This window comes from Podarcis bocagei (genome assembly GCF_964188305.1).
Source record: "Podarcis bocagei genome assembly, chromosome: 14".
NCBI lineage: Eukaryota > Metazoa > Chordata > Lepidosauria > Squamata > Lacertidae > Podarcis > Podarcis bocagei.
The window spans coordinates 1095198-1237179 of NC_138139.1; the positions used below are offsets into that span (position 1 = coordinate 1095198).

Genomic DNA, 141982 nt, shown 5'->3' on the forward strand with positions numbered 1-141982 from the left:
AAAGTTAAAAATTGGTCTAAAATGTATAATTTACTGTTGGAGTGGCATACAAAGGATAAACAAGTTAAATCTGTGATGATAGATTGGGCAAGAGATGTGGGACATAATATAATGTTTGAAGATTGGGAAAGGTTGTGGAGGAAAGGAGTCAAGTTCACTGCATGTATGGTGTTAAAGGAAAATATTGTGAAAATGATGTATAGATGGTACTTAACCCCTGTAAAACTAGCAAAGATATATCATAATAGTAATAATCTATGCTGGAAATGTAAAGAAAAAGAGGGTACCTTTTATCATATGTGGTAGACCTGCACCAAGGTGAAAGACTTCTGGGAGAAGATTTATAATGAATTGAAAAAAAATGTTGAAATATACATTTACTAAGAAACCAGAGGCCTTTCTTATTGGAATAACAGGTATGGAATTGCCCAAAAAAGATGTTAGATTGTTTTTGTATGCCACAACTGCAGCTAGAATTTTGTTAGCCAAGAATTGGAAATCACAAGAAGTCCCAACAGTAGAGGAATGGCAGATGAAGATGATGGACTTTTTGGAGCTAGCTGACCTGACTGGAAGAATCTGCGACCAGAAGGAGGAGGAGTACCAGGAGGAATGGATGAAATTCAAAGACTATTTACTTAAATATGCTAAGATAATTTAATTGGAAAAACTTGCAAATATCAGATAGGCTTAGGATTTAAATATGTGATGTTAGAGAATAATATGTTTAAAGTTAAAATGAAAAGAAAAGAAAGATGTTAAGTGATTAAGTTAATTTTATGAGAAAAATTGGTTTTGTAAAACTGTTACAATGATATACACTGAAATTCAGCCAGGGGGATTTGAGGAAGTCACTTAACAATGTTACTAAGATTGGATCAAGTACAGTTAAGATCTATGTTTGTTTGTCTGTTTAAAATTTTGGAAAATCAATAAAAAAATTTGGGGAAAAAATAGATCAGGGGTCAGCAACATGCAGCCCATGGGCTGGATGCCGCCCACGAAGACCATTTTTCCGGCCCATGAGCCGTCCCTGAACCGAGCCGCCTGCTTGGCGAGTCTCCCGCGCGCTTCGCTAAACCAGTACAGTGCGGCACAGGGACTCACCAAGCAGCGCCAGAAATCGTGCCTGTGCATGCACAGATACCGGAAATCGCACCTGTGCATGTCCAGACACCAAAAATCGCTTCCGCACAGGCACAATTTTTGGTGTCTGGGCATCCGCAGAATTGATTTCTGCTGCCGCGGACATGTGCAAATGCAATTTTTGCATTCGTGCTGCGCCAGTCTGGCCCACGGATGATCTCCGTGAGAGTGATTCGGCCCATGGCCAGTAAACCTTGCCGACCCCTGCATTAGATAGAGAGTTTACAGTCTTTTCACATGTCTACGAAAGTAGTGCAAGAAGTCATGCAATGTGACTCTCTAAAGAATTGGAATTAAGAGAAAATAAAATAAAATAAAATAAATAATGCCAAGAACACAATCCATTAATTTTAGAATTGCAAAATGAAAAACATTCCACTCTGAGGTGGAGATTGAATGAAGATTTGTTAGACAATCAGAATGTGTTAGAGAAAACAGAGAAAATATTAGGGGATTATTCTGAGCTAAATTTTAAAAAAAGGAACAGACCTTCAGATTGTTAGGGATGCCAGTAAGGCTGTGATGAGAGGTTTTTTATTCCACAAAATGCATACCAAAAGAAGGTGAGGGAACAGAAGAAAAGGGAAATTTTAGAGGCTCTGATAAAAATGGAAAGAGTTAATAAACAAACCAAATAAAGAGAGTACAAAGCAAGCTATTAAATTATTACAAACACAATATTCAATGATCATTAGTAAAGAATTAGACTGGAAAATTAAAAAAAGAAACAAAAATATTTTGAGAATGCTAACAAAGTTGTTGGCATGGCAATTAAATAAAAATGTGATGAAAAATATTATAAGTAAAATTAAAGTTAAGGGAAAACTTATAGATAACTCAAAGGAGATTAGGAAATAATTTTTCAAAAATTTCACAGATCTATATAGGACAGGACTAGAAAAGAAGATTGAAACAGAGGAATATATGAGAGCAAGCAAATTACCAAAAATCACAGACGAGAAATTAGTAATTCTAAATGCCCCAATAACAACTTCAGAGGTATTGGAAGTAATTAATCAGGCAAAAACAGGGAAATCGCCAGGACTGGATGGAATATCAGCCAAATATTATTAAAAAAAAATAAACAATTATTAGCACCATTATAAGCTACAATGAATGAAATTTTCATTCATTTTGAACGAAAGAGAGAGGAGTATATAATCCTAATCCCAAAACAAGAGACAGACTTGACCTCAATAAAAAATTATAGACCGATTTCGCTATTAAATAACGATTATAAACTGTTTGCCAATATATTGGCTAATAGGATGAAAACAATTTTGAAGGAATTTATACATCACGATCAGGCAGGTTTTCTTCCGGGGAGACAAATGAAGGATAATATAAGAAATATCATAGATGTGATAGAATACCTGGAAGTAAGAAATGAAAAACAGGCAGCGTTGATGTTTATAGATGCTGAAAAAGTGTTTGATAATGTTTCATGGGAATTTATGAAAAAAAGTCCCTGAAGAAGTGAATTTTGGAGAAAACTTTAGGAAAGGGATTCAAGCAATTTACTCTGATCAAAAAGCCAAACTAATTGTAAATCAGGTGGTAACAGATAATTGTAAGATACAGAAAGGAACAAGACCGGAATGTCCATTATCACCTTTATAATTTATTTTGATTCTAGAAGTCCTGACAAGAAACATCAGGGCAGATGAAACCATTAGAGGAATTACGGTGGGGGAAAAGACATAGAGGCATATGCAGATGACCTTGGAATTACAGTTGAGGACCCTAATAATTCTCTTCCAAAAGTTTTAGAAAAAATACAGAAATTTGGGCAAGTAACAGGTTTTAAGTTGAATAAAAATAAGACAAAGCTGTTGGTGAAAAATCTATCAGAAAAGGATAAAAAAGAACTACAGCAGAATATAGAAATAGAGATCCATAAAAAAGCAAAATATTTAGGAATTTGGTTGACAACCAAAAACATTAACATTATTAAAGACAATTATGAAAAAAATTGGGATGAAATAAAAAGGAATTTAGAAATATGGGGGAGAATGAATTTATCATTGTTAGGAAGAATTGCAGTGATCAAGATGAACGTATTGCCAAAAATGTTATTTTTATTTCAGTCAGTACCGGTTATAAGTAATGCAGCATGCTTCAAGAAATGGCAAAGAGATATTACAAAATTTATCTGGAAAGGGAAGAAACCAAGTATAAAATATAAATTACTTACGGATATAAAAAATAGAGGAGGTTTCTCTCTTTCAGATTTTAACTTATATTACGAAGCTGCTTGAATTGCTTGGATCAGGGACTGGATTAAATTAGAAAATACAGATCTGTTAGACTTCGAAAGACATAACAGATTTGGGTGGCATGCGTATTTGTGGTATGATAAAGGGAAAGTGTATAAAGAATTTTACAATCATATAATTAGGAGATCACTTCTAAAAGTCTGGGAAAGATATAAAGATTTATTAGAACAAAAGACCCCGTGGTGGTTGTCACCAAGAGAAGCAACATCAATTAAAAAAATAAATAGGAAAGAAAAATGGCTTACCAGAAATAGAAGGGAAATTAAAATTGAAAGATTGTGAAGAGATTTGAGAACATGTCAATGACTGGTTGCAGTACAGTGGTACCTTGGGTTAAGTACTTAATTTGTTCCAGAGGTCTGTTCTTAACCTGAAACTGTTCTTAACCTGAAGCACCACTTTAGCTAATGGGGCCTCGTGCTGCCGCTGCGCTGCCGGGGCCCAATTTCTGTTCTTATCCTGAAGCAAAGTTCTTAACCTGAAGCACTATTTCTAGGTTAGCGGAGTGTGTAACCTGAAGCATATGTAACCTGAAGCGTATGTAACCAAAGGTACCACTGTATTTCCAAGTAAATGAGGTATTTAAAGAAGATAAAAAGAAAGGATTCAGTTATACTTTATCTAGATTTCAAAGAGAAATTATAGATGACAATACCAAATTACTGAAGATGTATAATTTATTGCTAGAATGGGAAACCAAAGATGAAGAGGTTAAATGTGTAATGATTAAATGGGCACAACATTTAGGACATAACATACAAATGGAAGATTGGGAAAAATTATGGCAATTGGATTTAAAATTTACTGACTGTATAACTTTGAAAGAGAACTATATGAAAACGATGTATTGATGGTATATGACTCCTGTTAAACTTGTAAGAAGGTATAGAACAAGCTCCAATAAGTGCTGGAAGTGTAAAGAGAAAGAAGGTATGTTTTATCACATGTGGTGCACTGGTGGAGGGACGGGGGAGCGGAGGAAGTGAACCGCCCCCGGCACCACTATTCCGGTAGGGTGCCATCACGGCGCCCCCCTGGACACACGCTGTGTACCCTGTGTGCACCGGGCACCACGCCCCCACAGACGGCACGCCACACCCCCAGAACACATGCCACGCCCTTGCGGGAGGCGTACCACGCCCTCAGGATACGCGTCCCGCCCTCTGGGGGCGCCAGTCACGCTCCCACCTGCTCTCCACCCCCGGTAGCGGAGCATGCAGCTTCGCCACAGATGTGGTGGAATTGGACAGGAATTGCCAAAAGAGCGGAAGAAGTTGTTTATGTATTCTGCAGTGGCAGCTAGGATTCTACTAGCTCAAAAATGGAAAGAGGACAAGATACCGACGAAAGAAGAATGGCAAGTCAAACTTATGGAATACGCTGGAAAAACAAAACTCACGGGAAGACAATGATAATGAAGACTTAAAAAAAAGATTGGGAACCATTCATGTTGTATCTACAGAAATATTGTAAAGAAATGGACTCACTAGCAGGATTTGAGGAAACACAACTAAGAAAACAAGTGTAAAGGTTAAGAAACAACAACATGGAAATTAATTAAGTGTAAGATGTAATTTGAAAGAAATTTGGTATAAAAATGATAAGAACATAAGAGCATTTAGCTAAAAGATCATAAAAATAAGATAAAAATTAAGCAGAAGTAGCAAATATTTAAAGAATCAGAAGGGGAAATTGAGGGAAGTCACAGGGTGGAGGGGTTTCATTTTCTTTTTTTCTCTTTTATATGATAAATGTGTTGAATACTAAATTGTAAAATTTCATATACAAAAATTTGAAAAGAAAGAAAAAAAAAGAAAAGAAAGAAAAACCTGCTCCTCTTTTGCTGAACCTTTGATTTGCACAAGATGTGTCTGCATCCGCCTCTCCATGGGCTGCCTCACATGGGTCTTTTTGCTGCATTGGCCAATGAGAGACTGGCTGCCTCAAATCTTGGGGCTTTTCGTTGTGGCACCCTCACCATGCAACTGTCTCCTCGCAGGGGTTATACCGGCTTGCTTAGCATTTGGTATAGTTAGAGAGCTGGCAATCATGTGGTAAACTTTAAAAACAAACAAACACATTCTCTGATATTATATTGAAATTATCTTAGGAATTGTTACTGTTACAGTGAAATTTTGTGCATTTTTTTAATGTTAAAAAGTGATATTTTCCCCCTTCATTGCACACACTTTATTTAGTCATTTTAGGTTATTTATTTAATTTGCATACTGCTTAAATGAAAATAAAACCTCTAAGTGGTTATGAACTCTACAATTCTATGATATGAAATCATTGGACAGCAGAACAGTAGAGGGAAATGGGGGGGGGGGGGACGACGACGACACCAAGCATGGTTTCCAATACGAGAAAACTTTTCTGATTCACACACAAAACACACACACACACACACACACACACACAGCTTGCAACAAAACATTGCAATGTGAAGTTCCCCTGTTCAGTATTCCTGCCAACCAGCCTGCCATGCCCTTTCCCACAATACTCCATTCCGCCCCCCCCCCCCGGTCTTTTGTTTCCCTCACTTGTCTGCTGCACACTTAGCCAGATCAGCCCTTCTGTTTTGCACCCCTCCTTAAGTTTTTCTCCTCCTCCAAATCTTGGAGTTCTCCCAAGCCTGCTGATCCGTCCAAAGGCTCCAGACTTGGAGAATGAGTTTGTGACGAGTATATTGTGAGCGGTAAGCTGCCTCATGGGCTCTTAGAAGCTATGTTAGTCACCCCTAATCTGAACAAACATATAGGTTGCTGTTGTTTAAGAGCTGGAGGACTTCATTTCACGAATTTTGCACAATAGCTGCAGACTCTCCCAGGCTGAGATTAAGCAGTATGAATCTGGGTTCTGAATGATGTGTGCCCCACATGCCATCTTTCTGTCGGTCTGTTGCAGAAATGCCTTAAGAATTTCCCCCAAGTCAGTGACTGAGTTCCAGTTCTGTCCTATAGAAAGAGAACCACTATCCTACAAAATATAATATTCAAATAAGAGAACTGGAATAATTTGAACCAAAGATTAGAAGGGGGGGAGTGAGAGAGAGAGAGAGAATTTGCATCTTAAAAAGCAGCAGTCTCATTGACATTCTTCTCATGGATATTAAAGAAAGGCAAAGGAAAGTTGTAACTGTTGAACACCATCCAAGCATTGATACATTTTTTAGCATGGTCAGTGAGAAATGGCTCCTAGGAACTCTGAGTCTCCTCCTATTGCATTACGTCTTTGACTAAGAAAGTGACCATTTGCTCTTGGTTCCCTAAGTCGTATCAGCTTATTTCTGCCTGGCCATACAAAACTCTTAGCATATTTGAAGCCAGCATTCGTCTGCCAAAGAAGTGGCACCTCTCCCCCAACTCCCATCAAGGATAAAACAATAAGCGGAGAGAGAATGACCGAAAGCAATGGAATCAGGTAAAGTAATTTTTGTAAATTCGATATTTCTTTCCTAAGAAATGGTGGCTGCAGTCCAATGCAAACTTACCAGCTAGAGTCCTACTGAACACAGTGGGGCTTGCATTGGAGTGAACATGAGGAAGGTTGATTTTTTGTGCATTCTGAGAGCTTGGACCTGATTCTGCTCTTGTAAGAAATTAAATGAGTGTTCTCTCTCATTCCATGACAACAAGTAGTAAATGTTGTAGATTTCAGCGAACGCTCCCTGTAAATCAGCAGGCTATGGGTTGCTCATTTAAAACTGGTAACAAGGATAACCAAACAAGGAATTCTTTGTCAATGGAAGGACGTGGAAGTTTGCGCACCGCTTCTCATTTGCTGACATTGACTTGGGAAAGAGAACTTTTGCCCTTCAAAAAATAGCTACTTTGCACCTTGTTTTTTTTTTAACAACAACAACAATCAAGCAATAATTTTAAGTTGCTGAACCTTCTAATATTAGCATACTATGTATGTTAGTACATAGATGTGATACTATTCCCCCCCAACCAACCCCCCCCACCTGAAACCAGTAAATGGAGAAAATAGAACAGGAGAGAATGAAGTGGGGAAAGTAGCAATTTGCATTCCGACATGGAAACAAGTGCTGCTCAGTTGGGAGTGAAGCCAAGTCATAAGAATGCATGCAGAAAGGGGCAGGCAGGGAACGGGAAAGGTTTGTAAAATCGCAAGGTATTCTGCAAACCACATACATGTACACAAAGCAGCAAAAATTGCTGTTATGGGAGTAAAAAACCAAACAACAAATAAATAATAATAATAATAATAGGAACAACAACAACAACAACAACAACATAATTTGCACTGATTTTCTATACTAGACACCATTATGTTGTTGTTGTTGTTGTTGTTGTTGTTGTTGTTGTTATTGTTGTTACTATTATTATTTATTTGTTGTTTGGTTTTTTTAACCAAGGTAATTCAAAGCAACTTACAACATATAAACAAACACAGATGTTGAAACTGTCATAAAAGAAAGAAATCTAAAAGACAGTTCTGTTTTTAAAAGGCAGGATTAGAACATCCCACCCACTCAAGGATAATTAAGAGCCAAAGACCTGGAGAAAAATAATGGAGTCTGGTGTGTGACATTGGGAGTGCGGCAAGGCAAGGCACAGCTGGATTGGCTGTGGGGTTGGCTGTGGGGCCCAGTTCCCCATGGGGAACTCAATCATGCAGCTAATCCCCACTCAGAAAGCAGCTCTGCCAACCAAATGCAGGGTGCTTTGCTGGGCATAGAGCTTGCAACACCCCTTGCAGTTCCCAACTTCTCCCAAACCAGGTCACTGTCAGATAAATTGTCCTGCCCACCTCTCAAAGTTGGCTCAGGGGGTGGGGGTTAATGAGCAGGGCCAGCCACCCTGGGCTTACCTGAACAATGAATAAGACTGAAATTATTATGCAGCTCAGGACCACCATACCTCAAGGACTGCCTCTCTCCCTATGAACCTCTGAGTCCCTTCTTTGTGTGCTGCCTCCGTGAGAAATCTGGAGGGTGGCAACATGAGAAAGGGCCTTTTTTGTGGTGTCTCCTCAGTTCTGGAATGCTCTCCCCAGGGAGGCTCACCTGGCACCTTCACTACATGTTGTTGGGCACCAGGTGAAAACATTCCTTTTTAACCACATTTTATGCAAATCTATCTCCTTTTTTCTTTTGGTGATGTGCTTCTTCTGAGTCCATGCAAAACTCTGCCTACAGACTTTCTTCCCCCTTCTTCAGGAATTTGTCAGAAGCACAGAACAACTGGAAAAATTCTGGAACAGGGCAAGAAGATTCCTCAGGTAAGCATATGTCAGGAAAGGGGATACCCACAATGTAGCCCATAATTGCCTAATTGGGCCTTCTGTGAAAGGGGGTGGGGGGTGGAGGAGGATGCACAAGAGGCCAATTAACCTGCTCCAGGTGTAGCACCCATCTTTGCTGCAGGTAAGCGTGGGGGGAGAGCAACTCCTAAAGCGCAGCAAACGCAACTTATTCCTGCTCCTGCAGCGCAACCCAAACCGCCTCCTGAGTGCACCGGCACTTTCTCCCACATAAGTTGGATGGGAGCCTTCTGGATTTGTCCATGGTAACTTTTTATACTGTTAACCTGAGTTTCATACCTGTCCCTGCTGTGCGCACAGAGTTTCAAATGCGGCTCCTTTCCCCTCTTGTGGTCTGCGACCTCTCTTGCTCAAAGCATAATCAGGAAAAAGCCAAAAATGAACTAGTTGTCGGTGTCTGCAGAATAAAGGAGCTTTTGTGGGGACCTAGAATGGCTTTTCTGTTCCTCAACAACTTTGTGCAGGGTTTCGATGGCACTCTGCCATTTCTTGCTATGGGAGCATTTTGCCATTGTTGAACAGAGCCAGCTTTAAAAAGGGGCTTCCTTGCTTCTGGGACTCAGAAGGGCTTCCCCATTGTGTCTGTTCCTCCTTTGTGTGCCGCAACTTCCTCAGTGGTGAGAAGAGCCCTCTTGGATCAGACCAAAATCCTGTCTGATCCAGCATTGGGTTCCCTAAGGGGGGGGGCAGTTTGAATCAGTCTGCATTGAAAGGCAAAATAATAATAATAATAATAATAATAATAATAATAATAATAATAATAATAATAATAATAATTTATTATTTATACTCCGCCCATCTGGCTGAGCTTCCCCAGCCACTCTGGGCGGCTCCCAATCAGTGTTAAAAACAGTACAGCGTTACATATTAAAAACTTCCCTGAACAGGGCTGTCTTAAGATGTCTTCTGAATGTCAGGTAATTATCTCTTTGACATCTGATGGGAGGGCGTTCCACAGGGAGGGCGCCACTACTGAGAAGGCCCTCTGTCTGGTTCCCTGTAGCCTCACTTCTCGCAATGAGGGAACTGCCAGAAGGCCCTCGGCGCTGGATCTCAGTGTCCGGGCTGAACGATGGGGGTGGAGACGCTCCTTCAGGTATACAGGACCGAGGCCGTTTAGGGCTTTAAAGGTCAGCACCAACACTTTGAATTGTGCTCGGAAACGTACTGGGAGCCAATGCAGATCTCTCAGAACCGGTGTTATGTGGTCCCGGCGGCCACTCCCAGTCACCAGTCTAGCTGCCGCATTCTGGATTAATTGCAGTTTCCGGGTCACCTTCAAAGGTAGCCCCACGTAGAGCGCGTTGCAGTAGTCCAAGCGTGAGATAACTAGAGCATGCACCACTCTGGCGAGACAGTTCGCGGGCAGGTAGGGTCTTAGCCTGTGTACCAGGTGGAGCTGGTAGACAGCTGCCCTGGACACAGAGTTAACCTGCGCCTCCATGGACAGCTGTGAGTCCAAAATGACTCCCAGGCTGCGCACCTGGTCCTTCAGGGGCACAGTTACCCCATTCAAGACCAGGGAATCCCCCACACCAACCCGCTCCCTGTCCCCCCAAAACAGTACTTCTGTCTTGTCAGGATTCAACCTCAATCTGTTAGCCGCCATCCATCCTCCAACCGCCTCCAGGCACTCACACAGGACCTTCACCGCCTTCACTGGTTCTGATTTAAAGGAGAGGTAGACTATTTCTACTTCCCCAAACAGTATTCTCACAGAAACCCAGCCATCCTTTGAAATTTGCACTTTGTTTAATTTTGCAATGCAGTTTTCCCACCAAATAATGCACACAAAAAGGTATATACTGAGGATAAAGTGTGCCACTGGGCTGCATGTTCCTCACCGCTGTCCCACATGAATGACTTTGTGCACGTAGAAACGTGGCACAGCAATGAGAGGACAAGGCCAGATCCTTTGTCCTGGCTTCAGGAAGTTCTTATATGGAAGAGCATTCAAATATTGTATCTCCCACCTGGTGGGAAAACAAACAAATGGGTTTTGCACCTTCAACAATTCCTCCGCTCGCCCTCCCCCCCTCCCCCCCTCCGCCGGCGGTCCCGCGATTCTTGGCTTTTTGGCGGTTGGCGCAGAAGGAAGGCAAGGGGGGGGAATTGAAACTTACACTTTCGTGCGTCCCTCCTGGCGTGACGCTGCGCGCTGACGTCACGGGGCTGTGGTGTGCCTCGAGATTTTTTTCATGAAACAAGTGTGCCTTTGCCCAAAAAAGGTTGGGAAACACTGATCTAGATGCTATACTCCTATTGATGCAGCCCATAATTGCATTGGCTTTTTTAGCTGCTGCGTCACACTGCTGGCTCATGTCAAGTTTGTGGTCAACCAAGACTCCTAGATCCTTTTCACATGTACTGCTCTCAAGCCAGGTGTCCTCCGTCTTGTATTTGTGCCTCTCATTTTTTTTGCCCAAGTGCAATACTTTACATTTCTCCCTGTTAAAGTTCATCTTGTTTATTAGCTATGATAAGAATGGAACCTCCATGTACAAATACAGTATACCTCTGAATATCAGGCAGCAGGGGTAAACATTAACAAGGAGTGAGGACTATTGCCTTCAAGCCTGGGCTTCCTGCTGGCAACTGGTTGGCTACTGGGGGGGGCAGGACATTGGACCCTAATGGATATTTAGACTTACTCAGCAGAGCTCTTACCTTCTTAGCGCTCCAAGCTTTTGTAGTTTTTATTCCTTTAAAAATCTTGACAGTGAGGAATTGCATCTAAATGCCAAATCCCACTTTCTCTATAGCAGAATAAGCTGCCTGTAGAATGGGTGGCAAGCACTGAGACATCATTAATGAGAAAATTGTTATGTGCCGCCTCAATCGCTAAGCATGGAGAAACTTCAGGGATTCCAGGGCTCCGTTTCCTTGGAGATGGTGGTGTCTTGAGGATGTGTGGTTTCAGTTGCACACATATAGAACCTGAGCCTAAGATGGAGGGGCTCACAGCATTAACGCCCCAACAGATGTTGCTTCTCCATTAGTCTCAGCTTGAGAAGTAGCACAGAACAAGCAGGGTTCTGGGTCTCCGGATTCAGTGGCAGACCTTGGCAACTCAGATTTCAGTGGCCCCCTGTGTGATGCCAACCTCTGGTGCCCCCCACCTCTCGCCTTCCATTGGACACCATAGTTGTGGCACCTGCTGCAGTGCCTGCAAGGCTCCCTGCCCTGTGCAACTGAACTGGCCTAGATCTGCCTCTGCCTGCTTCCAGCTCAGCTCTCTCTCCCCACTCTACCCACAGTTCTCCTCCCAAGCAGCTAGTGGGGGTGGGAGTAAAGGCCACCCAATAACCTGGAGGGCAGTTGGCTCTTACAACTGAGCTCGGGTTTTTTAATATGCTGATGAAGACCCTTAGGTGGCCCCCTAAGGTCACTTAGCCTTACAAAGAAACCTGTCTGACCAGTCCAGAAACCTCCTCCATGAGATTCCAGTCCTCCCTGGGCCCAAGAGCCCAAGATCTGGATGGGACCCAGGGCATCATACAGACTGGCCCCGCTCCTGCAAAACACAAGAGAATATTTCATTGTCTGCATGGAGATGCATGGGTGCTGCAGCAGTCTTCTATTTCTCTGCCTGTTCCCCAGTGCCTCTCTGGACCACGTCTGCTGATGGGCTGGTTAAGCTGAGGATGGACCCCACATGTCTGCAAGCTCCCATAACTGTTCATCAGATGTTTCAAGAATCCTTAGAGAAATATGGGTCTCTCAATGCAATGGTCAGCAAGAAGGATGGGGAATGGGAAAAGATCACCTTTGCTGAGTATTACAACTATTCTCGCAAAGCAGCTAAAAGCTTCCTGAAGGTAAACTTGGGGGGCCTGAAGCGGGAGATCCAAAATGCTGTCCTTTGGGGTGTGGCTCTTGTGTGGTTGCTTTTCAGAGTAATTTTTAAAGCTTAAGGAGAGGTGTGAACAATAAGGCCACCCAATAAGAACTGACGAGCATCCCAGGAGGGTGGGCAGGTCCCTGGCAGGAGGACCAACAGCCCCAATGTCAAGAGCAAGCCTGAGAGATGTCTGGTCCAGAAGCTGTCTGTGTCTCGGGGGGGGGGTACTGCTGTGCCAGTGGGCCAAGCTCATAGTGTTTCTATTAGTGTTTCAAGCCCTAGCAACTTGGGACCAGCTGACCTACAAGATGGCCTTACAAGACTGCTTCAATCTGCAGAACTGGCACTATTGTAGGTGCCACATAATCCCAGTTCCACATGTGCTGGAAACTGATCTTTTAGTGCAGCAGCACCTGCACACTGGAACTTCCCACCTATTGACCTCAGGCAGCATTCAGACTCCTATTTCTTTTGCAAAAAATTGTGCTTTATCTTCTCTCTCTCTTTCTCTCTCCAGCTTGGCCTTGAGCGATTCCACAGTGTAGCGATACTTGGGTTCAATTCCACAGAATGGTTCATTTCAGCCGTGGGAGCTGTTTTTGCTGGGTAAGCTTTGGAGGAGGCATACAGGACTTATTTCAGGCACTGTTCAGCCAACCTTGCTTTGCAAGATCAGAAACAAAAGGAACCACCATTTATTCCATTATGTCACCACCTCACCAGTATTTCATATATTTTTTTTTTTACTCTTTTCTTATGTTGATAGCTCACCTTTCTTCCAGCTTGGAACCCTGAGCACATGTGCTTACCTTTTGCAAGACTATATCCTGGGGAACATATTCTATACTGTAAAGCCAGTGATGTGGAGCCTGTGGCCTTCCAGATGTTGTTGGACCCAACACTCATCAGCCTAGCCAATGGCAGGGGTCAGTGTCCGGCAACACCTGAGTGGTCCAGAGGTCAGGGTAAGGGACCCCTGACCATTAGGTCCAGTCGTGGCCGACTCTGGGATTGCGGCGCTCATCTCATTTTATTGGCCGAGGGAGCCGGCGTACAGCTTCTGGGTCATGTGGCCAGCATGACTAAGCCGCTTCTGGCGAACCAGAGCAGCACACGGAAATGCCGTTTACCTTCCTGCCAGAGCAGTACCTATTTATCTACTTGCACCTTGAGGTGCTTTCGAACTGCTAGGTTGGCAGGAGCAGGGACTGAGCAACGGGAGCTCACCCCGTTGCGGGGATTCGAACCGCCAACCTTCCGATCGGCAAGCCCTAGGCTCTGTGGTTTAACCCACAGCGCCACCCGCATCCCAAGAGGTCAGGGTAGAAGACTCCAATTTCCAGTGTTACTTGCACTGTTTTCATTACACTGCTGCTTAGTTTCCAACAAAAATTACATCATTGGGCTTGCTGTCCACTGTGGTGGAATTTTGTGCAATTCGCTGCATTGTCATTATGATGTGATATTCCATTCCGTTAGTTTCAGTGTGAAATAAACACAATGACAATGGGTGTATATCATCCATTATGTGTTGATTTGTGGACTGAAAGCAACAATAACAGTAAATACAGTCCATATGCATCAGACTGATTTCCATTCTGGACACAGGACGAATGAGTAAACATTGTCAATTTCCACACCAGTTTCCGTCGGCATCCTCCGACCTCCTGAGCCACAGATCCCCCAGCCTTATGAGTAATTCTGGCAGGGTGAGGAAGGAGCCTTGGAGTACCTGGTGTGACCAAAGCCCTTGCAAGGATGGTCACATTTCCTATCTGGACTTGGAATAACCAGCCAGATTACCAGTGTGGCTAGAAGCTGATGCTGGAAGCTAGAGAGACAGAGGCATCTCTGCTCAGCACTGGACCCCCGGCTGGGGGGGGGGGGCTTCCCTGGCAACCTAATGGGGAAGTGACAACTGCTGGAGGGTTAATGCTGTGACTGCCTCCATCCCATGCTCAGTTTGTGTATGGGTGTAAATAAAACCATAGGTTCTAAAGACACCACCGTCTCTGCTGACCTTTGTTGCAAGGAAAGTGCAGGAACCCCTAGAGCCTCTCGGAGACTGAGGTGCGCACAACATTGCCAGGAAGCAAAGCTTTCATTTTTTAAAAGTGTCTTTCCCTCCCCTTCCAGCGGCATTGTGACAGGGATCTACACAACCAGTTCTCCTGAGGTCTGCCACTACATTGCTCAGGACTGCCGAGCTAATATCATTGTGGTCGAAAACCAGAAACAACTGGACAAAATCACGCAAGTAAGAGACTCCAGCTTCTTCTTCTTTTTACTGACCTGCACAAGAAAGCTAACCCATTCCCAGAGGAATCGACTGGGGGCTGAAAGGCAAGGCTGGTTGCAGCTGGAGATGGACCATGCTCTGGAGAAGGCACCTGCTCTGCATGCAGAAGGTCTCCGGTTCAATCCCTGCCACCCCCAGTTAACAGGATCAGATAGCAGGTGCTAAGAAATAACCTTCTGCCAAAGAGCTGCTGCCAGCCAGGGAAGACAATACTGGGCCAGGTGGAGCAGCGCTCTGATCTATCTGCAGGAGGGCCTTGTTTTCTGGGAAGGCCTGAAGAGCAGAGTCAGGCCTCACTGAGCTGGGTTGTATTCCATCAGCCTGAGCAGCTGCATATGAGGAGGACACTCCCCAGATCAGCAGACCTTGCACTGGTGCTGGCGAAGGGGAGGCTGTGTGGGTGGTAGTGCCCCCTGGGTGTGGGATCACTTGGCAGGGTGCTGGGAGGCAAGGGGCGGCATTGAAAAGCTGGGCTCACTGGATCAAGTTCATCCATTTTGTTGAATTAATTAAACCAAATACAAGCACCCCCTACTTACTCACATTTTACTTGCATGCAACTGTGTATACGCACAGCACCAGGAAATACCGGTAAATAAATAGAGTCCAGCCAGGTAATGGTGGGAGAGAGCTGGAGAGTCCTCATGACTCCCAAGGAGACCCTCCCTGGAGCCTGAAGGGGACAGCAGTGAGGGCAAAGGATGCCCCAGAGAGACCAGTGGCGCAGTGGGGATCATCGGCTGAGGGGAGGACTGCAGGGCCTGCGCCCTTCCAGGGCCTTTTCCAGCTGGCCCAGGCCCTCATTTGGAACAAACTTTTGGGGAAGTGTGGGAAGTTGTTCTGCTATTGCTTCCCTGTTCCAAGTGGTTAATGTGTTTTAAAATGTCCTTAAGCAGCCGGTGGCATTTTAAATTTTTCTTTCTTTTTCTCCTTTTTTGCTTTGTTGGGGGTGGGTGGGTGGGATGGATATCTGGTTGGGGATTAATTTTAGTATAATTGTTCTGTTTTTGTAGTTTTATTGGTTGTTGTATAGTTTGCGTTTTGTTTTTAAGGGCTGCCGGGGAGTGGGGCCCCAGCCAACACGATGGCTGGGACAAGGTCCACAGGGGGGGAAGCACTGGGACATCCGATCTCGGTGATCATGGGCAGGAGGAGGAGCTACGCTAAGACCAGACCATGTCATTACAGAGGAGGCAGGTTTAGTCGTTGTTTGAAGACTATCCCTGCCTCCGGGTCTGGTCTTGACCGGATGGATACTGGAATCAACAAGGGAAACCCACATGACCTGAAGGTGTTGCTGTGTAATGCCAGGTCAATGATGAACAAAACCACTGCCATCCATGACTTGATTGTGGATGGAGGACTTGACCTGTCATGTGTAACAGAGACTTGGTTGGATGAAGCAGATGGGCCTGTCTTAGCTTCTGCTTGTCCACCAGGTTTCTCTTACGCACAACAACCCAGGTCATGTGGGTGGGGAGGGGGGGTTGCAGTGATTTTTAGGAAGTCATTAGTTTGCACCAGGCGTCCTATTGGGAAGACCCAGTTTTCTGAGTGCATGTTCTGGAAGTTGGGCAATAGGGGCAGTACAGGATTCCTTTTGGTGTACCGACCTCCCCACTGCGCCAAGGATTCCCTGCCTGAGCTGCTTCAGGTAGTGGCCCATGTTCTCCTGGAGACACCTAGTTTGGTTGTCCTAGGGGGTTTTAACATCCATGCCAACACGACCTTACAAGGGGCCGCTCGGGACTTCGTGGAAAGCATGGCCTCCATGGGGCTGTCCCTGAATAAGTTTGGTCCAACTCATTGCCACGGACATGCCTTAGACCTGGTGCTCACCTCTAGTGAAGTGGGTGATCTGACACTAAGTAAAAGTGAAACAAAAGAAGTGCCATGGTCAGATCACTTCCTGGTGCAACTGGACTTCTCTGCGACCCTTCCCCTCTGCAGGGAGGTGGGACCAATTCGGATGGTCCGCCCCCGCCACGTAATGGATCCAAATGGTTTCCAGAGAGTGGCAGGGGATGCTTTATCCCATGTTGATGGCCTTTCAGCTGATTCCCTGGTGGCCCGCTGGAATGCGGAGTTAACCAAATAGCCAGCACGTGTAGACACAAAGTCAGAAAAGCTAAAGCACAGAATGAACTCAGGCTTGCTAGAGAGGTTAAAAGCAACAAAAAAGGCTTCTATGGGTATGTTCGTAGCAAAAGGAAGAGCAAAGAAACAGTGGGGTCACTCAGAGGAGAAGATGGTGAAATGCAAACAGGGGACACAGAAAGGGCTGAACTCCTCAATGCCTTCTTTGCCTCAGTCTTCTCCGATAAGGAAAACAATGCCCGACCTGAAGAATTTGGAGCAAATGATTCAGCAAAGGAAACACAGCCCAGAATAACTAAGGAGATAGTACAAGAATACTTGGCCAGTTTAGATGTATTCAAGTCTCCAGGGCCAGATGAACTGCATCCAAGAGTATTAAAAGAACTGGCAGATGTGATCTCAGAACCACTGGCAGTCATCTTTGAGAATTCCTGGAGAACAGGCGAAGTCCCGGCAGACTGGAGGAGGGCAAATGTTGTCCCTATTTTCAAAAAGGGGAAAAGAGAGGACCCAAATAATTACCGCCCAGTCAGTCTGACATCAATACCAGGGAAGATTCTGGAGCAGATCATTAAGCAAACAGTCTGTGCGCACCTAGAAAGGAATGCTGTGATCACCAATAGTCAGCATGGATTTCTGAAAAATAAGTCATGTCAGACTAACCTGATCTCGTTTCTTGACAGAATTACAAGCCTGGTAGATGAAGGGAACGCAGTGGATGTAGCCTACCTTGATTTCAGCAAGGCATTTGACAAGGTGCCCCATGATATTCTTGTAAAGAAACTGGTAAAATGTGGTCATGACTATGCTACCACTCAGTGGATTTGTAACTGGATGACTGACCGAACCCAAAGAGTGCTCATCAATGGTTCCTCTTCATCCTGGAGAAGAGTGACTAGTGGAGTGCCACAGGGTTCTGTCTTGGGCCCGGTCTTATTCAACATCTTTATCAACGACTTGGATGATGGACTCAAGGGCATCCTGATCAAATTTGCAGATGACACCAAACTGGGAGGGGTGGCTAACACCCCAGAGGACAGGATCACACTTCAAAACGACCTTGACAGATTAGAGAACTGGGCAAAAACAAACAAGATGAATTTTAACAGGGAGAAATGTAAAGTATTGCACTTGGGCAAAAAAAATGAGAGGCACAAATACAAGATGGGGGACACCTGGCTTGAGAGCAGTACATGTGAAAAGGATCTAGGAGTCTTGGTTGACCACAAACTTGACATGAGCCAGCAGTGTGACGCAGCAGCTAAAAAAGCCAATGCAATTCTGGGCTGCATCAATAGGAGTATAGCATCTAGATCAAGGGAAGTAATAGTGCCACTGTATTCTGCTCTGGTCAGACCTCACCTGGAGTACTGTGTCCAGTTCTGGGCACCACAGTTCAAGAAGGACACTGACAAACTGGAACGTGTCCAGAGGAGGGCAACCAAAATGGTCAAAGGCCTGGAAACGATGCCTTATGAGGAACGGCTAAGGGAGCTGGGCATGTTTAGCCTGGAGAAGAGGAGGTTAAGGGGTGATATGATAGCCATGTTCAAATATATAAAAGGATGTCACATAGAGGAGGGAGAAAGGTTGTTTTCTGCTGCTCCAGAGAAGCGGACACGGAGCAATGGATCCAAACTACAAGAAAGAAGATTCCACCTAAACATTAGGAAGAACTTCCTGACAGTAAGAGCTGTTCGACAGTGGAATTTGCTGCCAAGGAGTGTGGTGGAGTCTCCTACTTTGGAGGTCTTTAAGCAGAGGCTTGACAACCATATGTCAGGAGTGCTCTGATGGTGTTTCCTGCTTGGCAGGGGGTTGGACTCGATGGCCCTTGTGGTCTCTTCCAACTCTAGGATTCTATGATTCTATGATTCTAACCAGGGCTATTGACTGTACCTGGCTCTGAAGCGCCCTCTCCAATTGCATGGAGCCCGGACAGCCCCATGGTTTTCTTCGGAGCTGAGGGTGATGAAACAATCGTTGAGATGGCTAGAGCGTCAGTGGCAGAAAACTCATTCCGAATCTGACCAGACACAGGTTAGACCTCAAAGTCGAGCCTACCAAGTGGCGATAGCAACGGCAAAGAAGACTTTCTTCACCGCCTCTATTGCATCTGCAGAAGATAGTAGCAGGAGACTCTTTCAGCTGGTCCGCAATTTAACGGAACCACCTTTACCACTGGGGCCTTGTAAAGACCCCAAGATCTCCTGCAACGATTTTGCAAAGTTTTTTGCAGATAAAATCACTCATATTCGGAAGGAGCTAGACACCACCGTGGGAGCAGGGCTGGGGCGGGAGAGTGCTAGAGCTCTGTCTGGTCAAGTTGTATGGAATCAATTTCAATCTGTTACCCCTGAGGATGTGGACAGGCTGCTCGGACGCGTGAAACCAACCACCTGTCTCCTTGATCCTTGCCCATCCTGGCTAATAAAAGCAAGCCGGGAAGGGCTGGGCAATGGGCTCTGCGGGATGGTGAATGCTTCCCTCTGTGAGGGAACATTCCCAGATCCGCTGAAAGAGGCGGTCATTAAACCGCTTCTTAAAAAAACATCTTTAGACCCGGCCAGTATGGCCAACTATCGCCCAGTCTCAAATCTTCCATTCTTGGGCAAGGTGATTGAGCGGGTGGTTGCTGAACAACTCCAGGCACGCCTGGAGGATGCGGACCATTTGGATCCCTTCCAATCGGGATTCAGGCCTCATCATGGGACCGAAACTGCCTTGGTCACGCTGGTTGATGATCTCCGGCGGACTAGGGATAAAGAGCTGTTTCCTAGTTCTGCTGGATATCTCACATCCTTCTGGACCGTCTAGAGGGGCTGGGAGCTGGGGGCACTGTTATACAATGGTTCCGCTCCTTCCTCCTGGGCCGTGTTCAGAAAGTGCTGGTGGGGGATGACCGTTCAGACCCCTGGGCCCTCACTTGTGGGGTGGCTCAGGGTTCCATCCTCTCCCCCATGTTTTTTAACATCTGAAGCCACTGGGAGAGATCATCAGGGGGTTTGGACTGGGTGTCCATCAATATGCAGATGATACCCAGCTCTACCTCTCTTTCAAATCAGAACCAGTGAAGGCAGTGAAGGTCCTGCCTGGAGGCGATTGGAGGATGGATGGTGGCTAATGGATTGAGGTTGAATCCTGACAAGACAGAAGTACTGTTTTGGGGGGACAGGGGGCGGGTGGGTGTGGAGGACTGCCTGGTCCTGAATGGGGTAACTGTGCCCCTGAAGGACCAGGTGCGCAGCCTGGGAGTCATTTTGGACTCACAGCTATCCATGGAGGCGCAGGTCAATTCTGTGTCCAGGGCAGCTGTTTACCAGCTCCATCTGGTATGCAGGCTGAGACCCTACCTGCCCGTGGACTGCCTCGCCAGAGTGGTGCATGCTCTAGTTATCCCCTGCTTGGACTACTGCAATGTGCTCTATGTGGGGCTACCTTTGAAGGTGACCCAGAAACTACAACTAATTCAGAATGCAGCAACTAGACTGGTAACTGGGAGCGGCCGCTGGGACCACATAACACTGGTCTTGAAAGACCTACATTGGCTCCCAGTACGTTTCCGAGCACAATTCAAAGTGTTGGTGTTGACCTTTAAAGCCCTAAATGACCTTTAAAGCCCTAATGTTCTTCCCTAAACATTAGGAAGAACTTCCTGACAGTAAGAGCTGTTCGAAAGTGGAATTTGCTGCCAAGGAGTGTGGTGGAGTCTCCTACTTTGGAGGTCTTTAAGCAGAGGCTTGACAACCATATGTCAGGAGTGCTCTGATGGTGTTTCCTGCTTGGCAGGGGGTTGGACTCGATGGCCCTTGTGGTCTCTTCTAACTCTATGATTCTATGATTCTATGATTCTATGAAATGGCCTCGGCCCAGTATACCTGAAGGAGCGGTCCACCCCCATTGTTCTGCCCGGATGCTGACGTCCAGTGCCGAGAGCCTTCTGGCAGTTCCCTCATTGCGAGAAGCAAAGCTACAGGGAACCAGGCAGAGGGCCTTCTCGGTAGTGGCGCCCGCCCTGTGGAACGCCCTCCTATCAGATGTCAAAGAGATAAACAACTACCTGACATTCAGAAGACATCTTAAGGCAGCCCTATTTAGGGAATTTTTTGATGTGTGACATCTTAGTGTATTTTTGGTCTTTGGAAGCCGCCCAGAGTGGCTGGGGAAACCCAGCCAGATGGGCGGGGTACAAATAAATAGTAGTAGTAGTAGTAGTAATAATAATAATAATAATAATTTACATGGCTCAGCCTCCCCGCCTAACAGCTGGTGTGCTGGTAGCACAGCAGCAGCAGCCACAGCGGCCCTTTTCCTGCACATCCTCCAGCCGACTCCAGGGCTTCAACTCCAGTTGTGTGGAGAGAGAGAGCAGGGGAGAGAGCTGGAGAGCAGGGGTAAAATGGGTGTTTGGAGGCTTTTTAGAGGGTGCTCCCCACTTTATGTGGTTTCCTTTATGTGCATGGGGGCCCAGAATGCACCCCCCACATAAGTGGTGGGGGGGGGGGACACCTGTACTTTAAAATGGATTTTGAATAAATGTGCAATTGCTGATGGGTCATGAATTCAGAACAATGCTTATTATAGGGTAAAGGGGAGGGACACTGGGGATGAGTTATGGAACCAAAGGCGGGGGTGGCCCCTCAAAGTTTGGGAACCCCTGATAAAAGCCAAGCCTGCTGGGCGGGAGTTGGGTACATAAGCAGTGGCTCTTGTCAATAGATTGCTGGGGACAGGAGGAATGCAGGGTCCCAACCCGCAGAGAGTGTCCTTGGCCCAGGAAATCCTATGTACATGGCTGCTTGGAAGGAGCAGGGTCTCTTCCCTCCTTCTGCCTGCGTCATCCCTAGAAAGCACCGGCCGAGCAGATTTTCCCTTGCCCTGATCCTTTCCAAGGGAAAACCTGCTCTTCAGTGACAGATTGGAACAAAGGGCAATCCAGGGAAGTTGCTGTTTGCTCTGACTGAGCGCCAAAGAGTGGTTTTCCCTGAGGGAGGCCATGGGTGGTAGCTGGGGAGCAGTGGAACAAGAGGGGGTTTGGAGAAGCCCCAGGGCTGCGCTCCTGAGTCAGCCTGGTCACTAGCAGCTCAGGTGGCCCCATGGCTGAGAGTCTTTTCCCAGCTCTTCCGGGTTCACTAGCTATGGGGCTTTTTTGGAACAAGGATTTAAAATGCAATAAATTCACATATGTTTCATCTCCCCCCCCCCTTTAAATGTTGCACAGATCCAGAATTGTTTACCACACTTGAAGGCCATTGTGATGTACAGGGGGCCCTTGGCTGAGAAGCATCCCAATTTGTACACGGTATGATGGGCAAGGAACCACAAACCATACAAGAAATTCTGCTTATTTCTGCTTATCTGATTCATTTTGTCTCTTCTTCCTTGTTGCTGGAATGCCTCAAAAACAATGAAAAATGCCTCCAGGAGTGCAAGTTGTTAAAAATAGTAAAGAACAGCTTTTCTTGGGAATACATTGTGCATGCAGAATAGTTGGTGAGCTTGTTATCCTGCAAGCAGAATATTCCAATGACTGTTTTTAGTGAGTCTCTTTCTTCCTTTAGTGCAAGGATGGGAGAACCTCTCTCAAGCCAAGGGCCGCATTCTCTTCTGGGCAGCCCGGCAGGGGCCACACATGAACTTGACACACATTTGCAGTTCAAGGGCACTTTCCAGGCAGGCCAGGGCACCAAGAAGGCAGGCGAGAGGGAAGCCCAAGAGCCAGGGAGCAGCCTAAAGGGCTGCATCCAGCCTCTGGGCTGCAGGTTCCCATGCCGGCTATACCAGCATTCTGCATGAATTCCCTGAAGCCTCTGCAGAAGAGCCCAGGGCTCATTTCCCCCTTGCTCTTCAGATGCAGCCCAGCCTTTTCAAATGGCGGCATCAAATGTCTGTGGAAACGGAAACTTTACCCTGATGCAGGAGCTTGCCAAGAAATCCGCAGCCAGGCGGCTTGGGAGCAGAAGGATTAGCGCTTCATGGGATGACAGGGATCACTTGGCCAGGATGAGGGTATTATGAAGCGTCACCAGGGAAGGAGAACTAATCCTTGACCCATAACCAGAGGGATGGCACCTGCCCAGCAAGCGCAGAGGGCAGAAAAGGACGTTGGCTCATGGAGACTCGCCACAACAAGGAACGTGGATTCAGGAATCTTTAGCTCAAACATCCATTCTTTATCATCATGTAGCTATGCCTTAGACTTGACAAACAATTTGGTGTAGATAAGGGCAGCTTCAGATCAGCCCCTATCACTGACTTCAGTTAGATTAACTCTCCAGTAAGCGTCTGCTTACACATTATACATTTAAAGCACCTCACCCCCAGAATCCCGGGAACTGTAGTTTGTTAAGAGTGCTGGGAACTGTAGCTCTGTGAGGGGTAAGCTGCCATTACCATTTGAGCATGTTTGCAGCAAGTATCTTTAGTACAGGGGTCACCAACCTAAGGGCCATGGCCCGGAAGCGACCCGTGGAGGTCGTTTGACTGGCCCATGAGCTGCTCCCAAACTGAGCTGCCCGCTCACGCTGCGCTAAACCGGCATGGCACGGGGACTCGCTTCCATGGCACTGGGAATCGTGTCTGCGTACGTGCAGATGCCAAAAATCGCATCTGCGCAAACGCAGAGCCCGAAAATTGCGGGTGCGCGCGTGCAATCCAGCCCGCAGAGAAATCTCCATGGGACTGATCCGGCCCAGGCAAGATAAACCTTGCTGACCCCTGTATTAGCTGATTCACATGTACTTGTACGTTGGGGGAATTTAGTAAGAGTAACAAAGATCAGAGTTTTTTATTTCCCTCTGGTTAAACAGGCTATCAGGAAACAGAAGTTCAGCAATATTCACTGATTTATTTAGCACACATACGCCCTGCAATAAGGCTCCCAAAGCAGAACACGACAGTCCCGACCCTCAGGCTTATGAGAGCCCACCTGCTTTTGACATCTGCTCCTGAATTCCAGGTGGTGCTTATAAGAATTGCCACACAACTCCAAAAATTAGCTATTTAATTTGCTTGTTTTACTCTTCCCTCCTCTTCCCCTTTTTCTTTTGTGTCGTGTTTGGTTTTGCTTTCTTTTATAGATTGTAAGACAGCAGGGAGGGACTGTCTTGCTTTTATTATTATATGAACTGTTCTGGAAGTCACGTGGCTGAAGGGCAGGGTGAAAATGCTTTATATAAATGATGTCTCTCCTTCCTGTTCTATTGCAGATGGATGAATTTATGGAGTTGGGCAATGAGGTCCAGGATGGAGAGCTGGAGGCTCTAATTGAGTCCCAAAAGCCAAATCAATGTTGCGTTCTGATCTACACATCCGGAACGACGGGGAAACCCAAAGGGGTGATGCTTAACCATGACAATGTGTGTATTCCAGGCACCCACCTCTCCATGGGCTGGCCCATGGCAGGAAAGTGCAGCTTAGTCTTTAGCTTCAAATAGGCAGTACCTGGTCGTGGGAATGCTTGGAAGTGACTTGCCTTAAGAACACAACAGGACAGGAAAAAATGTTTCTTAAACTCTAAGCAAGAGAGCAGAACAATCCATGGGGTTTGTTGGGACATCTCTCAAAAGCCTGCCTCCAGAATGTCAAAAATTTCACCCAAACCAGAACGGTTCAGGCCATGGCAGCTGCAGGTAGGGCTGGGAATGAACCCATTTGAAATCATGGAGAGCTGCAGAAGAGCAAGTGGTCTGAGTCTGCATAAGGCTACAGTGGTGCCTCGCAAGACGAAATTAATTCGTTCCGCAAGTCTCTTCGTCTTGCGAGTTTTTCGTCTCGCGATGCACGGTTTCCCATAGGAATGCATTGAAAATCAATTAATGCGTTCCTATGGAAACCGCCTTCAGACCAGGTCCGGGGACAGTCTGTCCCCCGACCTCTTCTGAAGGCTGGGGGGGGGGACAAGGGCTTTTCTTCCCACCCCCAGCATTTTAAAAAACCCCGGGACAGCGGAGGACTTCTCCGCTGTCTGGGGCAATCTTAAAATGCTGGCGGGCGGCATTTTAAAATCGCCCGGGACAGCGGAGGACTTCTCCGCTGTCCGGGGCGATGTAAAAGCCCCTGGGAAGGCAGGCAGGGGGGAGCAAAGACTTTGCCTGCCTTCAAAAGCCGTCCGCGATAGCGGGAAGCTCTTCCCTGCTATCCCGGACTGCTTTTAAAATGCTGGCGGTGGGGAGCAAAGCCTTTCGGCCCCCGCCAGCCTTCCTGGACCTCTTCTGAAGGCCGGAGGGGGGGAAAGGCTTTGCTCCCCACCACCAGCATTTAAAAGAGGTCCCCGGAGATTTCCCTATGGGCTTTCGTCTTGTGAAGCAAGCCCATAGGGAAATTCGTCTTGTGAAGCGCCTCCAAAACAGAAAACCCTTTCGTCTTGCGGGTTTTCCATCTTGCGAGGCATTCGTCTTGCGGGGTACCACTGTATATTCCACATGATTTGCACACTGAACCTCCCAGGGTTCAGTTGCTGGCTCCTCCAGCTGGAAGAATAAGCAGACAGCAGGTGATGGAGAAGACTCACTCCCCCAGGCCCTAGAGAGCTGCTGCCTGCCAGAGTCTACCGTGCTGGGCTAGATAGACAATAGGCTACCTCTTCCTGTGTCCCTGACAGTGGATGCAAAGTTGGTGACTCCTGTTTCCCTACGTGATTTCTATTCTGGCTGGTCGACCTGCTCCTGACAGCTGTCAGCGGAGAGGTTATTTATAATGTCACCCTCAGCCTGGAAAAATCCCTTGCCCACATGTGTGGGCTGATGCCCTCTTTATTAAAGTATGTTTCCCTCTGCCTGTGATTAAATTCGGAGCCACAGCATCACAGGATGATGCAGAAAAGCATATTTAGATGCGCAGGAGACACCAAAGCCTTGGACTCAGAAGAAAGCTTTCTCTGCCACCAGCTCTTGCACCTGCTTGATCTCAGCCTTTGCCCATTGCCCTTCTCCTCACATGCCACAAAGCTTCCCAGTCTTACTCCGTTCCTAGTCAAAGTGCTGTGGTCAGAGTGCCGACTGGCGCTGGTCACAGGACACAAGCTCTTCCCCTACTGAAACAGCTTCACTGGCTACCAGCCTGTTTCTGAAGTTTGGGCCCAAGAGCCTAAGAAGAGGCTGGCTGCTGGATCCGGCCCATCTAGCCCAGCCTCTTCTCCCCCAGCCAGAGGCCCCCAAGGGCAGCCTGCAAGCAGCCCTGGAGCACCAGAGCCCCCCCCTCCCGCTGCCTCCGACTGTGGACTTGGAGAGCCCTTTCCTCCATGAATTTGTCTAATCTTCTTCATCTCTCTATACACATCTGCCCGGGTGCTAAGCTCCTCAGGGAGCACCTTCTCTGGGTCCTGACAACATCAGAAGCTCAGCTGGTGGTGAGACAAGAGAAAGCCTTTTCTGTGGTGGCCCCCAGGTTGTGGAATTCCCTCCCAAGAGAGGTCAGACAGGCTCCCTCTGTCTATACTTCTGCTGGGAGGTTAGGAGCTTCCTGTTCAGGCAGATGATGCTGAGCACTGGGCAGCTGCCACTGCAAACTGAACTTTAATGCTGATTTTAAATGTGCTTTTATGTATTTTAACCATTGTTTTAAACTAGGGTTTACTTTGTATTTTATAATGATGTTTTAAAATGTTGTAAGCCACCTTGAATCCGAACCTGGGATTCTCCCAAATCCTTGGAGAGCTGCTGCCCTTCAGAGTCAACATTACTAGGCAAAATGGACTAATGGACCACGTAGCATTTCAAGAAGTGCTAATTGGTGAACACAAATTTGAAGTGGGCCAAAATCCCCCCTCCCGTCCCCTCTGATCATGGAGCGACAATTCCCAGAGTTCTCTGGGGAAAGGGATTGATTGCTAAACCACTTTGAAAACTGTAGCCCCCTAGACCAACTCCCACTCCCAGAATTATTTGGGGCAAGCCATGAACTGCTTCAAGTGGACTCAGTGTTTTCCATGCATGGTGTGAATGTGACCTTGGTCTTTGCTGATGGAGGGCTCCTCGTTGTCAAAGGACATCTGCTCCATTATCTAACACCTCTGTATTTTTCTGCACAGATAACCTGGACTTCAGCCCATGCCAGCCGGGCTGGGGACATGCAGCCGGCTGAAATCCAGCAGGAGACCATCGTCAGCTACCTTCCTCTCAGCCACATTGCAGCCCAGATTTATGACCTCTGGACTGGAATCAAGTGGGGAGAACAGGTCTACTTTGCAGAGCCGGATGCCTTAAAGGTCTCTGTACAAAAAAATGTAAAAAATAAAAATGCCCCAGTTATTTTTCACTCTTCAAAACTGTCAAGTTGAACTTGGTGTTTTTCAGTGAGATGATGCAGAAGACCCTTTAAAGCTTTGGAAACCCCTCTGGGAAACAATAAGAAGCAGACTATATGGGGAACAAACAGTTAATTTACTGCCTTCGGGGGTGATTAAACCCTTCAACACCCTTTAAGTGTAAAGTCAGACTAGTGATCAGGATGGTTAAAGTATCATTGACTGCAGATATATGTCTTTATTCTAACTGTCCCTTCCTGGACAAAGAGTCTGTAGATTTTGAAAGAACTACAGAACTCAGGCTGAGCCGAAAGGGAGCACTTTTTGAGAATGTCTTTGGTAGCCACAAAAAGCCTTCCCCTCTTTTCAACAATGGGGTCTTCTCTGAAATGAAGCTTCACCCATTCCGAGTGAGGGCAATTCCTGTCTAGGAATGATTGCCTTCACTCTCAAGTGGCTTTGTTTGACCTCAGAAATATCAACAATATGTAGCCAAATAGGAGTAGCTAGCTAGTGTCAGGCTATATTGTGTTGTCTATGCAATTTCTGGTTGTCTGTGGTCTCTGCTTTCCAATTTTGCCATCCATTCTTGGTCTTCTTAGGGGGGCTTGGTGGGTACCCTGAAAGAGGCGCTGCCCACCTCACATATGGGAGTTCCCCGGGTGTGGGAGAAGATCATGGAAAAGATCAAAGATGCCTCTTCTCAATCTGGATTTGTGAAGAAGAAAATCCTCTCTTGGGCCATGTCGGTCAGCTTGGAACAAAACCTGAGTGCCTCTTATAGGTATGTCATACAGATCTGGCCAGCAGGAGATTCAGCAGAGATTAGCACCAGGGACTCCTAGTCCTTAAAAACAAGCTCAGGGTAGACTTCCATTTTTCCAGGTTAAAAAGGTCAGGTGGTTTTTGTAGGTGACAAAAGACTCAGCTGAAACTTTCAGCTTTCATGTCATTTTAGAACAAGCTAAAAACTAGCCAAGTTCATCAAAGTTAGAGTGCAAGAGACCCTTTACAAGTTGCATGGAACCAGGCAGAGGGCCTTCTCGGTAGTGGTGCCCTCTCCATGGAACATCCTCCCATTAGATGTCAAGGAAATAAACAAAGATCTGATTTTCCATAGACGTCTGAAGGCAGTCCTATAATGTGAAGTTCTTAATTTTTGAAGTATCGTTGTGCTCTTTTATATTCTGTTTGGCGCTGTCCAATGTGGCTGTGGCAGCCCAGTCAGATGTGTGGGGTATGAAAAACAAATTATTATTAGAAATAGAAATAGCGCTGAATGAGACAAATACCAGGTGGAAATGGGGGGAAAGGCCTTCTTCTTTCCCTTCATTCCAGCCTTGCAAAAGACACTCCAAGAGAATGTGAGGCAAGGCCCTTGAAGGGGGTGGAGGTGTGGTAATGTTAAAGATAGTAGGAAAAAATATATTGAATAAGTATTCTCCTTCCTTCACTCACGCTAGTAAGTGATGTAGCAGAGCAGATTCCACTCAATATAGCTGGAAGCTAGTTTGTAGATTCGTTTGAATCTCTTAGTTAAGATTATTTCCTGGTGTCCCCTTTTGATCCCTCTTAAAAGAGTAGGGACACAAGAGTCTTTCTGAGTAAAGTAACAAAAAGTTTACTCACATTTCAGTTCACGATTTGATCCCTGAAAGGCAGGCTTTACTTGGTAGTTACATAAATAAATTGTGAGTTCGTCTCATATGGAGACTGAACTCATGTGCTGCTGGCTGAGAGCCAGCAGACAGCAAAATTACATTAAGAGAACAAAATGGCTGCAGGAGACCAGCATGGCAGCAAGAGAGAGAAGCAAGACAACAGAAAGACAAAACCAGACTGAGAAAATGGCTGCGTGACTCAGCTCTTTTGTGGAGTCAGCCAGAGCCATGCCCATCTCCCAGATCACATGCAGGGGGAGGATGCTCCAGACCAGAGGAACAGGAAGTTACCCTGACCGGATGTCCCCCTGCCTGTGCCCACGCTAGGGAAATAAGGAATGTTGCATTTGACTGCACCAGTGGATTACACCCTACAGGAGGGAAAACCCTGAGGGCCAGAAGCTGAAAACTGGAGGGCCACATTCCTCTCTCCAGTTTGAGGTTCCCCACCCCTGGTGTAGTCCAACAACACCTGGAAAACCACAGGTGGCCCATCCCCGGAGCAGAGCATTTTTGGCCTCTGTCTGTCTCGGGAGACAATGGAAGAGTGTGTTTTTGGGAATGAAGTCCAACTGCTGGAAGGTAGCAGCCCCTGCTGTGGCTGTAGAGACCAGTGCAGGAGAGACAGGTTTGGTTGAAGCTGAGGCAGAGGAAGGTGTCTGGTTGTGCTGATGCAGATGCACAGTAGAGTAGACGGGAAGAGATATTACTCTAGGCAGCTTCCTGGGGGGGGGGGGAGCCTTTTCCCTGTGGCTGCTTTGCATATTGTTCCATTCTTGATGTCAGTTAGAAAAAAATTCCATTTGGCCTCTTTTTCTGTATCTCAAAGCTATTGCCATTTCTCTTGTGGGGGGGGGGGTCTCCCTCCCTCCTCTTTTATTTTCCATAGTGATTTAAAGCCCTTTCGAATGAGGTTAGCAGACTCTTTGGTACTTGCTAGAATCCGCCAGGCTCTGGGCTTTTCTCGGTGTGAGAAGCACTTCTGTGGAGCCGCTCCTCTCTCGACAGAAGCGCTGCACTTCTTCCTGGGCCTGAACATCCCCTTGTATGAAGCTTACGGAATGAGCGAGACCACTGGCCCACACTGCATGTCCAGCCCATATGTTTACCGGCGTTACAGGTAAAGCTGTGCCATCTTTGTTCTTGCAACCTGATCAGAAACAATCTTGCAGTCAGGACAATGGCCCTCAGTTAGGGATTGGTAAGAAATTTGATTCCGTTCACATTGAAACGCGAACCAACCTAATTTGTGCTTTCTGAAACTGTTCACAAACCACAATACAGTCATCTTTGAAACTTGCATTTCTCTGAATTTTGCAATGCAATTCTCTAGCCCAAGTAATGTGGTTCAAAAATACATATATTGAGGTAAAGTATGTATTTGAATCCATGTATCAGTGAAAATAAAGTACAGAAATGCTGGTATTGAGTAATGCTGCTTCTGGGACAAGAAGGGCTTAGGGGAACTAGACGGTGTTAGCTGTATTCCTTCCCACTGCTGATGTTTGCACATTTAACTTAAAAAAAAAAGTTTTTAAAGCTTCCAGATGCCATCTTGCCTTTGTCCCCCAGTGCCATTGAAGTCGAATAATTCCGAAGCCTTGTGCATTAAAACAGATGCCCGCCATCTATTTTTATTTTTATTTTAAGCTGGAGCCATCTTCCCCAACTCCTCCAAGACTACAGAATAACTCCAGTTCTGGGGCTCTGAGTTTTACAGCATCTGTGTGTCAGAACACTCACATGTTTCCCCCCCAACAAACATACACAATTGTTTATTTTTCCACATGGGAGCTCAGAAAAGGGAGCCAGGCAGGACTTTGGAGGACATTTGGGCCCTGTCACCTGCCCAAGCAGGGCTTGGGTTGGGTCAGGCCTGCTGGGCGAGGACCACGATGATGCGACTGTCCGCTCTTTGGGCTGTTGGTGCTATCGCTGCTGCTCCTCATGTTCTCTTTCCCTTGCAGCTGCGGCAAAGCTGTCCCAGGTTGCAAAGTGAAGTTAATGAACAAGGACGACGATGGCAATGGGGAGATTTGCTTCTGGGGGCGAAATGTTTTCATGGGCTATTTGAACATGGAGGACAAGACCAGGGAAGCAATTGATGAGGATGGCTGGCTGCATTCTGGAGATCTGGGGAAGATGGACAGTGATGGGTTCCTCTACGTCACAGGAAGAATTAAAGGTGAGATGCCCTTGTGCAACGCTTCCTGGGGCCTAGTCATTCTCAGCAGGCCAGCATGCTTAGCACCAGGGTTGCTCAGTGGAGAGGGTCACACCTTTTGGTGTGTTTTAGGGGGACCCTCATCAACCAAGCATCCTGTGCCTTCTCCCCTTGTTAGCATCTACAGGGCCAGCCCACCCCTGAGGCAAGGGGAGGCAACCACCTCAGGCTGCTTGAGATGTAGATCTTCCCTCACCCCTTCTTCCTTGGTGGGGAGGGGGCTCCATTTTTGGGTCTGGCCCTGGCAATCTCGCTCTCTCCTCTCCTGCTCTTTTGCTATTCCAAATCTGCAGTGAATTGTCCTGTCCTGCCCCCTTCTGGTGGTTTTGCAGCTGGCACTTGTCTAGCATTTCCACAGGGTGACACAGAGGCTGTTTCAGAGGAAGAACACCTGCTTTGTACATAGAAGTTTCTGGGTTCAACACCAGGCATTTCCAGTTTAAAGGTGATGGGGAAAATCTTTCTCTGCTGGAGGTTTTCTCCTCCGGTCCTTGTGGGAGTGAGGTCAGCTCAGGAAGCCCTTACCCCTGGGTTTGTCTGCTCCCAATGTGCATTGAGTTGTGGTTCTCCAAGCCCCATAGTCCCCCTCAGCACACCAGTGTAGTGGATGCAATCCTGGTATGGACAAATTTGTTTGGTTTCTCATTATTCTGACCATAAACTTGGCTTCTCACATTTCCACATCACTTTGCTTTTTTTAAAATCCTCTATATTTCAAAGGATAATTGTGTTTCAGTTCACATGTTGAAGTGTGAATTAAGTAGTTTCTCATTAAACTACAGACAGAAACAAAATTCTCTCTCTTCCCCCACCATCCCCATAGTCCCATAGCAAGGGCTTTACATTTTCCCCACTTTCCTTTTTCTTCTTCCATGGAAAATTGGGCTAGCACTACAGATGAGCAAATAAAACGATTTCAGTTTCTCATCTTCCCAATCTTCAGTTCAGTTCTACACAGTCACACATTGATTGTTCAAAATTACTTTTTAAAAAAAGAATTAAATTGCCAGACATACAACCTGTTACAGTCCCCCCCCCCTTGCAACAGCAACCCCAACTACATCCAGTTGTATCTAGTACAAATTTTTAAAAATGCAATTTTGGCAACTATAAACATTTTTTGCAAAGTAATTTCCCAAATACCTGCTATTTTCACTATTCTAGGCAACTATTTTTGGCACACTTTCTGTATGCATTGCTTGACTGAAGAACTGTCCTCCAAAACCTGGAGAAGTGTGGATTTTGAAGGATGCCTGACAGGGCGTATATTTTGCAAATTTCTCCCCCGTCCTAGAAGGCACATGCATGTCCTTTCTTTGGGCTTCCTAATGTCTCCTCTGGTGTGACTCATCAGAAAGCAAGCTAAGCCATCCATAAGTAAAAGAGTGAGATCTAAACTCCACAATGAGGAATGCCTTGTCTGTCTGTCTGTCTGTTTCTCTCTGAGTGCAAACCAGTGTTTCCTGCTCTCAGAGATCCTGATTACAGCTGGGGGTGAAAACATCCCTCCAGTCCCCCTCGAAGATGCTGTCAAGAGGGAGCTGCCTCTTGTGAGCAACGCCATGCTGATTGGAGATCAGAAGAAATTCTTGTCCATGTTACTGACTTTAAAGGTACAGGTCCAGCACAGTTAAACATTTCTGGCAGATGTACAAATGAGGCATAGAATTCAGCGGCTCACTCACTTGGTGTTGAGCAGGAGGAGGACACCTTCTCCACTGAAAACTGCTTATGGCAGTGGTGTCTCCTGAAGGGAGGGTGGGAGGCCAGAGGCAGGGGCATAGGAAGGGGGGCGGTGCGCCCTGGGTGCCATCATGGAGGGGGGTGACAAATTATCAAGGAACAATTACTGCCCTACTAGGGCGGTTCATTAAAAACTTTTTTTGGGAAAATGGCTGAGGGGAAAAACAGAAGATGGTTGGCCATCGGTCAGGCATGGTCTAGTTGAGATCCCCAGGGGTTTGGCTAGATGACCCTCGGGGTCCCTTCCAACTCTACAATTTTCTGGTGCAGGCTTGTGCAGAGTTTTAGGTACAAGTTGGATGCAAGGGTGCATAGGATTGCAGCCCATCTTACGCACCGTCAGCTCAGGAATAAGTCCCACGGATCATGATGAGACTAGATTGCTGCTGTGCAGTCCTGTTTTTTAAATCAATGTTTTCCTTTTCAGATGATAGAGCATGGTGAAATCACAATAAATAAAACCCCCCCTTCAGTAGTTTCAAGCACTACTACAGGTTCCACATAATATCTGTACTGCATTGTTTACTGTGACAGCACCTGCACTTTGGAACTCCCCACCTACTGCAACAAAGCACGTGCCTTTGCTAGACTCTTTTCGGGCACCTGCTAAAAGCATTCTTCTTTAGGCAAGCATACCTAGATGCTTAGGAAGTAGAAGTAATTTTAATCTTTATATTTTAGCTTTTGTATGTTCTAAAGTAGGATTGTTAATTTTTCTTGATTTTACTGCTGTGGTGTTTTTTGTTTTGGTAAACCACTTTGCAGGTTTTTAAAAATAAATTTTATTAAATAAATAAACAATAAATATAAATAAAATAACACAAGCCTAAACACAATCCATCCTGTAGATTTAAGTATCTGTCCACAGTCGTCTACTTGTTATTAGAGGCCCAGAATAAGAAAATATGAAATAATGTAAAACCATTTTTGCAGGCAAAAAGATTTTAAAAATTCAATGTGGGGGGTGACAAGAAATTTTCCGCACTGGTTACCACCTGACCTTCCTACGCCTCTGGCCAGATGCCGTCCCAATGTTGTCAGATTCCAGCTCCCATCAGCCTCTCAGCCAGGACTGCCTAATATCAGTGATGGCAGGGTGTAGCTCTCCCTGGTCTATGAAATGCCGTCCCCAAAATGGTTCAGCTGGTACATGCAATATAATCTTTTCCAGAACTTTCTGTTCTCTAAATCTTTAACTCTCATTGTGCTGCTTTGAAAATTCTGTTTCTGCATTTTTTTTAAGCATGTGCTTTTATTCCTTTAAATTCCAAGATGCTTTCTGGGGCTTGCTGCAGTTTTTAGTTCTCTTTTACATTTACTTGCTGCTTTTATATTGTTGCATTTTAAATACTGTGGATGACTGCATAGTGTGGAAAAGAAAATGGGACAGAGAGACACTTCTCTACCTTTCTGCTGTTAGCAGAACTTGACTCATTCAACAAAACTGCTAAGTTCAGAAGAGGCTTCTTCCTAGGAGTCAATGGAATTTGCTGCCCCAAAGGGCTGAGAGCTGCCAGCTTACCTTGGCCCTTAATTGGGAGTTGACAAAGAGAGAATCCAATACTGTCCTAGGACCTGGAAGCTCTGGGTCTGAGATGAGAAGCCTCAAGACAGAGGTGCCCCCGACTCCACTATTGAACCCTCAGCTCTTCCCAAGCCACAACTCTCAGTGACTCTGCTCCACCCCCTCCCAGTATTTTGGCCTGACTGAAATGTCTCCTTGAATGCAAATCCTCTGGCTTGTCTGGATGTAAGACTCTCTGTGTGCAGCAAAAATGAAACAAATCCACATTTGCTGCTCTGCTCCCTTTTTGCCACTGGCAGGTGTCCTCTCCCCTGCAAAGGCTGCCCGAAAGGGCATGTGGCCTGGCTGGAAAAGGTTCCTCCCTCTGGACTAGATGGAGCTTTGGCCAGATCCGGCAGTAGGGAAGTTCAGGCTGGGTAGCCTCCTTGGTACTAGCAGGTCCCCTTTCCACACCAGGATCACTGCCACATAAATACCTGTGTGAACACTTTATGCTGTAACCCACCCTGTGATCTTCAGATGAAGGGTAGTATATAAATTTAACAAATAATAAAAAGCTGTTTATTTCACCACACTCTCCTTTCCCATTTCCAGTGTGCAGTGGATCCTGAGACTTCTGAGCCTACGGACAGCCTGACCCAAGAAGCCAGGGAGTTTTGTCAGAAAGTTGGCAGCAAAGCCACTCAAGTGTCTGAGGTTGTGCGGACAAGAGATCCGGCTGTTTATCGGGCCATCCAAGATGGCATAGACAGAGTCAACGGACGGGCAGCGGCCAATGTTCAGCGCATTCAGAAGTGGGCAGTTCTACAAAAGGATTTTTCCATTTCCGGTGGGGAATTTGGTAAGTTTTCCAAGGGCTGGGTTACAACCTGGAATTCAGTTATATTAAAAATTCCAGATATATCTCTTTGGAGGGATAGTAAGACTGCTAAATTTGGGGTTTGACTTTGGTAAATGTATCCAGTAAAGTAGAACTGCAGGATCTCTGGTGTATTCCATCCATCATCTGCAGTTCTTCAGCTGGGATCATTAAGCCTCTGGATTAGAATCCACTTTTTCCACACACACTTTCCTCATGACAAACTGCTAATATCAATTCATTTCCATTTTAGGTCCAACCATGAAATTAAAGCGGCAAACTGTTGTTGAGAAGTACAAAGATGAAATTGATTTCTTTTACAAAAAATAAAGTCAGCCGTCCAGTATTGCTCTTCAAGCTCCAATAGAACAGAAACACACATTCTGTAGAATATGTAAGACCATCTTTCCAAGGAAGCTGTTTGAAGACCACCACCATTTTGAAGAGGAGCACCAGATACTAACAAGAGCACGTTTTGGGTTTCACTTCTAAATGCTAATTAGGCTACAGAAGCCAGAGAGAAGCAGGCACCCCAGAATCAGTGTTGGAAGGGGTCCAGAGGGTCGTCTAGTTGAGCCTATGCAATGCAGCAATCTCAGCTAAAGCATCCATGACAGATGGCCAGCCGATCAATCCAATATTCATTCCAGTGAATATAGATTTTCATTCAGTTATTGATAGGGATGGACCAATCTGCCAGTTGTGATTTCTCATTTTCAGTCCAATCTTAAATAGGATTTGCAACTTTTCAACATCAGTTTGTTTCTTTAAAGAAAGCATTCACTAAAATTCACCATCATTTTAGTGTGCATTTCTCCAAATACACAAATCTCTATTCTGCCTTGGTCAGACCACACCTGGAATACTGTGTCCAATTCTGGGCACCACAATTTAAGAAGGATATTGACAAGCCGGAACGTGTGCAGAGGAGGGCGACCAAGATGATCAGGGGTCTGGAAACCAAGCCTTATGAGGAACGGTTGAGGGAGCTGGGTATGTTTATCTTGGAAAAGAGGAGACAAAGAGAAGAAATGATATCCATTTAAAAATATCTCAAGGGCTGTCACATGGAAGAGGGAACAAGCTTGTTTATTCCTGCTCCAGAGGGTAGAACCCAAACCAGTGGCTTCAAGTTACAAAAAAGGAGATTCTGACTGAACATCAGGAAGAACTTTCTGATGAGAGCTGACAGTGGAACAGACTCCCTTGGGAGGTGGTGGCCTCTCCTTCCTTGGAGGCTTTCAAGCAGAGGTTGGATGGCCACCTGTCAGGGATGCTTGAGTTGAGATTCCTGCAGTGCAGGGGCTGGACTAGACAGTCCCCGGCTTCCCTTCCAACCCTACAATTTTGATTCTTTACTGTCACAATCAGTGAGTAGGATTCTCCTAATATACATATTTTGTATGCAGTTTTCCTAAGTATAATACATTTTGACATTAATTTTGACCAATATATATAGTTTTATGCACACTTTCCTATAAGATATATACCTTTGGTTGGAGAACTGCACTGCAAAATTCAGAGAAGTATAATTTCGAAAGTTAGCTGCGCTTTTGTTTCCTGCATTGTTTTGGGACACGCTAATTTGGTCTGGTCACATTAAAATGTGAACTAAGCTAAATTTTTCCATCTTTATTTATAGCTTCTGGAAACAATTCAGATTCAAACACTATTTCTGTTGAAAACATAACCATATTTTTAAAAGTTATGTTTTCTAGCAAATGAAGTTAAACATACTAATTTGTACTAAATGCCACAGGACTGCTTTCATTGAATGGCTGCAGGTTGTATTTTTGTCAGCTGAATAACAAATTAAAATAAAATTATGTAGATCAGACTACAGAATTCAAGTTTTGCAACAAATGAAAAACAGGCATTGGCACAAGATGTAACTATGAGTTAAATCAATGGTCTTTTAACCCAGTCTTACAAGTTAAGGCTTTTTCTGGCCCTGGCGAATCCAGGTCTCTCTTAGCTGAAGATATGAACCAAGCACCTTCTGAATGCAAAGGTTAAAAACACCTCTTGAATTTATGCTGATTCATTGTAGTAGCAAAGAACATGACAACACAAAACATAATTCCTTATGTTCCTTAAAAGGACTTATTTCCAAATCAACATGTAGGATTGCATTGTTTGTGTTGAGGCAAGAGCAGGGATAGGGAACCCCTGTGGCGGACTAGCCAAGGATATTTTTACTGCACACCCATAATAATAATATAATAATAATAATTTATTATTTGTACCCTGCCCATCTGGCTGAGTTTCCCCAGCCACTCTGGGCGGTTTCCATAGAAACCAAAAATACACTAAAATCACAGATTAAAAACTTCCCTGAACAGGGCTGCCTTAAGATGTCTTCTGAATGTCAGGTAGTTATTTATCGCTTTGACATCTGATGGGAGGGCGTTCCACCGGGGGGGGGGGCGCCACTACCGAGAAGGCCCTCTGCCTGGTTCCCTGTAGCTTTGCTTCTCGCAATGAGGGAACCGCCAGAAGGCCCTCGGCGCTGGACCTCAGCGTCCGGGCAGAACGATGGAGGTGGAGACGCTCCTTCAGGTATACTGGGCCAAGGCCGTTTAGGGCTTTAAAGGTCAACACCAGCACTTTTAATTGTGCTCGGAAACGTACTGGGAGCCAATGTAGGTCTTTCAAGACCGGTGTTATGTGGTCTCGGTGACTGCTCCCAGTCACCAGTCTAGCTGCCGCATTCTAGATTAGTTGTAGTTTCTGGGTCACCTTCAAAGGTAGCCCCACGTAGAGCGCATTGCAGTAGTCCAAGCGGGAGATAACCAGAGCATGCACCACTCGGGCGAGACAGTCCGCGGGCAGGTAGGGTCTCAGCCTGCGTACCAGGTGGAGTTGGTAGACAGCTGCCCTGGATACAGAATTGACCTGCGCCTCCATGGACAGCTGTGAGTCCAAAATGACTCCCAGGCTGCGCACCTCGTCCTTCAGGGGCACAGTTACCCTATTCAGGACCAGGGAGTCCTCCACACCAGCCCACCCCCTGTCCCCCCAAAACAGTACTTCTGTCTTGTCAGGATTCAACTTCAATCCATTAGCCGCCATCCATCCTCCAACCGCCTCCAGGCACTCAAACAAGACCTTCACCGCCTTCACTGGTTCTGATTTGAAAGAGAGGTAGAGCTGGGTATCATCCGCATACCGATGAACACCCAGCCCAAACCTCCTGATGATCTCTCCCAGTGGCTGCATGTAGATGTTGAAAAGCATGGGGGAGAGGACAGAACCCTGAGGCACCCCACAGGTGAGAGCCATGGGGTCTGAACACTCATCCCCCACCACCACTTTCTGAACACGGCCCAGGAGGAAGGAGCGGAACCACTGTATAACAGTGCCCCCAGCTCCCAGCCCCTCTAGACGGTCCAGAAGGATGTTATGGTCGATTGTATCAAAGGCCGCTGAGAGATCCAGCAGAACTAGGAAACAACTCTCACCTTTGTCCCTAGCCCTAGCTCGCCGGAGAGCATCAACCAGCGTGACCAAGGCAGTTTCAGTCCCATGATGAGGCCTGAATCCCGATTGGAAGGGATCCAAATGGTCCACATCCTCCAGGCGTGCCTGGAGTTGTTCAACAACCACCCGCTCAATCACCTTGCCCAAGAATGGAAGATTTGAGACTGGGCGATAGTTAGCCATATTGGCCGGGTCTAAAGATGTTTTTTTAAGAAGCGGTTTAATGACCGCCTCTTTCAGCGGATCTGGGAATGTTCCCTCACAGAGGGAAGCATTCACCATCCCGCAGAGCCCATTGCCCAGCCCTTCCCGGCTTGCTTTTATTAGCCAGGATGGGCAAGGATCAAGGAGACAGGTGGTTGGTTTCACGCGTCCGAGCAGCCTGTCCACATCCTCGGGGGTAACGGATTGAAATTGATTCCATACAACTTGACCAGACAGAGCTCTAGCACTCTCCCGCCCCAGCCCTGCTCCCACAGTGGTGTCAAGCTGCTTCCGAATAAGAGTGATTTTATCTGCAGGAGATCTTGGGGTCTTTACAAGGCCCCGGTGGTAAAGGTGGTTCTGTTAAATTGCGGACCACCTGAAAGAGTCTCCTGCTACTATTTTCTGCAGATGCAATAGAGGCGGTGAAGAAAGTCTTCTTCACCATCACTATCGCCACTTGGTAGGCTCGACGTTGAGCTCTAACCTGTGTCCGGTCAGATTCGGAGTTTTCTGCCACCGACGCTCTAGCCGTCTCAACGATTGTTTCATCACCCTTAGCTCCGAAAAAAACCATGGGGCTGCCCGGGCTCCATGCAATTGGAGAGGGCGCTTCAGAGCCAGGTACAGTCAATAGCCCTGGTTAACTCCGCATTCCAGCGGGCCACCAGGGAATCAGCTGAAAGGCCATCAACATGGGATAAAGCATCCCCTGCCACTCTCTGGAAACCATTTGGATCCATTAAGTGGCGGGGGCGGACCATCCGAATTGGTCCCACCTCCCTGCAGAGGGGAAGGGTCGCGGAGAAGTCCAGTTGCACCAGGAAGTGATCTGACCATGGCACATCTTTTGTTTCACTTTTACTTAGTGTTAGATCACCCACGTCACTAGAGGTGAACACCAGGTCTAAGGCATGTCCATGACTATGAGTTGGGCCAAACTTACAACAACAACACGATTTGTGCTCGTGATGCTGTCAGAGCAGTGGCATGCTGGCCTACCAATTCTGGGATGTTGCAGAATACACCCGCCATAAAACTGTGTGGAGAGGCCACTCAACTACAGTCAAACTTCGGTTCCCAAAAGCCTCTGTTTTGGAACGTTTCGGCTCCCAAATGCTGAAAACCCGGAAGTGTTCCGGTTTTCAAACTTTTTGGGAAACCTAACGTCCGACGTGGCTTCCGCTTGAGTACAGGAAGCTCATGCAGCCAATCGGAAGCCACGCTTCAGTTGTTGAACATTTTGGAAGCCGAACGGGCTTCCAGAACGGATTACATTCAACAACTAGGTTTGAATGTACCTCTTTCTTCACCTCTTCCACTGGCCATGCCTGGAAGCAAGACTTTGGGGAGATGGGAAAGGAAGCATAGGTCAGCATTCATCAACCTGTTGTCCTCCAACTTTTTTTGGGTCTATTAAAGTTGTAGTCCAATAATTCTGGATCGTGCTCTAGGTTCAAGAAGGCTGGTGCACAATTGTTTTATAGATTATGCAGCAGGCAACATTGATGTGGAGATGTTGCCTGTGGTACATTTTTTTGAATTATAAATTACACACTTCAAAGGAGCAACATGGCCATGTTACTTTGGGGCACTTATTTGCCTATCAAAAGGCTTTAAAACTGATTAACCAATCCATCCTCTGCTACACTATGAATGAAAACCAGTAGACTCTGGACTGAGGACATTGCAACATTTACTGCTTAACACCTCAGGCACCGGAAATGCATTTCTTCACACCAACACTATTTAGCACATTATATATTTTTAATGAGCCAGTTGTATGTTACTAGCAAAAGCTACTAAGGGGACTAATTTTTGCCTTCCAGTTTAAAGAAGATGTACTCAGAGCTGCCTTTTCCAGAAGAGCCAATATGGACTTCCACAGAGGGACATGAGCTCTCTGAAGGCTGGATTATTCAAAGCACTTAAAACTAGTCACCTAATTAAGAACCAAAACAAAGGCAGCGTATCTTGGGGGGGAGGGACTTTATTTTTTCCTTGCTTTGTGTGCGAATGGTAACCTCAGTACAATCCAAGAGACAGAAGCAGCAGCAAAAATATAACACAGATCAAGCAAGAGCTCTGTTTCCCAAGTTCTTTGAGAAGCCCATATTAATACACAATATTGAAAGGTACCTCTCAGTGCAGAAGCAAAACACAAAAAGACAAGTTCCCAAGGCCTCACTCTCATCCCTACTTCTGGTTGTGCAGATACTACATGGAAACTGGCAAGGCAAAGCAATCCTGCACGACGGCTTTAATGTGTGGGAGAAAAAGCCAGACTGGTGGCACCAGCCAGCTGCAGGCCCAGCCACAGTTCTCCTATTCCTCTTGGATAGAGACACAATGGAGAGAATCTGGCAGGGGACTTCTAGGTGATCAAAAGGTTTGTAACATTCATGCCCATAACAAAATGTGCAAGGGGCATGTTATGAACTTGCAGCAAGAGTTGTTGCAAAATACAGCAACCCTGAAAAGTTCTCTTCCTTTGCCCCTGGATAACATCTGCTCAACACAATCTACGCACAATGATGCTGTAAGATTGCCCACCCATTTTCCCACTTCATCTGTTGTTGCTTTGGGAAGGCACAGCTCAGTGGTACAGCATCATGCACTTTAGTGTTACCAAATGTCACCAGGAGGTGCAAAGCTGCTGTTTCCAGCAGCAGCTATGAGCCACACACCATTATCTCCTGGCCTGGATTAACTATAAAATCTCTCCATCTGATTGGCTCAAAAAAAATTAATGACCAAGCAGCCTATTTAACGGTAAACTGAAGATATATATATATATATATATATATATATATATATATATATATATATGTATGTATGTATGTATCATTGAGCACAATACAAGCCATTACATACATACAGTAGTAACTGTAAATTATACATTTGGTATCCCATCTAGACAGGAAAGCATTAAACATTCCCTTCACCATCTGTAGCCGACAAAATCAAGTTGCGTAACTAATCTTCATTGAGGAATGCTAGAGCAAGTAATGTGCAGAGAAGACTAAAAAGGAGTAGTCATTTTTACTTTTAACACTTTCCCTTCAGTCCCAGAAGGATAGAGATACCTTGCATTTTATATATAACAGCTCAAACCCATGTTTCCACAGTTACAAGTCTTTATTTATGCTTCTGAAGGACAGATTCCAGGAGTACCTCTGTATAGCAAGCTTTCTTGTTCTTTGCTTTAGAAAAATATATTGTGCTATTTTAAGGCTGTGCCACCTCCTGCATTCCTAATGGATAACAAACCAAGCCTCCTTCAAAGTTGTAGTGATAAAATCAGACTTTTGCATATCTGCACACCTAAATACATCAAGTGTTTCTGAAAAAGTAGGAGGACTCAAAATGGAAGGTTGCCAATTGCGTGCAATATGAGCTAAAAAAAAGGAATTTGACTTTACAAAAATGTGTCTGACATGTAATAAATAAAAATAAGCACTTGGAAAAAGTCCACCAGAAGCAGGGACAAGAAGAATCGCATCCATTTGGGCTGAATTTATTTAACAGAGAGGCTCTCCGTCGAACAGTTTGCTTTCCTCAAGAGAAAGGCAAACAAAATGGAAATGAATTGCAGACAGCTAACACGTTTTAGTAACAGCTTCCATCAGGGGCAACTGAAACCAACAAGCTATGGAGATGCTTTATTCCATCGCCCTTACTCTGCGGCAGATCTCTGCTGTGAACTCTGAACACTTTGAGTTACCTCCCAAATCTTTGGTCAAGACCTGAAAAGAAAGATGGAAAAAGATGGTGAAGAAGAATGGACACTTTAAACGCTTCAGTTTAATGAAATGTAATTAGCTAACTACAGCCACATAGTCTTTTCCAGGATCAGGACACATAGTGTGGCGTTGTCCTTCTGTGCCCAAAGTCAGAAGACTTGTGCTAGTTCTTGATTAAGGGAAGGTTTTCCAAACCATCATCTCAAAGGCTGGACATTTTGCAAAGTGATGCCCAACTCAACTGGATGGACATCAAGTGTTTTGTGCTCAGCAGGGCCAAGTGCCAGTTGCTCCATCTGACTGTGTCCTCTCCATAATTATTGTGACAAGTCTGGGTTGAGCCAAGAAAGGCAATGGAGTGAACCTGGGATCTTCTGCTTGTATAGCAGGCGCTATAGTATCCCCCCGTGTGCCACCTGTATGAATTTTGAGTGCCAATGGCACTCTGAACGTCTAATCAAAATCTTATTCAGCACCTATATGCTCACTTAACACATAGCGCTGGGATGATAAGAAAGCTCTCCGTTTTCACCGCTGCTCAATTCAATCATAAGAAACCAATCTAGTTCACACAGAAGAGAATCTACCTACCCTGCAGGTAGAGATAAGCACTCCTTTCTCCTCTTTGCAGAGCACACATGCTTGTTGCTGGATACAAACAGCTAAATATTGTCTCCCAACTAAATGCCAACCTCCAGTTAACAGATAATGCTAGCAGCACTGTTTATAAGCTAGAAACTAAAGCAAATACTGAGACACAAATTGGAGCTGGTGGCGCTATAGACCTAGTAGAGTTTTCGTGTATGTGCTGCAAAAGAGAGCATTTATAGACCTGGTAGAAGAGAGTGGAAGACTTGTTCAGTGTCAGTGGAACTGGACAACAGAAAATTCTTCCAACCTGGCATAGCGTGTGCTCTAGTCCTATCTGAATCACATTCTGTTTTTTTTTATAATAATTTTTATTGCATTTTTTCCAGATTACAGATAGAAAGGAAAGAACATAGACAGTAAAAAGAAAGAAAAAAACAGAGAATCTCAACCATTTCATCAACTTATTTCAGAATTCTATCGGATTTCTATCCAGAAACTGGATTGCAAGATCGCCAGTGATAGGTGAACCCTGACAAGGCATACCTTTCCATCTTTGATGGTATCAAAACAGGCATCTTCTATTTTCGTGGCGTATTCTTGCATTCCCATGTGTCGCAGCATCATCACTGCACTCAGTAGAAGTGCTGTTGGGTTTGCCAAGTCCTTTCCAGCAATATCTGGAGCTGTTCCATGAACCTATGAAAATAAAGAATGCTGACCTGATTCTTTGGCTAAAACTAAAGCATTGATTCAGTGGATTATCTTGCACCAGCAGTGGAAAGTTGGTGCTTTTTACAAAGCCTGTCTATTATCACATGTCTGCTGCCGCCAAGGTAAGTGGTGATGCTGGTAGTGGCAGATGCAGCTGGCCTCTGTGCTACACCAGCTCTGTGCGGCCAAGATCCTAAGCAATTTCCCAAGAGTGAAGGCTAGTCAACATAAAAACAAAACAAAACACTACATCCTTGTTTGGAAGAACAACAAACTCAGCTGTATATTGAATAATATTTCCGTATGAGAAGTGAATTTGAATTCCTAATTCTTCCAAGGCGGCTTAAATGCTGCCTTGGAAGACCCTCTTTTCAAAATCTTGCTACGTTCAGTAATTCTTATTTGACAAAAATTGTATACCATTTGATTGTAAAAAATAAAAAAATAAAAAACCTCTTAGTGTTTTACACAAATATAGACTAAAACATTAAATTGGTTTAAAAAAAGCATTTAGAAATATTCCAACAAACAATTGCTAGAAAGAAACAAAATAGTTGCAACTTCTACATATCTGGGTAGGCTTGTCTAAACAAAAATGTTTTCATCTGGCATTAAAAAGAGTACAGTGAAGGCGCCTGCTTGATGTCAACAGGCGGGGAGTTCCAAAGCGTACGGGTTGCCAGACTTGCAGATCTATTTCTCACAAGTGAGGAACAAGCATGATGCCGCACCTGTAATAGACTGAGGCAGCTGAGTGGGCATAGATGGGATAAGGCCATCCTGCAAACAAACATATCCTGCCCTGTTATACAGTGATACCTCCGTGAACATCTGCCTTGTCGAACATCCATTCCGTCGAACATCCGTGGCAAACCTGAAAGTACTGGAACAGGTTACTTCCGGGTTTGCCAATCGCGCATGCACAGAAGCACTAAATCGTGCTTTGTGTGTGCTTTGCCCTATGTCCTTTCTGGCTAGCGGCCAGGGCTCCAGAACGGATCCCGGACACAAAACAAGGTACAACTGTATAGCATTAGTAACCCTTTGAACCTGGCTTGGCAGCAAATGGGCAGCTAGTGCAGATCTCTGAGCAGAGGTGTCACCTGCTGACAGGTTCTCCCTTCAGCGAGCAACCATGCTGCAGTGTTCTGCACTAACTGCAGCTTCTGGATTGAGTGCAAGGGAAGCCCCCCTCAGAGCGCACTGCAGAAATCCAGTCCTGAAGTCAAGCTTCTTTGTTACATGCACTTGAACAGACCTGTTATGAACTTATTAAAACCCCGCAGAGAGGCATTTGCTTTTCCAGAAAGCAATTATGTCAAAAATCAGAGTTCAAGTTCCAGAATTTTATTTCAGAATAGGAATCTTACTGATTCAAAGATTGCGACTCCATTGGCACCAATGTTTCCACTTGGTGTTACTCCAAGACCTCCAATCAATCCTGCACACAAATCACTGGAAGGAAAATGCAAACACACAATAAATATTTGAGTTGGTATATTTAGGCTCTTTAAATTATTATATACTTGCAGTGAGAAGTTCGGGGGAAAAGGGAGCTAAAAAGCAGAGCTAGTGGAAAACAGATGATGATCTTCACAAGGACCTAAAACACAAAAGGAGTGTTTGGTAGCAGAGTGCAGTCACGCACAGCCTGTTTACTGGGTGCAAATAGGAGCAGGCCAGTGCAAAGCATGGCTTGAGGAATGGAGGAGGCCAGACAAACTTAGAAAGCTGCAGCACAGGAAGACCCAGAGAAGCTGTGAGCAAGTGATGCACTCTGATGGACTTTTTAGGTATCCCAAAACCGTTCCTCCAATCAGAAGTACAGGGTGGCCAACAACACAGACTAAATGAATAGAACATACAATTAAAAAACAACAACACAAAATCAGTGGTGACAAATAACTATAATCACCTCTGAAAAATCAATTCCAATCGTGGTCCAAAAACCTGGACAAATGAGATGTCTTTAGTCTTCATTTAATACGTTTCTATTGTGGGGGTGAACTGGATGTCAGCTGGAAAAGTTTTATAAGCAGGGCATCACGACAGAGAATGCCACCTCATGACATTGTCCTGACAACTCCAAGAGATGGGATGAGTAAGGCATCTCCTGCAGATTGTAACGCAGGCATCAGTTGGCACTGGGGAAAACACACCCAAGTTACTGGGTCCCAAGTGGTTTAGGGCTTTACATGTAAAACAGCAAGACCCTCAACTGGGCTCACAGCTGACCAGCAGCCAGTGCAGTGCTTTAAGAACTGGAGGGATGTGGTCCTTCCCTGCTGGCCAGCAGCATTCTGCACCAGCTGCAGCTTCCAGAACATCTTGAAGCTTAGCCCTGAGCACAACACATTTCAGAAATCTACCCAGGATATAACTAGTGTGTGTCTGAGAGGCCAGGCTATTCTGATCCAGGAAGAGCTGTAGCTGGCAAACCAGGTGGCGCAAGGCACAAGTGCCCCTTGGGCATCTCCCATGATGGCACTTTCTGAGTTAACATGCTTCAAGTTCCATTTTATGCAGCAGGCCAAAATCGGCTTCTGCAAGAAATAAGGCCTAGTTTTATGGCTGCTTTTCAGAGATTTGTTCATTATTTGCACACCACTTTGAGAGCTTGTGTTGAAGAGCAGTTTATAATCATCTTATAAATAAATACGTACATAAAATCCTTCACACTAGCTCAAGTCTCCTTACCTAAGGATGTCACCATACAAGTTTGGCATTACAAGGACATCAAACTGAGATGGATCCTGCACCATCTAAGGGACAAGAAATAAGCTGCTGTTTTTAGGAGGAAAATAGCAACTATGAAGCACCTTAATCATGAGTTTGCTATATACTCACATTCAGACACACAGTGTCGAGATACATTTCATTAAACTTAATGTCTTTACAGTTTTCTGCTGCTTCCCTGCATTTTTTCAGGAACAACCCGTCAGACATTCGCCTGTGCATCAAGGGAAAAAAAGCAGCATTATAGGGTCCTAGATGTGCGTACCAGATTAATGTTGCATTCAGACATGGGGGAGGGGACAGTAGTAGAGAGAGAAAGCACCTGTCGACGGCAACTATAGTGTAACATGCCGGGCATTTAGTTTGAGTTCAGAAGCAAATATCCATGTTTCAAAGGTAATATTCCTTTCTAATCTTAAGCAATTCACAAATTTTAAGAGAATGAGAAAGATGGAGATATAACAAGTTATTTTTATGCTTTCTGCCCTAAAAGTAGAAATTGTATTTCTCAGGGAAAATTTATAACCTGCCTTTCCTCCTAGATGCTTAAGGGAGCAAACTTGTGTTTTGTTCTCCCAATAAACCTGTGGAGCAGGTGAGGCTGATACTGGCACAAGGTCTCCCAGTAGCTTCATGGATGAACGGGGATCAGAACACTCTCAATCACTAAATTACACAGAGACCTTACAAGCTATTGTTATATTTGATACTGTTCTCTTGAATGATCACAGAGATCTATACACATAATGATGCACACACACACCCCTCTGGAAGCCAGCGAGGTCAAAACATTTCTCTTCTTTTTGGCTGTGCTCAGTATATATTATAGTAGACAAGTCCACTGAAGAGAACAAAAGGTCAAAACATACCTGACCAGCCAAGAGAGATTTTTCACTCACCGCTGTAGCTGATCCACTAGGGTGGCTGGCAAGGGCCCTCCGGATATACAAGGGAAGGTCTCTTTCATGCCACCCAGGGACAATGCTGTGGTACTATTTGAGTCAGATTGTTCAGTGACCGTAACATGATGTAAAACTCTTCAGAGCAAGGATGGTTAACCTGTGGCCCTCCAGATAATGCTGGACTTCAACTCCCATCAGTCCTAGCCAGCAAGGCCAATGGCGAAGAAAACGGTAGTCCAAGATCACCAAGAGAGACACAGGTGAGCCATTGCTGCTTTGGCCATGGTATCAAGTGGCCTTCAAAACTGTGTTTAAGATGCATAAATACAAACTGTCTATATCCTCACCCACCATAAAATTTTCAAAGCAAGGTATTTAACCATAGACTATTAAAAAAAGAAGTCTGTGGTAAAACTGAAAAGTTGCTCTGCCTTCCTTGTTCAGGAGCATCATGATTCCAAGTTATGGAGACAAGGGAAGTGGGCACACTCAGCTATAAATAATACAGCAACACTGTATTATACCAAGCGTTTGGCAAAAAATTCTTTTTTCCCCCTAGGTGCAGATTTGAATACAAATTCGATTACAGTATTCATGCAGCAGCATCAGGTTTAGGTTATTCTCAGTTACAGTTTTAGACAAATGTTGCAAAATTTAATTGTGCTATCCTGGATTACTGAAACATCCTTATTAATACAAAATTAGCTTTTTTCTATGCAAAACCTTTTTTTAGTTAAGGCTTACTTTCATAATTACCTCTAGTATGCACCATCTGCCAAAAACAGGAAAAAGAGGTGAATTATTTTCATCTAATAAAACATACTGGGCTATGGGGGAAAAGGTTTTCTAACCGAATGGAATTTAGGAGGGAAGGTTTCTAAACAAGAGTGCTATTCTTACATTCTAATATAGAGCAGACTAAACTGGGGAGAGAAACAGGAGCCCTTCTGATGGCCCCAGTGGAAGATGAGAACCTGGCTGTTATTTATTTAGAGCATTTTTATCCCTCTCTTCAGCCAAAAAAGGCTCTTCAATGCGATCAGAAATTAAGAACGTAAGAAGTGCCTGAGAGCTCAGGGCAAAGGGGGCTCTGTTTTCACAGGGGCCAGCCAGATGCCCCCATGGGAAACCAGCAAGTGGGATCAGGGGCACACGAGCCCCTTCCCCTCCAGGGGTTTCCAGCAACCACTATTCAACCGCATTAATGTCTCAGATAATGGTGGGAGAGCATAGCCATTGTGGCTAATAGCCAGTCCCAGCCTTTGCCTCCACGAATTTGTCTAATCCTCTTTTAAAGCCACCAGACTCCGCCCAACACCATTCCCACACATGCACACAACTCCGTGCTCAGCTTCTGGATGTGGGGAGGCTGGACGCAGCAGGTTACCTTCCCACTCTCCTCCATGGATTTGACGGAGAGAGTGGCTAATAATTTCATAAACACGTGAAGAACTATTTTCTAGTGAGTTAACATATAAACTTTTTTTTTAAAAGCAGAGCAAGGGAATGGAGTTTAAACTTTGACAAAGGCCTGACTGCCAAAAGAAGGCTCCATCAAATGTATGGCATCCTCTTCCGGCAGCAACAGGAGGCAGCAAACCGACACACGCTTGTCCCTTTAAAAAAGCAGCATGACTTTTGCACATTAGAACTGGGTTACCATCAGGGTCACGTACATAATGTTTGCTTTGTGCACAGCTGTAACTTTGCTTCTTTGATTATTTCTGGCATACTCAAAGGCAAAATCAGCAATGCGTTTGCTGGCATCTTCTGTGATGAGCTTGATACTCTGTACAACACCATCAACAATCTGAAAGACACAAAACGGTTGCACGGGTAGTCAAAAGCAGACTCCTAAGAAAGTAATTCTGTATAGGTCCGGCAGGGCTGGTGAATCATCCAGCCCGCAGAATACTGCATTAGAAAATTCTACAGCAGTTAAGGAAGCTAATTTGTTCAAGTGCTTTCTAGCTTCTGGCCGCATTCTGCACTCATACCACGTGCTCGATTCCGCTGTATTCCCCTTCTGTGTTCTCTCGTATTGTGACTATGTCGACATCTGTGTAAGGGGTTTTGTAGCCTTCAATCGATACACAAGGGCGGACGTTTGCATAAAGGTCAAATGTTTTACGAAGCAGCAGGTTCATTGACGGGTGGCCAGCAGCTATGGGTGTTTTCAAAGGGCCTGAAACAGACAAAAGGAATGGACGAGGTACAATTGTCAAACCATGGCCTGCTCCTTAGCAACAGCATTCCTCCCTGCCACTCCAGAGTTAAACCCTCTGGTTTGAGATGGGAGGAGGGGAAGTTCTCCCTTATAATGAATGCCTGTCCTTGTTGCCAGGCTCTTGCTACAACTTGCCATGGCATACTGCTCAGCACTAAGCAGAATTTTACACAATGGGTGTCACGGATGATTGGTGGGTGCTAGAAGAGATAAGAGCCCGGGACTCCAGCCAGCTTTACAGGATTTATTAGGTCCATTTTACTATTTGCACCACAGAGCTCTCAGAGCACGTCCGGCTCTTTCAGTATCAGTTGCCGAGACTGACCCCTCCTTTTGTTTTCTCCAGCATAACCATTTCAGGAGCCCTCCCCTCTTCCTTTCTCTTTTACGTAAAGAGCTAAACCCCGGAAATTGCTCCCCCCTCCCTGATTCATTGCTTCCTGACAACCCTTTGTCATCCTCCCCCTATGATGAGGTGCAGCTGCTTACGATCGGAGGCTTATCTCTGTATTTCCCCAGCATTTCCCCCTTCTCAGCCCCCAGTTCCCTGACAATGGGGATATATTCTGCAGGAAAGTTCCTCATCCTCAGCTGCAGTATTTCAAAAGGCAAGAATGATTTCAAACTTTTGGAATCTGCTGAAGGAAAACATGTAAGAGAAGCGGCTGTGTTGGGATCAGGCAGGACAGCCTTCCCTGACACAGCACCCTCCAGGCGCTTCAGACTACAACTCCCATCAGCCCCCGTCAGCACAGCCAGAGATGACAGAAGTGTTAGTCCAAAACATTTGGAGGTCACTAGATTATAAATTATTGCCATTTTTATTCTGGCAAAAAAAAAAAAAAGGCTCCCAGACCAGCTTACAAATATCACTGACAATACAGTCCCTGTCCTCGGGCCCACAATCCAAGAGATACAACTCAAAAGGAAAAGGGACTGGGAGGGAGAAGGGGGGAAAGCAGGCCCTAATTCTTAGTAATGGAGACTTTGCAGCAGGAACAGAAAATTTTGGAGAGGAGTCAGAAATAGTTGGTTCTTCAGGAGAGGCAACCGAAAGGTCCTGCAGTCCCAGATCTTCCTCTCCTTCTAGAAACTGCACAGGAACCTGTTTCAAAGAAGGCCACACTTTGTCTATTGTCTAGCATTGTATACAATAGCAAATAGCAGATCTGCAGGATTTCAGGATGAGCTCTTCTCTGTCACCTGCTGTGTTTCTTTTAAATAGAGCTGCAAAGAATTACTTTGGACCTTCAGCACGCACAGGATGCACTCCACCACTGAGCTATGTTACCTTTACAGTTAGCATAACAAAGCAAATTCAGCATCAGAATTGAGAAAATATTTGGAGGCAATTTTGGGGAGAAGTATGCATGAAAATATAAGCAAGCAGAAGTAGGTAGAATATTTATTTAGGACTCCCCTCTTTTTCTGGGTTAAAAAAAAAAGAATATTCAAACAAGATGGAATGGGGCTGGGGCGGGCAGAGGCTGGGGTTAGGTGTTGCTAGACTCGCTGGCCTTTGGGCCATACTTGCTGGACCTGATGGAAGTGGTTCCTCAGCCGTTATGTGAAGGGCTACAGGTTCCCTTCCCCAGTGAAGGGCTCCTCCATCATCACTCTGGACTAGAGATAGGAAGGTCTGGAAAAAAAACCAGAAAAATTTGGGGGGAAACCAGGTTCCCCCCCCGGTTTTTCCCAAAGCCATTTTTTTCCGGAGAATTTGAAAAAAATAGTTTGAGATAGTTTGAATATTCCATACACTATCCCCCCCCCCATTTTTCCTGGAAAAAATGGCTTTGGAAAAAACCTGAAAAAACTGCCCCATTTTCCCCCCAGGCCTTCCAGCACCCCCACTTTGGAGCTCCTTGCCGACTGACACCAGGCAGGTTCTCTCACTGTACTCATTCCGGCAACTGCTCAAAACATTTTCATTAGGGCAGCCCATCTGAACACGTGGAAGCTGCATGCGATTTACTTCCTTTTAACCATTGCTGATCTTCTGAATACTCTTAAATACCTGCTTTTAACTGTGTTTTACCAATCATTTTAATCTTCTGTTGTACATTTTTGTAAACTGTTTAGAAAGCTCTCTTACCATCATGCGGTTTATAATATATAATAACAAATTCAATTCAAAAACACACACACACTCCTTTTCCTTTCAAACAGAGTTTGAGCCTTAGTGCAACATACTATTCAGTAACTGAATGTTGGTTACTTCTGGGCCTGGCATGCAAAAAATCTTCCTTATGCTTTGCCCCAGGTGGAAAGGCCTGGGAGGAAAATCGGATTTTTGGGGGGGGCAGCCCCCCTTTTTTGAAGTCCATGAGAAAAATGACAAAGAAGGAATGATGGCAGTAGTTCAGAAAATGAGATAGAATAAAGTGACTGTATATGTTGTGTCTCCCCCCTTCTTTTTAAAGCAGTACTCAAAGAGTAGACCTCCTATGGAGTTTAAATATTGAGGTGGACCTTAACTTTATTTGCTGTTGGTGCTAAGAGGCAAATCTGATTGTTTTTTATGTTTATGGTTTCTTGCCTTTTTTGTTGCTTTTGAGGGAAAGGGGGTGGCTACCTGTTTTATTGCAAGCAAATACTTTTATCTACAATGTGTTTCATGCAATTTGTAACACTGAACTTCTTTTCAATTTTTCCAAAATTTCAATTATTTCTGGGGAAAAACAGGGGGGAAACGTTTTTTCCTTATGGCTTCAAAATTTCCAGAAACTTCACATCTCTACTCTGGACCTTCACACCCATCAAAAATTAGGCTCAGGGAATGTTTCTCATGACACTTCCTATACATACTGGGGGGAAGAAGGGGAGCTTGACATGAACAGAACAAATTGTATGTTAGATTTGTGGATCTTGTTTGCTCCAGGAGATCAATTTGTTCTGTTCATGTCAAGCTGAGTCATTAAGCACCAGTAGAAGGAAACACTTTTGAGGTTGTTCTTTTCATAGTGAAGGGATCGTATTATTCTGGTGTCTTACAAGAAGACTTACATGGAGTTCAAATGCAATGTTTGAAGAATATATACAAGTTGTCCTTGAGAGGCTGCAATCCTACTCGCACAACCTGGGGGTAAGCCCCACTGAATAGTCAGACTTACTTCTGAGTAAACACACAACTAGGGTGCTCTGTGCACTTTACAGAGCTGGAGAACATGACATGCTGCAACAACACCATTTCTCCAATAATGATGCTTCTGTCCTTAGACACAAACTATTAACGGCTTTGTGGGCTTATAGAATAAGGAAGTTCAGAACATTACTAAGAAATTTATTTGTATAGAGCAAAACTCTGTACAAAATTAAACACAGGTTTGTTCAGTAAAGATGCACCTTTTTTTCTTTCTTTCTCTCTCCCCCCCCCCCCCCCGTCAACAGGAACCTCCAACATACCTTTCAGTCCTATTTTGTTCTTGTCCATGGATTCTTTGGCATCTTGAGGTATTGTCCATTTGCCTCCTGGCCCTTGTATTGCTGTCACGTTTCTCTCTTCAAACTGAACAGGTGCCTAAAAACAATTGTTTCACATTATCTTCTGATCTGTTTTGGGGGGAAATGATCAATTGCCCAAGGGACTTTGTCAAAACACACCCTGAAAAAGAGACACACCCTGCAAAAGAGAAAACACAGCCAGTGTTTTCAGGTTGGATAATGGGAAATATTTACACAGGAATACAAGCTAGCAGGAAGGATGAAAGTATTATTATGAGCTGCTGTTTCTGGATATTGTGGGCTCATGGGAGTATAAGTGGGTGATAAGAGGAAACACCATCAAGCAAGTTAAGTGGTTTAAATATCTAGGCGTTTATTTTCATTTTAAGGCTGGCTGGGTAGCTCAGAGAATCCGCCATTAATGCTGCTAAAAGCAGTGTGTCAGTGATCACTCGTTTCTATTATTCCAAAGGGAACCAGTATGTTCCAGCAGTCCTGAGGGTGTTCAATGCTAGATTAAGCACACAACTACCATATGGGATAAATGCCTTCAATCAGGCTACTGAAAGACTTCAGTTTTCCTTTGAAAAAAAATTGGTGTACCAAATCGTGTCCCCTACGCTGCCCTATGCCTAGAAACAAACCAATGCCTTTTAGTAACAAAAGCCTGGCTGCTAACATTCAAGTTCTGGTTGCAGCTGCATTTTAGAAATGAACCTAACAGTCTGGTTACAGACATGTGAGCTGAATAAGCAACCGTCATGATGGTTGAGAGGAATTGAGAAGAAAATTAAGCAGACCAGAATCCTACTAGACACCCTGTACACCTTACTGGAAAATTCTGCATTTCAGACAATTAAACACAGATTGTTAGACAACACATTTCAAGAACTTAGTAGCCAAATCAGGAATAGTGTCTGTGTAAGTCTGGGGATGACGCGAGGCAGACAGCCAATGGTGACTTACCTTTTCCACTTGACCAACCCAAATCAACGCAGGGCAGGGTGGATAAAAATCAATGGTGTTATTATTATTTTTTAAAAAATTTAAATTGGATTTTAAAAATTTAAATTGGATTTTTAAAATAAAATGTTTTTGGAGGGAACATCTTTCTAAATATAAGGTAAAGGTAAAGGTACCGCTGCCCGTACGGGCCAGTCTTGACAGACTCTAGGGTTGTGCGCTCATCTCACTCTAGAGGCCGGGAGCCAGTGCTGTCCGCAGACACTTCTGGGTCACGTGGCCAGCGTGACGAAGCTGCTCCGGCGAACCGGCACCAGAGCAGCACACGGAAACGCCATTTACCTTCCCACTATAAAGCGGTCCCTATTTATCTACTTGCACTTAAGGGTGCTTTCAAACTGCTAGGTGGGCAGGAGCTGGGACCGAACGACGGGAGCTCACCCCACCGCAGGGATTTGAACCGCCGACCATGCGATCGGCAAGTCCTAGGCACTGAGGTTTTACCCACAGCGCCACCCGCGTCCCTCTTTCTAAATATAGTTTTCTATTTAAGTTACATTATAGTAATTTTTGATATAACTGTAAAAACTACTCTGAAAATTTATTATTCCAAAAATGAAACCTTCATCTGGTTGTAAATATTAAGATTATACCAGCAAGAATGAGTCTTTCTGTAAAAAAAAAAAATTAAATCAAGTCTTACTGACTAGTGATTTAAATCAAGTCTTACTGACTAGTGATTTAAATCAAATTCACCCTTACGCAGGGTGTACATCCTAGTCAGACTGAACGTGCTACCTTTGGCAATACTACAGAGGAGACTCTAGAAAATGCCATTTGCAGAATGCCATTTGCCCCTGTGGACAAAGGCAAATAGAAACCATCACATATGTTCTTTTGTCCTGTCCCTGGCATCAGACAATTCAATCTAAGTTTATTATTCAGTTGGTTGCTAGTAGGGAGTGGCATTCAGACAAATGTTAGGTACAGTGGTGCCTCGCAAGACGAAATTAATTCGTTCCACGAGTTTTTCGTCTAGTGAATTTTTCGTCTTGCGAACCACGGTGTCGGAAAAGTTTTGGAAAAACTTCAAAAATCACCAAAAACCTCAAAAAAGGCTACCACACCGTGTTCTATGAGTTGCTCCTCGAAGTCAAGTCGCAACTGTATTAACGGTGTTAAGAAAAAGGAAACAAACTTGCAAAAAATGCAAGACATTTTCGTCTTGCGAAGCAAGCCCATAGGGAAATATGTCTTGCGAAGCAGCTCAAAAACCGCAAAACCCTTTCGTCTAGCGAGTTTTTCGTCTTGCGGGGCACCACTCTAGCTTCCTTATGCTTACTCAGGTTGGGGATAAGATGCAGATAGCAGCCAGGTTTCTGAAACATGCTATGCGGATTTGTGAATGTTATACAACATTATCATAAGTGTTAGTTGCAGGTTTTGATGAGCAATTTTATTGTACTGAACCCTACAGGAATCTTGTATATATGTCAATTAATGTTTGAGAATTTGAACATGAGTGGGTTCATGTCAGCAAAGTTGAAAATTTTCTGGTGGATTTTTTACCCATTTTTAGAAATTCATTGTTTTTTAGAAAATTGGTAACATAATAAAATGAAACAATGCAAGTTGAATTAGGGAACAGGAATGGACAAAATGTTGGCCTTCATTCTGTCTTCATTGCCTTCATTCCCTACCCCTTTAAGTCTAAGTGACTGGATTCTAATTTACAAAGTATTTTCACCAGATACACTTTAGTGATTCCCGATCCCATGCCCCACCTACTTCCACTACTATTGGCTACAGGGTGGAGTGGGGACTTCTTAGGTCTTTACTAAAACTAAGTGGTCTTTACTAAAGGCAAGTCAAATAAGCAAATCAAATCAGGTCTCCAACATCTTAGGGTAGGGATAGGAAACTTTTGACTCTCCCTGTGTTGCTGGATCCCTACTCACGTCAGCATGGCCATTGGTTAGGAATGACTGATGGGAGTTGTAGTCAGGCGGTCCATGGAGGAACAAAAGAAATGTTTCCCAAAACACACTGGAACTAAAGAACATCTCTGGTTCTGAGAGGGCTTGGAACCAATCCAAGACTTCTGATATAGCAGTAGACTAATCTAAATTTAAGTGTTTCAGTTGCTGGAGTCTCTCTCAGCTTTCTTAGATGATAGTCACCTGGGGAATATCCTTTTTTGCAAGCAGCTTATGTGACTTGGCTTGGAGCTCTCATTTGATTACAAGGATAGCCTATCACATCAAAGTCTCCTGCTGTTATGCACAGAGCCACCACAGCCAAGGCATTTGTTGCTCTGAAAGCTACTGCTCTATCCTAAAAAGAAAAACAACGGTTCCCAAACAAGCAGATCGCTTCTCAAACAAGAGACCCTTGCTCTTTTGAACCTCTCCTTCAACTGAACTTTCATTAACTTATACCAAAAGTGAACAAATCCCAATGGTGTCCAACTGAACCAAAGACATGCAGTCAAAGAGTAACTTACTTTAGCAGCTGCGAAAATCTCCACAACAGCAGCAGATATTTCTGGTCCAATGCCATCTCCTGGGATCAAAGTTACTGTCTGAACCTAGATGTAAAAAAAAAAAAGGGCACCACATACCATGATTAAACACAGATTGACAGAAATCTGTATGCCACTTGGGGCTTGCATGGTTTTAAGTTTCCTCTTCTTTTTATTGTAACAGAAATAGAAAGAGCAAGAGCAAGGGCAACCCTCTCAAGCAGCAACTGGCAGAGAAGCAGCAACAGTGCATACTAAGCTTTCAGAACAGCATCACTACGCAGCAAGGCACACGACTGAAAATAAAGTGGAATATGATACTCAGATGAAAGTGACAGTTCTGCTTGCCTGAGATTTATTCGTTTAACACTAATCCTTTTACAGTTACACAAGTTACAATCCTCCAGATTTCCTCATTCTCCACTGACACTTGGTTATTACAGCATTTACCACTGTCAGCTAATAATTTTTTGAAGTTCTCTTTGCCTATGAAACACTAAATGCTACTATGAGGGTTCCCTTACTCCCCATCAAGATGTACATGTGAGATATTTTAACATGGGTACCATATTTTTCGCTCTATAGGACGCACCGGATGATAAGACGCATCTAGTTTGGGGGGGAGGAAACAGGAAGAAAAAAATTCTGAACCCCAGAAGCCAAAACAGCAAGAGGGATCTGGCTTCTGGGATAGCCTCTTGCTGTGCTGGCTTCAGGGACAGCCTGTGAAGTCTCTGCAGGGCAGCGGGGTGAAGGCACCCCGCTGCCCTGTGGAGGCTTTGCGCAGCTAACCCCAAGCTAGAACAGCGAGACGGAGCGCTGCGCAGTGCTCCGTCTCGCTGTTCTGGCTTTGGGCTTAGCCGCGCAGCCTGCATTCGCTCCGTAAGACGCACACACATTTTCCCTTACTTTTTAGAAGGGAAAAAGTGTGTCCTATAGAGCGAAAAATACAGTACCTAAAGTGTGAATGTGACAAACACTTGGGAGGGAACCAAGGAGGATCACCAGGCACTGTCGTTATATTGCTTTAGGTTCCTTTCTACAGGCCTCTGGCTTTTAACTATCTATGGTCTTCTTGCAGAGGTGGGATGTTTGATTTTTTTTTTTTTTAAAAGTCTATTAGACTTCTTAAATTGCTGGTTTTAAATGTATGTATGTGTTTGCTTTTTGCTTTAAATATTGTAAGTTGCTTTGAGCTGCCATCTCAAAAAACTGGATAATAAATGAGTTAAGATAGACTACAGTTCCTTGATGAACTGCATGTCTCCAATTTATTCAGTTTTCAAGATCCTACTCCTGCTGATTTTTATTATTATTTCATATTCATCAAGTATATACTTCAAGCATATGTTTGCAGCAAGGTTAAAAACAAAATAAACACGCTCAAAATAAAGTCATGGACAAGCTTGAAGAAATATGGAAGATTTGCAAAAGGCAACTCACACTATGCTAATAGAAGCATATGTGACAACTGTAATTAAGCACTATAAACCAATGAAACAGTTCTGAATATCATCACTGTTGAGGAATCATTCTAAAATAATTAAGGATTTAAGCTGCAGAGAAATCTACTCTAGATAGCAAAAATAAATAGGTCTACTGCCTGCAGGGGAAAATATTCAAAACAATAGTGCCAAAGATAAGAAGGTTCTCAACTGTCTGTCCTCCACCACTTTGAAATTTTCCAACCGAGAAGCATTAAATACAAACTATTATTTTCTTTGTAGACTCATGATAAAAACCAAGGCTTGGGTTGGGATTTGGTTTTTTGCCACTATTCAACAGGGTTTTCTCCAAATGTGTGACCACACAGAGATCTATTTAGTCAAGTTAGACTGAAATGTGGTACTGCATTGAAGTGTATTGGAACAGAATTAGGCTACACTGGCAGAGAAATTCCACAAGCTTGGTTTTATCTTGGTTTGGTATTTAGCACTTTTATTGAGAAGCTTCTCAAAAAGAAAAGAAAAAGTTATACTATTATACTCACAGAACTACCAAAACTTCTGGTCACCTGTTTTTGGCCTTTGAAAGCCCCTAGTAGACGAAAGACCTGTAGAAATGTAACAAAAGCAGAAATGCTAATATGTTACACAATCTGGGCAATTAAAAAATAATAATTCAGTATGGCTGTATTCTAAGTCAGCAGTGAAAAGACTTTTACAGTGGCACCTCGGTTTATGAACTTAATCCGTTCCGGAAGTCCGTTCTTAAACAAAAACAGTTCTTAAACCTAGGCACTTTTCCCTAATGAAGCGTCCTGCCACCGTTGCCCTTCCATCGATGGGATTCGGTTCCTAGACCAAGGTAAAGTTCTCAAAACAAGACACTATTTCCGGTTTTACAGAGTTTGAAAATCAAATAGTTCTTAAAGCGGATTGCTCTAAAACCGAGGTACCGCTGTACTCCATAAAATGGTTTGCGTGTATGATTGCAATGCACCTATTATAAGATGGCCTATGAGAAAAGAAAGAACTTTTTATCTTACAAGAGTTCCTAACTGTGATTTCCCCCCTGATCTCATAGGTGTCAAAGAAGATGAGAAATTGACTGGAGCAAACTGCAGGAGGATTGCTGTCTATGAAGTTTTCCACTCCTGAAGCCCAATGTCTCCTTCCTTTCAAGAGTCAAGTGGGTACTCATCTACATATACACCTCTCTTTTCTCAACACAACCATAACTGCAAATACAATTCCATAAGTACTCTTGAAATTGTGATGAGGAAAGCTTATTGCACCCCCAACAATCACATCAAATACTGAGTCTGTTGCAGTGATGTGCTACAGAGAGCTGCAATATGAAGTAGCATGAAAATCTGCAAAACATATTTAACTAGACACTATGGAAGGACATGAATTGCACCATATGCAGCAACAGACCTACAATGTCACCTCTTACATATCTGATAGAATACCATCACTACATATTCTGAGATTAAAAGATGCTGCAGTATGACCAGCCAAATTCACCAGCTCCAAAAAAGACATCAGAGTAGAATATCAATTTTTACCAAGTAGAATATCAATTTTTACCAAGCCCATTCTTTTTGTATCACTTCAGCAAGCCAGAAAATTGTCAAGATTACTTGAGGACAAGAGGCCATGTCACATTTAATCTTGACAAGCACAAGTAGCAACATGCTCCACTGACCCTGCATAATCCAAGCGCTCAACCATTCTCCCTAATGGACAAGAGCAGTGCAGGAAAAACCTCTTCACCCATTTGAGGAAAGGACAGCCAACATAATGTTCCATAGTAGTCTGGAATATGACACGTTTGTTGCCACACCTGGCTGGGTGCATACACAGATCACAGTAACTATCACATTTGCTCAAACCTGATTCGGAAACATTCAATTCCCACAGCCCAAACTGCCCTCTCTCCTGTTTTCCTCCCCATCTGACAGGAACCAGTATGACCTATAGACTACAACTGGCAGGCTAGATTTTGGCAGCAAGCAGAGTGTTTTCCCTCGTGGAGCAAAGTGTTCTCACCCCTTCTTCAGATTTAGGATTCACACTGCTGCAACCACAGGAGAGCTCTGTATGGGAATAAGCCTCAAAGTTCAAGTCACACACTCAGCTGCAAAGCTTATTAACAAACTCTGACCATCTCTCATGGGCATTTTTGCACCAGCACTTTGGACTTTTCTTCTCTTTGCATGATAGTGAGCATCATACAGAGAAAACAGGAGTGATGAAGCATCTGGAACTGTCACATCGCTCTTTAGTAACACAGCTCCTTTGACATATTCAGCAAAAGCAATCTTCTGCTGATAAAGGATGCAAAGCCATGACGATAAACAGAATATCCCCTTCACAAAAGTGCTTCTGAGCTTGACAGGGAACACTCCACAAAGTAACCAAACACTTTTAAGTGCATTGCCAGTCTACCCAACTCACTCTTTCACAGAGTTGCTGCAATTATTTTAAAATTTGAATATTATTGCTAACACACTTCAAGCCCTTGGGAAAGAGTAACAAAGGCATTTTAATTAGAAGAAAGCAAGCCAACTAAGTGTGTGAGGAAATCCAATGGAATAATACCTCCAATAAAGGATAGGATGAATACGGGTTGAAGCTTAGATTTGAGGGAAAAAAATACTATCAGTCACTTTAAAAACCAAAATATACCAAGAAAGATGACTGCCACCCCTCCCCTTTCCAGTCATTTATCCACATGTGAATGAGAGGTGAGAGAAATTTACTCAGAAGTTTTATCCGTGACTCTCTTCCCACACTAACAAAATACAGTGGTGCCTCGCAAGACGAACGCCTCGCAAAACGAAAAACTCACAAGACGAAAGAGTTTTCCGTTTTTGAGTCGTTCCGCAAGACGAATTTCCCTATGGGCTTCCTTCGCAAGAAGAAAGCCCATAGGGAAATCTCCGGGGACCTCTTTTAAAATGCTGGCGGTCGGGAGCAAAGACTTTCGCCCACCGCTGGCCTTCAGAAGAGGTCCTGGACCTCTTCTGAAGGCCGGCAGGGGGCAAAGGTCTTTGCTCCCCCCCCCGCCTGCCTTCCCGGGACAGCGGAGACTTCTCCGCTGTCCCGGCCTTCGCTGCCGCCCGCAAGCACTTTAAAATTGCCCTGGGACAGCAGTGGCTTTTAAAATGCTGGCGATCGGCAGCAAAGTGCTCCTGTCCCCGGAGCTTGCGGGGCGGGAGGTGGGGAGAAGGGCTTTTCTTCCCACCGCCAGCCTTCAGAACAGCCTTCTGAAGGCTGGCGGTGGGAAGAAAAGCCCTTGTCCCCCACCCCCAGCCTTCAGAAGAGGTCGGGGGACAGACTGTCCCCGGACCTGGTCTGAAGGCGGTTTCCATAGGAACGCATTGATTGATTTTCAATGCATTCCTATTGGAAACCGTGCTTCGCAAGACGAAAAACTCGCAAGAAGAAAAAACTTGCGGAACGAATTAATTTCGTCTTGCGAGGCACATTGCAATACAGTAACACCACTGAGCTGCCTTCCAACCCTGCTTCTGAGCATCCCAGAGGTACCTGGTTGGGCACTGTGTGAAACAGAAACTAGCCCAGAATCCTGTTTACATATTTATCACATTTATATTTATCACCTTTCCTTCCAAGGAGCTCAAGGTGCAGTACATGGTTCTCCCTTCCAAATTTTATCTTCACAACCCTGTGAGGGAGGCTGGGCCAAGAGACAAGGGGCAGGCCCAAGGTCACCCAGTGAGTTTCATGGCTAAGGATTTGAACTCTGGTCCCTCCAGGGTCAGAGCCCAGCCCTTCACCACTGGGCCAGCTCACAGATGCCCCCCGTGGCCTCGCTTCCTCCTTCGTCCCCTTCCTCGGTTACTTGCCCTTTCCTTCCTTCGCTTTCCTGTCGTGATTCAACTGCCATGAACAAAATGAAATAACAAGAACCAAGGACTAATTAACAGCAATAAACAAACGTCCTTTGTGGGCACTTCGGGGGGGTCAAGCAAAGACCAGCGCCGGCGCCCCGGGGCGGGCAGCCTCCTCCGCCCGCGCCCTCCCGGCCAGCAGGCCCAGCGGGCGGAGCGGGGCCACCAGGGGCTCCTTCCAGGGGAGCGCGGAGAGGCCGCCCCCCGGGGAAGGTCACGCAAGGTCACGCGAGAGGGAGGGGCGGCCTGAGGGGAGAGAGAAGCCTCGGCCTCGCGCCAGCCCCTCTCGCCTCACCTTCGGCGCCCACCAGGCCATGGCGGAGGCGGAGGCGGCGGCGGATCCTTCTCCTCTTCCGGCTCCTTCCCTTCGAGGCGCCTCTTTCGCTCCGCGACGACAGAAGAAGCCGCGGCCTCCTCCACGGCCTCTACCCGCTCAACCTCGCGCTCGCCGGCGCGGCCAATCGGAGCCGCCGCCTGCCCCGGATGTGGCAGCTGGTTGGCCGGGAGCCGCCGGGCAAGGCGGGGCTTCTGGCGGGCACGCCTCCGCGCTTCCTCACTGGCGGCGTGGGGCGGGGCGGGGCCACCGGGCGACGGACTCCGCCCACTGGCCTCGGCCCGCTAGGGGGCGCGGCGGGCGAGGTGCGGGTCGCTCCGCCCGCGAGCGCCAGGAGATCCCTGCGGGAGGAGCCTTGGTTTATTTCTAGACCGTACTCTTGGTAGAAAGCGCAGCGGAGGAGGCAGCCGCCTCTGGTTTCTCTCGCTGAGGAGGGAATGTCTTCTAATCTCAGCATGCTTGTAGAGTGCACGTGAGAATCATCTAAAAAACAAAAGGCCTCCGAAATATTGTTTTCTTTTTTTAAAAATGATATTTATTAGTGTTTCACAAACAATAAAAACCAATTCCAACATTTAAACTACAAAAGCAAAACAAAATAAAAAATACACAGTAAAAAAACAGTTGATAGAAAAAAGAAAAGAAAAATAAAGAATAAAGTGTAAAGACGAAGAGTAAAGACAAAGAAAAATACCACAGTTTAGGGCTAAAAACAAAAAAGATTAATAGTTGTTGTGACGTGGGGTTTGTGATTTCAGCTCTCTTGATATAACATGCTGGAGACAGTTCTCTAGTAACACTTCTTTATTAAAGCAACAAGACTAAGGTCTGGGGAGAGGAAAGCTACATTTATAGGGACAGGGAACTAGCAAGAAAGGATACATTTTGGAAGGAACAATATCAGGCAATCACAGTCCTGCCTTTTGGAGGGAACCAATAAGACAGAGGATCCAAATACAGCAGCTTAAATGAACCAATAGTAGCTGTACCCTCTGGAACCAAAAGGCAGTTACTTTACCCTAATGCAAATACAGACAATCATAATACAGATATAAAATCCTTTGACTCAATACACAACAATTTTCAAATCTTATATTTTCTTCACTAGTTTCTTGACCTCCTCACACCTCCCATTTTGTATTCCAATTCAAATATTAAATTCAGCAAATCCTTACCCTCTAACATTGTCCTTACTCCATATATTAACCTATTATTATAAATATCCATTTCCAATTATCAATCCCTATTTACATTTTCTTAAGCATCTCTTTACCAATACCACTTATTTTCAATCAAACGTCATTTCAACATTCCTTAATTTTACAGTGCTTCTGCGGGTAATCTTTGAATTTCTTCCAGTCTTCCTCCACCGACTCTTCTCCCTGGTCACGGATTCTGCCGGTCATCTCTACCAATTCCATGTAGTCCATGACCTTCATCTGCCATTCTTCCAGTGTGGGTAGCTCCTGTGTCTTCCAATATTTCACGATGAGTATTCTTGCTGCTGCTGTTGCATACATAAAGAAAGTTCTATCCTTCTTTACCACCAATTGGCCGACAATGCCCAGGAGAAAGGCCTCTGGTTTATTCAAGAAGGTATGTTTAAATACCTTTTTCAATTCATTATATATCAATTCCCAGAAAGCCTTAATCCTTGGGCACGTCCAGCAAAGGTGAAAAAATGTACCTTCAGTTTCTTTGCATTTCCAGCATTTATTATCGGGCAAATGATATATTTTTGCAAGCTTGACTGGGGTCATGTACCACCTGTACATCATTTTCATAATATTCTCTCTTAGGGCATTACATGCCGTGAATTTAATCCCGGTGTTCCACAACTGTTCCCAGTCAGCAAACATAATGTTATGACCAACGTCCTGTGCCCATTTAATCATAGCAGATTTGACTGTTTCATCCTGAGTATACCATTTTAACAGCAGGTTATACATTCTTGAAAGTATCTTGGTATTGGGGTCTAACAATTCTGTTTCCAACTTTGATTTTTCCACCTGGAAGCCATTTTTTTTGTCTAAATTGTATACCTCTCTTATTTGAAAATAATGAAGCCAATCTCGCACTCTATCTTTTAATTTCTCAAAACTCTGCAATTTCAATTTGTCTCCTTCTTGCTCTAAAATCTCCCAATATTTTGGCCACTTGGCCTCCATATTGAGGTTTTTTTTGAGCTTTTGCCTCCATTGGTGACAACCACTTTGGGGTTTTGTTTTCAAGTAAGTCTTTGTAACGTGTCCAGACATTAAACAGTGCTTTCCTGACAATATGGTTCTTAAAAGCCTTATGTGCTTTAACCTTGTCATACCATAAGTATGCATGCCACCCAAAAACATTATTGAAACCTTCTAAGTCCAAAATGTCTGTGTTCTCAAGAAGCAGCCAGTCCTTCAACCAGCAGAAAGCTGCTGATTCATAATAGAGTTTAAGGTCTGGCAGGGCAAATCCCCCTCTTTCTTTTGCATCGGTTAATACAGTGGTACCCCGCAAGACGAACGCCTCACGAGACGAAAAACTCGCAAAACGAAAGGTTTTTTCGTTTTCGAGTTGCCTCGCAAGACGAATTTCCCTATGGGCTTGCTTCGCAAAACGAAGCTTGCCCCGGGGACAGCGGGTCTTCTCTTTTGAAGCAAGGGGCGGCGGGGAGAAGCGATCTTCTCCCCGCAGCCCCTTGCTTCAAAAGAGGTCCGGGGGCAGCGGGAAGCGCTCCCACTGCCCCCGGACCTCTTTTGAAGCAAGGGGTGGTGGGGAGAAGCGATCTCCCCGTGCTCCGAAGCCAGGCGGGGGGGTGGGAAGCACCTGCCCCAGCCGCCGGGCTTCGTAGCGCTGCTGCGAAGCCGGGCGGGGGGTGGGAACACCTGCCCCAGCCACCCCGCTTCGGAACGCTGCTCCGAAGCGGGGTGGGGGGGGCGGGAGCACCTGCCCCAGCCGCCGGGCTTCGTAGCGCTGCTGCGAAGCCGGGCGGGGGGGTGGGAACACCTGCCCCAGCCACCCCGCTTCGGAACGCTGCTCCGAAGCGGGGTGGGGGGGCGGGAGACCTGTCCCAGCCGCCGGGCTTCGTAGCGCTGCTGCGAAGCCGGGCGGGGGGTGGGAACACCTGCCCCAGCCACCCCGCTTCGGAACGCTGCTCCGAAGCGGGGTGGGGGGGCGGGAGCACCTGCCCCAGCCGCCGGGCTTCGTAGCGCTGCTGCGAAGCCGGGCGGGGGGTGGGAACACCTGCCCCAGCCACCCCGCTTCGGAACGCTGCTCCGAAGCGGGGTGGGGGGAGGCGGGAGCACCTGCCCCAGCCGCCGGGCTTCGTAGCGCTGCTGCGAAGCCAGGCGGGGGGGTGGGAACACCTTCTGAAGGCGGTCGGGGGTGAAAGTCTTTGTCCCCCCCTGCCTGCCTTCCCAGGGGCTTTTAAATCGCCCCGGACAGCGGAGAAGTCCTCCGCTGTCCCGGAGCGAATTTAAAATGCCGCCCACCAGCATTTTAAGATCGCCCGGACAGCGGAGAAGTCCTCCGCTGTCCCGGGTTTTTTAAAATGCTGGGGGTGGGAAGAAAAGCCCTTATCCCCCCCCAGCCTTCAGAAGAGGTCCGGGGACAGACTGTCCCCGGACCTGGTCTGAAGGTGGTTTCCCTAGGAACGCATTAATTGATTTTCAATGCATTCCTATGGGAAACCGTGCATCGCAAGACGAAAAAACCGCAAGACGAAGAGACTTGCGGAACGAATTAATTTCGTCTTGCGAGGCACCACTGTATTTTAAATTTTATTCTGGGTTTCTTGCCCTGCCAGACAAATTTAGAAATGTCTCTCTGCCACTTCTTGAAACAGTCCATTTTTTCCAAAATTTGTAACGATTGAAACAAAAACAACATTCTTGGCAATACATTCATCTTAATAACAGCAATTCGACCCAGCAAGGAAAACTTAAAATTTGACCATATTTCTAGATCCTTTTTAACGTCTGACCAACATTTTTCATAGTTGTCCTTAAATAAGTTCCCATTTTTAGCTGTCATATTAATCCCCATATATTTCACCTTCTTGACCACTGTTAAACCTGTCTCATTCTGAAACCTCTCTCTTTCAGTCATTGTTAAGTTTTTCTCAAGCACTTTGGTTTTTGACTTATTCAGCTTAAATCCTGCCACATGACCAAACTCCTGGATCAGTTCTAATACTCTTCTAACACTAGATTCTGGCTCCTGTAATGTCAATACTAGATCATCTGCGAAAGCTTTCAATTTGTATTGTTTGGCTCCGACCGTTATGCCTTTAATCAAATAGTCCCTTCTTATCATATTTAACAAAACCTCCAGGACGGAAATAAAAAGTAATGGGGAAATTGGGCAACCTTGTCGTGTCCCTTTCTCTATCTTAAATTCCTCAGTCACCACATTATTGACTATTAATTTAGCCTTTTGTTCTGAGTAAATTGCACTTATACCATTTTCAAACCCTTGACCAACCCCCATCCCCTGAAGATTTTTCCTCATAAAACTCCAAGAAATATTGTCAAAGGCTTTCTCGGGATCCACAAAAATTAGGATTGCTTTAGTGTTAATATCCTCTTGCAGCTTTTCCAAAATATTAATTATAGTCCTCGTATTATCAGAGAAATGTCTACCTGGAAGAAAGCCAGCTTGGTCCTTATGTATCACTTCCTTTAATACTTTTTTTAACCTCCTTGCCAAAATATCAGCAAAAATTTTGTAATCCACATTTAACAGGGATATGGGTCGGTAGTTCTTAAGTTGTGTCTTTTCAGACTCAGTTTTTGGTATGAGTGTAATATATGCTTCTTTCCACGACTCTGGCGCCTTTTTCCCCTCCATGATTTCATTGCAAACCTCCTTTAGTGGTTGAATTATCCAATCCTTCAAAGTTCTATAATATTTTGAGGTTAAGCCATCCGGCCCTGGAGATTTTCCCAACTGCATATTCTGAATGGCACCTTCCACCTCCTGATCTGTAATTTTATAGTTCAAGATTGTCTTATTTTCTTGCGAGATTTTTGGTAATCCGTTTATTTTCAAAAACTGGTCTATATCAAACTCTTTCTGAGGCCCTTGTGTGTATAGTTGTTTAAAATACCTCTGAAAACATTTTCTAATTTCCACTGGGTTCTCAATATTTTTCCCTTCAACTTCCAAATTAGTAATAGTGTTGAGTTTTTGTCTTTTCTTCATCTGCCAAGCTAACAGTTTCCCACATTTATTTGCTGATTCAAAAGTCTTTTGTCTCATTTGTTTAATTTTCCACTCAATTTCTTGATTCATCATCTTCATATATTGCACTTGGGATAATTTATTTCTCTCAAAATCTCTTGTGAGTTGGGTTTTGATCTCAATCTTTTCTCGCCCTCTTTTATTTTATCCAAAAAAATTTCTATTTTCACATTCTGGGCTCTCTTCTTAAATGAGTTCTGTTGGATCAGAAATCCCCTCATAACTACTTTACTTGCATCCCAAATTATTCTTTTTTCCACAGTGGTATTCAAATTTATCTCAAAATAATCTCTCAAAGTTTTTTGGGCCTTCTTAATCACTTCTTGATCTCTAAACAAGGTGTCATTCATCCTCCATCTGAAGGAACCAGTTAATGTTAATCTCATCTCCATTTTCACGGCATTATGGTCGGAGCACGTCTTTGGGCAGATCTCTACCTTCCTGACCTTGGGTGCCAGTCCTCTAGTTATCCAGATTTGGTCAATTCTTGTCCATGTCTTTTGGGCTTCAGAAAAGAATGTTCCTTCTCTCCCCAGGGGATTCTTGGTCCTCCAAATGTCAATCAAATCCATATTGTCAGTCAATTCAAAAAAAGTCTTTGGTAGTCTGCCATCTTTAGTAACTACCTGTCTCTGCGACTTGTCCATATTTGTAGATACCACCCCGTTCATATCTCCCATCAAGACGATGCTGTAGTCCATATAGTCCAGTAAAGTCTCATGCAACTTCTTATAGAATGTAGATTTCCCCTCATTCGGTGCATATACACCTACTATCAAAAAATTTTCTCCTTGTGTTTGAATTTCAATTGCAATAAATCTTCCTTGCTCATCTTTGAAAACGAATTTCGGTGACAGGCTCTCTTTTGCATAAATGACCACTCCTCGCTTTTTTACTTTGTCCGATGAAATAAATTCTTGGCCCAATCTCTTATTAATCAATATTTTCCTATGCAGCCTTGTCACATGCATTTCCTGTAGACAAATTAGATCCAATTGTTCCTTCTTAAGTATGTGAAAGATTTTTTTCCTTTTCTCTGGGGAATTAAATCCGTGAATATTCCAGCTTAATAGTTGCAGAGACATGATGTACTTAGGTTTACTGTCCTCCAACAGCTCCCAGTAGTTCCTCCTCTTCTGACGGTGGTATCACTTTCTTTGTCTTGTCCACTCCCAAAGGTAGTGATACTATGTCTAGTAATCCTGGTGGTAAGGCTGCCGGCAGTCCTTCTACTCCTTTTTGCAGGTCTTCTTCGTGGTCTCTCAGAAATTTTTCCTTCTCCTCCAATGATCTTATTTTAAACTCTTACCTTTAAAGCTAAAAGATAGGCCTTGAGGGAATTCCCACCTAAAGATGATTGTTTCCTCTCAGTAAAGTCACCAAATCTCCGTAGTTAGTCCTGAGGTCCAAAAGATGTTTCGGAATATCCTTGAATATTTCCACTTTTGACTCCTGTATTATCAAAGTATTCTGGTAATGTAGGCTTAGTATTTTATCTCGCTCCTCTTTAGATCGAAGGGTAATCAGACAGTCTCTCACCCTCTTCCTCCCTCCTCTTCCAAGTCTGAAAGCCTTTGTTATTTTGAAATCTTGCTTGTCATCCAATTTCCAGAAATCTGCAAATTCCTGTGTCAAAAAGTCACACAGACTATCTTTCTCTGACCCTCAAATTGGTCTGTTTTTCTTTCAATTCAATCATAGACAGAAGTTCCTGGTGAACCCCAAGCCGCACCTGCTGGTCCCCCAGCTGTTTGCTTATCGGGATTATCTTTCCTTCTACAGCCTCTGCTTTTTCTTCAGCCTCCTGTGCTGTCTTTTGATTCGATTCTGACTGTTGCAGTAATTTTTCGATAGAGTCTGTATTTAAATTCACTTTCTGGCTCAAATCGTTAATACTTGTGGTGTTTTGATCAATTTTATTTGTGTCCTCAGCCACTTGTTTACTCAGTTTATCCAATGTCTCATAGATCTTACTCAAAACAGAGGTGAAACCTTCTTCTGACATCCCTTCTCCTTGTGATACAGGGGGGGCCCCTGAAGCAGATGCCCTGCGTTGATGCTGTGTTGTGCTAGGCTGTTGGTATCTGACTCTGCCTGATCTCATTGTTTTGTCCTCAGATTTTGTTGGTTTTTCATCCATGGCACTTTATCTGACAGTCAAGGTCGCTCCCACAGCTTTGCTGTGAGACTTTCTCAGGCTCTGAGTGGAAAATTCCCCGGCTAATGTTACTTTTTCAATAAACCTCTAGGGGGACACAATAACACCGAAATATTGTTTTCATCACTTGCAAATGTAATTGACAGATCAATTAGCCATCTAAAATCCATATGCTTAATCAACATTTCTTGTAATAGGGTTGCTACTCTATTAAAATGCGTGAAGTCTCCCTGAATGGTGCTTACTTCCAACTGGCCTGTTCCACAGAGTTGCTATATCCTGATGTGCATTGAGAAAACTTACTTTTTTAGGAAAGATGCCCAACTGCCATATTGTGTGCTCGCTTACTTGGGAATTCAGTAGCAGTTATTGCTGAATAAACATGGTACCTGGTTGCAGGGTCACAATATCCTGTGTCCAGGCACAATGGCTACATGTTATGCTTCCATGGCGGGAGGCAATATGCCTTGATGCATATTTCCCACAATGGGGAAGGTGCCGTGGGCAGAATTGGCAGGGGAGAAGGACTTCCCACCTGTCAAACACCTGATGTTACAATAATATCAGATGACTGAGTGCACTGAAGTCCCAAAGCAAGAACTTCAAAGGGCCCAGAATGGCTTGCAAAGAGTGGCTTGCTTTAAGGTCCCTGAGGCTACCCACCAGCAGATGTGGTGGGGCCAAATCCTACTTTCCTTCGTCAATGCCAATCGAGAGAGCGCTTTACCTCCCCACACCTGATGTCTCCACCTGCCGCAACCTTGTGCCACATGCAATGCCAGGTGTGCGATAGGTGGCTGTGGTTTGAGGATAATGGCCTCATGGGCCGGATCTGAACCCATGCTGAGCCAGATGTCTGGTTGGTGGCTGTGAGAGCCGAATGCCAGACTGGACAGACCTCTCATTCCACTGGGCTCTATGCCTACATTCTATGCATGCTTACGAGAATGAGCCCCGTTCAAAGCCACAGGACTTGTTCTGCATAATCACACTTCAGATCCATGGCTGCAATCTAATGCCCACTTGAAACTGAAGCCCCCTTCAAGTGAGTGGAGGTGGCTGCACTTCAGGTTTGCAACATGCAATACTGGGGCCAGCCCTATCATTGGCTTCAGGCCACAGGTGTATCATTTTATTTGTGTGCTGCGTCTCCACAGTTAAAACCATGTGAGATGTTGAAGCACAGAGCTGTCTGCACCATGTGTCTGATCTGTGTTCTCCTGCTCTTATGTGTGGTGGGGGAACACGGTTGTGCGTGGTGAAGTAAGACACAGCTGCCAGCCTGGTTGGCTTGTGTGGGTCAAATTGGGTGGCAGAGGCACCCACTTGACCTTCACCGCAAGCAGCCAAGCAGCTGGGCCCAGCCCCGTGCAATATGTGGCTGTTTCTGTCCTCAGACAGATGGCAAAGAACACAGCTGAACAGCTTAGCAAGTCAGCGACTTTTTGAGCCTGTTGAATAGATAAACCTCTGAGGACTGACACCCTCTGAGTAACCGGTGGCTGGGAGCGGCCGCCAAGGCCATGTAACACCAGTCCTAAAGGATCTTCATTGGCTCCCAGTGTGTTTCCGAGCACAGTTCAAAGTGTTGGTATTGACCTTTAAAGCCTTAAATGGCCTTGGCCCTATAGATCTGAAGGAGCACCTCCACCCCCATCATTCAGCCCAGACACCGAGGTCCTCCTCTGAGGGTCTTCTGGCAGTTCCCTCACTGTGAGAAGTGAAGCTACAGTGGTACCTCGGGCTACATATGCTTCAGGTTACATACGCTTCAGGTTACAGACTCCGCTAACCCAGAAATATTACCTCGGGTTAAGAACTTTGCTTCAGGATGAGAACAGAAATTGCGCGGCGGTGGCACGGCAGCAGCAGGAGGCCCCATTAGCTAAAGTGGTGCTTCAGGTTAAAAACAGTTTCAGGTTAAGAACGGACCTCTGGAACGAATTAAGTACGTAACCAGAGGTACCACTGTATAGGGAACCAGGGACGACCTTCTTGGTAGTGGTGCCCGCCCTGTGGAACGCCCTCCCATCAGATCTCAAGGAAATAAACAACAATCTGACTTTTAGAAGACATCTGAAGGCAGCCCTGTTTAGGGAAGTTTTTAATGTTTGATGTTTTATCATGTTTTTAATATTCTGTTGGGAGCTCCCTAGAGTGGCTGGGGAAATTCAGTCAATCAGTCCATCCATCCATCCATCCCTCCCTCCCTCCCTCCCTCCCTCTCCTATAGCCATCTCTAGCACTTTCCTCCTTGGGAAAGTTTTAACTTTGCACTGCACAAACCTCCCAACCTTCTGCTTAATTGGATGTCCACAAATCATTGTGTTTTAGAGGCCCTGAGGAAGGAGCTGAAGATTTATGACAACACTGGGAGGTTATGCAAATGAAATTTGAACATGCCCCCTGCAAAAAGAGTCAACGGAATGTTCTTTTCCCCAGGGGAAAAAAGATGATCTCTGTTCCGGGGGTGGGGGGGGGAGTGGAGTGTCTGCAACCCAGAGGTGAAGAACCTGTGTTTCCATCAGTCCAGTCTTAATGGTCAGAGATGATGGGACTTCTTGTCCAGCAGCATGTGGAGGGTCTCTGGCTGGAGAAGACCAGTCAGTGTTGGGCATCAGTTTAGGAATGGACTGGAGGGGTGGCAGTGAGCACACTCCAGACAGATCCAGAGAAGGCAGGGTTGCTGTGGTCAGAGAAACTGATGGGAGAGAAACTGTTTAATGCAGATTTCCCCACCTGTTGCCCTCCAGATGTTGGACTCCCAAATAACAACAACAACAATTTATATCCCGCCCATCTGGCTGGGTTTCCCCAGCCACTCTGGGTGGCTTCCAATAAAATATTAAAATGCAGTGGTCTGTTAAACATTAAAAGCTTCCCTAAACAGGGCTGCCTTCAGATGTCTTCTGGTAGTTGTTCTTCTCTTTGACATCTGGCGGGAGGGCGTTCCACAGGGCAGGTGCCACTACCAAGAAGGCCATCTCCCTGTAACTTGGCTTCTTGCAGTGAGGGAACCGCCAGAAGGCCCTCGGCGCTGGACCTCAGTGTCCAGGCAGAACAATGGGGGTGGAGACGCTCCTTCAGCTATATCCCATCAGCAGCATCCAGAATGGCTAAGGAGGAGGACTGTGAATCAGCAGCATCTGCAGGGCAGCACGTTCCCCATCCCTGATGCAAACAAAGGAACACATGCAGAAAGGTGCTTGGTTCCTAGTCCTGTACGCTTTCAACAATGTTGATCCAAGGCTTTATCTGCAAAACCTTTGCTTGCCTGTGATAAATTTTTATTTGGCCATGCAATCTTTGGGCAATTGGTTGGCCATTTGCAAACAATTCAAGCTGAAGCAACACCCATGATGAAAGATGGTGGAGCGGATAACACAGCAGCACCCACAGAAATGTGCTGATGTCACATGGCAAGTTTATCTCGCTTGGATAAATATTGCAAAACAGCCAATGGGAGCAATGGTCAAACATCCTTTGGGGTTGTCAGGCTGAAGTCTCAGGCCCACTAACTTGGGAGTAAGTGTGACCTCAGAGGGACTTCACTTCTGCATAAACATGCCTTGGGGATAGGTGGGCAAAGAAAGCACCCTGGTGGCACATGGCTTCCCCCAAAGAATCCTGGGAAATGTAGTTTGTTGAGGGTGATAGGAATTGGAACACTGTAGTTGATAGCATCTTAAAAAGCAGAAACATCACCTTGCCAACAAAGGTCTCTATAGTTAAAGCTCTGGTTTTCCCAGTAGTGATGTATGGAAGTGAGAGCTGGACCATAAAGAAGGCTGATTGCCAAAGAATTTTTTTTATATATAAAATTTTTATTAGGATTTTCTCATTTTTTAAGACAAACACACAAAAACATAAACATACATATCAACATTACACACAAATAACACATATAATTTTAAAATCTTATTTTCTTAACCACTTTCCCGGACTTCCCCCACCTCCCCTTCTTGCATCCCCATTTAAAGTTTAGCCCAGCAAGTTCTTTGTGCCCAAATTAATCCCTTATTAATATTTTACTTAAATCATCTTAGTTAACCAATTTCAAACTTCTATATTTCATTTTAGTACCCAACATCAACCCCTTTTTCTAAGATCAATCCACATTCCCTTTCACGAAATTCCCAATTATTGAAATACTTACAAAAAATCTTAACAAATAAGAGCATATACTTGTAACCCTTTGGATTCTAAGGCTCTTCCCCCCCTCCCCCGGTTTTGATCCCTAAAAAATTGTCCTTCAATCTAACAGTTCTCAGCCTGGATCTATCACATCCGAGGCCTTTAAGTCTCTTTCAGTCCCTTTCAGCCAGTTTTGTTGACTGTCCTTTATGTTGAACATCCGATCTCGGAGCATCTTTGACCCAAAAGGGTCCAGATTTTTTCCAACCAGTCCTCCATATTCAAAGGAAGAGTCCAGATCTTGCTTCTTGTTCTTTCCAAGTCCAAATATCCCAAATGTCCCAAACGTTCCAGTTTTCACCTTGGTCAAATTTGTAATCCATAAGTCTTCCGGACTCCCCATGGGGAAGAATCCCCACTCTTCATTCTCGATTTCAAACCAAATTTTCGACATCCGAACTTTATCTTCCTTGTATTCTGACCTTAGAGGCCTCTGGTTGTCCTTTTTCACTTGCATCATTTCTGCTCCTCCTTCACATTCCTCCAAAACGGCGCATATATCTTGCTTCCCAGCTGTAGATTCTTCTTGAGTCAGGTCCACCACTTCAGCAGAGTTGTTTATTTTAAAATTCAAAGTTGTCAGATTCGTAGCCATAACAAGACTCTGCTCTTGCAGCTTTCCCAGGAGTTCAAAGACCCTATCCAGCTCTGCTTGTAATTTTCCATCTGCAGCCATTGTAATGTCCCAAATCCCCTCTAGAGGGATTTTGGTTACTAAGTGTTCTTTTTCCAACAATCAGGTTATTTTGTTGTTATTGCCACTCTAATTTTAAAAGCTTACAGTCCAATGTAACAAAAGTAACCGACACAAGTAACAAAAAACGGAATTTCCTGACTTTGACAGCTCAGTTGACAGCTGTCAAACTCTGTAGATATCTTCACAGGCTCCCTCACGGGTCACTCCCGGGTCCGGGGGGGGAGGTTACACTTCAACTCTAAAGATCAGTTCTAATCCTCCAGCGATAAACTTATAAGTCCAAATCGTGAAATTAAGAATTTTATCTCAAAAAGAGAAAGACAGTCTCTCGATCTTAGTTGTTTAATTCTTGCTTTAAATTGCCTGCAAGGGGGGGGAGGCGGACTTCCTTTTGGCACCTCCCCCGGTCGTACCGAATTCAGTTGAAAAGAATTTTAATTCCAAATTCTGTATTACTCACGGGTTGTTACATTTTGAGTCCAAATGATCAAGGAAAGAAGTCAGCGCTCTCCAGCCATGGCTTGCGGCTTCACTCCGTGGAAGAAGCGGTCTACTCACAGCACCACGCCACTCTCCGCCACCCACTCCGAAGCCTTTAAAAAGGCTTCTTTGTGGGTCGGAGGGGGCGCAAATGGTGCCCGCCGAGTCACCAAGTCCACAGGCATCTGCGCCTGTGGTTTCTAAGGGTCCCTGCGTCATCGCCGCGGCAGGACCCCTCCTCCACCGAGCCGATTCCCTCCGGAGTTCGGAGGGAATCCGCCATTAGCTGGTCGCACCAACCCGGAAGTCTGATCACCAAAGAATTGATGCTTTTGAATTATGGTGCTGGAGGAGACTCTTGAGAGTCCCATGGATGGCAAGAAGATCAAACCGATCCATTCTTAAGGAAATCAGCACTGAGTGCTCACTGGAAAGAAAGATCCTGAAGCTGAGGCTCCAATACTTTGGCCACCTCCTGAGAAGAGAAGACTCCCTGGAAAAGACCCTGATGATGGGAAAGATGGGGGGCACAAGGAGAAGGGGACGACAGAGGACGAGATGGTTGGACAGTGTTTTTGAAGCTACCAGCATGAGTTTGACCAAACTGCGGGAGGCAGTGGAAGACAGGAGTGCCTGGCGTGCTCTGGTCCAGGGGGTCACGAAGAGTCGAACACGACTAAACGACTAAACAACAACAGATGACTCCTCACAGTGTGGAAAGGGAAGAGTCACATCCAGTGACCCTGCCCACTGCCAGCATGTGGCCTTCAAGCAGAAAAAGATCCTTGGTGTATGCTGCAGTAACTTGGTTAGTTTTTAAAGATGATATAAGACCCAAGTTCTGTTTTTAAGTACGGTGGGCAATCACAATGTCATATTCAGCTGCTTCTCCTTCCCATCGATTTCTTGAAAGGATCCAGAGTCCCTGGCTGGATCTTGCCTGTCCTTTCTCCACCCTAAGACAGGAGCAAACAAGGACACACTATTTTTAAAGCTACAAGCTTATTGCTACAGAGGTAATCTCATGATTAAAGGGATCTAAATGTTTGCCTGTGTAATTCTATTGATCAACTAGGATTTTACAGTGGGAACAGATTTACTTTCTTTAAACTATATCAGTGTTTTCCTTTTCTTTCTTTCATATGTCTGAACTCATTGAACACAGGCAGGGAGCTTGAAAAATCTGATGTGCTCAGAGCAAACTACATGTTCCATGTCTGCACACATGCTGTACATTTAAATCACAGGACTTCCTCCAAAGAATCCTGACAACTGTAGTTTACACCTCACAGAGCTACAATCCCCAGCACCCTTGGCAAACTACAGTTCCCAGGATTCTTTGGTGGAGGTTGTGTGCATGAAATATAGGGTGCCTACACAGCCAATGTCTGGTGCACCCAAAGTCATTTTCTTTTTTGGTAATAGGAGGAAGCAGGGAAGAGGCCTTGCCTGGCACTGTTATTAGCTGTGGAGGGGAATACTTACATGCTACAGCAGCATGAGGAAGGCATATCACAGCCCACCCTCTTTTTTGCAGGGAGGACAAGCTAGTCTCAGTAGGGGTGGGGCCAAGGTGGTGCCCTGCAATTCCCACCAGCCCCAGCCACCACGGCCCATTAGCCAGGATGTGGGGAGTTGTAGTCCATCATCCCATGAAGAGCATCCCACTGGCCATCCTTGCCCTACAACCTGTTTCAGGTGGGTCCTCTACAAGCAGCAGCTTCTTCTGCCCCGCCCTTTTGGCGAGTGCGGTTAGCATCACGCCTGAAGAAGAGTTCCGTGACACTCCGAAGTCGGCCCGCTCCCCGCTGCGCGATCTTCCTCGGCCCCAAGCAGGTTGGGCGGAGGCGAGTCTCTATTCAAAAGGGGCTCTTGGCTGCCACCTAGTGGTGGAGAGCCTTCCCGCACCGCGAAGCTGCAGAGAGGAGGGAGGGGTCTTTCGCCGGGGGCGCTGGAGATCGGAGGCAGCCGAGATGGTTTCTCCAGACCCTGGAAGCTCCGCATCAGATTTTCGCCCTTCGGAGAAACCCTTCCGTTGCACCCGAGGAAAACGTAGGGCAGTGAAGGAGGCAGCCTTCGGGGGCGACATTCGCGTGGGATTTTAACCCCCTGCCTCCTGCCTTTGCTGGTTGCTGCTGCCCAGACGGCAGGCGGGAGCCTCCGCGATGCGGGCGCGGGGATTCTCTTCCGCTCGCTCCTCAAGTTGCACGTCTGCTCTCAATGCCTGCAGGACAGAGAACTCCTGAATCTTGCCATGGGATACCTGTGCGGGCGGAGAGGAGTCCCCCTTTAAGATGGGCAATAAGCAGACGATCTTTACCGATGAACAGCTGGATGCCTACCAGGTGAGCGGCGCTTGCCTTGCAGGGGACGGGGATGTCGCCCTGCTGCTCTGTATATATTCTCTTGCCAGAGACAGAAAATCCAGGGTGGCAATCCTCTCCCCCCGCCCCCAATGCACAAAATACTGGATGCTTTTGAGGTGGTCTTGGGCAGGGGTCAGCAAACTTTTTCAGCGGGGGGCCGGTCCATTGTCCCTCAGACCTTGTGGGGGGCCAGACTGTATGTTGCCATGATTATGACCCACATTTTTGGCAAAACCCCTTATTGGGACCAGCCCCAACGTTGCCCAAATGTGACTTTTTTTTGGGGGGGGGGTGTTCCCTCATACACCCACGCTGCTTCCTTTGCATTTTATACATTGACAGTTCTTATTTCTCTCGTAAGGTGTGGGTAAGCGTGCCATTCCTGTCAGCCCTGGAGAGCGTGTGCGCATGCGTGGGTGAAGGGAAAAGCCGTTGGCCACACTAAGTCAGGCCGGCGCCGCTCAAGCAAAAATGTTCTTTTCCCCACGTGAGGGAAGATGAGGTGATTTACCTTTCCTTGGCCCGCACCGCGTAGCTCATGAGCGGCCTCCCCAGCAGAGCGCAGAGCTGCATTGGACCAGTGCAGGCGCCCAGGCGCGCCCCGCTTCCTCCAGCACCGCTGCCACAGACTCCGGCGGGCGTCGCTGAGTCCCGAGGCGCCTCTGAGCCCCGGCCGCCGCCGCAACTGCCCCTCCTGAAATCCAAACGGTGGCTCCTTTTCCCTCTCCCCCACCCCGGGAGAAAAGATTGCTGCGCGTGCGACGGGCGGAGAAGGGGCTTGTCTCCAGCAGCCGCCCACCTCACTTTTGACCCCCAAACCTGGCGGAGTCACAAAAACCATTGTGCATGCGCGCGCTATGCCGGCTGCCTGGATCCCGCACTGTCCGCGGGCCGGATCTAGAAGGCAATTGGGCCTGATTCGGCCCGCGAACCATATTTTGCCAACCCATGGTCTTTGGGCTACATTTGTTTTAACTGCAGTGTAACAGTGTAATTCTGTATACAGTGGTACCTCGGGTTAAGTACTTAATTTGTTCCGGAGGTCCGTACTTAACCTGAAACTGTTCTTAACCTGAAGCACCACTTTAGCTAATGGGGCCTCCTGCTACTGCCGCGCCGCTGGAGCACAATTTCTGTTCTCATCCTGAAGCAAAGTTCTTAACCTGAAGCACTATTTCTGGGTTAGCAGAGTCTGTAACCTGAAGCATATGTAACTTGAGGCATAGGTAACCCGAGGTACCACTGTATGTTTGGTAAGAGAAAAAAGAGCCTCACCAAGTCCAATGCAACTTTCACCTGTCTATGATGACAGCCCAAGAGAGCTAGCAATTTACAGAGAGGTGATAGCTCCATGGCAGTGCTCCTGTTTTGTGAGCAGAAGGTCCGAAGTTCAACCCCTGACATCTCCACTTTATAGTCATACCATTTATATTCTACTTTTCCTGCAAAGAACACCCCTCCCTCCCTTTATCATTACACATCCCTGTGAGATGAATAGAAAGCTCCCATTTCCTTAGTCAGACCATTTGTGTACCTAGCTCAGGGTTTTCTGGACTGACTGGCTGTGGTTCTCCAGGACTGTGGGAAAGGGCCACTTCCATCCCCCCATGGAAACACCAGGATTGAAGCGAGAAAAGTCTGCCTGCTCAGAGTCACAGGAGAGCTCTCTCCCTCAAGGAAAGACCTGCCTATACAGAATCAGACCAGTCCAGATGTGTCTAACCCGTTTTTAAAGCAGTAACAGCATTTTCTAAACAAACAACTTTCCTTTCCTATTATGTAGTGTAACTTTTTTGTAATGAATGTTATGACTGGAATAATCTTATGTAAACTGCTTTGTGAGGCCTGCCTGAAAAGTGATATATACATCCTACAATTTTTAGTTTATGAACACAAGGCTTTAGGGTTGAATCAAATTTGTGCTCTGCAGTTGGTCTCCCCCATGTGGCTCTTCCCCATGTTACCCATAGACTTGGGGGGGGGGGCGCGTCATCCTGCCTCTTAGCATTCTTTGACACAGGGGAGAATCCATCAGGAAGCTCTGCTGTGGAAGTCCAACCAAATGTCATAGTAGGTTGCACCCTGTGGCTTAAATCTGTCTCCCCCTGCTGCCCTCCATGGCTTCTTAATGGCACCCCAGATTTCACAACCCCCCCCCTCTCGCTGAACGGGGGGCAGGGGGCAAGAATGCACATCACTCTGCTCGCACTCACACTGAGTTTCACCTGCCAGTTCCACTCGTTTTGCAGAGACCCTTTTAGAACTCCCTGCAATTCCCTTTTGGTTGAATCCCTTTGAACAATTTGGCATCCTCAGCAAACCTGGCTCCTTCACTGCTCACTCCTGGGGGGGCAGTATCCATCCCCCCCCCAATCAGGAGAATAGCTTGTTTATTCCTGCTCTCCATTCCTGTTTCAAGCCATCTTTTGTTCTGTAAGAGAAACTCTCCTCTAATTCCATTCCTACCAAGCTGGCTCAGGAGTCTGGGGAGACAAGTAATTCATCAAAAGCTTTTTTGACCTGTCAATAAAATGTTAGTAGACAGTCCCAGTCCCAATATCAAAAGCTTATTGGAAGTCCAGGCATACAGCATCAGCTGGCCATTCTGTGCTTGCTGACACTCAAATAACTTTAATACGTTAACCAGACAGGACTTGGCCTTCTGCCAGTTATGAAAAAGCAGTGGCATAATATTCTCACATTTAATTATTTTTATTCATTTCATAAAATTTATATGCCACTTGATTGTAGAAAAAAAGCCCTGAAAGCAGTTTACAAATAGAATAAAACTATAACAATTTGAGGGGTTTGACTAGATGATCAAAGGATCCCTTCCATCTATAATTCTATGATTCTATGAATAAAATTATTAGTAAAAGCAATTAAAGCAATCAGAGAATTAAATCCAGCAATAACCAAGAACACATCAGTGTTCTAGATATTTTTAGCAGGTGCTGCCTAAGAGAGTACTGGGAAGACACCCACCTGATATCACTCATACCTGGCCCCAGTTATTTCATTACAGTTCACCAGTACAATTCACAGCTTGCCTCCCTGCACTTCCTCAGCCTCCAGCGTTCACTTGGTTTCAGGTGGGGGGGGGGTTCAGAGGAGAGCCTCCGAGAGTGCGCTCAGCATTTCAGCAGATTCAGTAGAAGGTGGTCTATCAGTTGAGTGCATGCAAATCTTGCACCTCTTCCTCGCATGAGATCCCTATGAGACTTTACAGCAGAAATGCAGTGAACGGAAACATGAAGTGAATGTGGACCCACGGGCCTCTGCTTCCAGGAACGCCTGAGCAAGTCTGGCAAGTTAGCCGGTCCCGTGTGAATGTTCTCAGCAGGCCTTGTCTTCCTCTTTAAACATGAGGGCTAGAACCTTGCCCCTTTATTATTATTTTAAGCTGAGCAGGTAAATAATGGGTGTGTGACCATGGTTGGGACAGGTGTGAAAGGGATTCAGCCTCCTTGGCTGCCAGTTTCTTACCCCCAGAGAATACAGAGGCACCCCTGGTTATGAATGCTTTGAGTTACGAACTCTGCTAACCCGGAAGTAGCTGCTCCTGGTTGCAAACTTTGCCCCAGGATGCAAATGGAAATCGCGCGCCGGAGGTGCACGTGCAGCGGGAGGCCCCATTAGCGAAAGCGTGCCTCAGGATAAGAACGATTTCAGCTTAAGAATGGACCTCCGGAATGAATGATGTTCGTTACCAGAGGTACCACTGTATAAATAGTTTCTGATTTCTGGTTGTAGTTGTTGCAACGTGGTTTTAAACAGGGAGCAGAGACCTTCACCATACAGTATCTTGAGTGCATTACATTCGAGCAGAGCTGGTTGTCTTCACTGACCCAATAAGATGGAGGGAGATTAAACAAAGACTGCTCATTCTTTTGGATACATGACACTTGACCTACAAGGGCATCAATGGCCCATCAGCTGACCAGGAGTTAACTCTGTTATAAAGGGTTATAAAGGGTCAGGTTGGGTGGAGCTTCAGGTTTATGCGAGGGCCTTATTTGGAGACAAAATGTATTAAGGACCAAAGAGGGCCTCTGGGTGGATTTGTGGATAAAACAGAGAGGCACAGAAACATCAGCTTATACGGATTATAAATAATGTACAACAAATGCAATTTCAAATAAAAGTAACTCCAAAATCCCCAGGCTGGTAACCTAAGCAGGACTATAGATGCAGATTTTCTAGAAGTACCCAGACTATACTGCCAGCAAAGTCCATCCATTCAAATAAATAAATAAGGAATGCATAAGCCACTTTGTACATCCTGTCAGGGAGATGCAAACGGCAAAAGAGCTAAGGGGAGAGACCAGCACTTATAGAGAGCCTAAAGAGATAATTAGTAGCCTGTCGTCCGACAGCGAAGAAGAGGCAGGGAGGGGGGAGGCTGAGCCCGGAACTAGTTATTCTTTGAACAGAGGAAATCAGAGGCGGGGTTTCCACCGACTAGCCTGCTGGGGAAAAAAAAGTAAAAAAAAACCCATACGAGGCATCTTAGCCGACAAGGTCAGACATGTTTTGAAGCTCTGGAAACTTTCTTTTGAACTTTGTAAATAACTCTAAAAGACAGCAACTGGCAGTGAGCCTGGAGTTTTATCTATGCCGGCTTTGGCAGCACTCACCTCTCACACATCCACATTGTGAAATAGCAATAATAATAACAGTAGTAGTAGTAGTAATAATAATAACAACAATCCTGCTCTTCCTCTTAAAGGAGTTCAGGGCTGCAAACAACTACACAAACTTTAAAAACAACTGGATATATTCACAGCTAAATAATATAAATGATCCAAGGAACATTATCTTTCAGCCACCCAGTGTCTGGATGGACAGGAATGTTCTTAAATGAAACCATAATATGGGTATCCACAGGGACATTTTCAACCAACTATTTGTGCAAACATCGTGTTTCGATATGGAATAGGATTCCCCCTTCCCAGGATTTAATATAGCTAATATATTAAATCAAATATATTAAATCATATCATATCAATAGAGCCAAAGTAGTGTAGTCGTTAGAGACTCAGACTATGATCTGGGAGAGACAAGGGTTTGAATTCCCACTTGGCCTTGGAGCTCACTGGGTGCAGCGGCAGAGGAAGACTCTCAGCCACTTGGGGCATCCCTATGGGTGCCACATGCCCCATCCCGTCCCTATACGGACGGCACAGGGAGGGATGGAGCGTGCCGTTGGGCCTCAGCCGCCCTACAGCAGCCGGCGGACAGCGCGGAGCCTGTGGGCGCCAAGATGTGTGGCTTGTGCGCACTGCAGGCCCTGCAGTGAGTGCCGCCAGCCATTTTGTCACCCCCCCGTCAGGGTGGCACCCGGGACACACCACAGCCCCTGCACCCCCCTTCCTATGCCCCTGACTGGGTGACCTTGGGGGCCAGCCACTCACCTTAAGCCTAACCTACCTCACAGGGTTTGGGGGAGGAAAAATGGGGAGGAAGAGAACTCTGTAAGCCACCTTGAGCTCCTTGGAGGGAAGATGAGGTATAAATGCAATCCATCCATATCAATCAATCAATCAATCAATCAACCCTCTGGACAGATTGCAAAACCATGTGTTTTGAATTAACTCCATCCACTTCTTCCCTGACAGAGGAAGAAAGTCTAATGTGTTCATTAAGTCATTCTCAACGCTGGTGCAATTTTCTAGCCTAGGGAAGCTGCCTGATCAGATGTGGATGATTCATCTCCATCTTTCGCCAGGCAGGCCAAAACATTTTAATTGAATTGGAATTCAATTGCCAGAGCTCCAGCTGCTACAAAAATAAATAAAAAATAAATTGGAAGGTAAAGTTGGCTTTGTGTTTGCCTGGTGGAATTGGCCAAAGATTTGTTTAAAAGAGCAGGATATTTTCTAGATAATAGCTTGGATCCAATTCTAGTCTTACTTAGAGTAGACCCACCGAAGTTAACAAGCATGGCTCATGTATGCCATTAATTTCAATGGGTGTACTCTGTATAGGACTGAGTTGGCTACAACTTGACATCTTAAACCTGATATTTAATATTTATTGAGCTGGCTTGTAAAACATGATGACCTAGATAGAATAAATAACATAAAATAATTTCAGGCTACAACTTGAAAGCTGCAGAGAATTGCAGTCAAACTGTTTTATTGTGTGTTGTTGTTCTCACTGGGCTATTTTTGTTTCATGCGCTAGCTAAGGGGTCTTAGCCCACCTCCCATTTTTTTATTGTACTTCTGCATAACTTGGTGTTTCACTGCAAGTCTTTTAAAGCCCCCTTTCTGAGTGTGGCTGGTGACTTTATTCCTAGGAAAGGACTGGCACTCAGAAAATAAGTTCTCTGTTTGTATACAGGATGATGTTACATAAAAACCTAAATTGTTTGTGGTAAACTGTCTGGACAAATTCACAGAAAACAGATTTCGGTTTAAAGCTGCTAGTCCATGGCATTTGACGATTCACCACTTTTCAAGGCAAAATGTCTCTGCAAAACAGAGGTGGCCAGATGGGAGTGCAGGGGTCAGATCAGAAGCTCAGGCCCTTTGGGAGCCCCCCCCCCCAGCAGCCCTTCATTTGCCTCCTGGACAGGCTGGAATGTATCCTTGAAGTGTGACTCTGCCGCTTGCCTGCCTGTGGAGAGGAAAGAGCTGGGGGCAGGCACAGAAATCTCTGACTCCTCTTGCCCCTGACCACGCCTACTTGGAAGAGACCCCCTGGCCCCTGGAGGGTGGCCTGTGGTGGGAACATGGCCCTCTGGGACTGAAGGTCATTTGGAAGAATCAGTGGAGGCTGCTCTGTATGGGCCAATGGGGCACTGCCCCACCAAGCTCCCTCCTCATTCCTCCAGACGACCTCCAGGCTGTCTACTCCCTCCTTATTCTGTCTTGCCATCCTAACAGCAGGGACAAGGGTAGAATTTCCCTTTCTGTCTGTCTCCCTGCCTTCTGCCATAGCCGCCCTAAGAAGCAGCTCTGGGAAGAAGAAGCATTTCCAGGGCTCTTGTGTTTTCCTATCCTTGCACAGTACTGGGGAAAGGCATCATCATCATCATCATCATCATTATACTGCCCTATACCTGGAGGTCAAAGGGTGGTTCACAGAAAAGTCAAGGCAGTTCCTGTTTTGCTTCTGAGCCCTCAGAGGCTTTCAGCAGACCACTGTCAGAATGTTGGGCTAGCCAGCCTGTGATGAGGATTTATTTTATAAAATAAATCCACAGTTTGATGGATAGTTAGATAGATTTTCTTTATTGAAAAATAAGTATAAAATTACAACTGTGCAAGGTAAAATAAGACATGAATAGTAATATAATAAAATAGCACCCATGTAAAAAACAAACAAAAAACATAAACATTACAAGACTGTTACTGTGCTTATCTTAAACCTAACCTAATACAGTGTTTATAAAAATGATTTCCAAATATCGTAAAATTTGTCCACAGCAAGTCTATGTTTGTACGCAAATTGTTCATGTGTTGCAAGTTTATACATATCTTTTTTCCATTCGTTGAAGAGAACCTCATTTTTATTCTTCCAGTTCATCAATACCTGTATTTTTGCCATAGTAAGGGCACGGAGAGTCCATTCATATTGTCCCTTTGTATTGGATATATAATTCAAAAGTATATTTTGCTCTGCAAATTTAAGAGTTTCCTACACAGTCAGTCATTTCTATTCTCTGCCAAAAATGTACCAATGTAGGACATTGGAAGAATGTACCAGTATGTTTTAAATTCACCGCTTGACTGTAACCTTCCCAAAAAAACCCTCAAAGTGGTTTCCTAAAATATATAGCAATAAAATTATCAATAAAAAAGAATTAATAGTAATTTATGACTTTTTGGGGGAAAGTAGGCTAAGAATTTTCTAAGTTGCTAAACATGTGGGTAGGCTAGTCTATACAATGTTTTTTTCAGCAGACACCGAAAAGAGTGCAGGGAAGGCACCTCCTGATGTCAGTGAGCAGGGAGTTCCAAAGTGTAGGAGCTGCCACAATCAGGGATCTCTTTCCTACCAATGTGGAACAGATGATGATAAGTGGCGTCTGCAACAGGGCCAGTTCCGCAGATGGGAGCATTGAATTGGCCTATATGGGGCATCACAATACTCCTCCCCAGCAGTAGTGCAGTATTATTATTATCCCTGATTGAGCTCAGTGCCGCTCGTCTTCTTCCTTGCTGACTTGGACATTTGGATGACATTCCATTCCCTTTCTTGTTAAGTACTGGCCTTGGCTGCTTCTCCTCCAGATATAATTACACAGCAGGTTGCTTTTGCGAGAGTTAACCCACTTCTCTTTGTTACCTTGCGCCAGCCTTTTGAAATGGAGCTCCCTGAAGTGATAGCTCTGAAAAAGTGAGGTGTTTTGCACATTCCGGGATGAAGGCAGACGTGGCCCTGGCAGCTCTTATTTCCCTTTGTGCCGATTCAGACCAGGTGACATCACCGACCAGGTGCCTGCTCCCCCTCCCCCTGTGCCACGTAATACAAGCCCAGGAAAGAGCCTAACTTTCGGATCACTTGGGGGGGGGGAGGGCTTAATAATTGATGCTCCACTAGGCACAGAGAGGGCCTTGAAACCCAAACCAGTTTGGCCCAGCCCAGGTCTGCTGGTTCAGCTTCTTTCCTTTCTTATGGTTAGTTAGGGCTGGCAAATTAGAACATGTTTAGCTAGTCAGAATTAAACTAGTTTATTGGGGCATCCTGATTGTGTGTTTGGGGGTCTGTAAGAGCACCTCTTGCACCCTTGGCACCGGAGAAGAACACAGGCGCCTGCCTCATACTGAGTCAGACCACAGAGTTCAGTACTGACCACACTGACTGGCAGCAGTGGCTCTCCAGGATTTCAGATGGTGGACCTTTCTTCTATCAATAAAATAAAGTAAAATAAAATAAAATAAAATAATTCACTCTCATGAGTGAAGTGCAGGGGCTCTTTTTTGGTCTTGCTTACCTAGCTTTTAAGCTGACTGGGGGTGGTGATTATGTTTTTTTATCTTTTTTTATTTAGTTCATAAAATTTATATACAACTTGATTGGAAAAACCCCCTCAAAGCAGTATTTGTGATTGCTCTTGCTTTCATTCTGTAAAGCATCTCACTGGCGCGCCGACTATTGCAGCCTTCCTGGCTTCTTGCACTTCAGTTCAAGACTCCTCCCATGGGGCCTTTTCAGCCCAGGAAGTGCTGGCAGCCAGGGAGGCTGAAGAGAGATGGAGAAATGTTTGCAGCAAAGAAGCAAGCAACCCCCACCCCTCCTTGGCTACTTTGCCAGGTGTAAAGGTAAAACCCTCAGACAGGCACCGTCTCTTTTGACAAGTAAGAGGCAACATGATAGAAGTATATAAATGGAGAAAGTAGGTGGAGAAAAGGTTTTCTCCGTCTCTCATAATACTCAGACTCATGGACACCCAATGAGGCTGAACGCTGGAAGATTCAGGACAGAGAAAGTGCAGTACTTTCTCCACCGACACACAGACAAACTATGCCACTTGCTCCTCCAGGAGGCATTGGATGGCTTTAAAAGAGGATGGGAGGCTTTCATGGCGGAAGAGGCTGTTGGCGGGACAGGAGGGGGCTCTTGGGCTGGCATCCTGCTTGTTTCCCCCGGGGGCACCTGGTTGGCCACTGTGAGAAGAGGATGCAGGACCGGATGGGCCCCTGGCCAATGTCGGAACCTGCGATCGGCCGAGCTCCTCCGGAATCGCCTCTGACGTGATTAACAACCTGAGCCTTTGATAAGGCTCCAGGCACATTCCCCATTACTCAGAGAATCAAAGCAGCATGCGGAAGTGATGAGATTTATGGCTACATTGCAAAGAGTTTTATTTTCCTAGCTATGCAGACAGAAAACACATCCTCTCTCTGTGAAAGCAGAGAGCAACTGAAAAAAAAGAAAAGGAACAGGAAACCAGTAACGTCACATCCATCTCCCGTCTCCCGTGAGACTTCCAACAGCCTGGAATGTCTCTGGAATGTAAACAGAGTCTTGTGACTCAAAGCACTGCACAGTGGCAAACAGAAACTAACAGCCAGATCCAGCAGATGCTCTGCTCATGTTCTTAGAGTCTTGTCTTTTTGGCAACTACTGAATAAGTTCTTCTTCTAAATAAAGAGCTTTATCCCTGCTGTTTTTATTTAATTATTATTTCTTATTCTTATTCATTTTATTTCTATACCACTTTATATTTTTAACGTTAATACCTCAAAGTAGTTTGCAATCAACATTAAAACATCAGATTTTTAGAATTAAACATTACAGAAGAAGATCAAACATGAAATATAAACTCAAAGCAACATAATTAACAAAAAAGTAAAATATTGTAAAATCATAGAATCATAGAATTATAGAGATTGAAGAGACCCCCAAGGGTCCTCTCAGCCAGAAAGCATCCCTGGCAGATGGCCACCCAACCTCTGCTTAGAAACCTCCAAGGAAGGAGAGTCCACAACCTCCCGAAGGAGACCATTCCATTGCTGAACAGCAATTACTGTCAGAAAGTTCTTCCTGAGGTTTAGTCGAAATCTCCTGTCTTGTTTGACTCCTGCCCTTCAGAGCTGGAAAAAGCTTGCTCCATTATCTTTTTTATCTTAAAGATTTCAAAACAAGACATTTTATGCAGCAAACTTTTTTATTATCTTAAAGTTTTCAAAATAAGACATTACTAAAGGAGGTCAAATGTACACATTTAAAACAGCATAGTTAGCAAGAGAATAAAGCATTTTCTTAAACACAGAACATAATTGTGCTGTTGTTGTTTTAAGTTGTTTCTCTATATTTAATTGTTTTCTAATTGTTCTTACAGATTCCATTGTTTTAAATGTTTTCTATATGCCAGCTGTTTTTGGATGCCACACAGGAAGCGATTCATAAATGAAATTATCACCACCACCTTCTCAAATCAATCAATACTTTTCTTACCACCTTCCCAATGAAAACACCATGTTTCCTTTCTCTTTTTGTCTCATTTGCAGGATTGCACTTTCTTCACACGAAAGGAAATCCTTCGGTAAGCAGATCACACTTCCTTCTGCTCTGCTAATTTGTGCTGGGGCTGGCGGTGGTGCTCACATCATTCTCAGTGGAAGGAGTTCAGGAAGTTCAGATTCCTTTTTAGAAGAAAGGGTTTGTGTACTGAGATGTAATGCTTGGTGATATAGCAACCACCCAAGTGAAGCAAGATAAAAGAAAGGACTTCTTCATGCAGTCCAGTTAAACTATGGAACTCCCTGCCACAGGAGGCAGCGATGGCCACCAACCTGGATGGCTTTAAAGAGGATTGCATCAATTCATGGCGGAGGAGAGGGCTATGGATGTCTGCTAGCCAGGAGGACCATGCTCTGCCTCTGCAGCAGTGCCTTTGAATACCAGTTGCGAGAAACTGCAGGGAGAGGGCTTTTGGGCTTGCCAGTTTCCCACAGACACCTGCCACTGTGAGAACGGGATGCTGGGTTAGATGGGTCCTAGGCCTGATCTAGCAGGCTGTTTGCATGTTCTTGCCTTCTTATCGGTTTGGTTTAAGAGGAAGAAGATGATCCCAGTGAGGGCAAGCTGCTGCCTGACACCATCTGGCGGCCACCGCCTTGGTCTGCCTGATCTGGACCATCGTTGTCTCTGCTGAGGACTCATCTGCTGGCTTCCCAGGCCCAGCTCCGAGCGCTTTGTTTTGTCCTGGTGCTTTCCCTTGGAAAACCTGTGTTTTGCCGCTGAATTGGAGCAAGCAGCAATTCTCAGAACCTGATAGCTGGTTGCTCCAATTCAGCGGTAAAATGTGGGTTTTTCTGGGGAAAGTGCTGGGACAAACAAACACCCTCCTTGGAGACGGACCTGGAAAGCCTGGGCGTGTGCCTAGAAACACGGAGCAAAGCTAAGAGTGGATGAGGCCCAGCTAGCTGTGCCCTTTCCAGGGCTCTGGCAGAGGTCTTTCCTATCACCTCCTGCCTTATCTATTGTGGAGATTCCAGGGATCTATGAAGCAGGGACCATAGAAACCACACTTTCTACAACGGAGTGATTGTCCTGCTTCCAGGCACTGTCTGGCTTTCCTACCATTTAGCCCAGTGTTGTCTACTCTGGCTGTCAGCTGCTGTCCAAGAACTCAGGCCAGGGTTGCTCCTGCCCTCCTAGCTGAGAGACTCCTGAGATGCCGATCATGAACACGCTCAGATGATGATGACCCAGACGAGTCTCTGCTCCCTTTTACAGATGTTTCCCATAACAGAAGAAATGTCGTCTTCATGCTTTCAGGCTGGTCTCATCACAAATGTTTTCAGCAGACACTGAAAAAAGTACAGTGAAGGCACTTGCCTGATGTCAATGGGCAGGGAGTTCCACAGAGTAGGTGCTGCCACATCCAGAGATCAATTTCTTGCAGGTGCAGAAGGGTTTTATGTGGCACCTACAGCAGTGCCAGCTAGTGTAGACCCTCCCTAGAATTATATGTATTCATTTCAGCAAAAACAGGTGTCACTTCTGTGTTCAGTGTACCTAAAAGGTAAAATAAAAATGAATGATAATTCTCTGTCCAGCCAAGGCTGCAGGACTTTCAGTTCCCACAAAGAACATAATAGTCTGAGGAGAAGAGAATGTGTCAGGCAGGCACTGGAGGGTGGAATAAGGGAACTGTGCTAATGGGTACAGTCTCCGTTGGTTTATTGATGCCCTGCCTGGCTGACCCTTCCTCACAAATATTTCCCCTTAGGAACAGCCAACATTTTCTGTCTGCTAGGTATGCTGTATCTTTGCATGGCTCAGCCAAACCCCCCATCCTTCCCAAACTGGTGTTCTGTTGAAACCGGACCTCTTGTTTCGCCAAAGTTTTCTTTGCCTCCAAAAGATGCTTCCATTCCCCTGCCAAGTCTCTTTGAAAGAGTGCTAGAATTTCATTCTTTGTTTGGCAGGTGTGAGATTAACCTAATTCATCATTTTAAAGAGGCTGTGTGTGGTGCGTGTATGCTTTTATTTCTCTGCCCTGCTTTTGAATGCCAGTTGCTGGAAACCATGGGGGGGGGGGAGTATTCTCACACTGGGATGGGATCCCGCTTGCGAGTTTCCTACAGTCATCTGAGTAGTCGCTTTGAGAACAGGAGGTTGGAGTAGATGGGCTATTGGCCTGATCCAGCAGAGCTCTTAATCCTCTTCTGAACCTCTGGCTTTTGTGTGGCTGGCATGCAGCCTCCTGTGCAAAGGTGAGAGTTGCACCCATTGCTCTGTCTGCTTTTGCCTCTGGCCCCTGAAAACTTTCCCATGTGGAAATGTGGCCCTTGGACTGAAGGAGGTTCTGCACCCTGAACAACTTCTCTCTTTCATGGCTGCTCATCATCTACTGGTATTCAAAATCTTGAGATTAACTGCAGCCGTGATGAGTAGCCAGGGGTGGACTTTCATTCCAAGATGACAACTCCCCACCTTGCCCTTTCCCAAAGGACCTAGGATCAGGCTCCATGGCCCAGTTCCACCTTCTCCTTCCTGTAAAAATGTTCAAGAGAGTGGAATAATTAAATCTGGGAGCCTCTCCCGGCTAATGGATTTTTGCCTGTCTCCTTCTTCTTTCAATGATAATTTGAAGAAAGCCTTTAATGAGGGAATATGATTTATGCTTGTCCACAGCAAGAAAGAAAAAAAGAAAGAAATGTGCTCTAAGATCCCATTAGTAACTGGCAATAGATGGAGATAAAAAGCAGGCTTTTCAGGGTAGCTCAGCTGGCATCCCAGTTGGAGCATGGATCTCTGAAAGTGTATGCGGCACAACATCCATGGGAGCACATAGCACCTCGGGACTTGGCCTCTGAGAGATGCAACACCCTCCTGCCTATGGATTCACGGAGGGGGCCGTGTTGCTTTCCACTGAGCCAGCTAATTGGTTCTGGGTCTGTCTGTCACAACATGAAATTACTCCTAAGGAGAATTGCTTCAGCTTTGGATTTTTTGGAAGGCCACAGGCAGAGGCGTAGGAAGGTCAGGTGGTACCTGGTGCAGAAAATTTCTTGTCACCCCCCTACCCATTGATTTTTTAAATCCCCCCCTTCAAAAATGGTTTTACGTTAATTCATATTTTCTTACAAAGGAATATGGATTCTGCGCCTCTGATAACAAGTAGCCGACTGTGGACAGATACTTAAATCTACAGGATGGATTGTGTTTAGGCTTTACACAGAGAGGAACCCCACATGGGTTTCCCCGCATGTAACGTAACAGGCAGGGAGCCAGCGCAGATAGAGAGAAAGACCTTGGGGGAGGACAGGACAAACGAGTGCCAAAGTCAGTCCATTTGATCCTCTTTGGGGTGGGGGCGCTAGGGCTCTGGGACCACCCTCCCCAAAAGATTTACTTGTCTTCAATGTATTGTTACCACTGTTATTCTATAGTACAGATCCTTTTTAAATTAAACAGTTTCTCTAAAATTAAAACAGCAGAAGTAATCAGTAGCATCAAAGGAAAGGCAAGAGAATAGACCCTAATAGATACAAGGGAGACACGGATACACCAGCACACAAAAGTAAATAAAATCCAGCCTTGGGGAGAGGGGTGGGAATGTACAGTTTGCTGTACTTAGCCTTGAGGCGGGAGACTGAAAGGGCTTAAGAAATAAAAATATAAAAGTCTTGTGTCTGGGAATATTTTTCTGCAAAAGCATCAGACTGGTTGTCAAAAGTGTGAACTTCATTAATAGAGCCTAATTGGTCAATTAGCCACAGAATAGCTTTGCTGCTTTTTCTCATCTTCTTTTAATTGCACAACTGCGTTGGGGGGTCCCAGCTTCACGCAGGGGAGGCAGCTGGGGGCCAAGGGGAGGCTGAGCTGCTCCTCCCGGCGCCACAGGCGGGCAAAACGGGGCGGCAGCGCTGCCATTGTCCCACACGCTCCACTTTGGGGGGCAGCAAAGGTTTTTCGGAGGCGGGTTTGGGCCCGAAGGGGGTGCGCAGGACAGGCCGCGGCCTTGGCAGGCCTCCTCAGCAGCCTGGAAAGTTGGCCTAGGAGAAGAAAAGGATCGGCTGTGTGCAGGGGGCGGGGCGAAGGCAAGGCAAGGCCTAGTCTACTCGGTGGCGTCTCATTTTTTCCCCTAGGCCAGTGTTCCCCAACCTTGGGCCTCCAGCTGTTTTTGGACTACAACTCCCATCATCCCTCGCTAGCAAGACCAGTGGTCAAGGATGATGGGAATTGTAGTCCAAAAACAGCTGGAGGCCCAAGGTTGGGGAACACTGCCCTAGGCCGACTTTCCAGGACCTGGGAAGCCAAGCAGACGGTGGGGCGGTAGGACGCGTCGTAAAAAACTTTTTTTTTTTAAAAAAAATGCCTGCTCCAAAGGTCTTATTTTTCTAAACTAGGGATTATATAGCTATATAATTTCTTGCATATCAGTTAATATCTTGACCCTGCTCCACTGAATGGAAATTTCAGCCTTCATGACATAGGGAAGCAACCAAGTAAACAGCTATTTTCGTGGAGGAGGGTTGAGATATTAACTGATATGCATGGAATTTCACATATAGCTATATAATCCCTAGTGTATTAAGATAAGACTTTTGGAGCAGGCACCTTTTTTTAAAAAAAAGTTTTTTATGAACCACCCTAGTAGGGCAGTAATCGTTCCTTGATCATTTGTCACCCTCTCCATGATGGCACCCGGGGCGCCCCCCACCCCCTTCCTACGCCCCTGGACACAGGTAAATTTTATGACATCAGCTATTGTCTGGCCATAGCCTTTCCCCCATTTCTGTGTTATTTATGGTTTTTGGTGTCCCAGGGATATCTTGAGAAGAGCCAAGCTTGATTGCTGTCCATCACAGGAGTTTCCGAGGAAGCTCTGAAGGGACCTCTTCAGGCTGGGGGGGGAGGGGTCTCCTCACCAGCCAGAGGCTTCTTGGGGCTCCCCTCCTGCCCCTCTAGCCTAGTATTTCTCTACACTGACTGGCAGTAGCACTCCAAGGATTCTGGTAGGAGTCCCTCTGCACCCTGCATGGAGGGGTGAAGGTTGAACCCGGGACCTTCTGCTTGCAAGGCAGATGCTCTACCAGTGAGCCCTGGGGAAGGCTGGTCTGATCCAGCTGGCATCCAGTCTCTGGCAAACCTCCCTTCTCAGCCCTGAGACCCAGTTCTTTAACTGGAGATGCCAGACATTCAGCTTGAGACCCTTCTGTATGCAAAGTGGGCAGAGTTAACTTGAGTTGCTGTGGTGTCCAAAGCTTCAGCCCATAATTAAAAAAAAGAAAACCCACAAGCCTTCATTTCTCTCCATCACATGTCTCTCCCCCCCCCAATAATGCCTACTCATTTCCCAGCCCATCTGTTGTTGTTTTTTTAAAAAAATTCCCCTTAGGCTTCAGGACAAGAAACCCAATTCATCAAATCCAGGTGCCCAGGAATGCGCTTTTGCTCTCCTGCAGAAGCATCACCAATGAAAATGGAATGTTCAGTCAGCTGGCAAATTGCTGACTGAACACGGCCCACCCATCCATTGGCTGAATGTGATATTTATCCTGGATAGCTGCCCAGTTTCTGTGTCTCCACCTCCCCTCACATTCAAAGCTGCTCGTCTGGACAGAGCAGGGATTGGATAGGTCTGAGTGGAATCCCTCAGCTCCACCTCATCATTGCTCCGAGTTCCTGGCATCCCTTTGCTTCTGCTCCAGTTGAATCCCAGAAGGACTTTGGGATTTCAGAAAGTCAAAAGGATTCTGCTCATGTGTCCTAAATTTGTGGGTTGGAAAGAGAAAAATCTTACAAACTAATATGCAGAGAAAATTGAAATCCATCACTTCTGAGTTTGAAAAAAATGTGTAAATAAAATTTCTTATCAGCACCATTATCCCACTTTTAGAAGGTAGCAAATTCTTCTGAAGCAGCTTACAAGTTAAAAAAATAAATAAATCAGTAATAACCTTACAATATCAGGATACTTCCCACAGTGGTGGTGTTCTTGTTTTCTAAATTTTTATTTATTTATTTATATTGTTACATCATTACAATTTTAATATAACCTTGCAATCTTTTTAAAAAATGAACATTGACTTCCCTTCCTCCTTTCCGTGGGTTCTAATTTCTTTTACTACTGCATATGTTTATTACTCCGTATTGTCTCGTTTCTCGTTTCATTTCTGCATATTTTGTACTGCTGAATTTATTCTAAACCTGCTAACGTTTTTACCTGTTTACAGTAGTTCTTCATATATTCTACAAACATTTTTCTAATCCTCTTTAAATACTCTTTTATCTTGCTCTCTTATTCTGCTGGTTAGACTCACCAACTCATCGTTTTCAGCATTCCTCTCTCATTGGGACTGCTCCCTCCCTCTACTTTTGGGCATATACAATTCGAGTTGCAGTTGTTGCATAGTGAAATAAATTCTTATACAGTAGTTCTTAGGAACATCTGACTCAATTATTCCTAAGAGAAACGCCTCTGGTCTTTTGGGGAATGAACTTTTAAACATTTTTTATCACATTATAATCTCACCAGATTCTTTAGCTGCTCTGCATGACCACCACATATGATAAATGTCCCCTCTGTTTCTTGGCACAGTGTGGCTGTTCAGCAGTATTGGGTGGGAGAAAGAGGGCCTCAGGCACATTTTAGGAATGTAAGACTATATGTTCTCATTGAAAATGAGAAAATCCCATCACCAGTGAGGAAAACAGTTGCAGAAAATGCATCGAGCACCGCAAAATGTATGCTGGAGCAGTTTTCTACTAAATCTCATAAACACTGTTTGGTTCACGTCTCAGGGTTTGATGTTTCCTTTTTTGGTGGGGGGCATCAGGGGGAAGGAAAGGATCCTCCTCAAATCCGAGGCTCTGGAAATGGTGAGATATGTACCCCGCCCCTGTCCATGCACATTCCTGGTTTGCAATCTCTTCTGCAGGCCAGAATCGACTGGCATTGTTGTGGAGGAGACATAATGAGATGCTCAGAATCTCTCATGGCCTAATGGCCACTCAAGCCTTCCTAATCAATGAGCTATTACCAGCTTTTATCTTCCATTCCCAGCAGTTTGCCTCCTGGGAAGTTCTTGTCACAAAGGTGGCAGAGGTCTGCACAGCCAGCTAGAGCTGCCTTGCCAACTGCAGCCATCCCCCCACCTGCCTGACTTGTTTCTTACAACCCGTCAGGTGCTGGCTTCACCTGCATTGGCTCTGGCGCCACCTGCTGTTGGTCTCCCTGCCTTTCACCCTACCAGTCCCAATAAGCACCAGCTGAAATGAGCAGGCCCTGGGTCCACCTCCTGGTTCCCCGGAAACCAGTGAGAGCTGGAAAGACTAGCAACCAATCAAGAGGCAGAATGGAACTTAAGTTAGCTACTGACAGTGGGATAGGGACTTCCTGTCTGGGTAGGCAGAGAGATCATCTTCTCTCTCTCTCTCTCTCTCTCTCTATTTTTCGCTGACCATAAGATGCACCTAGTTTTTAGAGGAGGAAGACAAGAAAAAAAAATATTCTGAATGAAACAGTAGATGTATGATTTTTGTGGTTCATGCTGTGGCCATGTGATCTGATGGTGAATTTGGGGTGACCTAATGCAAAAATCCTGAGGATCCATCTGGATCCATACTTTGTAACCACGTTTTTGCTCCATTGCGGCCCTAGGCAACAGTGGGTGCGTGATTTTTTTGTGCAGGCTGTAGCCATGGACATGTTGTGTGATCTGATGGTGAATTTGAGGTGACCCAATGTAAAAATCCTAAGGATCCATGGGTTTTTACCTCCCCCCTCCCAGGCAGCCTCCGCTAGCATCCCTTATCTCTCTTCTGATCCCACCGATTAGCTGTTTCCTTTCAACCCTCCCTTCCCTCTTGTTTGCCTTAGGGTCTTTTCCATAGCTGGAGCAGTCTTTTGCTCCCCCTTTTCTTCTAATTTCTCTCCTTATTGCTTTAGTCTTCCTGTTTCCCCACTTTGCAAGTTTGCTGTCCTTACCTCCCCCCTCCCAGGCAGACTCCTTTATCTCTAGCGTCCCTTATCTCTCTCTCCCCGATTGGCAAACGATCAGCAGCTTTGTTTCGACATCCACTTCCCTCTTTCAAAAAAAAAAAAAAAAAAAAAAAAAGAAGAAGAAGAAGAAAAAAGCACGATCTGCTTTTTGCCCTTGGGCAATTCGGCTCCAAGGACCACATATTCGCTCCATAAGACGCACAGACATTTTCCCTTACTTTTTAGGAAGAAAAAAGTGTGTCTTATGGAGCGAAAAATACGGTACTTTATCGAAACAATACTTTAAAAACAAACGAACAATAAAAACAAAACAAAACAATGCAGTAACAATATCAAAGAACAACCCCCCCCCAAAAAAATCACATGTTCCTTTGATTTCCATTCATTCCACAATGTTTTCTAGGCTTCATTTTCGATTTCACACTTTGTATTATCATTTCTTAATTTTAATTATCACTTTATTTATTAGTGTTCCATATTGTCCTGCAAGGTTCAGTCTAGACTCATCAAAGCGTTTACGTTTTTACAATGTATCTGTAAATATTCTTTAAAGACATTCCATTCTTTATTTAATCTTTGTTTTGAATCATCTCTTAAACTTCCTGTCATTTTGGCTAGTTCTATATATTCTATCATCTTCACCTGCCAGTCTAATTTGGTGGGTATCACTTCTCCTTTCCAATTTTTTGCTATCAGAATTCTAGCTGCCGTTGTTGCATACATGAAAATTCTTCTAATTTTTTGGGGGATCTCATTATACATGTTTCCCAACAGGAAGGTTTCTGGGGGTTTTTTTGAATGAACATTTAAAGATTTTTTTAAAGTTCATTATATATAATGTCCCAGAATTCTCTAACTTTCACACAGTTCCAACACATATGTAGCATTGTACCTTCTGACTTCTTAAACCTCCAGCAAACATTCAATTTTTTAAAATACATTTTGGCTAATTTGGCTAGAGTCAGGTACCATCGGTAAAACATTTTAATCAGATTTTCTTTCAGATTATAACATGCAGTGAATTTTATGTCTACCTTCCACAGTCTTTCCCACATATCCATTTCGATATTATAGCCAAAATCCTGGGCCAATCGAACCATAACTGATTTTACCTCCTCCTCCTTGACTTTCCAATCAAGGAGGAGTTTATACATCTTGGATAAAAGTTTTTATTTCAATTGGATTAAATCTTTCTCTTATCTTGATAACTCTGCTGCAAAACCCCTTTGTTTGTCTTTTCTAAATATTTCATTACGTTGAGAATATTGGAGCCAATCAGTTAGTTGTGTTCGGATCTCCTCAAATTTCTTTAGGCTTTATTTATTAATTTTTTCTTCCAGCAAGGTTTTATAAGTTGCCCAGTTCTTTTTCATATTTTTTTCCTAACTGCAAAAGTTTCTATAGGGGAAAGCTACCAAGGGGTTTTCAGTTTGAGTAAATCTTTATATTTACTCCATACTTTGTAAAGGGGTTTTCTTATCATATGATTCAAGAAACCCTTGTGGACTTTTACCTTCTCATAAGCCAAGTATGTGTGCCAACCATAATGGCTGTCAAACCCCTCTATGTCCAACTGGTCTGTGTTTTGCAGTACTACCCATTCACGGATCCAAGATAGGCATGCTGCATTGTGATACAATTTGATATCAGGCAAGGAAAACCCCCCTCTCTCCTTAACATCAATTAATAGCTCATGCTTACTCCTAGGTCTTTCCCCTTGCCATGTGAATTTTGAAATGTCTCTTTGCCAGTCCTTAAAGCAGCGCATTCCCCCTAACACCGGAATAGTCTGGAGGGAAAAAATCATTTTCAGAAGGACATTCATCTTAATTGTGGAGATTCTTCCCCCAAAAGAAAGATGTAGTCCACCCCAAATTTCCAAATTTCTTTTTATCTCATTCCAAGTTTTTACAGAATTATCCTGATATAGGTTGATATTCTTTGCCATTAGCCAAATCCCTAAGTACTTGACTTTCTTCTTCACCTCTAATCCAGTAATTTTGTGAAATTCGTTCTTTTCCTCCGGCCCTATATTTTTAATTAACTTTTTTTTTACAGTTAATTTTAAAACTGGCCACCTGTCCAAATTCTTTTATCACCTCAATCACTTTTGGTAAACTTTCTTTGGGGTTTTCCATAGTAATGATAAGGTCATCAGTGTAAGCTCTCAATTTATAAGATTTTCCCCCTAATACTATACCTCTTATAACTTAATCATTCCTTATTTTCCTATTCAGAATTTCCAACACCAAGATAAATAGTAATAGGGACAGGGGACACCCTTGTCTGGTTGAGGGGTCATCTGCACTCAGGGCTCCTCCACACTTCCCTTTGTCCCACTCCTTTTCCACAGTTTAGTGTGGAATTGGAAGAAACCACAATTGGGGTATCTGCAGATTGCCCAAAATTTATTTGCCAATAACAACGAAAGGCTAGACTTGAAAGTTTCTCTTTAAAGAATGTGTCCCAAATTGTTCCTGACCCAAATAGGAATTCAAATTATGGAAAAGGGGAAAGGAAGGTGTACTGTTTCAAGCCTCTTGCAGGTTCTAAACCATGGTCTGAAATTGTCTCATGGTCTATTAAACAGTAATTCCCCCCCCCCAAGCAGCAACCCCCCTAGAGATATGTGGTGCCATTAATCAGCAACTTATTTCTGATTTGGTTGCAAGAAAAGTGAGCATCTCTTGGAAGAATAAGCAGTGCTATTAGTACATTTTCCTAGCGGGGACTTCTTGAGGATGCATTGCTAGCGTTGCTCTAGTTCAACAATCAGACCTTCTGCAGAGATGATCAGTATAACATGCATGGGCTAAGCTGAAATTGCTTTGAGAGGAAGACTCAGCAGCTCAATCCCCAGCCTATTTTGTTTGCAATAAAAGAGGGCTTTAGAGCAGCATGTCTGCCTGAGTCTGTCTGCACTGTGGAATGGAAACAGTTCCTTACAGCCTCTTCTGTGTGTTGTTCTGTTTGTGTCTGTGTGCTTGTTTACAGGTTGCACGGCCGCTACCATGAACTGGCACCAAACATGGTACCTATGGACTATACGAAGAATCCAGATGTTAAACTACCTATGCAGCTTATAGTGAACATGCCAGAGCTAAAGGTATTACTTTTCATGTCTCCATTCTGCCATTCTTCTGCAGCCCAACCCCACAAAATCTTTGACTGGGGGGACTGACTTTGGCTGTAAGGCTGCGTACACACCATACATTTAAAGCAGATTTGAAACAGATTCTTTCTCTCAAAAAATTCCAGACACTGCAGTTTTCACCTTCACAGAATTACAACCCCCAGCAAACCTTAACAAACTGGTGCCCAACTTTTTGAGGGGGGAAATGTGCTGTGCCTCCTCCTCACCGCACTATCTCCATTCCTCCATTCTTCCTGGGAGTTACCAATGGGGAGAGGGCTGTTGTCCTCAGGTCCTGTTTGTAGGCTTCTCAGGGCCACCTGATTGACAACTGTGAAAACTGCATGAGGGACTAGACAGGCCTTTGGCCTGACTCAAGAGCCAGGCACTTCTTGTGAGCTTCGTTTCTTTGCTTAGATCGGTTCCTCACTTCCATGTAAATTCAGCTTCTTTCTTTTTAAAAATGTTTTCATATTTGGCTATATGGGTATACCACCTCCCCCTGCCTCCCTTCTTCCATAGATTCCCAGGGCAATCCATGACTTCATCCAGAGTCTATTCTCGAGCCATTGCAGCTTGGTTGCTTTGACCTGCTCACAACCTTGAGGATTACTTTACATCATATCCATGGCCTTGTAACTTCATATATGCACAGGGTGATCGACCACTCAAGACATTATATACAGGAGTCTAAATTCTTGGGTTGAGTCAACAGATGAGTTAATTTTAACGCTTCACATTTTGAAGGAAGCTTTGGGATGATCAGTTGCCATATGATATATTTGTATGCTCAGTATGGAACAAAGGAAGGTGGAGGGGAGAAAAAGGTACCAATTCATCAGATTGCAAAATGGAAGATCACAACATACAATATGGAGCCTAGACACTGAGGTCCACCTCCAAGGATCTTCTGGCGGTTCCCTCACTGCAAGAAGTGAGGTTGCAGGGAAGCAGGCAGAGGGCCTTCTTGGTAGTGGCGCCCACCCTGTGGAACAGCCTCCTATGGAAGGGCAACCCAGTCAGATGGATGGGCTACAAATTATTATTATTATTATTATTATTATTATTATTATTATTATTATTATTAAGCAAGGTGGTGGTCACCTGCTTAAGCCAGCATGTCATGGAGGTGCTGCTTGTATGAACCTGTGCCTTCACATGGAAGGTGGACTCAGGGTTTCCATGATTTATTGCAGGCTGAAGAAGAGTGAGAGTGGCCTAACTCCTGGCATGATGAATGGCATGGTGCCTGCCACGTGTCCATCCCCATTTGGAAGACAGTGTTTACTTGCATTTCTCAGTATGTCTAGATGAGTCTTCCTGGCTCAGGAACTCAGCCAGTGGCCCACACACTGGTGGGTTCCAGGTGGAGGTTGCAGCAAGTTGAGGGTTTTCAGCAGAAGTTCAAGTTCGGGGTCGCACCTTGAAGTGGAGCTCAGGTTGGCAACTCACACAAGCAGACATGAATGTTGCTTCCCCCATCCCACTCCATCAGCTCCTCTGAAGGGGAGGAATTTGGCCCAGGAGAGCAGGATGCAGGTGTTCCTGACTGTATGATCCAGACCTCTTGAGTAGCCACTGCATGCATTGGAGCACCCCAATATTCTCCAACTCTTTCAACTTTTTTTTTGGGGGGGGAATTCCCCCAAATGAATGAAATTGTGGGCATTTTTTCTCTGCACTTCAATTAAAATTAGGTAGGGTCACCTGAGGGCCAGATAACATTTGTTGGCAGACCGCATGGGGGCCCCTGGCATAAGAGTGCAGCCCTGCGGTACGATTTAGGTTCATTACCTGCTTCTGAGTGTCCTTAATTCATCACTTTGCAAACTGCCATCACCGTAACTGGATCCTGTGGCAATATACTCAGTTGTAAGAGAAACCAGTTGGTGGTAATGCAGGGCGTGGAAAGGAGAGAGAGGCTGCTGAAGTCCTGGTTTGCCCAGGATGTTATGTCTGGGTGCAGATAATAACTCTTCAGACGGCTGCTGCTCACGTTCCAACCTGGGCATGGGGGGAGACGGCAAATGGCTCTGCTCTGCTTTTTGCAATGGAAAGGCATGTCTTACTGTTTCGTCCCAGCCTGGCCCATCCTCCCGGTGGACTGGCAGGGGACTTGTGTACAGGGACTGCAAGAAAAGAAATGTGCCTTGTGTGGCCACATTGGCATCACTTTAGAGGAAGCAGTATGGAATATTCTTGGCATGTGCAAGGCATCTCCAGGTAGGGGCTGGGAAATATCCTTCCTAAAACCCAAAAGAGCTGCTCCCGGTCAGTGTAAACAGTGTTGAAGGAGATGGACCAATGGCCTGACTTTGTATAAGGGAGCTTCCTGTGTTGCTGGAACTGGCGGACTGAGTAGATGAGACCAAGAGTGGGTCCAACGGTCAAGAAGGCAGTTTCTGCCCGTGCTGTGGAGGGAAGTGAGGGGCAGATGGGGCTCATCCACCTGGGAAGGGAGCCCATCTAGGAGAAGGGGAGAGAGAGCACAGACTTTGCAGGCCAAAGGTCTCCAGTTGAATTCCTAACTTCTCCAGGTAGGACTAGGAGATTTCTTCTTGAAACCTTGGAAAACTGTGGCCGTCAGTGCAGACGGGACTGAGAGTGATGTGCAAACTATCTGAGTCAGCAGAAGGCAGCTTCCCATGATACACTGCTTTTCCAACTTGGGCTGGGATGTAAGCTTTGGCGAGACAGGCTTCACAAAATCCCGGCTCCCCGCTGCCCTCCCTGCCTGCTTTCTCTAGCCCTCTGAACAAACTCCTTCCCAGCCCCTCTACTTGCCAAAACACTGTTTCCCTTCCTGACGTCCTGGGTGGTAGTAAGAGTAGGGATGGGGTTGCCTGGGGAGAATGAAGTCAGTCCCTACCCTGCTGTGCTGAAAAGTACATCTCCCATGAACCACTGGGCTTTCACCCGGAGCACCTGTGCCACTAGCAGGCTGCTCCTGGTCCTACCACTTGGGAAGTCTTGAAGGGGAAGCCCTGGGACATGGGTAGGAACCTCAAGCCCCCAGCCTGGAAAAGCTTATCCATTCTTGCAGCTCTACTTTCACGCTTCTTTTCCACCAGTTAACTTAGAGGCTCCAGCCATCTGACATTTGCAGCTTTACCTGTGCAACTAGTCAGCCAGTCAGTCAGTTTTATTGCACATAGCCAAAGGATACTGCAATGTACACAGAATCATTCAACAGTTAAAAGGAAATATGCTGAATTAATACAAAAAACTTTAAACATTTATATTATCAAAACATTACCTACTCTAAACAGAGCTATAGAAGTACCTTAATATACAGGTTAAGACTTTGAACAAATTTATAGGCTAAAATCACCACATGTCCACTAATATATTAAAAATAATGTTAATTAATACAGTATGCAATTATATTCGGAGTTTGGTGATAAAGATAGAATATATCTTGATGTAAAGGGACCCCTGACCATTAGGTCCAGTCGTGGCCGACTCTGGGGTTGCGGCGCTTATCTCGCTTTACTGGCCGAGGGAGCCGGCGTACAGCTTCTGGGTCATGTGGCCAGCATGACTAAGCCGCTTCTAGCGAACCAGAGCAGCGCACGGAAACGCCGTGTACCTTCCCGCCGGAGTTGTACCTATTTATCTACTTTGACGTGCTTTTGAACTGCTAGGTTGGCAGGAGCTGGGACTGAGAAAACGGGAGCTCACCCCATCGCGGGGATTCGAACCGCTGACCTTCTGATTGGCAAGTCCTAGGCTCTGTGGTTTAACCCACAAAATGACCCTTTAGCTTGTAGGGTCAAATAAATTGTAGGTAGGGTCAAATAAATTCATCTCCTTTACAGTTGGTGGCTATCTTGGCTATATAATTTGCTCTAATTTTCCTAGCGGCGATTGCAAAGAGTGCTACAGGCCAGGTCACATACTTATCTATGTCTGCGAGCAGATATAAAATCATGTCAGAGGGGTTCTGGCCAGGGGAGCTTGTCATTATAGGTGCTAAAAATCATTCTCTTGCTTCATTATATAAGGGGCAGCGCAAGGTCCTCTACTTCAGGACATCCCCTAATGCAAACACGTTTGTTTGTTGGTATGCCTCTGTGTCTCCCATCTCTATAAGCAGAGTTTATTGTATTTAATCGTAACTCTGTAAAAGCTTTCCGAAGTTGTACAAAAGTCAGTTCATTGAAAGAAGGTGTTTGTTCATGGGCCTCTCTAAGTTTAAAATATAATGGGGTGCATGTGGATGTGTACATAGAGTTTAGGTTGTTTTTAATTGCCACTGCCCTTATGGTTCATTTAAAAATGTTTTTCTGGGAATATAAGGGAAGTTATTTGATCTCAGTCACTGAGAGGTCATATTCGCCCATCAGTTGGGCAGCGTGATGTACCCAGTTTTTAAGGGGTAATCCATTTGAGAGCTCAATTGGGCATTTTTTTGGTAGCCTAGCGTTGTCCATCTGTTGAATTCTAAACCAGTAGCAGAGGATTCTTTTATCTATTTGGCTCTCTATGCTCAACATGCGAGTCTCCAACCTGACCATGGCAGATTGCATGTCTCTGGGTAAACCTAAAAGGACTCTTAAAAATAATTCTGCGGGAGTTCCAAACCAGAGACCTTTGAGGTACCCCAAACCTCTGCACCATATAAAATCTGGGCCATTGATTTGGCTTTATACACAGATAGAGCTGGGTTAAGCAGATTTCCACCTTTACAAACAGCGACTTTCAAAATAGCTTTTGCTGATTTAAAGGCTTGCAAATTTAATATTGGAGAGCTGTATATTCCAAGATGCTGCTTCTGAATAAACAAATCCCGGATATTTAAACGTATTTACTTGGTTTATGATGTGTTCATCTAGGTACCAAACATGCTTTTTAGGGCGCTTCCCAAATACAATGACCTGTGTCTTATCACATTTTATAGATAAAGCATTCCTCGTGCAATATGAACTTAATTTCGCAAGCAGCCATCTCAGGCCCACCTGGGTTCTAGATACAAGTACTAGGTCATCAGCATACATTAAAACTGAGAGTTTTTGGTCGAGAATTGTGACAGGGGCAAACTGTAGGCCCTCCAGTTCTTTAACCATGTCATTAATATAAAAATTAAACAAGAAAGGCACCAAAATGCATCCCTGTTTGACTCCAGTAATGGCATTAATTCTAGCAGTAAGATGGCCGGCCAGATCCACCTTTACTTGTATTGATGTGTCAGTATTATAATGTTTTGATGAGAAATAATAGACGGGGGTCTATATTTGTCTTTTCTAATTTCTGCCACAGTGCATGTCTAGGAACCGTATCGAAGGCTGACTTTAGATCGATAAAAGCAACATATAGTTTTTGCTTCAAATTATGGATGTATTTACATAGCAGAAAGCACTGGTCCTATGTGGATTTCCCTCTTTGGAAACCTGCCTGGGCTTCAGATATCACCTTATTTGTATCTGCCCATTCTTCCAGTCTCCCAAGAAGGAGCCTGGCATATAGTTTGGAGGCTACATCTAACAAACTAATGGGTCTATAATTGGCAGGATTTTTCTTATCACCACCAGCCAGTGTGGTGTAGTGGTTAAGAGCGGTAGTCTTGTAATCTGGGGAACCGGGTTAGATAGATAGATAGATAGATAATATTTATTGCGGCCATAGGCCCATACAGGTAAAAACAACACATAAGTGACAGCTTGTGCCGTGGGGGAAAAAAAAAAAAACAGTCGCTAAAACACCACTATAACAATAAAATACTATAAGATGGAAAGGCATGCTATGCCTTAATTAGCTTGTAACGCTCCTTGGCATCGCTTTTGGGAGAGGACAGCGACCAGGAACCTAGCCACTTTCAGGGTCGTGTGGGAATCCTTATCCTGCAAGATTTGGGCAAGGTGGAATTTTGGTGGGGTACCCTCTAGTTTCTGTATGGTTGATCCCAACAAATTTGCCCGTGGCACATTGAACAAGGGGCAAGTGAACATAATGTGCTGAAGCGACTCCGGCGTCACCTTATCACATTCGCACGTGGCGGGGTCTTGGCCCTTTGAGAATCTATGTCTCAGGACATTGGAGGGGAAAACGTTGAACCTCGCTTTGGTGAATGCCAGTCTATGGGCAACAGTCGAAAGGGAGGAGAGGTATGATGGAACGCAATAAGTTAAAGTGATACCAATGTTCTGGGGCGAACAGACACCTCCCCCCAGCATATAATTTTGCTGTAAGTCGATGTCATCCAGTCTTTGACGGATCAGTCTTTGAGCAGTGATTTGGTCTAGTTTTAGGGAATCTGAGGGAGAGATTCCATAGCTCAGGAGTTTGGCATGAATTTTACTAGTCCAAAGGCTGGAGAATTCATCTCGCCATAAGCATTGGACAAGGTAATGGTTTGGTAATCTATGCCACAATGATAACCAGTAATTGAAGACTTGCTTCCACAGGCAAGTTTCTAAGGATGCGATCTTCAATTCTAGTCGCATGGCTGCGTTGCTTACGCACAGGGGGAGCATTAGGAGCCGACGAAGGAATTGGCTTTGCAGAGTCTCAAGGGGAGCAAGGTCTGTCATCACGGCCCAGAGCGGGGCAGCATAAGCAAGCACTGCAACCACTTTTGCCTTGAACACCTTTAGGGCCAAGGGAACATGCAGAGCTCCGTCCGAAAAGAAAAATCGGAGGAGCGCATATGACAGGGTTTTGGCCTTGTTAAGTAGGTGTTGAATTTGAGCTTTCCATCCCAAGTTGTATTGAAAAATAACTCCTAGATATTGAAATTTTAGGACTTGCTCTATTTTTGCTCCACCAAGCTTCCATTTGTATAGTCTCCGGCTTCTGGAGAAAATCAGAATCTTGGACTTAGCATGGTTGATGGGGAACCGGGTTCACATCTCCGCTCCTCCACATGCAGCTGCTGGGTGACCTTGGGTTAGTCACACTTCTTTGAAGTCTCTCAGCCCCACTCACCTCACAGAGTGTTTGTTGTGGGGGAGGAAGGGAAAGGAGAATGTGAGCCGCTTTGAGACTCCTTCGGGTAGTGATAAAGCGGGATATCAAATCCAAACTCTTCTTCTTCTCCTTATATATTGGGGCAATTATACTCAGTTTCCACCCTTCTGGTATGCGACCTGAGCTGTTAATGTATGAAAACAGTTTTGCAAAAATGGGTGACCAGAAATCCGGTCTTATCTTATACAGTGGTGCCTCGCAAGACGAAATTAATTGGTTCCGCAAGTTTTTTCTTCTTGCGAGTTTTTCGTCTTGCGAAGCACGGTTTCCCATAGGAATGCATTGAAAATCAATTAATGCGTTCCTAGGGAAACCGCTTGCCAGGCTGGCGGTGCGGAGAAGGGCTTTTCTCCGCACCGCAAGCCTTCAGGACAGGTACGGGAACAGAGGGGAAGGCGCGCAGCGCTTTCCCTCTGTTCCTGGGGCTTGCGTGGGAGGAGGGTTTTTCCTCCCGGCCGCCAACATTCAGAACAGCATTCTGAATGTTGGCGGTGGGAAGGAAAACCCTCCTCCCACCCCAAGTCTTCAGGAAAGCCATCCGAAGCTGGGCGGCGGGAGGAGGCGTTCCCCCCCTGCCCGGCATCGGAGCTTCGTTCCGATGCCGCGCGGAGGGAGGAGGCGTTCCCCCCCCCGCCCAGCATCGGAGCTTCGTTCTGATGCCGCGCGGAGGGAGGAGGCGTCCCCCCCCTCCCAGCATCGGAGCTTCGTTCCGATGCCGCGCGGAGGGAGGAGGCGTTCCCCCCCCGCCCGGCATCGGAGCTTCGTTCCGATGCCGCGCGGAGGCAGGAGGCGTTCCCCCCCCCCGCCCGGCATCGGAGCTTCGTTCCGATGCCGCGCGGAGGGAGGAGGCGTTCCCCCCCGCCCGGCATCGGAGCTTCGTTCCGATGCCGCGCGGAGGGAGGAGGCGTTCCCCCCCCGCCCGGCATCGGAGCTTCGTTCCGATGCTGCGCGGAGGGAGGAGGCGTTCCCCCCCCCCGCCCGGCATCGGAGCTTCGTTCCGATGCCGCGCGGAGGGAGGAGGCGTTCCCCGCCCGCCCGGCATCGGAGCTTCGTTCCGATGCCGCGCAGAGGGAGGAGGCGTTCCCCCCCCGCCCGGCATCGGAGCTTCGTTCCGATGCCGCGCGGAGGGAGGAGGTCCGAGGACAGTGGGGAAGACGCGCTGCGCTTCCCCGCTGTCCCGGAGATTTCCCTATGGGCTGTCGTCTTGCGAGGCAACCCCACAGGGAAATTCGTTTTGCGAAGCGCCTCCAAAACGGAAAACCCTTTCGTCTAGCGGGTTTTCCGTCTTGCGAGGCGTTCGTCTTGCGGGGTACCACTGTAGATCTCCATTGGGACCATGTCTTCTCCTGGAGCTTTATTGGCTAGTTGGCTTACGATTAGCCTCTTAATCTGATTGGGTGTGATGTCTGGCCATTCTGACAGTTCTAATAACTGAGTATAGTAAACTTGTGAGGATGAGTCAGAGCGGGGGCTGTATATTCCTGTAAAATATGTCACCCAATCCTTTCCTTGAACAGATACTTCTAACGAGTATCCCAGCCCATTTGTACCTTGGGCAACGAGATGCCAAATTTTTCGTGAGTTCTTTTGAAGTGCTGCATCTCCCAATGCTTTCCACTGTTGCTCATAATATATTTGTTTCTTGTTTTTAAGTAATAATTTATAATTGTATCATAATTGGGCTACCTCAGCTTGTAGAGCAAGATTGTGCTTGTCATGTTTTAACTTCAATTTTCTAAGATAGGCATTTTTTGCTATTCTGACATTCCTTATCAAACCAAGTCTGTCTTTGAAAATTTTTATTTTTTACTCACTAGCTGTGGACATCAGTGGGCGCATTTGGTTGATTATGTTCTAATAAAGTCTGATTATGTTTCCTGTTTCTAACAACATTTCCCCCTTTAATAAAGCAAATTCATGAAATCCAGGATCTGAATCATTTTTTCTTGGACCTGTGCATTCCATTTTAACCTCCTCTTTCCAAGTATCAGATATTCCGTTTCATCCAATAATTTAGGAAAGGCAGGAGAAACGAATGATGTCAGAGATAACTCAAGTGGAAAGTGGTCACTTTCAGCTCTGGGAATTATCCTAAAGGTGTCTCAGTCAATTGGCACATTATTGGATGTTAGGATATAATCTATGGTGCTAGTAAAGCTTCTGGGGGAGATAAAAGTAAAGTAACCCTCGATTTACAGTCAAAGGGGGAGGCAAGCCACTGTTCTGTTATCATGTTTGGATTGTACGTCTGATTTGGCAAAAACTCCCCTGGAAAGGCTGATTTATGGAGCAACTGGTCTGGGAAAATTAATGAGCAGACGCTTAGACTTTGTTTCATCGGAACTGTCAAAATGGTGCCTGCCACTCAAATAGGACTTTTGGATCAGCGTGAAAGTCCACACAGAAACATAATAATGCTTGCTTCAACTCACCTGTGGAAACAACTCAGAGGTTATTAAGAAGAAAAACGATAACAACAAGAAGATTGGACTTGTGAACATTAAAGCAGCAGAAATATGAGATGATTGGATCCTTACTGAACTCGAAGCATGGGTACCCCCAACAAAAAAATTAAAAATTCGGCAAAATATTTGGATTTTATGATATGTATTGGTATAATTCGGATTAACTAATGTGATATGATTGGATTGTTAAATGTTAAAATTATTTTTTTAAAAAAGTAAAATAACCCTCTTGATCCCCTTGACCATGCCCATTGCATAACAAAAGGTTATGCTTAATTATAAGTTCACAAAGATATTTCCCAGTGTGGTTAGAGGTGGTGTTCATTGCTGCCCTCTGACAGATTTTGGGTTTGTCCTCCAAGTTTAGTCCAGATAATATTGTATTTTGTGGGGAAACAAGGCCAATCTGGGCACTGAAGTCACCTCCCAAGACAAGCCGAGGGTTGGGAGACAGAGCGTCTATACCAGGGGTCTGCAACCCGCGGCTCCGGAGCCGCATGTGGCTCTTTTACACCTTTGCCGCGGCTCTGGGGTGGATACTAGCGAGGGGAGGAGGCGCATTGTGCGCCCCGACACTCCCCACTGTGGCGGGCGCTGTACTGGCTGTGAAGTCGCATGGGGGTGGTGCGTGCGTTAGTCACACAAAAAAGGTAACTTGTTAATTTAACGTTTATTTCTATGAGGAGGAGTAATTCCGAGGGGTCAAACAAAGAAATAATAAAAAAGTGACAAAAAAGTTATTTTTATAATTACGAGTTTTGTGGCTCCCAGTTTTTTTTTCTTCAGAAACGGGTCCAAGTGGCTCTTTTTTTTCCTTTTCAACTTAAATTTTTATTAGTTTTCATCAAATATACATTCCAATACATTCATTGTATTAATACATCTCATACATAACATTAGCTCTGTTGAGCTTTGGACTTCCTTCCTCCCCTTTGGTAAGTATCATATATTTTCATTATGTCATGTATTTTATACATTTATCTATTTGATCATACGCTGTTGAAGTTAATCAAATCCTGCCAGTGTCTTTAACCAAGTGGCTCTTTTTGTCTTAAAGGTTGCAGACCCCTGGTCTATACTTTCGAGTAGCTGGGAGCAACTAGTCATTCCTCAGGAGTTGAAAAGCACCAATGATTTGCAGGAGCTTGAGAAAAACTCAGTGAAATGGACTTTTCACCAGTGATCTCTTGTGGGGATTCAGAGTTCTTACTTATAATTGGGATTTTGTATTAGGTTGTACACAGTGTTTTTTCCCCTAGAAAAATAGATCCCGGTACTCAGCATGAAGTTGTAACCATAAGTGCCGCACTTTTTAACAACAAAAAAGAGGTGCTGGTACTGTAACACCCTTGAGTGCCCCCTGGGAAAAAAGCCCTGGTTGTACACTTGTTTTGGGTGATACAGAGAGACTTTTAAAGGAGTGTTTCAGCTAAAGTGCTGCCTTTTTGGGTTTCTTTTTAAAAGAGAAGCAAATCTGCAAGTTGCTCATGCATTCTGTCTTTCTGCAGGAGAACCCCTTCCGGGAGAGGATTGTCCACTCCTTTTCTGACGATGACGAGGGGAGCCTCAGCTTCAATGACTTTGTTGACATGTTCTCTGTACTCAGCGAAACGGCCCCTCGAGAGCTCAAAGCAATCTACGCCTTCAAGGTCTATGGTAAGGAGAGGAATTGGCATTGGGTTAGAACATCGACCAGAAGGGAAGGGAATTTTGTTTTGGTCCATTTCAGATTTATATTTAATAAAATTTATACATTGCTTAATTGTAAATAAAAATGTAATAAATAAATAAGTGATAAATTAAAACAGATTAAAACACACAACAAAGTTCTACATATCAGCGTAGGCTTGTCTACAAAAAAAGATTTTAGCATTGAAGGAGGAATCATAGAATCGTAGAGTTGGAAGAGACCACAAGGGCCATCGAGTCCAACCCAGCAGGCGCAGAAAGAGTTCAGTGAAGGCTGAGGTCAATAGACAGGGAGTTCCAAAGTATAGGTTCTGCCACACTAAGATACAGATTTTTTTACAATGCGGAATGAATATTATGCGACACCTCTGGCAGTTCTGCAGATTGAAGCAGCTGAAGGGGCATATGTGAAGTAAGGCGATCTCATGGGTAAACTGCATGGCAGGGGTTGGACTAGATGACCCTCAAGGGTCCCTTCCAACTCTATGATTCCCTCAGCTTCCTGGGGGTGCTGTGTAGTTGGCAATGGTGCATTCACTCTTGCCTTATGGAACAACTGCAATTTAAAAAAAAAACCAAAAAAAAACCTTGGGCTTCTGAGAAGCAACATTCTCAGAAGCATATAATTGATTTAGTATAACAGCTGCTTTTAAATTTCACCAAAGCGTTTTTTGGGTGAGGTGGGGGCCCAATATTTTTTAAAAAAACACTTTCTGATTTATTTTCTTTATTTCAGAATGACCTACCAGATACCAGAGCTTTTGCAAATAAATCCATGCTGACTGTTTTACTGACAATTACCCAACATGCTAAATGTCATTCTGCAGCTCTATAATTAAATAGGGCTGATGCTAATCCTGCTTCTTGGGCCAAAGACAATAAAACAAATCAATGCAATGGCCTTTTAATTGCCATTCTCATGTATTTGCAAGATTAATCGGCAAGCACCTGGTGTAGAGCAGCCAACACCTGCCGAATTCACCCCCTTGGCCTGCTGTTTTGTAAAGTGGAACTGGGGAGGACTGTAATGGTCACTTAATGGTTACTTGGAAAAGTCGCCCCTGTAGCTCTAAACTCTGTGGAACCCCCCCCCCCCCGTGCTGTAAAGCCTTCTGGGCCACAGACCTGAGCCTTCCCCTGGCCGTGAAGCAGATGAGGAGCCGTGAACAGGGACAGGAAGCAGGTGAAGTCATGGTCTCTCCTCAGCTCTGAACTGTGGCCACAGCCACAACATATATTGAATGCACGTGGCTTCCTCCAGGCATCCTGGGAACTGTAGCTGTGAGGGGGCAAACTATGGTTCCCAAGTCCATGTGCTTTAAATTTGATTTGAATTATGATCTGGATGTGACCCATGAATCGTGATGGCTAAGAGTGAGACCTTCATGCCCACTTCTCAATTCCAGTTGCTGGGGGACAAACAGTCCCCATTGGTGGGATTTTCAGAGGTATCTTGTTGGCAGGATTCTGGATGAATGGTTCAGTCCAGCAGAGCTCTTCTGATATTCCTGACTGAGATAACGTTCACACATCCTTTAGTCACCTGCCATCCAGGGGTTCCCTTTGGGCTTACGGTGTCCTTGGAGAAGAGGCATATCGACCACCTGTTTTCTCCCATCTTTGCTTGCCCAGATTTTAACACAGACAACTTCATTTGTAAATCTGATCTGGAAAAAACCCTCAACAATTTGACAAAAGAAGAGCTGACAGAGGAAGAGGTGAGCCTGGTCTGCGAAAAAGTGATTGACGAAGCGGATATGGACGGTGATGGCAAGCTTGGATTTTCTGATTTTGAAAACATGATTTCCAAAGCACCTGATTTCCTCAGGTACATGTATAAGCATTTGCAATGCTCCCAGAATTGATTGACTTCCCCTTACCCACCAGTTTCCATTCCCCCCTTTATTCTCTTTGCATATAACTATTTTTCTTCACTTAATTTCAAATTCATTTTCACATCCTAATTTTACCTTTAGTTCATAAATGCTACAACCACCCTGCTAATGTTTCAACATTTTTACAGTGTTCTTTAAAATACTCTATAGTTTCCCCCCATTCTTGATTAAATTTTCCTTCGTCTTGGTGCCTGATCTTCACGGTTAATTTTGCCATTTCAGTATAGTCTATCATCTTAGTCTTTCATTCTTCTTTTATTGGGACGTCCTCTTCTTTCCACTTCTGGGCAAGTAGCATTCTGGCAGCTGTGGTTGCCTACATAAATAGTCTCTTTTGCTTCTTTGGCACTTCATCTCCTAATATTTTTAAACATTTTTTTCATTTCATTGTATATCATTTCCCAGAAGCCTTTTACCTTTTTGCATGTCCACCACATATGAAAAAACGTACCTTCTTTTTCTTTACATTTCCAACATAAGTTAGATGAGTCTTTATACATCTTAGCAAGTTTTACAGGTGTTAAATACCATCTATACATCATTTTCATATAGTTTTCTTTTAGCGAACTACATGCCGTGAATTTTAAATTTTCTTTCCACAGCTTTCCCCATGATTTAAATAGGAGCAGGCTTTCCTTTCAGGATGGGATAAGGGCATTGCTTCTGTAGCGTTGTTTGCAGATGTGTGGAGAGGAGGAGCAGAGCATAAAGGAAGGTGCAGTCAGGATCCTGAAGATACTGGGTTGTAGCCAATGTAGCGCCAAGTTAAAATCACTTAGCAGTTGTACTTACTGTGTCGGTGAAATGCTTTGCACCAGTGGAATGTAGCTGAGCAAGAGAACACCTACCGTAAGCAAGTTGCTGGCAATTTTGTGGTGCCAGAGATCATGAAAAGGGTTGTTCAGTGGGTTTAACCTAATGCAACGGCTGTACTGAATTTCTCTTTGCACAACAACTCACCCATCTGCTAGTGTTCTTGCACGAGTGGACACAGAATGGTGGCTAGACCATTGGCTGCATTCTGCCCCACAACACTCTAGAGACAGGAAAAGGATAAAGCCACCGCTCAGATATCTCCAGATGGAACTTGCAAGTTCCTTTTGAAGATAGGGTTTTACTCCTGCGAGGTGAAGGTAAGAAATCCAGGAATTTAGCATCACTGCAATGGGGCAGCAGCACATGCACATGCCTGCGCACACCCACACCCACCCACTAGAAAGGACTGCTCAAGAGGGAGTAGCAAAAGACCGGAGTTTGGGTTCTTTCTTATTTGGGATTTGCTTAATGGGGGAATTCAATTACAGGTATAACAAGATTCAGAGTTTCAGCACAGCCTTTTCCCAAACAGTTCCTACTGCTTAAGTGGTGTATTGGGTTGAAAAAAATTAATTAAATTAGGATTGATGAATCAAATGCTGTGGTTCAAATACCACCTTCTCTCCCTTTTTGGAACTGAAATAGTCAGCATTACCGGAACAGATACTTATTTTAGGAGTTACGTAACATACATTGAATATACACTAAAAACAGAAAGATATTCATATATATAAAATAAAAGTTAAATATTCTAACTGTATGATTAAACAGAACCACCAATCGGATTATGATACTTTTTTTAAAAGAAGAAAGCTCCCTTGTATATTTGATTTGGCTTGCTTTTAAGTGGTAACAACTAGGCTCATTACTAAACAAGAAAGTTGTAGCACATCTACGTTGATAAATTTTAACTTAATTCACCCAAAGAACCACAATTTTTATTTATTTTTTTATTTGTTGGGGGGCTGCAAGGCTTCTTTCTGGAATTCACTCAACTTTCCACTGAACTACAGTTCCAGGGGGCTTTGGGATTGAAATACAGGCCCACCAATCATAGGAAGGCACCTTATGTTGAATCAAACTATTGGTTGATCAGCCTTAGGATTATTGACTCTAATTTGAGCCTGTGAGGATTCCTCCACCCATCTAGCTGGGACTAATTGCCCTTTTCCAGAACTGTCTCATGCAGTGACCCTCATGATCACCAAACTTTCTCATTTGATTCTTCCCCTTTCGCTTGCTTTGCATCATTCATGTTTATTAAATTAAATTAAATGGCTGGACTTTCTTTAAAACAATGAACTTCCTCAATGCAATGCCCAGAAGGCACTATGTAAATTAAACAAATAGTCATGGAAGGAGATGGGATGAGGATTGGGGTGGAGGAGAAAGCACTCTAACTTCATTGTGTTAAATTCATTGTTGCCTTCTCTCTGTCTTCCTGTCATTATCTATCGAGAGGTCCTAGGATGGGTTACAATAGTATAATGTACAATTATAAAAAGATGAAACCATTGCATTACATGCAAGAATGTTGGTTTGACGACATAAGGATCCACACTCACCATTGAACTTTGGAAACAGCAGATAATTCCTGTAAATGGCAGGGTGAAGAGTTCTAGATTGGCCTCCTCTGGGTGCAGAGACATTTGGGGTACATGGATTCAATCCTGCGAGCCTCCTGCCAACCCCCTTCTGCACTTTAAAGAGGCGCTGTCCAAATACCTGCTGATCCCCCCCCAGCTGCTTGTGAAATGTAGGCCTTCTGGCACAGGAGCTCTGGGTCGCAATCTGGACAGATAGCTTGACTAGGCAGAGTTGATCAAATCATTCTAAACACACTTTTAAAGCACATGCTCTCTCCCAAAGAATCCTGGGAACTGTAGCTTGCTAAGGATGCTGGGAATTGTAACCCAGTGAGGGGTAAACTACACTTCCCAAGAATCTTTCTCTGTGGTGGGGGAGCCGTGTTAAATGTGCTTTAAATGTATTTTGTGGATATGTTGGTCTTTTGCATCCAAAATATTGGACTGGTCTTTATAATCCCTCCCCCCTAAGTGCACGCTATCCCTGAGAATGACAGCAATCCCAGAGGGTTTTAAATTACTCCATAAAGGAGGAAGAGTTGGTGCCAGAGGAACCCAGTGTCTTTGAGTTACTGTCCTGCTGCTTCTGTATATTGTTACTTTCATTACTCCTTGTAATATTAGTCAGCTTCATCTCAGTACATCTGGGCTGCCTTTGTTTATACTGCACAGGGAACTCACCAGATCATGATTGCCTCTCTGTTCCAAGTTCTTACGTGCATATTTTCGAAAGGATTTCACTCTTTGAAATCTTTTTTGTTTTTCTTTTGTTTTGCAAAAGCAGATATGCATAGAAGTGCTGGAGGGATCTGGTAAGTTATCTAGTTCACCCCCAACCCAGCTCAATGCAGGAAATCCAGATTTTGGCCATATCCACAGTGGACAACAGGCCACACGAACTATAAAACAACAATGAAACAATTGGTCCGTCTAGCTCCGTATGACCTCCCCAGACTGGCAGCAGTTCTCCAAGGTTTCAGATGGGAGACGTTTAAAGTCCAGGGATTGAACCCGATACCTTCTGCATGCAAAGCAGATGCTGCACCCCTGGAGCTGCAGCCCTTCCCTACAAGTGCGGAAGAGGAAAACTAAAAAAACTCCAGCGACAGCCCATCCCTCTGCTCTAATAGCTGGCCAGGACAGAGGAAATTGTCTGTGCTGGACAGAGTCCAGAAGTAGGAATAAGTTGTAAATGACTGAGGCAGTGGCTGGTTCAGAAAATTTGATCCCTGTAGGTTTATTTCACTTTAAAAAAATGTTATCATTTTGAGGCTGCTTGTATTTTAATGGACCCATTAGCACTCAGAGCTGGCCATGGCTTAAGTGTTCTGTTCTACAAGACTGGTTACATTTCCCACAGGAAATTGTTTTATAAATCATTGTGGAAGCTAAAACTCTTTTTTATTTTTTGAAAAACAGATCTGTATGGATTGGTACAGGTGGTGCAGCAATAGCTTCAACAGAGACCGACAGTGCCTTGCCCAGGGTTATCTGAGCCCCTGATAGCAACCTGGCTTGATTACTGCATTGCATGGCTATGTGCTTGCCCTTGGAAGCTATTTTAGCCAGTGCAGAAAGTGGCACAGCCAAGTTACTGACTGACACCAGCTCCTCTGATAACGCCAAGGTTGCAGGTTCAATTCCCACCTGGTACAGCTGGGGTTGGGCTAGATGATCCTCGGGGTCCCTTCCAACTCTAGAATTCTAGAATTCTGTGAACCACCCTCAGACCTCCAGGTATAGGGCGGTATATAAATTCAAACAACAATTCTATGGTTCTATGATCTTTACCAGTTTGCTTTCATGTACAGCAGTACCTCGGGTTACATACGCTTCAGGCTACATACACTTCAGGCTACAGACTACGCTAACCCAGAAATAGTGCTTCAGGTTAAGAACTTTGCTTCAGGATGAGAACAGAAAGTATGCTCTGGTGGCACGGCGGCAGCAGGAGGCCCCATTAGCTAAAGTGGTGCTTCAGGTTAAGAACAGTTTCAGGTTAAGTACAGACCTCCAGAACGAATTAAGTATTTCACCCAAGGTACCACTGTACAATTCAAATGTTGCAAGTATTTGAAGTATTTGAAGGGGGGGCTCCAAGATGTGTGCCCACTGTTCAGATATTTGTGACAAAATATTTAATCCACTACACACACACCTGAGTTTTGTCTGTACTTCATTTATTTACTGCATTTATATCTCACCTTTGTCAGCTCTTCCAAAGTGATGCTTCTGCTCTGCTGTTACCTTGAATCTTGTTTATGTCTCTGCAGCACCTTCCATATACGAATCTGAAAATGTTGGGCTGAGCTGCTGGGAATAATTTGATGCCTGTCCTGCCTCTCTGAATCTCAAGCACTGCATGTGTTTGCAGGGGGAGGGGGCCTACATGTCAGCCTCCTCCTCTGAATTCTGTAACAGAGGAGTGAACAAATCTCAAGAGTTTCACAGTAATGAAGAGAAGAAGCTGTTTATCTGGAATGAACCTGTGGAGACATTTGGCTCCCCCCACCGTCACCGTTGGCCAGTGATGTGGCAGGCAGATGAAAAGTTGTGGGGTGGCCACATTGTTTTAACCAGACCAGATGCTGCTCTGTGTGTCTCCCTGCAATTTTTATATTTGTAAAGATTTGATATTGTTGTCCCTCCAAGCAAAAAGGAAAGAGTGATCTAGTAGAGACTCCCAGAAGGTAATGGATAAACATAAAAACCGGCCTTACAGGAGATGTCTCCACCGTTGCGTAGCACCGTCTGTCTGGAGCTGTCACCTGACACAGATGGATGTGGCTGCATCCGTGATCATGGAAGACGGGTGTCCGTGCCCAGGGAGCCACTGGGCTGGCTTTAGGTGCTTAAGCAACCAGTATTGTATGGATGCTCACATCCTGAAGAAACTTGAAACATTTATCTTTTTTTTTTAAAGTGTCATATATTAGCAAACAATTCTTCTTCAAATGGACTCTTTTTGAATTATGTTGCTGGCATCCAATGAGGGTCTCATTTAGTTTCATATTAAATTCAATATTTCTGACATATTGCAAAACAACCACCACACACACAAGATCAAGCCAAGAATATACTCATGAAAAAGTAAAGAGGAAGTACATCACCAAGAATAAGGACATCTCCTGCTTTTTAAAGAAAGCCAGCTATGCAATCTTCCTCCTCGAATGCATGACAGCAACCCCTGACTCTTGGCTCTCATACCCTCTCTACAAAACCAGCTTCCTTCCTTTTCTTTTCATGCCCAGTCTTGGCTGAAAACTGGGGCAGGATGACAATCACACATGTACAATAACTGTTCTCTAACAGTCTTATAGAAGGGCTCTGATACATATTTGTGGCTTCTGTATCCAAGTTGTCCATGATTAAACTACTCCTGATTTTATTCTTCTTGGTGGTTTTTTGGCCTGGTATAATGAGAATGATTTCTGAAATTAGTTCTGGAATAGGAGCTTTAATATTCATTCATTGAATTTATATCCCACATTTTTTATTCAAGGAGCTCAAGGTAGTGTAGATGGTTCTTTCCCTCCTCATTTATTCCCCACAACACCCCTGTATGGTGCCAGTGTGGTGTAGTGGTTAAGAGCGGTAGTCTCGTAATCTGGGGAACTGGGTTCGCGTCTCCGCTCCTCCACATGCAGCTGCTGGGTGACCTTGGGCTAGTCACACTTCATTGAAGTCTCTCAGCCCCACTCACCTCACAGAGTGTTTGTTGTGGGGGAGGAAGGGAAAGGAGAATGTTAGCCACTTTGAGACTCCTGAAGGGGAGTGAAAGGCGGGATATCAAATCCAAACTCTTCTTCTTCTTCTTATTCTGTGAGGTAGGTTAGGCAGAGAGGTAGTGACTGGCCCAAGGTTACCCAATGAGTTTTGTGGCTGAGTGGAGATTTGAACCCTGGTCTCTCCCTGGTCTTAGTCCAACACTTTAACCACTGCACCACACTGTCATGTGTGTTAAGCAGCATTTTATTAGGTTCCTTTGCATTGTTCCCACCCTTTGTTACACTGATGCATGTCTTGCTAAAACTTCACAAAAAAGCACTGCACAATGGCTCTGCTCTGCCTCTACCGTCAAAGGCATATGCATCTGAATACCAGCTGCTGTGGATTATACAAATCATCACACCAAAACAGGTGTACAAATCACACTACAATTGCTTGTAGATATGCTTCTGTGGGTTTAAAAAAAATCATTGTCTGCATGTGCATTGGTGATGTGGACGGGGTAGGATTTTAAAAAGGACTGAATTCACTCTGAATTCTGAAGAGAAACTTGTCCAAAAGGGATGGAGGAGGATCAATGCATCCATTCTGCTTTGGAAAGAAGACCAGGTAATTCAGAACTCCCAAACCAGGGGAGAAATAAAGACAATTCTGGAGGCCTCTCTGGACAGAGGGCACCTATTACCATTTCACATGTGACCAGCAAGTTCTCTCTTCCTATCATGACACCGTCCCATCGCATTGTGAATTTTCATGCTTTCTCCTAATGGCTGCTAGAGAGAGGGGGCAAAGAAACTTGCCACAGCATGTGGGAATTAACCAGGACCAGCCCAAGGCCTTCAGACAGGCAGGCAGAAGGTCCCAGATTCAATCCTTGGCATCTTTCCCGATGATCTTCCTGAGGGGAGAAGTGACGGCTGCCCACAAGAAAACAGTTCATCCAACGTAGAAAGTTGCCTTATGTGGAGTCACACCATCATCCCAGGATTCCAGACATGGCTGCCTCCCAGCAGAGGCAGTTTTAGGATAGTGCGACCACTTCTGCCACACTGGGCACACTGCCATGGGGGGAAGGGGGACCACAACAATGATGTCAAACTGAGCATGAGAGGCGGGGGAGGGGACCAAATATTAGCATTGCAGAGGGCACTGCTGAAACTTGCGAGGCCAAAGTCTCCACAGCTCCCAGCAGCCATTCCCAGCAGGGTGCCCTGCTTGACTTCAGTCCTATCAACCCCAGCCAGCATGGCCAAGAGGAAGGGATGATGGGAGTTGTGGTCCAATTGCAAAGGGAGAAACACAGATTCCCCATTCCTAGGGGAGAGAGTTATATGGACCAAAAGGTGTACTGAAAATCCCCATAAAAAGGTAAAGGTCCCCTAACAGTTACGTCCAGTCACGGACGACTCTGGGGTTGCGGTGCTCATCTTGCTATACTGGCTGAGGGAGCCGGCGTTTGTCCACAGACAGTTTTTCCGGGTCAGGTGGCCAGCATGACTAAGCCGCTTCTGGCGAAACCAGAGCAGCGCATGGAAACGCCGTTTACCTTCCCTCCTGAGCGGTACCTATTTATCTACTTGCACTTTGACGTGCTTTTGAATTGCTAGGTTGGCAGGAGCAGGGACCGAGCAACGGGAGCTCACCCCGTCGCGGGGATTCGAACCGCCGACCTTCTGATCGGGAAGCCCTAGGCTCTATGGTTTAGACCACAGCACCACCCGCGTAGCTCCTAAAATCCCCATAGTCCTGTGATATCCCCGGTCTGTGAATTTGGGGTCTCCTGCTCAAAGCGAGGCAGTTGGGTGCTGTGTCACAGTGCTGGCTGCGGCTGATGGGAGTTGTAGCCCAAAAGCATTCCCTGGGCACCAGCTTGACAAAAGTCATTATAGGAGTTGTCTCCTGGTGAGACTCTTCCTGTTACTTTTCTATATACATGTTCTTTCATAAGCAAAATACACCACCCAAAACAGAACTTTGTTAAATGACCCCCAACTGTTTTTCTTTAGTTTTGGAATTTATGCTTTTATTCATTTAGGATGTCCATGTGGCCCCTGGAAGGTTGTGCACGAGGGAACTTGGCTCTTGGCACAAAAACTTCTCAGCTCTAGGGCAAAACTAAGCAAATGAGGGGACACTGAAAGGAGGAGAAAGGGGGGCTTGTGATGGGCTTTACAATGGTGCTTTTGAAACATTTCAAAGGGGGGTAAGTGCCAGAGCCTCTCAGTCCTTGACTTCTGTCAAGGTCAGGGGTCAGCAAACTTTTTCAGCGGGGGGCCGGTCCATTGTCCCTCAGACCTTGTGGGGGGCCAGACTGTATGTTGCCATGATTATGACCCACATTTTTGGCAAAACCCCTTATTGGGACCAGCCCCAACGTTGCCCAAATGTGACTTTTTTTTTGGGGGGGGGGGTGTTCCCTCATACACCCACGCTGCTTCCTTTGCATTTTATACATTGACAGTTCTTATTTCTCTCGTAAGGTGTGGGTAAGCGTGCCATTCCTGTCAGCCCTGGAGAGCGTGTGCGCATGCGTGGGTGAAGGGAAAAGCCGTTGGCCACACTAAGTCAGGCCGGCGCCGCTCAAGCAAAAATGTTCTTTTCCCCACGTGAGGGAAGATGAGGTGATTTACCTTTCCTCGGCCCGCACCGCGTAGCTCATGAGCGGCCTCCCCAGCAGAGCGCAGAGCTGCATTGGACCAGTGCAGGCGCCCAGGCGCGCCCCGCTTCCTCCAGCACCGCTGCCACAGACTCCGGCGGGCGTCGCTGAGTCCCGAGGCGCCTCTGAGCCCCGGCCGCCGCCGCAACTGCCCCTCCTGAAATCCAAACGGTGGCTCCTTTTCCCTCTCCCCCACCCCGGGAGAAAAGATTGCTGCGCGTGCGACGGGCGGAGAAGGGGCTTGTCTCCAGCAGCCGCCCACCTCACTTTTGACCCCCAAACCTGGCGGAGTCACAAAAACCATTGTGCATGCGCGCGCTATGCCGGCTGCCTGGATCCCGCACTGTCCGCGGGCCGGATCTAGAAGGCAATTGGGCCTGATCTGGCCAGTGGGCCTTAGTTTGCCAACCCACGGCCAAGGTGAAGAGCCACTTCAAATAAATTGGTAGACTCCCTGAGTGAGTGCTTGTGGGCCCTGCTCTTGCCACTTACCATCTGGCCTGGGGCGGGGCCTGGGGCCTCACAAGGACTGCTCTGCTGCCCAGGAAGACTCTCCTGTGGTGAGTGCCTGAGGGCCCTGCTCCTTCTTGCCACTTACCACCTGGCCTAGGGAGGGCCTGACAGGCCTCACAAGGACTGCTCCTGCCACTTACTATCTGGCCCAGGGTGGGGCCTCACAAGGATGGTTGTTGCCATTGATGCTGCTACTGCCCAGGAGGACCCGGAGGAGTGCAGAGCTCTTTTTAACATGTTTTGTTTTGTTTTTGTTTTTTAATATTTCCCTTTCCCTTTCGATTCTATATATGGGGGTGGGATGGATGTTTGGGTGGGCTGGGGAATTTGTTAGATTTTGATGAATTTGTAATTTTTGCAGTTTTTGTTTGTATTGTTTTATTGTTTTCTGGGTTGTTTTTGTTTTTTGTTTTTATTGTTTTAAGGTTTTATTGTTCTAGGCTGCGAAAGAATAATATTAATTGCCATCAATGGAGGCCACTATGAGGCCTGGGATTGCTACCGTGGAGGGGCGAGGGAGGTATGGCGGTGGGGGCAGATGTTACAGGCGAAGGGGATCGAGATATGGATACGCTCGTACCCTTTCCAATCTGCGCCCCATCCCGAGGGACGAGGGTAGGGTGAGCAAGGATTACTCACCTCCGTCACTGGTGCTGTGCAATGCCAGGTCTATAGGCAATAAAACCACCACCCTGCGAGATTTCTTTATCTCGCAGGGGGTCGACCTGGCTTGTGTGACGGAGACCTGGGTGCGCGAAGGGGCAACAGTTACCTTACGAGAGATGGCGCCCCCGGGTTTCTCTGTCCTCCACCAGTCGCGGACTGTGGGCCGGGGGGGGGAGGGGTGGCATTATTAATCCGGGAAGATTGTCCTTTCAGGGCTCTACCATCGCCATTGATCCCCGGCATCGAATGTGTTGGCCTAGTGTGGGGCTCCGAGGAGAGCTTGGCTGTCTGGCTGGTGTACCGGCCACCTAGCGCACCAGCAGCCACCCTGTCAGGCCTATTGGAGGCGGTGGCCGGCTGGGCCTTGGAGTTCCCTAACCTATTGGTATTGGGGGACTTCAACATCCATGCTGATGCCACTCCCTCCTCACAGGCTCTGGACCTGGTGTCTTCCATGGCGACACTAGGGCTCTCCCAGTTTGTTTCGGGCCCCACACATCAAGCAGGCCACACGCTGGATTTGATCTTTGGCGTCGGTATAGATGTGATCATGTCTCCTTCGATTAAGGTGCCATGGTCTGATCACTACGCTCTGAAAGCCAGGATTGACTTTCCACCCCCACCCTGCTTAGGTGGCGAGCCAATTTGGGCTCGCCCGCAGAGGCTGATGGACCCTGAGAGATTCCGCCAAGCCTTGCGGGACCTTGCTCCCCCTGGCGACTCATTGACTGAGCTTGTTGAGGGCTGGAATGCCCAGCTCCTGGCAGCCATCGATGAGATCGCACCTAAGCGCCCTCTGTGACCCCGCAGAAACCGGGCTCCCTGGTTTACCGAGGAGCTCCGGAAAATGAAGCGGGACCTCAGACGGCTAGAGCGAGTATGGCGGGGTGCCCGTGACGGAGCCTCAAGAACATCTTATAGGGCTTTTATGAAAACCTACGAGATGGCGGTGAAGGCTGCTAAGAAGTCATACTTCTCGGCCTCCATTGCATCCGCTAGCTCTCGCCCAGCGCAATTATTTAGTATAATCAGGTCTTTAACGTCCCTTGAAGGACAGCCAAATTTAAATAACAAATTGACACACGGCTGTGAGGCATTTGCGAGCTTTTTTGCGGAGAAGGTCTTGTCGCTCCGCCATGACCTCCCTGCCAATTTGGATACAATAAAGGAACTGGAGGCCCCTCGACTGTCCTCGGGTCCAGTATTGGACCACTTCGACCAGATATCCCCAGCCGATGTGGACAGACTCCTCCGAGCTGGAAAGCCCACCACCTGTCCTCTCGACCCGTGCCCGTCTTGGCTGATTAGAGCGTGTCCAGACGAGGTGCGGGCCCTCCTGGGGGATATCATCAATTTGTCCCTTGGCACGGGGACATTCCCAGGGGAACTGAAGGAGGCAGTGGTGTGCCCGCTCTTAAAGAAAACATCATTAGATCCTTTAGATCTATCCAATTACCGCCCGGTTTTGAATCTTCCGTTCCTGGGTAAGGTGATTGAGAGAGCGGTTGCTGAACAGCTTGGTGGGTTTCTGGATGAAACATCGGCTCTGGATCCATTCCAGTCCGGCTTCCGCGCTGGTCATGGGACCGAGACGGCTCTGGTCGCCCTAACAGATGACCTTCGTAGACAGCTGGATCGAGGCGGGTCGGGGCTGCTGATTCTTCTAGATCTATCAGCAGCTTTCGACATGGTCGATCACGAACTTCTGGACCACCGCCTTGCCGACGTGGGGATCCAGGGCACAGTCCTTCAATGGCTGCGCTCGTTTCTCTCTGGTCGGGGACAGAGGGTGGCGCTTGGGGGGGAATTGTCATCGCGCCACTCCTTGGTGTGTGGAGTACCTCAGGGTGCGATACTCTCCCCGATGCTTTTCAACATCTTTATGCGCCCCCTCGCCCAGCTTGTTCGGAGTTTTGGGCTGGGTTGTCATCAGTATGCCGATGACACCCAACTCTATCTGTTGATGGATGGCCATCCTGACTCGGCCCCAGACACACTCACCAGATGTTTGGAAGCTGTGGCTGGATGGTTACGTGGGAGCCGGTTGAAGCTAAATCCTTCGAAGACAGAGGTCCTGTGGCTGGGACGGGGCGATATGGGATTGGGGGGGCAACTCCCATCTCTTGCGGGGGCGCAATTAGTGCCAGCACCGTCCGTTAAGAGTTTGGGTGTAATCTTCGACACCTCCCTTTCCATGGAGGCGCAGATTGCAGCTATAACAAAGGCGGCATTTTTCCATCTCCGCCAAGCTAAGCAGTTGGCTCCTTACCTCTCTCGCCCTGACCTAGCCACTGTGATCCACACGACGGTCACCTCCAGACTGGATTATTGTAACTCGCTCTACGTGGGGCTGCCCTTGAGACTGACCCAGAAACTCCAGCGGGTGCAGAATGCTGCAGCGAGACTCCTTACGAGGTCTTCGCTGCGAGATCACATTCACCCGGTGCTATACCAGCTGCACTGGCTCCCGGTGGAGTACAGGATCAGGTTTAAGGTGCTGGTTTTAACCTTTAAAGCCCTATATGGCCTAGGACCCTCGTACCTACGGGACCGCCTCTCCTGGTATGCCCCACAGAGAAACCTACGGTCTTCAAATAAAAACATCTTGAAGGTCCCAGGCCTCAGAGAGGTTAGGCTGGCCTCAACTAGAGCCAGGGCTTTTTCGGCTGTGGCTCCGATCTGGTGGAACGCTCTGTCACAAGAGACCAGGGCCTTGCGGGACTTGACATCTTTCCGCAGGGCCTGCAAGACAGAGCTGTTCCACCAGGCCTTTGGCCAGGGCACAGCCTGACTCCCTCCCTCGGCAGTCTTTGCAGAGCTCTGGCCCAATGGTTGCCAGTGGCTTGAATTAATTAATTTTTATAATGAATGATTTTAGAATGTTGTTTATGTTGTACTTTTGTACTGTTTTATTGTTGTTAGCCGCCCTGAGCCCGGCTTCGGCTGGGGAGGGCGGGATATAAATAAAATTTATTATTATTATTATTATAAGGATATATCTAAACATCAGACCTGATACTTATATGTCAGCAGAACCGTCTGACGGAGCAGATAGGACGTTCTAGAAAAGCATGCATGCCTTGTGATGGGAAAAGGGACTTCTGTAAAAATGCAACCATTGCAGCCCAGAGTAGGAAACAATGAGGTTTCGTAACACAGCGGAAGAAGACTGTTAGGAAGCCAAGCTGCTGCTGGTTCTCATTTAGTGATCTTTAGTACAGGTTGAGGCTCAGAGCGACAGTTCAAGCACAGTGCTCAGAATTTAGTCTTCTTTTCTGCAAACAGGAATCTTCTGGGCTTATCACTCTGGTAGGGAAATGAATTACATGAAGGTTTATTTCAAAAGGAAGGCAGAGAGAGATTTTTAGGTAGTCTACCGAGCAGTTCTGCACGAGGGTAATTGAAAAGGCAAGCTTTGCACCCTGGAAAGTTCATCTTCAGCTTGGATTTTAATCTGAGCTGGGGCTCTTTCCCCACTTCCCACCTGCCACACCTCCTTCAGAACACCCCCTCCTCTTCACTGCTGTTCCATCAGGGGCATCATGGGAGGGACGGAATCATAGAATCATGGAATTGTGGAGTTGGGAGGGACCCCCAGGATCATGCAGTCGAAGTCCCTGCATTGCAAAAATATGCAGCTGACTCATAAGGAGATCAAACCAGCAATTTTGGTGTTATCAGCACCACAAACTATCCAACTGAGCTAACGCAAAACTCTTTCCCCACTCCCTTTTGCCTTGCATGCTGCTATGCTGTGACCCAGACACCAGGAGCACTGGGAAGTATGAATTTCTCAGCGTTTCTGACCTTGCTAACTGCATTTCCCAGCCAGGTGCCTAATTTGTAGCTGAAGCAGTGTGCTGGGCACCAGAAAGGCATGGGGCGGGAATGGAGAGCAGGAAAAACTTCTATTCCAACACTCTGCTGCCACCACTGGAGCAGCAAAAACAGATAAGGGAAGTGGGCACATGTTGGGATCTGGGGGAAGGATTGGGCCCTGTTCCATCCCGGGTGACACCAAAGGGGTGTAAGTGCAACAGGATCTGATTTGGATTGGTGCTGGGTTTGGATGAGCGGAGCTATTTTATGCAAGCTGAGTAGAGTTTACCTTTTGGCTTGCCTTGCATTCTGCTTCTTTTCCAGGACTGAAGTGAATTTGTTCATAGGTGTTCTCTGCAGTGAAGACATTCCTTTTTGAGGAAAAGGCTTTGGAGAACGGATCAGGGCTCTTTTTGCATGGATTCACAGTATAGACCTGTGCCTTAGAGGATCTCCCAGTCTTCACAGAGATTTGATCATAAGTCTCTTTGGGCTGTATTAGTGAAGACTGGAGAAGCTTTTCTGAATTGGGGTCATGGGTGATGCCCTTTGACCAAGTAAAAGGAATCTGTTCATAAGTATTGCTTGCCTCATCAAGATCATCACCATGGAGGGGTGCTGTGGATTTAGGGTGTTTCATCTTAATAATCTGCCCATGCATGTTTCCCCTTGGCAAACCTGGCAAACTCTGGGGGTGGTTTGGTTCCTGAGGCTCTTTCTCAAACACAAGAGAGCTGGCATAGGCTGCAAATGGAGACTGCGAACCCCAGAGTTCTGAGGAGGTCACAGGCTTATTAGGTAACTTAGGAGACAGCTTGGGAGGAGCTGAAGCAGGAGGGTTTAGCATTGCTTTCTTGGGTGTAGCAACAGAGGATGGACCACTGGTGGGGACAGGGAATGCCAAACAGCTCTTGTCTTGGTCTCGGCTAATTATAGAGTAAGTAGTTTCTGGACGGGAGTTTTCTGTGACTTTTTTGCCACATAGACTATCAGATTGCTTAGTCAATGCAAACACAGTACTTGTTTTTTTCTTGTAGGGAGGGGCACTAACTTGGCCAGGTTCTTCAAGCTTTGGCAAACTGTCCACCAACACTTTGCACATGTCTTTTGGCACCTCCAGGCTCCTGTTGTCTAATGGGTGTTTCTTCACTGCTGAATAAGCAATGCTTCCTTCGGTTCCAAAGTCTTCCTCAAAGGTTTCTGCTATTAGCAAGCAGCTCTTGTCTGGCACCAGTGGGGCTGCTTCGGGGTCCTGCTGAGATAGAAAGGGGCAGGGAAGCAAGAAGAAATGGCTGAGATTAATGTCCAGTTCTTAAACAAGGATTTCAAGATGAGAGAGGACAGTGATCTTTTCAAAGAACATCAAAAAGAGCTCTTGTGAGTCAGGCCATTGGCTTATCCATTCCAGCATCCTGTTCCCACAGTGGCCAACTGGATGCCTATGGGAAGCCCTGAGGCAGGACCTGAGCACAGCTCTCCGCTTCTGATTTCCAGCAACCAGCATATGGAGGCATATCACGCCCCCCCCCCCCAGTTGTACACACAGCCATCCTGCCTGGTAGTCAGTAGGGGTGGAGAAAGAAGTTTGATTCAGTTCACATTTCAAGGTGAACCTACATAAAGAATTTCACTGGCTGCTGGCTATGTTCCTGGTTTTGGTGTGTGAAGCCCTATAGAGCTTCGGCTCAGGATACCTGAAAGATGGTCTCACCCCTTCTATACCTAGTTGATCACTAGGCTCTTCAGGTGAGGGTGACCAGCAGATGCCATCTTGCCAGAAGGTCCATTCTGCGCAACATAGGAACCAGGCCTTTTTTGTGGTCGCACCTCCTCTTTGGAATTTCCTCCCCTTGAATATTAGGCACTGTCTCTCTTACCTTTTCGGCACCTACTGAAGACCTTTCTCTTCCAACTTTTAAGTAGAGCGAGGGTTTGCCTCTTTTAGTAATTGGTCTGTTTAAAGCCATTTAAACTACTGAAAACCACTGCCAGCATCTTTCTAACAGTAGCCACTCAGAGCTTTTTCCTCAAGAAAAATCTACCTCTGGGCTCAGCTTCCGGTTCTCCCTTGACAAAGACTCCTGCTGCTCCTGAAGCTTTTTCCTGGGTGTCGCTGGCTGGGGGCTGCTGTCTTCTTTTGCTGGCCTGGGGGCTGGTGAGCTGCCAGACTCTTCTCTGGTCAGCTCCGAAGTGGTGCTTGCAGAGCTTTGCTGGAAAGCTCTTGGCTGATGCACAGAGATTTCATCATAGATGCTTCTTTCCTCTTGCTATCAGGGTATGGAAAAGAAATAGAAAGGGGGATAACAGTAGTTAGATTTGCAAGAGGATTTGGAGGAAAAATGGAATGCTGAATTAGATGGACCTTTGCTCCAAGGAATATGTCACTTTCAGTTTTTCTCAACTTTTCATTTTCCCAGCCTTAAATGTTAACACATAGAGTTTTCAGGCAGCTGTAGAAGTTAAATGAATCCTTTCCTGGAGCATCCCTGCAGTTGAAGGAATACAAAGCCCAGTGTCCCTTGACCCCCATAACCTCCTTGTCCACTCCACACCCATCAAACTACAGCCCCCCCCCCCCGGCCTGCCTGCACCCTGCCAGCTACAGCCTTCCCAACCACCCCAAACCCCCAGGGCCTGCTCCTTCTCAGGGTCTCCTTATTGTTTTTATTCAGCATGGCTGCTGGATGGGCAGCTGCCAGGCCGGAGAGTCAAAGCTTCCCACGGTGGCACTGGCAGTGTCAGCAGTGGTGCCCCCCTTGTGCCACTCCCCCTTTCTCTTCCCCCGGGCCTGGTGCAAGACTTTCCCCCTCTTTCCCTCCACCCACCTTCTCCAACTTGGGCAGAGGAGGTGGCGGTGGCAGCGGAGGAGGAGGAGAAGGCCTCACTAGGCAACTCTCTCTACCTCTGCTTCCCCCAACACCAAGCCATTTGCGGTTAGCGTATCTCTATGAAGATGGGAATTTGGGACTCTGTATGAGAAAGTGAGAAGCCGTGATGGTTTAAGGGTTTTTGTGACGGTCCCAGCATTTTGTGGGCAGTTGGAGACTATGCTCTAGACTTGTGTTTTCTATTCCAACCTTCAGGATCAAACTCCAATAACAAAGTTATAAAAAGGTAAAGGTACCCCTGCCCGTACGGGCCAGTTGTGACCGACTCTAGGGTTGCGCACTCATCTCGCTCAAGAGGCCGGGAGCCGGCGCTGTCCGAAGACACTTCCGGGTCACGTGGCCAGCGTGACTAAGCTGCATCTGGCGAGCCAGCACCAGCGCCGCACACGGAAACGCCGTTTACCTTCCCGCTAGAAAGAGGGTGCTTGCACTTAGGGGTGCTTTCGAACTGCTAAGTAGGCAGGAGCTAGGACCGAACGACGGGAGCTCACCCTGCCGCGGGGATTCGAACCGCCGACCTTTCGATCGGCAGGTCCTAGGCTCTGTGGTTTAACCCACAGCGCCACCCGCGTCCCCAACAAAGTTATAATAAAACATAAAAACAACACAGAAGATCAAGCATGAAAATGCACCCCCAACCCCCCAATAAAACCCAACAAAATCCTGCAAATTATATCAGAAAGTTAAAATAGGCTATAAAACGTGTTGAAACATCTGGGCACATAAAGAGGTGCTTATCCAATTTTAGGGTACCATCATGTCCAGATGAACTGGATTGATGATCACATTGCTGTACTTGACTAAAAGCAACAGGATGACTCTATCTGTGGTTGCTTTTGGCAAAATTAATGCTCAGATCAGCAATTCAGTTCACATGATGACTATAGGAAGGATTATATTTTTGAAACAAAGTCTAATGCTTGACTCACATTTGGACAGGCCATAGTCAGATTTTCTCCGAAAGGCTCTATCTTGGAAGTCTGGTAGTAGCTTATGAGCTCCGCAAGGCTTGGATGGGTCTGGGTGTCCCCTGATATGACATAACATCCATTCCGTTGACAACTGATGACAAAATGGCGGCATCGATCTTTTCCCCTGCAGTCAAAAGAAGTGCCCCTTTTAGGACTAGGCAGAGAGGAATTTCCACTGGTCTAGGAGTGTGGGCAAAGGGAGCAGAAGATCTGGGCGCATTGTTAGTGCAGCTACTAAGCTACTAAGTCCGCTTCAGAGAACATGATTCATGTCCTTGACTGTGACGGGGGCAACTCAGCTCCATGCACAGCCTGAAAACAGGGCTTGACCAGGGATGCTTCCAATGTCCTCCTCATTTAAATTTCAACCTGAATTAGCAAAGCACTCAGCCCATACAATCACTCAACACATTAAAAAAAAAATATTTTATTTTAATAATAATAATTTTATTATTTATATCCTGCGCATCTGACTGGGTTGCCCCAATACAATAGAAATGTTTGAGAGATTCAGAAATGAACAATAGCTTTCCTGTTTGACTTCGTATGGTCCACAACTCAATACAGCATACATCTAAAGCATTATTATACTACTTTTAACAGCCATGGAGAAGCTTGGGAACTGTAGTTTATAGTTTATCAAGGGTGCTGAGCTCACAGAGCTGCAGTTTCCAGCACCCATAACAAACTACAGTTCCCAGGATGCTCCATGCCTGTAAAAGTTCTTTAAGCGTATGATTTGGAGGTAACCCCAGTTGATCCTTCGTTGTTCTGGGTTTCCTAACTTTGTCTGGATTACTGTGCACCCAGGTTGGCAGCCATCGCCATGTCTTGTGGCAGTGAGTTCTAGAGTTTAACTATTTTCTCTGTTCAGAAGTGCTTATTTCCGTATGTCCCAAATCTCTCACCATTTAGCTTTGGTGGACAATCCCTGGTTCTAGTATTAATGAGAAAGAGTGAAAAACGTCTCTCCCGTCAGTTTCTCCACAACAGACATGCTTTTATAAACTACTATCGTGCCCCCAACCTGCGTCACCTTTTCTTCCTATACTAAAAAGCCACAAATGATTGTGACCTTTCCTCATACAGGAGTTGCTCTAGACCCCCATCATATTGGTTGCCCTGCTTTGCATTGTCCACTTCTATCCAATAGCCTTTTTTAGTAACTGCCACCAGAACTGCTGGCATTTGCGGGTAAAGCCCAACCACACTAGCAGCAACCAAGAGTCCTCTCCAGGATACAAACCTGGGCAGTGTGCAGGGATGTCCTGGGCTTCCCAGAGAACAAGACCCCCTGTCTCTCGGCCTCACTGATGTGGTCCAAAGGAAAGCAGAGCAAGACGTTGGGCACCAGCTTGGCTGCAGGAGTTGCTGGAAGGAGGCAGACAAGGCGCCATCCAACCGTCTTAGGGACTCCACTCCGAATTTGTGTAGGGTTTACTCCTTAGCCTTTTCTTCTTCTGAAGATATTCCACAAGGCAGCAGAGCTTTAGGATCAGAGTTTTCCTTCTCTTAGATGGGCTCCCTAGGCGGACAAGACCCATCTGCCCCTCACATCCCTTTATAGCACGGACAGAAACTGCCTTCTTAACCGTTGGGCACACCCTTGGACTCATCCACTCCATCTGCCAAAGCCTGTCTTCGCATGTAGGGGAAGACACAACTCTCTGAGGGTTTGAGTCCCATTAGCTACCCACACCTGGTTGAACTGGCCAGTCAAAGCCATTCCTGGGATTGTGGCCACTTCTGCATGCTGACAGCTTCTAGGAGCCACAGGTGAGAGCTGAGTGCAGGGTGAGGACCAAAGGCGGACAAAGTACCTCAGAAGGAGCAGGACATGTTCCCAACCAAAGGTACTGTCCCTCCGCTAACACATGACACACCCACCAGAACTGTACACATTTACAAATCAGGCCAGTTGCTGCTTCTGAACAATTGTCAAGGCAGCTCCATATGTGCAGCACTGCAGTAGTCCAGAAGTCCTGCCTGGAAGTCAGTGGGGCGCAAAAAACAGAAAGGTACAGAATAGGGACCTCCATGATCATAGGCTTCATTTGGCCTATTAAAAACTCCAAAGCACCCTAGAAAATGTTCCTAAGAGCCACTAGCTCCCATAAGATAAATTTCATTCTTTTGTTTCTCATATTTGTTTACAACATAGCAAGTATAATAACAGATGCCAAATAAAGTAAAAGTCGAAAGGATATCTAGCGGTAAACATATAGGAACAAATTTCCATACCAAAATCAAACATAATAAATTAACATCACAAAGGTTCTGCTTAGCACATGAGGGTTTACCTTATTATACATTAGTACATTAGAAAAAGACTGCATTTTTCATGGAGGAAGTTATCTTGTTGGCTGTGCTCTCTGCTTCTCATCATATATTTAATTCTTTTAAGCAGAGCAGTACCAGAAGCCTGAATACTGACCTTCTGTATAAGAAGGAGTACCTCTTCATGGAAAGTCACCACAGAAGGATTGAATTCAGACATAGCATTTGAGAGAAGAGATGGACAGAGCCCGTCATTAGGCTTTGGGTGTGCAATAAATGCTTTTCATTTGACTACAAATGAGCCACAGTGACAGAAGCCACCATGCAGAGACTCATCAAGGGCCTTTGGCACATTAACACGTCTGAATTTGCATGAGTACTTCTTTCACCATTTGTGGTATGACTACCAAACTATCTGAATGGTCTCGATCAGGAGTCAGTTTTCTCTGAACAATCGGCTGCCTAAGGACTGGAGTTGCTCTTATGTCACAGAAAGTGATGCTTTGAAGGGGAGCCAGGCTCCACCATAGGACTGGGGAATCCTCCCGTGGTCGCTGGGCTGCAACCCCTAGCATTCTTGGTCATTGGTCCCGCTGGCTACGGCTGTGGGGAGCTGGAGTCCAACATCCCTGCTCTGTAACAAAATGGACAGCACCAAAGCTTCAAGGGTCTCACAGTTGTGGGGCAGAGGTGTCCATGCCATGTCCTGGCCATGCTGAGGACATCACAAATGGCACCCTGAGAGGAGAAGGCACTTCCCCACAAATCAACTCAGAAGCCTGTAAAAATCCATGGAGAATAAGGCTATCAAGGGCTGCTAGCCACACCAGTCACTATACAGTTTTTCAGAAGGTGGCTGAAAGAAGGCAGAAATAGTTCCTGCTGAAACTCTACTGGCATGGAGTTCCACAGGGCAAGTTGCCAGAGGGAAGCTGCCATATCCCATATACTTACCAAACAATCGCTTAAGGATGGTAGACCAGGATCCATCCCCACCCCACTTATAAACCTTGGGCCAAAATAATCATTTCAGTGTCAACAGAGCCAAACAATATCACCAATGGATCTCACCACCTGTAGATGAAACCTGCAGAATTTGATCCAAAATCAACTTACAGTAAATCCACTGAAGTTAATGGACATGCCTAACTTAGTTCCCCTCATTTCAGCAGGTCTATTCTGAGTAGAACTTGATTCAATTCAGTCTTAGGAGGTACAACTGAGAGTACTGCATCACAGTATTGCATTTCCTCCTGATTGCAGTCAGTGGCCTCATATTACATGCATCTCTGGAATTTGTTCCCGGTTGCCCCATCATTCCTTCTCTTTCCAGTGCTCGGGTGACACACGCTGCTCCCTAAGTAGTCTACCTAAGACCATCTACACACAAGAGAGAAAGCTTTCAGGAGGCTTGAAGGGGCCCAGGGCTTTCAGAAGAACACCAAATTTATATAGAGACAGCAACCCTTGGGTTGGCCATCCACCCAAACCACCCCATGGGGACTGAGTGGCCACAGAAAGTGGACTGCCTATTGGAGGAGAATGGCAGAGAGCGAGAGCAGTGATTCTACATGACATTCTGCTGGAAGTCCAAAACAAACAAACAAAAACCCAGTATAAGACAATTTGAAAATGGTGACATTTTCCAGCCCAAAGAGACAATCTAAACTCAAAAGCTTACCTGTAGGAGAGGATGTATCCAAACGATCTCTCATTTAATCGGATGAGAAAACTGCCAAAGCTTTTTTCTTTCAGCTGCTCTTCAGTTTGCCTGTACAAAGAGACAGCTTCTTTTATAATGTCACAGCCTGATTTGGTACAGAAGTAGAGGTTAGACATAAAAGATTCTATCAGTTTTTGTTTTGTCTCCATTTCTCATTTTTCCAATTGTTAATTCAGTTCTTAACATTTCCAGATCAGTTTGCATTTTTTAAAAGTCCTCAAGAAAAGTGGATCTAATAAATCCTATCCCGATGATCTATTCACTAACCCACAGCAACCCTAGCATGGACTCTCCTGTTAAGCACATTTTCTTTTCTTAATAAAAAGAGAAAGGTACAAAACCAGCAGCCTCCCATCAATCCCAAATCATCTAGTTCAAAAGACAGTGGCAATTAACTAAAACATTCATTTCAGTGCTTTTCTCCTTACTTCCTTGTAATGAATCCATGGAACCATTCTGGCAAGCTGCCGTCCTGTAACATAAGAGGAACTTGCGTCTGCAGAAACCACCTCAGCACCAGGTCCTTGAGCTTCTCGGAGGGCTGGTTCTCAATTTCCAGGCTGGCTTCCATCCCTCAAGCCAATTGCTGGTGCCTACTATTTATCCAGAGATGGAAATAGCTGAAAGGGGGAGGGGAGGAACGGAAGAGTTGCGTGGTCTGTATTATAGCTTCCTAGAGATCTCATTTCCTTACAGCTTTCTCTTCCAAAGAGTAAAAATATAAACAGAGGATCATGTTTCCTCAATAGCAGGGATAGCATGCAACTTTCCTTTGGGGCAACTCATGTGACTTTCAAATTGTCTGACAGAGCCTGACCCCCTAGCTATTGTATTTTGTTGCATTTTTATCCCACCTTTTTCTCCAAGGAGCTCTAGGTGACACATACAGCTCCCCTACTCCTTATTTAATTTCCACAACAACGCTGTGAGGTAGGCCTGAGGTCACCCAGTGAGTTTCACCGCTGAATGGGGAAGCAAACTCTGGTCTCCCAGGTCACAGTCCAACACTCTAACCATTGCACTTCACTGTTAGCAGAGGTCCACTAACAAGGCCCACATGTGACCCCTAGCAGCTGTTATTCAGAAGCATATCAGTTGCAACAGGGGAGGCAGAACCCAGCCATCATGGCTGTAGCCATTAGGAATGCGGGAAGAAATTGGATTCTGTTCTCAGTTAAAGGTGGACCTACATTAAGAATGGAAAGAACTGTACCGGCTGCCGAGCTAAGGTCAGGGTATGGCTTTGGTGTGTATCACTTGGAACTGGAAGCAGCGCCTCATCCCTTATATCCAATTAATATCCAATTGATCAATGAGCACTGCAAGGGAGCATCTCCTGCAAATGCCGTCTGCTCAGGAGGCCCATCCATGCAATGTTGAAATTGGGCCTTTTGTGTGGTGGCTCCTCCCCCTGGGAATCCCCTTCCTGTGAATATTAGGCAGGTACCATCTCTGTTGCCTTTAAGCATCCACCGAAGATCTTCCTCTTCCAGCAAGCCTTTTAAGTTGGGATCTTTCCTAGTCCAGATCCATACTGGAATTGTTTATAAGATGTTACTCATCATTGCCAGCCCAGGGCTCCATTGGGCAGAAGGCTGGGATGTAAATTTAATAAGCAAACAAAGAACAAACAAGCACTATTAGGGTGGATAACATTTTTCAGGCCAAGGGCCACATTGTGCCATGGTCAACCCTCCAGGGGCCACATGCCAACATTCTGTTTTTTAAAAAGTACACTAGATGGGGTTCTGCAGGGTTGTCACAAAAACCTTTTGACATCATAGAGTCAAAGCAGGAAGAACCAAAATTTTGTTTTTTAAAATATAATTTTGAGGGTTTCTGAAATAGAGTCGCAAAGTGATTTCATGCTCTTTATTCAGCTCATAGTGGTGAGGAGGAATGAATGAAAGTCCCCTCAAAGTATCTGCTTTATATACATTACTTACACAATGGGCTGCACATGATTGGCTAATTCCGGAATTCTACTGTAAGCCAATCAGGTTGTGGATTCACTTCTATCTGGAGAATGATTGGGTGGTTCCTGCCAACCAATCATACTGCTGCATTGTTCTAGGACCAATCAGACTGCTGCAGTTTGGATCCTATTCAACTCAGTACATAACACCCCTCCCCTCTAAGTTCCAGTCCTGCCCGGGAGGTCGCATTCATAGTCCTCGAGGTACGCCGGTGGCCTACGTGTGCATTGAGGCCTGGGGTGTTCCCTGGTCCGGGGTTCAGGTTCTGGCTCGTGTTCCAAGGATGCTGGCTGTGATGGGGCTGTTTGGTCTGGCGCAACCGGCTCGCTCAGTCGTGGTTCTAGTTTCGGTGTCCTTTCGGCCTCGCGGGTCCTCTCTGTATTTGCTGATTCTGCCTCTCCTGCTGGCCCCTCCTGCTCTATGGGCCTCACTGCCCCACTGTTCCCTTGGGACTCCTCTGACCTGTCCTCCTCCTGGTTTTCTCCCGGGAATCGTCATCGTATCTGGTCGCAGTGGCGGCACCAGCATTGCCCCCCATCCGTTAGCACCTCGTACGACACGGGGCCAGTGACCCTGGTGACTGTGGCGGGTACCCATGCTGGGCCTGCCCCAAAATTCTTTGTGTACACTGGGTCCTGAGCCTCGAAGGTCCGGGGGTTCCTGCCTTCCCCCACCACTACCTCATCCTGAGCTCTATCGGGGTGAAGGCGGTCCAATCTGATTGCAAGGCGCCGACCCATTAGTAGTTCAGCGGGGCTCCGGCCAGTCGTTGAGCTGGGGGTGCTGTGCTGTGCTAGGAGGAATGTGGCAAGGCGGTACTCCCAATCCCCTTGAGTCATGCGGCGAAGGGTGTCCTTGGTGGTCCACACCATGCGTTCTGCTTGGCCATTGGTGGCAGGGTGGAATGGCGCTGAACGGATGTGGCGGATGGCGTTCTGCGCTGTGAAGGTTTGGAATTCTCCTGACGTAAATGCAGTCCCGTTGTCTGAGACAAGAGTGTCAGGGAGCCTGTGGGTTGCAAACAGCCTGCGTAGTACCCGGATGGCTGCGGGCGTGGAAGTGGACGGTACCAGTGCGACTTCCAGCCATTTGGTATAGGAGTCCACCATTATGAGGAATGTTTTCCCCTGAAAGGGGCCAGCGAAGTCCACATGCAGGCGTGACCATGCTGCTCGGGCGGACTCCCAGGACTGGACTGGGGCCCTTGGGGGATCTGGGTGGGATTCTTGGCAGGCCTGGCAGTGTTTGACCCAGGCCTCTATCTCTCGGTCGATCCCCGGCCACCAGACATAACTCCTGGCAAGGGCCTTCATTCTCACTACCCCTGGGTGTGTCTCGTGTAAGGCTGTGAGGACCCTTTTGCAGAGGGGCTGGGGAATGATGACCCTGCTTCCCCATAACAGGCACCCCTTGTGGGCCGACAGTTCATGTTTGCGGGTTGTGTAGCCAGCGAATTCTGGCCCAGGGCTGCTGCTGGGCCATCCCCTCCACACCCAGTCCAGGACCCGGGAGATGACCCTATCTTTCTTGGAATGGTGTGCAACTTCTTGTGCCTGAATGGGGCGGTCGGGAAGCAGCTCCAGGCTCATAACCTCTTGTGCAGGTGCTGGGTCGGGACCTGTTTCCGGTAGTGGTAGCCTGCTGAGGGCGTCCGCATGGCCCATTGCCTTCCCAGGGCAGTGAATCAGTGCATACTGGTAGCTGGCAAGGAAAATTGACTACCTGAGGACGCGAGGAGACAGCACTTGGGGGGTCTGCTTTTCGGGGGCAAACAAGCCAAGCAACGGCTTGTGGTCAGTCACCACGGTGAAGGGCCACCCGTACAAGAAATCATGGAATTTTTTTACTCCCTTCACGATTGCCAGACCCTCCTTGTCGATTTGCGAGTAGTTCCGCTCGGTTGCGTTGAGTGTCTGGGAAAAGTATGCCACCGGTAGCTCTCTTCCATCCAGGAGTTGGTGTCCCAGGACAGCGCCAATGCCATAGGGCGAGGCGTCGCATGCTAGCACCACCAGCAGCCTCTCGTCGAAGTGTGCCAAGACCGAGCTTGAGACAAGCAAGTCCTTGACTGCCTGGAATGCGGCCTCCTGGCACTGGCCCCACACCCAAGGGGCCCGATTGTCCAGGAGTCTGTGTAGGGGCTCCGCTACCGCTGCCTTGTGGGGAAGGAAGGAATGGTAAAAGTTCAATAGTCCCAAGAAGGCCTGAAGTTCAGTCTTGCTCTTGGGCGCTGGGGCATCACAAATGGCCTGTACCTTGTCCCCAGTCGGGTGGACACCTTCTGCATCCACCATAAATCCCAGAAAGTCCACCTGAGGCACTCCTAGTAGACATTTTTCCTGCTTCACCTTGAGATCCGCCGTCTGGAAATGGTGCAGAACTCCTCTGGTGTGGGCCCGGCAATCAACACATTATCGAAGAAGGGGGTGACGCCAGGAATCCCTTTAAGGAGAGAGTCCACTAGATTCTGGAATATGCCTGGTGCCACACTGACACCGAATTGCAGCCGCTTTACCCTGAACGCTCCTCTATCCGTCACAATCGTCTGTGCCTCTGCTATGGCCTCATCTACTGGCAGCTGTTGATATGCTTGGGCCAAGTCCAGCTTGCCAAAAATTTTCGACCCAGCCAGGGTGGCAAGGACATGGCTGATCACTGGCACTGGGTATGCATGGGCCGCGAGGGCCTTGTTTATGGTACATTTGTAGTCTGTGCAAATGCGGACCGAACCATTAGGCTTGGCGGGTGTGATGATTGGGGTTTCCCAGGGGGCATTAGGCACCGGCTCCAGCACTCCTTGCTCCACGAGCTGGTCCACTTCCTCGTCTATACGGGGTTTCAGGGCGAACGGGACCCGGCGGGCCTTGAGCCTGACTGGTCGTACTGCGGGGTCAAGCTGTATACTGTCCCAATTTCCCATCAAAAACCCCCAGAAATTCCTTGCATATGGTGTCCACGTCCACTTGCAAGCTAGTGTGGTTCACCCCGGTGATGGCTAGGACCAATCAGACTGCTGCAGTTTGGATCCTATTCAACTCAGTACATAACACCTTCTCTGGTGAACTACAAAAACATTGTGTGTGTGTGTGTGTATGAGCAGTGACGGAGCTTCATGCTCTGGCACCGGGGGGGGGGGGGCAGAGAGCAGGCAGGGGCAGGGCTGGCACACGTCTTGAGGGCATGGTGTGCCACCTGCAGGGGCGTGATGTGCATCCTGGGGGCGTGATGCGCCGCCTGCGGGGGCATGGCGCCCAGCGCGGGAGGGGGTCAGCTGCGATGGCACCCCATGGGATCGTGCTGCCAGGGGTGGTGCGCTCCCCCCGCAATCCTTTTTCCTCTGCCAGTGTGCATGAGTGCACATGCGTGGCTCACAGCCTGTTGTTTTGCCAGCCCTGATATAGTAACACTTGGACAGGTGTTCAGACAGTGCCAAGTAGTGGCCACTAAGAGAAACACCATACTTCCAGGGGCCATTTTTTTGTACCCCACCCCAGAAATGCACCTCCTGGGTCTAGAAAACTGGCAAAACATGCCTGTGTGAGAAAGCATTTCAACTCATTTTCAGCAGACACAGGAGGAAAAAACTTAGTTTGCTTACTTCCCCTCGTTCTGCACAGCTGTTAAAAGTGTGCACAAAATAGCACGCCTCCTTCTGTGTTCTCCAGAACTCTTCTCAGGCTGGATGGCAAAGACGGGGTTTTTTCTGCGGGGTGTGTGGAATTGGCAGGACCCTAAGCAGAGTGTTTGTATTTGGCCAGGCTCAAGATGGGAATGTTGGAGGCTGCAGCAGATGCTCCAACGAGGCTCCGTTTGGTTACCCCAAGGGCTGCTTGGGGTGATGGAACAGACAGTGATTGATTTTCCCACCTCTGGAAATATAAAGCCCAACCACTGCTCAGTTCTGTCTCCATTGGAGCCAAAACACCCAGATAGTTTGAAAAGGTATATTAGCTTTTTTGTTCTCCTGATCATCTCACCCCCTTCAAAATGGAAGCAGGCAATGTATCTGCATTTGAATAAAGTCCGTTACACTTTTGCATGGTGTTCCTTCATTTGCAAATCTGCTAAAAATAGGGAAAACATGAACTCTTTCCTTATTGGCTCCTTTTCTTATTAGATGAGGCAGTGTGGGCCCAGCACTGCAGACTGACCCTGTCTTTGCACGGCACCCCAGAGGCAAGGGTCCCAAACTGCTTCAGTGGGAGAGATGGGAAGCAGGGTTCATGCCATCAACTCTGCTGAAGGCCAGCTCCGACAGGCAGCTTCTACCTCCGAACGGTTTCCATTTCAGCCAGTTCTTATAAGAACTATTTACCGTAAATTTCGCTCTATAACACGCAGATTTTTTCTCCTAAAAAGTAATGGGAAATGTCTGTGCGTGTTATTGAGCGAATGTGTGGTCCCTGGAGCTGACTCGCCGGAGCGCAGGGGCAAAAATAGGCAAAAATCAGGCAAAAATAAGATCGGGCGGGCGGGCGGAGGGAAGGCGGAAGCTGCTGCTTTCCTGCATTCTGCCTCAGGGTCTTACTGCCCACCTGCTTCTGTTGCTACGTTTGCTCAAACTCAACAAAGAGCAGGGAATCACCTGCCCTCCTGGCAAGCATAGGGTTAAGGAAAGGATCGAGTCCTTCCTTCTACCGTATTTTTCGCTCTATAACACGCTCCAGACCATAACACGGACGTAGTTTTTAGAGGAGGAAAACAAGAAAAAAAATATTCTAAACGAAATAGTGGATCGCAGTGGTGCAAAAGCACGGATCCACAGGATCTTTGCACTGGGTCACCCCAAATTCACCATCAGATCACATAGCATGTCCATGGCTACAGCCTGCACCAAAAAAATCACGCACCCACTGTTGCCTAGGGTCGCAGTGGTGCAAAAATGTGGTTACAAAGCATGGATCCACATGGATCCTCAGGATTTTTGCATTGGGCTACTCCAAACTCACTGTCAGATCACATGTCTGTGGCCACAGCATGAACCACAAAAATCATACATCCACTGTTTCATTTAGAATATTTTTTTTTCTTGTTTCCCTCCTCTAAAAACTACGTGCGTGTTATGGTCTGGTGCGTGTTATAGAGCGAAAAATACGGTATTTGACTTTGGGGATTGGTTTTCTTCTTCCCTCCTGGCTCCTTTTTCCTTTTGTGTTGTGCCTTCTAGATTGTAAGGCTGTTGGCTGGGACTGCCTTATTTTAACTGATTGCTTGTAACATCCTCTGGAAGCTTAGTTGGGTGAAGAGAGTGATAGAAATAATCTAAATAAGCAAATAAATGCCACAGTGCCATGAAGCCTTTCAAGTGAAAGGTGTACTGGGTCAAAAGGAGACCATGATAGGGATCACCTGCAACTTTTCTTTCCTTCTCCTTGAAACATGGGGCTACTAATCTGATTAGGTGAGCGATGATGAGGAAATGGGGGCTTTGACCTTCAGCACATTTCCCCTCAATCTACTTCCCCTCCCTTCCTCCATTAGCTATAATTTCTGCAAAGGGCCAAAGCAGGTGCAACATCTGGATTGAGACTGCCTCATCCCCTGCATACCCAACCGATCTCTGCACTCTGCTGGAGAAGGCATCTTGCAGATCCTGTAGCAGGCGTAGGCAAGCTAAGGTGCATGGGCCACAAGCGGCCCGCAGGGGTCGTTTAACTGGCCCATGAGCCGCCCCCGAACCGAGCTGCCCGCTCGGCGAGTCCCCGCGTGCTGTGCTAAACTGGCACAGCGTGGTGCGGGGACTCAGTTCCGCA

At 45.9% G+C, this 141982-nt stretch overlaps 4 protein-coding genes across 12 annotated transcripts; 2 read left to right on the forward strand and 2 right to left on the reverse strand.

Moving 5' to 3' along the window:
* Positions 1-6623: 6623 nt before the first annotated feature.
* ACSBG1 (acyl-CoA synthetase bubblegum family member 1) lies at positions 6624-37286 on the forward strand. 4 transcript variants are annotated; one of them, XM_081170599.1, is made up of 14 exons: positions 6624-6845; positions 8587-8669; positions 12312-12529; positions 13070-13158; positions 14689-14809; positions 22170-22250; positions 24157-24306; positions 26979-27155; positions 27797-27978; positions 29745-29975; positions 30823-31040; positions 32553-32692; positions 34942-35188; positions 35460-37286. In XM_081170599.1, the coding sequence occupies exons 1-14, from the start codon at positions 6823-6825 to the stop codon at positions 35534-35536; spliced, it is 2037 nt and encodes a 678-aa protein (XP_081026725.1). In that variant the 5' UTR covers positions 6624-6822; the 3' UTR covers positions 35537-37286. The 4 variants fall into 4 exon arrangements, with proteins under 4 accessions (XP_081026725.1, XP_081026727.1, XP_081026726.1 ...); XM_081170600.1 differs by having other exon boundaries at positions 6625-6845; positions 8608-8669; XM_081170601.1 differs by lacking the exon at positions 12312-12529.
* Positions 37287-40864: 3578 nt separating this feature from the next.
* Positions 40865-62554, reverse strand: IDH3A (isocitrate dehydrogenase (NAD(+)) 3 catalytic subunit alpha). Of its 2 annotated transcripts, none has more exons than XM_081170122.1 (11): positions 62386-62554; positions 58743-58781; positions 56711-56794; positions 53206-53320; positions 49571-49758; positions 49250-49383; positions 46783-46885; positions 46633-46697; positions 45306-45390; positions 43768-43920; positions 40865-42636 (listed from the first exon to the last, which is right to left on the reverse strand). In XM_081170122.1, the coding sequence occupies exons 1-11, from the start codon at positions 62404-62406 to the stop codon at positions 42553-42555; spliced, it is 1071 nt and encodes a 356-aa protein (XP_081026248.1). In that variant the 5' UTR covers positions 62407-62554; the 3' UTR covers positions 40865-42552. The 2 variants fall into 2 exon arrangements, with proteins under 2 accessions (XP_081026248.1, XP_081026247.1); XM_081170121.1 differs by having other exon boundaries at positions 58719-58781; positions 62386-62553.
* Positions 62555-77067: 14513 nt separating this feature from the next.
* CIB2 (calcium and integrin binding family member 2) lies at positions 77068-118399 on the forward strand. Of its 3 annotated transcripts, XM_081170712.1 has the most exons (6): positions 77068-77524; positions 88510-88544; positions 99456-99567; positions 110534-110681; positions 112347-116638; positions 117285-118399. In XM_081170712.1, exons 1-5 carry the CDS (start codon positions 77474-77476, stop codon positions 112577-112579), a joined length of 579 nt encoding a protein of 192 aa, XP_081026838.1. In that variant the 5' UTR covers positions 77068-77473; the 3' UTR covers positions 112580-116638; positions 117285-118399. The 3 variants fall into 3 exon arrangements, with proteins under 3 accessions (XP_081026838.1, XP_081026837.1, XP_081026839.1); XM_081170711.1 differs by lacking the exon at positions 88510-88544 and having other exon boundaries at positions 77073-77524; positions 112347-112542; XM_081170713.1 differs by lacking the exons at positions 77068-77524; positions 88510-88544 and adding an exon at positions 92822-93201 and having other exon boundaries at positions 112347-112542.
* A 7170-nt stretch (positions 118400-125569) lies between these two features.
* SH2D7 (SH2 domain containing 7) lies at positions 125570-134882 on the reverse strand. 3 transcript variants are annotated; one of them, XM_081170124.1, is made up of 6 exons: positions 134682-134882; positions 134212-134301; positions 130212-130377; positions 128437-128661; positions 126684-127646; positions 125570-126192 (listed from the first exon to the last, which is right to left on the reverse strand). In XM_081170124.1, the coding sequence occupies exons 1-6, from the start codon at positions 134822-134824 to the stop codon at positions 126133-126135; spliced, it is 1647 nt and encodes a 548-aa protein (XP_081026250.1). In that variant the 5' UTR covers positions 134825-134882; the 3' UTR covers positions 125570-126132. The 3 variants fall into 3 exon arrangements, with proteins under 3 accessions (XP_081026250.1, XP_081026251.1, XP_081026249.1); XM_081170125.1 differs by having other exon boundaries at positions 125570-125881; positions 126684-127649; XM_081170123.1 differs by having other exon boundaries at positions 126684-127649.
* Positions 134883-141982: the final 7100 nt, after the last annotated feature.

Excerpts from the sequence above, each read along its gene's own strand:
- CIB2 (XM_081170711.1), top strand. The coding sequence starts at position 77,400 with ATGCCTGCAGGACAGAGAACTCCTGAATCTTGCCATGGGATACCTGTG. Across the intron at positions 77,525-99,455 it reads AACAGCTGGATGCCTACCAG|GTTGCACGGCCGCTACCATG; the intron begins GTGAGCGGCGCT and ends GCTTGTTTACAG. Across the intron at positions 99,568-110,533 it reads TGAACATGCCAGAGCTAAAG|GAGAACCCCTTCCGGGAGAG; the intron begins GTATTACTTTTC and ends GTCTTTCTGCAG.
- ACSBG1 (XM_081170599.1), top strand. The coding sequence starts at position 6,823 with ATGACCGAAAGCAATGGAATCAG. Across the intron at positions 27,979-29,744 it reads AACCTGAGTGCCTCTTATAG|TGATTTAAAGCCCTTTCGAA; the intron begins GTATGTCATACA and ends TATTTTCCATAG. Across the intron at positions 35,189-35,459 it reads CATTTCCGGTGGGGAATTTG|GTCCAACCATGAAATTAAAG; the intron begins GTAAGTTTTCCA and ends TTTCCATTTTAG.
- SH2D7 (XM_081170123.1), bottom strand. The coding sequence starts at position 134,824 with ATGGAAGCCAGCCTGGAAATTGAGAACCAGCCCTCCGAGAAGCTCAAG. Across the intron at positions 134,302-134,681 it reads CATGGATTCATTACAAGGAA|GCAAACTGAAGAGCAGCTGA; the intron begins GTAAGGAGAAAA and ends CTCTTTGTACAG. Across the intron at positions 126,193-126,683 it reads AATGCAAGGCAAGCCAAAAG|GGACTTCGACTGCATGATCC; the intron begins GTAAACTCTACT and ends TTTGCAATGCAG.
- IDH3A (XM_081170121.1), bottom strand. The coding sequence starts at position 62,406 with ATGGCCTGGTGGGCGCCGAAG. Across the intron at positions 49,759-53,205 it reads GAACAAAATAGGACTGAAAG|GCCCTTTGAAAACACCCATA; the intron begins GTATGTTGGAGG and ends TGTCTGTTTCAG. Across the intron at positions 46,698-46,782 it reads TCGACACTGTGTGTCTGAAT|ATGGTGCAGGATCCATCTCA; the intron begins GTGAGTATATAG and ends CTTGTCCCTTAG.